Genomic DNA, 110,378 nt, shown 5'->3' on the forward strand with positions numbered 1-110,378 from the left:
GTCCTTGGGGACAGGGCGGGGAAAGAGTTCTCCTGACGCTGCGGATGGGGGGAAACTGAGGCACGCAGCAGGGCAGCGACTTGGGAACTGGAATCCTCGCCTACTCTGGCCTAAAACCAACCCCCCACCCCACCTCCGTTGCTGGGCTGCCAAGGAACGAGCCCCACCCGGCCTTGAAATCCTCCCCCGCCTCCTCCTCGGAGCCTCTCCCCCCCCCCAACCCCCCGGCCAAGCGGGTCCCCCTCGCGCTCCAGCTCCTGCCAGGAGCGCCGGAATCCAGCCCTGCTCTTGCCTGGAGCCCGCCGGGCTGGGTGCGGGCTGGAGCTGCGGCGCAGGGGAAGATGCAGCCTGCAATGTGCGCGCTCCTGATAACGCCGGGGCCGGAGCCAGCAGATACAGACAGCGCCGGGGGAGAGGGGGGAAGAGACCCGCTCTCCGCCCCCCGCTAGCCCTCCCCCCCCCGCAGGCTGACAAAGGCAGCAGGGAGGGGTGGGGGGGGGGGGAGCAGGAGCTCTCCTCCGTCCAGCGAGCCAGCCCCCCCCGGCAGGAGCCCCTGGCTGCAGCTGTTCCCAGCTCCCCTCCTGGCCCAGGGGAGGGGCGGGGTGCGGGGTGCCGGGGTTTGCATGCGCGCAGCTGGCGGGGAGCTGCATTGCACGGGGGAGATCTGTCGGGGGACCCCCCCCCCCGCCTGGGGTGCGTCTCTGCGCCCTGGCTCCCGGGCGCTGCTGGATGCGTGGCCAGGATGCCAGGCGGGTGTGAGGCAGGGACAGGTGTGAGGGGGAGAAGGAGGAGCGCCGCCCCTTAAAGGAAAGAGCCGCTCGGAGTTGCACGCTGCAGACCGCTCCAGCCTGGCTCCCGGGAGCCGCCGGCACGGTAGGTAAAGGCGCCGGGCGCTGCTGGGGGGCATTGCCTCGATCGGGGGGCTTTTCCCCCGGGAGCCCTGCAAACTTTGCGGCTCTCGGCCGGCGATCGCCGCCTCCCGGGTCCGTTTGGGGGGGAGCCCAGGGCAGGGGGCGCGTGGCCGTGGTGGTGGTGCCGGGGGGTGGGGGGCGATTTCACTCGGGGGGGGATTATCCCCTGCCCGGGCAGCAACGTGCCTTTGTGTAGTCAGCGAGCAGCCCCTGCCTTCCCCATCCGAGCCGGGGGGGGGGGGAGCCTGCAGCGAGCTTTTGTTACGGGCTCCAATGCAGAAGGGAACCTTGAAGGGTCACTGGCTCTGCCCCCCCGGGGGGGGCTGGCGTTTCCCAGCAGCTGGTGGGTACCGGGGGGGGCTGTTACAAAGGGGGAGGGGCAGGAGCGGTGAGGACCCCCCCCCAGCTGGAGCTGTTCTGCAGGGGGCTGGCTGGGGGCGAGGTGGAAGAGGTACCAGGCAGTGGCTGCCTGGGTTTGTTTTGTGCTGCTACAAGCCACCTTGGTAACCGGCTGGAGTTGGGGGGGGACCTGCCCTTCACTTGGGGTGCAGCCCCCAGGCTGCCGGGCAGAACCTGCCTGGGCTGGAACCGGGCACAGAGCGCTGGCCCAGAATCCAGCACACGGGTGGGCTGGGGAGGGCTGCCGGGGCCCCCGCCATCGAGACGGGGTGGGGCAGAAAGGGTGACAGTGCCCCCCAGCCCAGGGAGCCCTGCGAGGGGAGCTCCCGCTCTGTCCGGGTCTGAGGTTTGCCACCACTGGAAAGGTTGGCCCTGCCCTCGATGAGGGGCAAGGCGGGGGGAAGGCTCCGTTCCCCCGCCAGGCGGGTTACCGCTGCCTCCGGGTGCTGGGTGGCCTCCGGCCTCTGCAGCTGCAGGGAAGGTGTCTGCCTGGCTCTGGGTCCTGCTTTCTGACATTCCTGCTGAGGAATAGGATTATTGGCATGAAAGGAGCCAACGGCAGGGGAGTTGAATGCTTTTAAACCCGGCGGTCTGGGCCCTGCGATTTACAGGGGCGGGTGGGGGTTCGGCAGGGGGAGCCCCGCTAGATGTCAGTCCACCGGGCATTCATGGTTCGGTGCTGGGCATCCGCCGCCCTCGCCCGGTCCTGTGAACCCCCTGACGCTGGTATGCTAAAGACAGCCCCCCTGTGTTCCTGCTCCTCGCGGGGGGGCCCATCCTGCAGGGTGCTGGAGCAGGGCTCTGAGAAACAAAGGCGCTCAGCGCAGGATCGGGCCCCCGGAGGTCCTCCTGGCTGGTTTTCCGTTGGCCTGAGGTCTGTGCTAATGTTGAGCCCCTCCTGCTTTCTGCTGTCAGGGGCAGCTCTGGGGACAGTCACTGTCGGGGTGGGGGACAGGCAGGGACCTGAGTGCCGGCTGGCATGTGGCTAAGGACAGGGCTAAGCAGCAGGGGCAGTACCCCCGCCCCCCCTTCCCTAAACGCGCTCCCAGCCTCGACGTAACGGGGGAATCAATAGAGACGCAGCCGTGGGATCTGGAGCCACTCGTGACATCGGAGCGGCAGGGCCTGTCCGTGCTCCCGTCTAGGGCTCGCACGGAGCACGCCGGCTCTGCCTTGCGGACGAGGTTCTCCCGTCTCCCAGGGAGCAGGAGCAGTTGGCTTGGGGATGGGGAAGTGGGGCGTGCCGTCCAGCGTTGTAGCAGCGGGACGCGGAGCCTGGCCTGGAGCAAGGAGGTGATTGCTCATCTCTGTGCAGGTTCGTGAAGCACTTAAGGTCTCCAGAGTCCTGTACCGCCCTGAACATCCTGGCAGGCAGCATGGCCCAGTGGGTCAGTGTAGCGCTCCGGATGGGGAAGCAGGGGGACCTAGGTTCTGTTACCAGCTCTGTCATTGTTCTCTCTGCGCGACCGTGGCCCCGTCACGGCCCTTCTCTGCACCTCAGTCTGCTTGTCTGTAGAATGGGGCTGTTGGTATAGCAGTAGCGCCTAGGGGTCTCTGCTGAGATCAGGCCCTTCTTGTGCTTGGTTCTGTACGGATACAGTCCCTCAACCTGTGAGTGTACAGTCTAAATGGACAAGGGCAGGAAGGGAAACTGAGGCACAGGGCAACCTGCCCAAGGTCACAGAGCCGAGAGCCCAGGTCTCCTGAGCCGTCTCCCCATGGGCTGTCCTCTAGCTCACACTGCCTCACTTTACCCAGCTGCTAATGACACCAGAGCCCCTTGAGAGTGCTCTTCCAGAGGCGCTTTTTGTCTAGCCAAGTGTTATTAACGGATGATGAATAACAGCGCTAGGCAAGGACACCGTCCGGGTGGAAATTCCGTCAGAACAAAACTTTTCTGCTCTGCGTCACCAGTAAGAGTTCCGCAGAGACCTCGGGAGAGGACATCAGACAGACAGAGGCAGGCCGGGCTTTCTGTGCTGGGCTTTCCCCCTCTCCAAGGTGTTCGCTTCGTTTCACTTTCTGGGCCAGAACCTTTGGCTGCTGGACGTGGCGTTACAGGGGCGGCGCCGCTGGCTATGGCAAGCGCGCGCTGCAGCCTGCCCTGTGAATAATGATGAATAATCTCAACCCATTGTCCATTTCACCTCTGGTTCCTATCCTACCGCGTAAGGGGAATGCAGGACTCCAAGACCCACTTTTCATTGGAATGACCATAGGAATAAATATTGTTAATGCTAATAAAATAGGTGCCATCTAAATCTCCTTCACACACCCCTCGGCCCCGTCGCCTAGTATTTTGAACCTAAATTTAGGGCATGGGCGACATGACGCTAGGGGGCGGATTTTCAACCGCTTAGCCCCCAGCAGCTGCCATGACGATGGCGCTGTCCCTTTAAATTATAACCACGGCCCTTCACCTGCGGTCGGTGCAGTTGGGAGGAGATTGGGTCGTTTTTGTTTTTCCTTTGTGCTTTTAATTTGAAATCGGGTCGTGTTTGTGACTGAGGGGCCCAGTCCTGCTAGTCCCCACTGAGGTGGGTGAGGGTGCTCAGTTGGCTGCCGGATCGGGCCCTTCCCATGGAGCAGGTACTGTGCGGGGCGTGGGGGAGGCAGGCTGCCCCTTGGCTGCGTGATGCAGAGCCGTGTGGATGTGACCTGCGGTTCTCCGAGACACTGGCCCCCGAATTTCACACCGTTCTGATTGGTGGGATGCCATCCCCCTGGAATAGCCAAACTCAGGGCTCTGTCATCACCATGTGCCCGTGGTTGATGGATCAAGGAGTCAGAGCCAGGGGGCTCCCAAGTTGTCTTAGCTGCCGAGCCGGATTCTTTTGCAGCGTGCCGGTGGCGTCTGGGCGGTGGCGAGTCATGTGCCGGAGGGCTGTGCCGTGGGGTAGCAGCGCTGCGGGGAAGGCTGCCTCGTAAGAGAGAAGATGGGGGGTGGGAGATTATGGAATGGAGGAAATAGAGTATTTCAGGGGGCATCTTGAGGTAGGGGCGGTATTCATTGGGTTGCTGTGGAGAGGGGGAGAATTGGCGGTGTTTATAGAGGTTCGGGGCTGGGAAAATATGGGGGGATGGACTCCCCTTCCCTACCCCACCCCTGCAAAGGCAGCACTTTACTGAAGGCAGCTGGGAAACTTTGCCCTGGCTCGGAGCGCGGCGGGTACCAGCTCGCAGATGGGTTCAAGCTTGGATGCTGTGACCACAGGTACCGTGGAGCCCGCCTTGGATAGAGCCGCTTGGCTTTGTGCCGTTCTGGGAGCAGGATCTCACCCGGGATCGGGGTCAATGGCTTTTGGAGAGCCAGCCATGGCAGGGTTTATGGCCTGCTGCCGTTTGGGCCGACCCTTAACGGCAGTGTTTGCAAACGGGCTGCACGGGTTGGCTTGTCCCTGCAGCTTCCCCGGCCGTTTGGAAAGGTCACCGTATGTGTGTGTTTTTTATGGTGCTTTCAGGCACACTCTGGCCATAAAGAAGCTGGCTGCTTTGCGGGAACCCAGCCGCGAGTGCGCCATTCCAGCCCCGCTGGCTTATGGACACTGCTTCGCAGGGCTGCCAAAGCCCCCAGGCCCCCTGAATCCTCTGGGCGGCCCTGCTGCTTCAGAGCCAGACCAACCCGGGACTCCCACCTCTGAGCAGGCTGCTGACCGAGGTCGGTCTCGAACTCAGGTTCCTACGGTCGGGCAGGAGGATTGGACCCCCCGGCCGGCCATCGGCAGCGCCCGTGGGTCACTAGTGATCAGCACATGGCTCCTGCTTCCACCTTCACCCTGAGGCTGTCGCTCCTTTGGGAAGGTGAGGACGGGAGGGACCTGGTACCTGGGCAGCACCGGCCCCTCATTACTGACTGTGAAATCTGCTGCCACAAGCAAACATCCAGTAAGACTCTGTCGCCCTCTAGAGGCGGCTCGGACAATCCAGGCTCGCCCTGGGGGCCGTGGGAGTTGAGGTCACTGAAAACGAGCAAGATCTCGCTTGGAGGGGCCGTCCCCTGCAGCTGGCATGGGGAATAGTTTTACAAATGAAGGTCGCTGCCCACCTTGCTGGTACTGGGCCACTTTGTTCCTTCCGTGGCTCTGGCCTTTGTGTGAGCGGTGCGCAGAGTGGGGGGGGGGGAGGAGGGGCTCGTTAATATGCGGCGTTGCAAGAGTTGGCAGGCGTCTGGGCCAAACGCGATCTACTTGGAAAGGGAGCTTGGGGATCTGGCGCTGAGGCTTTCCTCCCAAAGGGGGGGAGGGGGCTGCCGAGAAACCCGAGAAACTTCCCAGCGTTCCCGGTCGGAGGCTGTTGAATTTGGTTGCACACGTCCACCCTCCCGGCCCGTGCCCCTCTGGTCTGTCTCCGTCCTCCCCCCACGTACCCCTCTGACTCTGTCGCTCTTGCATCCCCAAACCTGCCCCTCGGGCTAATCTAGCATGTGTCTGTCTCCTCTGTTGATCACCCGCTCGGGCCGGCATGGTTGAGCTGGAGCTGGGAGGCAGCATTCAGCGACCACAGCAATGATCCCATCTCCTTGGGAGGCAAAGGGGGGGCGTAGATCCCCTTTGTCCCCAGGGCACCTGCTCAGGATGTCCTCTAATCCGGCCGCACCAAGTGGGGAGACCTGCTGATGCTGCCCCGGCACTCACTGGCCTGGAGAGGCCCAAGCTTCACCCCTCTTCGCTTAGGGGCGTGGGTGGAGAACCAAGGGGAACCTGTTTTTAAAAGGCCAGCTGGATCGGCTGCTCATCGTGCGCCTCCCGAGTGCCCATGCTGCTGGGTCGCAGGGCCTGATCCCGCAAGCCAGGGCCTCACTGAAGCGACTGGGGCAATTTGGGGGAGGAAGGGCTGCTCCCACAAGCCAGGCCTCGCAGGGGGAGGCTCTCATTTGCTCCAGGTATTTTCAAGGCCTGGCTGTTAAACTCCAAGAAGCGGTTTATTGCCCTCGTGCTGCAGCTCCTCCGGCTTGGGATCCGGGCGTGGGTCGGGCTGCCTTGCCCTGAGCCCACAGGAGCCGCATCCCAGACGCTGGAGAGAGGACTGGTCTTTTCTCCTCCACCCACGCTGCCTGGAGCCCGGCTCCCATGTCAGCCGGGGAGCCGCTTGTAAATACGTCTTCCTTCCGCCCTGCCGTTCAGATAAACAATGGGAAATTAACGAATTCAAACCCCGAGCCATTCAGAAGCAGGGCTGAACGACTCCACGCTCGTGTGCTCCGCTGTAATGCAGGGACGGGGGTGCCTGGTGCTTTTCTCTTGGGGCAGGATCCGTGCGTAACCCCTAGCGATGGCAGACGAATGCTTTCCTGGCCAGGATGGTGGGGAAGGCTGCTCCCGCTGCAGTCCAGTTTAAGGTGCTGAGGGGCAAGTTTATTACTAGTTGTGAAAGTTAATCTGATGGGCAGGACCAAATTCCCCGATTGTGCAAGGGGCTGTACAGACACAGAAGAGACAATCCCCACCTTGGGGGGGGGGTCAGGCACAATTTAAGGCCCCTGTTCAGGACTGCCTCTACGCATTCCCGGGGGATTGAAATCCATGGGAGAGCATAGATTTTTTTCAGGCCAAAAGGTACCATAATGTTGATCTAGCCCGAGCCTCCTGCGTTCACGCAGGCCAGAGAACGATTCCTGCGTCAATCAAAGCCCATAACTTCGGGCTGAGCGAGAGCTTGTCTTTTGGAAACCCAGGCAGGGCTGGATCGAAAGGCTGCAAGCGAGAGAGAATCTGCCGCACCCCTAAAGTTACGCTCCTGCTTAAGTGCTGCCCTGACTCGGAGCCTGAAAGAAAACTCCCGTTGTGGTTAATGTCGCTATGTCCATTTACGCCAGCCGAGGTGCTGCCCCTCGGAGATTTGTGGGAGCTCTGGTTGCGGGGGGAGCCAGCTTTGCCTAGGCTGCCGAAGAGTGAATGAAGAATTGCTGCCTTAGTGCTAAATTCTCTGATGTTCCTTGGCTTAATGTTATCAGCTGGCCTTGTGGTTTGTGTAATTAATGATACTGGCGTATATAAAATCTGATGTAGCAATCGCTGGATACGGATGTGTATATCTAGGCAGTGGATAGGGACAGAACGAGGTCGCTTGCGCCTCCTCCATGCCACGGCAGGATTTCCCCCCCGCAGCGTATCTTCCAGTCATTTTGATGAGTCCAGTTTAAGAGGCAAATTTTGAAACCAACCTCTGCTGTTTGCACGTGCACTTTAGGCACGCTGGTATCTGCACAAACACAAGACTGTGCTCCCCAGTGGGTATCTGTGCAACCCGATGGAGCAGCTGTGCATCCAGGACCATCACGTGCACGTTACCGAGGTTAGAAACCAGGCCGAAAACGTATCTGAAGGCCCAGATCCTGTAAGAGTTAGGAGTCTAAATACCTCGCAAGTTATAGGCTTATGTTTTTAAAGGAGCATCGGTCGGGGGATGGGGGGGGCAGTGCAAACACCCACACAAACTTATGCTCATGAAATTACTGCTGACGGAGGAAGGCTGGGCTAACGGATGAGGCACTGGGCTGTACTCAGGAGATTGGGATCCGGTTCCCAGTTCAATCGCAGCCCCCCGGTGCGTGACGTCAGGCAAGTCACTGAAGGTGGAGTTCTGTACTCATTGAAGGCAATGGGAATTTTACCCCCGACTTCCTTTCTCCCACCCTCTGTGTTATCTGTTTAGATGGTAAGCTTTTCGGGGCAGGGACTGGCTCTCGCTCCGGGCACATGCAGCACCTAGCACTCCGGGGCCCTGAGCTCTGCACGGGCTGCTGATAATTACAACTCTCTGGAGTCTGCCAAGGCAAAAGTAACTCTCCTCCCGGGAGTCTCAGCTTAGTCACTGCGTCTCCTGCCTCTTCCATAGCATACGGCATGCATTCATCAACATAAACACTAGTAAAGAAACGCAGGAATCAAAAAGACTACAGATGCGCTGCATTGCTGAGCGAGGATATTTAACTCGTTCATTTCCTGCCTGGAGAGTATTTGATGGAGTTTTTGGAATTTAATTTCCCTAGTGGATTTTTGTTTGTTTGTTTGTTTTTTAAAGAAACAGAGGCAGGGAAGGAAGGAGTGTAGGACGTGACGGAGAGAGGGCTAGACGGAAGTAGTGGTTACTTACCCCAGAAGCAGTGCCACTGAAATCAGGTGCCACTGGGCATGAATGAGGGGGCAGAATCTGGCCATTGTGTTTAATAGACTTTCCCAGCCTTCCTCGCAGGGAGGAGCACCTTCCTTCCCCTATCACCTGATAGATCTTGGTGGGTCTTTTTGTGGAGTTGGGTGCTATTCGGGTGGGGGAGGAGCTTCTCATTCCTAGGTATTGGCAGACTGGATCAGGCCCCAGATCCATCCAGCCCATTATTTGGTCTCTGGCAGTGGCCAGCAGCTGATGCTTCAGAGGAAAGTGTACGAACCCCCCGAGGAGTGGAAGTGAGATAACCCGACATTCCCCCCTGCCCCCCCCCCACACACATTCGGTCCCATCTCAACCCCCAATAGCTAGAGATCAGCTTAAACCCTGACACCTGATATCGCTTCTGAAACACTCCTTGGCATGAATTAATGCTAATAGGCGGGTGATCTACAGCTCCAGGTGCTTTTGAGTATTGTTATCTTCATTCCTCAGATGGGGACCCAGAGGCCCAGCACGGGGAAGCTGCTTCCCAGGGATCAGATCAGTCAGTGGCACCTCCCGGCTCATCTTGCCCCACGGCGTGTGTGCGTTCTGCCACAGGGACTGATCCCACCCCTGCCTGGGAATCTTAATTATAGTATGTAGTGTCAAGGCGGCCCAGCTGAGGTCCGGGCCCCGATGTGCTAGGCTCTGTACGCACACAGCAAGAGCCAGTCCCTGCCCCCAAAGTGAGCGGGGGAAACTGAGGCACAGCAATGACTTGGCTGTGTCACCCTACAGAGCCAGGGATAGAATCCAGGTCTCTAGAGGGTTAGCTCTGTGCTCATTCCACTAGGCCATGCTGCTTCGGCTAATGACTTCTGTGGGCTTTGGAGCAAGCCCTAACTTTGCAGGTGCTGCGCGTGCCGGCACCAGAGCCAACTGATAATACAATTTTGATTCTCTTAGTAGAGGGAGGGGGAGAAAGAAGCTTGTCTGAAGTAGAGTGAACTCCCAGCGGGGCTGGATTGAGCTAACAGGATTTCACTCCCTGTTTAATTACAATTTTGTAAAATTAAAAAAGCAAAATAAACCCCCCCATGTCTCTTTCTGCATGTCTCTGCCGGCCTCTGGAGCCTGGCGGAGCCTTCTCCCGCTGAAGGGAAGTGGATGCTGACGAGAGCCCCCCATTTCTTGGAGAGCTGGTGGCAGGGGTGGGAGCTGGCAAGGGTTCCCGGTGGAGCGCGGCACCCAGGCTGCATGTCCCAGAAGCCCAAGGAGGCTGGGCAGGCTCCTTGCGGGGGCGGGGGGGGGGGAACTCGGTTGTGGTGGCAGATCAGCCGTCTCTTAAGGAGTAGACACAGGTTGGGGCCAAGGTCAGGGGTGTGAGCGGCAAAGAGATGCCCACCGTACTGTCACTCCTCCAGCTGCTCCATCTCCCCTGGAGCGTCTCAGCCGCTCTCAGCTTTCAGGCTGTTTTCTTGGGCCTGTGAGTGCGAAGTGTTTCCCAACTGCATCCTGCCTCCTTCTCCCACACAGGCTCCACAGCTCCGGGTCTGGCGTTTCTCTCCCCGGCGGCTGCGCTAGCGTCTCCGCGGTGCTGCCGCCAGACAGGTTTAGCCGCTTCTTTGGCAGGACAGCCCGAGTGCAGCTTCAGCTCTGCCTCATCTGTCCCGCCCGGCTCAGGCCTTGCTCTCAGAGGGCAGACGTGTGCCCGGGTGAGCTGGGTCAGGGGGGCATTCCAGCCTGGGAGCCTGCGTGGATGGGTCATGCTTGCTCTTGAGCCCTGGGCATAGATGGAGGCAGCCGGGCTGGCGTTTTGATGCACCACGGCTGATCCGGCACATCTGTGTTTGTAATGCACCGACGTGGATAATCTCAGGCCAGACGGCCCCACTTGATCACCTCGGCCAGGCCGCGCCATGGACGTTTCCTTGAGTTGCGTCCCGGGCAGGTGCCCAGGATAGGCAGAGCTGTGTGATCGGGGGGGCGGAGGGGGGCTCCTAGCTGCCGGCAGGGGGGATTGCTCGCCCTGGCAGGCCAGGCGCGTGGCAATCCGTGGGCTGCTGTTCCGTGGCCAGGCTCCCGAGGAACTCGGATCTTGTCGGGCTTTGACGTCTATTTCCCTCCTTTGTCCTTTCACTGGGTTTATAACTCCGCTGGAAAATCATTTTTGCCTTTGGGGCCGGGGTGGGGAAACTCGTTTTGGGTGATGGGACTGAGGGCGGGATTGTATCCAGGCCTCCTCCCCTGACTGCTGGGAACCGAGGAAGGGGATTTACTCAGCCCTGCCCAGACACGCTAGCCTGGCAGGGAACTAGAGGAGGTCTCCAAAGAATTCGGATGTGTCCTCCAAACGTTGCTCCCTCTCTGCCTCTGTTCAGCAGCATTTGCGTCTGGGGGTTGGAGAGCGGGGCCCCATCTCTAGGGGACTTCGACTAGGATTTTACAAGGGCGTAAAGGAGTAAAGGGCCCAAATCCCACTGATTTTCCAAAGGGAATTGGGCGCCTAACGCTCGCCTTAGCACGCTAAGCAGGGGCCAGCCTTGACCTGGCTCAGAGGGCTGCGTTTGAATGAGCTCAGTCTCTTTAGTCTGGAAACAGAGACTGAGTGGGACACGATCAGGCGTCATCAGAGCGTGTTACAAAGGCGGGCGGGTCTCATTACCCCCATGTGACAGGTGGGGAAACTGAGGCACGGAACGGCAAACCCGCGTGGCCCAAGATCACTCAGGAGCAGAGCTGGGGATAGAACCCGGGTCTCTTGACATCCGCTCTCCTGCCCTGACCAGAAGACGATGCTGAAATTGAGGACGGAGGGGTAGGGAGGGGAAATTGTTTTGGAAAATTCCATTAAAATCTCCGTGTCGGGTCTCCGCTGGCCATGAGCTGGTCCTCTCCCTCTGAGGACGGAGTGACATGTCCTTGGCTCATGGGCAGCAGGGGAATCCCACGCTGGGATTGGAGGGAGGGATCCAATGCACCTTTGCATTTGGGCAGGGAGCATCTGGCTGGCTCTTGTTCAGCAGGGCCGGTGAGGATGAGGTGGGTACCGTCAGAGGCCAGGGAGGCAGGACACGCCCTCCAGGGGAAGGGGATTGGCGGTGTAGCCCCAGCAGCCTGGCTCTGTCGGAGGAAGCAGCAAATCCCACTCCGGTTTCAAGCGGTGGGAACATAAGTCTTTTTTTATGATCAGCCCCATTCATCATCTCTCTGCCGGGGGACGTCGAGATAAAGTGCCGGTAAATTAGAAAGTGTTAAGAAGGCGATTTGGGAGGCTGCGAGCCTGGGGTGATTAGAAATCCTTCTTCTCGCAAAGCTGCCCTGGGAACAAGGACGCGCCAGGCCAGCCCGTGGCCAGCAAGCCACGAAAACACCCCCCACCCTCAGGAATAGCAACGAGGTCCCAGTGCCCAGCTCCCACGCCGCGACGCTGCCCGTGCCTTTGGTAGCGGCTACCAGGTCTGGAACCCTTTGTTCTTGTAGCCAGGAGGGCGTCCGCCCAGCACTGATTGTAGCATCAGGACTGGAAGGGACCTCGAAAGGTCGTCTCCTCCAGTCCCCTGCACTCAAGGCAGGACTAAGTATTATAGACCGTCCCCGACAGGTGTTTGCTGTCCCATGCTGGTTGCCTTAGGGCGGAGGATGGTGCCATGAGGCCCAATGGGATCCTCTCCAGTTCAGGGAGTAGGCGTGGCCTAAAAAGACTACATTTCCCATGATGCACCATACAGCCTGCACACACGCGCATGCGCATACACCCCCGGTCTTGAGCCGTTGACCCGGCAGAGGCGGCGTTCCCGGCCGGTAGTTCTCAGGGGTGGTCACTGTTGAGTAACCGGTGCGCTCGTTGGGACAGGAGGCTGGAGGTCCCAGTTCAGTTCCTGGGGGATGTGTGTCAGTGACACACCAAAGCCACCTTGGCAATAGCAGGGAGGCCGAGGAGCGGGCGGGCAAACTCGCCTCTCTGCCAGGGCGCTCGCTGCGGGCCACAACCGAGGCTCATTGATGGAGAAGACGGGTGGGTTGTGAATGGGTTTGTCTCTCTTCCTGGTAGATTGGAGTGGGAGGTTGGGAGCTGGAGTCAGTGATGGGGGAGCCCTGCAGGATCTCCCTACCAGGGCAGGATTCCTCCCTCCAGGGCGTTCTCCGGCGCTCCGATGGAGCGGGCACCTCTCTGGTACGGAGCCCAAGGCTGAGTCTAGGGCTGCTAACGCCAGGCCCCCAGCGTGCTCTGCGGCCAAGGCTGGAAAGAGCCGCCCCGACCCTTGAATTCGGTCCAAGTGGGGTCGTCAGATCTGGGTACCACACGCTTTGCTCCGCGGGCCAAATTCAGAGGGGAGTCTCGACAGGTGTAACTGTCTCCCTGAGACCCCCTTCCATGGGCACCACGCCCCCGAATGTGCTCAGCCCCGGGAGTCTGTTTGTTGCAAACACCTCTGCCCCAGGGGTCCCGCTCTTCTGATTGTTTTTTGTTCCGGGGCCAGATCCCCAGCTGGTGTAAATCAGCCCAACTGCACCCAGAGGCCGGCGGGGGTGAGAGTAGGGCCGAAGAGGCGGCAGGTTAATAAGTGTGGGTCAGACGGGGTGAGCTCCGAACTGGGCAGGCCGGCTGGCCCCCGTCCTGCCGCCTGGGAGCGCCTGCTGCAGCGCTGCCTAATATCCGCCCAGGGCCCAGCCTGCCAGGGGAGCAGCCCCCGCGTCCAGGGCAGAGGGAGCCGGTCCTCGGTCCCCTCGACTGCCCGGATCCCCCTCCAGAGCTCGCCCCCTAAACCAGCCCCGTCCGTCCACTCCCTCAGACCACCATCCACCCACTTGCATGTGCCTGAGCGTCAAAGCCAGCCAACCCCCCATCACTGTCTGCTGCCCCCCAGGCAAACCAGCCCCTACCTGCCCTCTCACCCCATCACTGTCCACTGCCCCCCAGGCAAACCAGCCCCCCATCTGCCCTCTCACCCCCATCACTGTCAGCTTCCCCCCAGGCAAACCAGCCCCCCACCTGCCCTCTCACCCCATCACTGTCCACTGCCCCCCAGGCAAACCAGCCCCCTCACCTGCCCTCTCACCCCCCATCACTGTCCACTGCCCCCCAGGCAAACCAGCCCCCCACCTGCCCTCTCACCCCATCACTGTCCACTGCCCCCCAGGCAAACCAGCCCCCCCACCTGCCCTCTCACCCCCCATCACTGTCCGCTCCCCCCTGTCAAACCAGCCCCGATCTGCCCTCTCACCCCATCACTGTCCACAGCCCCCCAGGCAAACCAGCCCCCCACCTGCCCTCTCACCCCATCACTGTCCACTACCCCCCAGGCAAACCAGCCCCCCCACCTGCCCTCTCACCCCCCATCACTGTCAGCTTCCCCCCAGTCAAACCAGCCCCCCATCTGCCCTCCCACCCCCCCCCACTGTTAGCTTCCCCCCAGTCAAACCAGCCCCCCATCTGCCCTCTCACCCCCCCATCACTGTCAGCTTCCCCCAGGCAAACCAGCCCCCCATCTGCCCTCTCACCCCCATCACTGTCTGCTCCCCCCAGTCAAACCAGCCCCCCATCTGCCCTCTCACCCCCATCACTGTCCGCTCCCCCCCCCACCGGTCAAACCAGCCCCCATCTGCCCTCTCACCCCCCATCACTGTCCGCTCCCCCTCAGTCAAACCAGCCCCCTCCATCTGTCCATCCATCTCCCCGTCCCCCAGCACCCCAGTCCCCGGCATTCCCATTCCCAAGCGTGGCAGACAGATCCTCAAAGGCCTGCCTAGCCCGGGTGTGTATTCTCATCTCCATGCGCTGGGAGCTGCATGTTAATCCCTGTGCATGGCGATGAGGAGCTGTCCCAGAATGCTCTGCTCCCCTGGCTGTCTCCCACCCCTCACTTCTAGTTTGCTGTAATGGGCTCATTTTTCTGCCCTGTTTGTCCACCCACCCGCCCCCAGAGAGAGAGACACGCCCTCAAACTGCACACATCCCCCCCACACACACACACAGACATGTGCACATCATATACACACACACACGGGCACACCTGCACCTGCGCACCCGCAGCCGTGCTCCTGCAGACACGCCTGGCACAACACCACAAACACATGGATACTACACACGGTGACACCACAGCATGCACCACTCACCGGACTCCTGCTAAATTCAGCACAGATCCCCCTAGGCCCCCAGAGACACACTCGCGTACACCGCACAGCCACGCTACGCACACCGCCACACACGCGTCGCACACCGCCGCCGAGCGAAATTGGGCCTGACCGGTCATCTGAATTTTGTAACAAACTCCCTCTCCCCTGCCCCCAAAGCCCTGCGTTCGCTTTCTAGCAATGCGCAGGAGTCGGTGTGGAGCGGGCGCCTTTTATTAGCAGGCAGGTCGTCGTTGGCAGATCACGAGAGGTTTGCACCTGCTTCCGAATTCAAGGCACTTTGCTCATCCAGTCGGAGGCAGAAAGGCGATGCCATGCGACCTGCCTGTCGGGTCAGCGAAGAGATCAGATCTGCAAAGTCCCTGCCCTGCAGCCCCGGAATGAGTGTGTGGTGAATTTTGACTGACAAATAAATTTGGGACCGCGGTGATCGGTTTGCAGGCAGAACCGGAGGTGCAACTCATTGAATAAAGCCTTGATTCTGAATGACCCACCGCTCCCACATGCCTCCGTGTGCAATCCGTGCAGCTGCTGACTACAGCACACACAGGGATGCTCCACACCCTTGTAAATCACAGATGTACATGCTATCCATCCTCAAAGCCCCATGGCTAAGCGCGCACACGGACACCGATACACAGACGCATGCAGGACACAGATACATATCCTTGCAAGTCACACAAATACACACACAACGATGCACAGCCGTGCGCATGCGAAATGTATATTTGTGTGCACAACCCCCCAGCAGACCACACCCCCACAAAGACTCCCAGGTATATGCATCCACACCTAAATAACAAAACAAGGCGTGTACACGCCCGCACCCCTCTGCGGATCGCACACACTCACACTGCAGACCCCCAAAGACCTCTGGGTCCGTGCGTGCACACAGAGAGTGAAGCACACGCACAGATCTCCGCTCTGTGCTTTCCCAAGCCCTTTGAAATCCTCCTCAAAGGTCCGCTCGCTTTGAACCGCTCCTCCCCCCGGAAGCCTGAATCAATAATATTTTTATTCTTTTTTGCCCTCGTTTCTTGGGCCTGGATCAACACACTTGGCCAGCCCTGCACCTCTGCTTCGCCACCCCGCCCTCCGCAAAGCCAGGCCGAGCTGGGGCGGCGAGGGGAGACCCCCGCCGCGGAGATAAGAGCATATTGTGGGGCAAGTGGCGAGAGAGGCGAGGCTTTGAAGCCTTAGAATATTTTTTTAACCTGGTAGCTTAGCATCAGTGATCTCTCTCTGCTGCTGAAGTGTTCGCAGGGAATGGTCCATGCAGCTGAAAAGGGAGCGGGGGTGGGTGGGAAATCAGGGTGCAAAGGGAGGCTGGGGTTTGTGCATCTGTGTGTATGGGGAAGTGATGCTATAACTGATTTGCAACCCCGTAGCCTGCTCCCGGCTGGGTTCCTTTGAGGTCTCGCCGGCCCTGCTGTCCCTAATCCCGTGTGCTGGGAAGAGTGGGGAGCTCACAGGTGTCCCTCCAGTGCCCCCCCACTTACGACTGGAGCTCGGATAAAAGCAGAAGAGGCACTTGGGGCAGAGGAAGAACATCCCAGCAGGTCCCTCTCTCGGCACACAATAGCACTTGGTTCCCGGGGCACTAAAGGGTTAATTCCCAGGGCAGCCATGGGCCCTTGGTAGACCCCCCACCACCACTGCCTTTCACCCTCCCTAACTCCCCTCCACCTCGTCCCAAACTCATGCCCAGCCCTCCCGGCCCAGGGGCTTGATGCTTCCCCGGATGGAGTCCCCGGTAGTGTAAGTGTGGTCTGCGTTCTTTGTTCCTGGATGTGTACGTTTACATTTAGCTGTATTAATGCCCTTACTGTTTGCTTGCGCTCAGTTTGCCAAGTGATCCAGATCACTCTGACCTGTCCTCTTCAGTAGTTACCACTCACCCAATTTTTGCATCATCCACAAACTTTATCAGTGACAATCTTATGGTTTCTTCCAGCTCATTGATACAAATGTTAAAAAGCGTCAGGCCAAGAACCAATCCCTGCAGGACCCCGCTGGAAACACGCCCACTCAGTGACATTTCCCCGTTTATAATTACATTTTGAGACCTATCATTTAGCCAGTTTTTAATCCATTTAATGCGTGCCCTGTTCATCTTCTATCGCTGTATCAAAATGTCATGAGGTACCAAATCAAACGCATGAGAGAAGTCTAAATGTGTTACCACAACACTATTACCTTTATTAACTAAACTTGTAATGTCATCCAAAAAAGATAACAAGTTAGTTTGATGGGATCTATTTTCCGGAAACCCATGTTGATTTACATTAGTCACACTACCCTCCTTTAATTTGTTATTAATCAAGTCCCGGATTAGCCACTCCGTTATCTTGCCTGGGATCAATGCCAGGCTGAAAGGCCTATAATTACCCCGGTTCTCCCTTTTACCCTTTTTTAAAAACTGGCCCAACATTAGCTTTCTTCCAGTCTTCTGGAACTTCCCAAGTGCTCCAAGACTTATTGAAAATCAACATTAATGGTCCAGTGACCTCCTCGGCCAGCTCTTTCATAACTCTTGGATGCGAGTTATTTGGACCTGCTGATTTAAAATATCTGAGTTTAATAGCTTCTGTTTAACATCCTCTGGAGATAGTGGAATGGAAAGAGTGTTATCCTCACCACATGATGAGACTGTATCATGTATTTTTCCCCCAAATACAGAACAGCAATATTTATCCAACTCCACTACCTTTTTTGCCTTGTTATTGATAATTCTACCATTTCCATCTCGATTTAGCCTTTCAGAGAGTGTGATTTCCCTGAGTCTTATAGTTTTACATGTATTGGACTGAGATCTCTCTTCCACACCGTGGCTTGATATTCAGATTTGAGATATTGGGATTGGTCAAACAAGGGATTGAGTGATGGGATTGGTTGGATGAGTCACACGGTATTAGTTTTGTTCTCTGATTGAAGGAGTAGGCAAGTGCTTTTGGGAAACCTCGAGCACGTGACTCAGGATCGATCTCCGGGGCTCTCCATATCGACGCCGCCACCGCCGTTCGCGGTGGTGGAGTTCCGGAATCGATATAAGCGCGTTCGGGGATCGATATATCGCGTCTAGATGAGACGCGATATATCGATCCCTGAAAAATCGATCACTACCCGCCGATATGGCGGGTAGTGTAGACGTAGCCTCAGTGGCACGAACAGTTGTGCAAAGCAGCACAGACAGGGGCTGCAGCAGATGCTGCAACGTGACCCTCGCCTGGCACTGGTGCACCTCTCTGCAAAGCACCTTGGCAAAGCTTTGCACGCCAGCTTAGTGAGTGTGACCATGTCTCCCCTAGTCATTGGCCCCAGCCACTGCAACAGCCCCCTATTTACTCCCCACTGGTTGAGCTGCGCCTTTATCTTCGGGGTCAAGGCTGGGGGCTTTTGGTGTGGAATGTCCCAGGTTCGGTCCCTGCATCTGTTGCCTGGCGTTCCTAATGGGAGGTTGTTGATGAAAGCCACGGTTGGGGTCTGCACAAGCAGGGCTGGGGAATGACTGCCATCAGTGACAGCTCAGGGCTCCTTCCAGGCTGGATTCCCAGCTCCTAGCAGAGAGCAACGAGCTATTTCTAGGCCTGCCAGGAAACAGCTCACCTTCCAGCACAGGAGCAAAGCCGGAGGTGGGAGGCAGCTTCGTGCAGTTGGACTCCTAGAACAATATTCCTTTGTTCCCAGGCAGCATTAGCAGCCAGCAACCTGGCCTGTTCCGGAGCTGTCCGTGCCATCTGAGCACCTCCGCCATCTCGCATCCGGCTGGAAATACCTACTCGCCTGAGGCGGCAGGTTCAAGGCCCGGCAGGGTCAGTGTCATCCACTGGGTCGATGCATTGGATTAGAGGCAGTTCCCTGCATAGGTGATTTTCAGAGAAGACTCCAAAAGCCAAGTGGGAGATTTTGCAGAGCGCAGTCCAGTTCCTCGCTCCGATTTTATTTGTTCCTTTGAAAATCTCCTTGTCCAGGCTTGTTCCCTGTACAGAGCTGAGGAGCCCCTGGCATGGTTAGGGGGATTGTCCCCAGTTCTTTTGTCCCTTCCTCTCACTTTTATACCCTAGAGGTGGCTGCATTGCAGTGACGGACGACATGATTTCTGGGTGTCCTCGAACATCCACAGCTGCTTTGAGATCTTCACCATCTGTCACGCAGCCGGGATTAGACCACTTGAACTCAAGAAGATTCTCCATATAGGGTGTATGACACACGGTGGAGCAGTTCAGATTGCACCCAGGAGAGGGCAGTGTGCTAGATCCTACTGGAGGGTGGTACAGTAGCCAGCGCATTACATTACTGTGGGCAGAATTCTGCAAGCACTTCAGGATCCTTAAGATAATATTTATGAACACCAGCTGCTCTCCTGGTCCGGCGGGCGCGGCACGGGACTTGCCAGGGGTAAGGAGCGAGACTCTGGGGTCCATTGCCTCCGAGACACAGGAGATCGTTTGCAGGTTCCCCCTTCCCACCTTTGCTCTTGAGATTCCTTCGTCTCAGTGTCGTTCACAGTTATTACAAAGCCGGGCGCCGCGTGCCTCGCTGGCTGATGTCCCCGTCTGGGGCTTTGATTTCCCTGCAGCCCCTGTCGTGAGCTCCCCCAGTCAGTAATGGAACGGGATCTGACAGCTCACGGGGCAGACGCCAAGTTCAAAGCCTTTGAAGTGGCGGCTGCGAAATACAGCTCTAGATCTGTGGTGTGCCCCGGAACGGAGACCTCGGAGCGTTGGCTCCCGGAGGAGGCTGGCCTGGCCTGGCGGGACTGCAGCGTGGGAAGGGCTGGCGGTGCATGACGTTGTGGAGAACTCCTCGTTAATAATACACCCCGGCTAATCGTAATAACAACCACCACCTCCCGACCTAGTTAATGAGCATGTCTTACAGTGGCACCTACCTTTGCAGCAGATTAAGAGCCGTGTTTTGCAATTTGATGCATGCACGGCTGACACCCTCTCGGGTGTGGGGCGGGAGCTGCCGGGCGGCCCACAGTGGACCGTGCTTTGGGCAAGGCTGCTGCTGTTGCCACGGGGTCTTTGTAGCTCAGAGAGGAGCTGGGCTGATGAAGTCTGTGGTCACCTGCCAACCTGGCATTGAGCTGTCGCTTTTCCTGCGACCACTTGCGTGCTGCTTCCTGGTCACCCGAACCCACCAGCGATGGGGCTGAGCGGGGGCAGCCTGGGGCCAAAGCGCTCGGAGCTGGGATTTGGTAGCCAAGCGCTCGGCTGAGTGTGCCCCGGTGCCAGGTACGTCCCAGTCTCTTGATGCCAGTTTGGGACAAAGCTGGGGAGGGGGAGGGGATGGGGGGGGCGAGGCTGGTAGGGCAGTTCCAGTCGCTTGGCTTGGTTGGCGAGTTGCTTGGTTATCTGCGTTGTTTCCAGTCAGTTTAGAAGGATGGCCTTGGGGCGGGGGCCGCTGCTGTGTGCCGAATGCTGCCTGCTTCACGCTAGGGACAGGCTTGCACACGCGTGTGCGCATGCACGCGCGCACACACACTGTGCTAAGCACCCTGAGTCCATGCCTGGGGCCTCACGCAGAAGACGAATCAGGCAGCCAGCCACTGCGGCGACACGGTTATTTTCGGCACGGTGACTCGCTGCAAACGAGCACGGGTATGTCCCCTTGAGCCAGCATTTCCGCCTCTGGCTTGCAGCGCAGGCGCGCCCTGGTCTCTCTGTGCCTCGTTTCCCCCACCTGTATAATGGGTAGAATAGCCCTGTCCAGCTCCCGTAGGGGAATCCAGTGAAGACTGAGGCGCCCAGATGTGCAGTGATGGGGCCATAGATGGACAGTGCCCTGCCGGTGCCAACACAAAGCTGTTTGCCTCCCTCCTTAACCCTGCGTGCCCTGATCCAGCCGCCTCGCTCGTCCCGCCAAGCAGGAGCTGCACCGGGGGTTTTGCTGCTGTTGAATGTTCTCGCAGCGGCTCGGTCGAGGTGCTGGATCGGGCGACTCGGCGCTCGGGGCCTGGCACAGGTGATGGGCGATTCTCTAGAGCTCCTCCAGCACAGCCGCCGGCAGTAGCTTTGTCCTCGCTTCCCCCTCGACCCCCGCCCCCACATTGGGGTCTCCATCCTTGCACCCAGCCCCCGGGGTCTTTTCCAGAGCTCCGGTGGATCCTTCATCTTACTGCACTACAAATAAGTTGTTGGAAGTGTCGAATTAAAGGGAACGTTTTCCTACCCAGAGCCCGGCAGCCAGGCGGGACCTGGTGCAGGGAAGATTAAAGAGGAAATAAAAACAACAGCAAAGTAAATGTTATTAGGGCTTCAGATAGTGAGAAGGATGATGAGCAGCATATTGTCTCTGGTTCTCTCTCCCGGCCTGCTCCCCCCCCCGCCCCCTTCTCATCCTTGGGTTGGTTCTTAGTTTCTGGTTGCTCGGTTGCTCGTGTAGAGTTTCCTGTTAGCTCTGTATTTGCGGACACTTGTTTGTTATTGTAGGGTTGCCACTGAGCGCTTGGGGCTGTGAGCACGGTTTTGTTATTGTAGGGTCGGTCATCAGCCCTGGGGCTGTCATTGTTCCTGAGTGCTGGGGCTGCGTCCGCTGGTTTGTTATCGGAGGGTTCCCTAGGAGCTGGGTTCTGGAGTGGAATTGTTTGGGAGCACAACGTCCCTCGTTGTTGTTCTGTTATTGTAGGGTTTCTCGGGGGATGACAGGAAAATAAATTGGAGGCGAGTTCTCATCCGGACCCACCTTCCCCCCACCCCCCATCTGTGGCTTTCCCGGTTGCTCGCTCCCACTTGTCTAATGGAAAATGTAGGATCCAGAAGGAACTGGGGTTGAAATTGAACAAAGGAGGGGCTGGGGCTGCAGGAATTCGAATGGAATTCCTTGCCATGCAGGATATTTATTAACACATAGGCCGGATATGCAGAGGAGCCAGATGAGTACTTAAGGGAGAGAAATACTGGGGGATGCAGCCCAGCCCTGGGTTCTGTCCCCGGCCTCAGAGGAGAAGCAGCATGTCCTAGTGATTAGAGCAGGGGGGCTGGGAATCAGGACTCCTGGGTTCTAGTTCCGTCCCTAGCAGAGGAGCATAGTCTAGTGGTCAGAGCAGGGAGGCTGGGGATCAGGACTCCTGGGTCTTCTTCCCAGCCTCAGCAGAGGAGCGTAGCCTAGTGGTTCAAGCGGAGCGGCTAGGGAGACCGGACTCCTGGGTTCTGCGCCCAAGTGGGAGTATGGCCTGGGGATTTGAAGCAGGGAAGATGCTGGGCGGCAGGACTCCTGGAGCAGCTCCCCACTGGGGAGGGGAGCCCGACCCCGTTACCCGGGCCCTTTCCCGGTGCACTCGCCTTCTCCGCAGCAGCCGCCTTGTTCTCCCCTCCGTGGGGACCTGTTAATTCATTGTTCAGTGGCCAGCTCCTCTTCGGAGCCCGGCACTCTGCTCCCTGTGCCAGCTCTGGCCTTCGCCAACCGCATGGGACGGAGGGGAATAAGACACGGTTAACCCTCAGAACCGACCCCCCCCAGGAACGGGTGAGGTGGGGAAGGGCCAGGTGCCAGGACTGTGGGCTGTGTTACAGACACTCCCCAGCTCAGCCTCCCACCCCAGGAAGTGAGTCAGAACCATCCTGCCCATTTCAGGGAAGGGGAGACTGAGGCACTGAGGGATGGAGTGATGTCACCAGGGAGTGGGCGGCCGAGCTGTGAGTGACACCGGGAGTTCTAGCTGGGCAGGTAGAGGTGCCAGTCCACCGAGGGTGTGAAATGCTCCCGCAGCCTCCTGGCAGTGTCCTGGCCTCCGGGCCTGGGGGCGATGACTCCACAAGGTGTATGGTGGCAAGGAATCTGGGCCGGTGCTTTTACAGAGGGGGAAATCTAAGGCAGGGAGAAGTGGAGCAACCTGCTCATGCCTGTTGCAACCGAGCTAGAAATAGAACCCAGGAGTCCTGGCTCCCAGTCCTTTGCTCTAACCACTAGCTCACATTCTCCTCCCGGAGCCATGGGAATTCTGCTCTAACCAGTAGGCCTAGAATATGCTCCCTGGGAGAAGTGGACAGCTGAGCCCATCATTACCGGTGTCTCCGTCATTCACGTGCAAGGCTGCGTTTCTCATCCACTCCCCACATGGGCCCACCCCTCACCTCCCCGAGCCCCCTTCCCCCGCTCAGCCCTGGTAATTCTACGCTCGGTTTAAATGACACTTTAATTTCCTTGAAATCATTCGCTGAGCGCAGCAAGGATTTTTTGTTCCCCTTAATTGCAACTCACCGGGGTTGGATTCCCCTCCCCCCCCGCACACACACTCCCCCCCCCGCGCAAACCTGCCCAATTTCCAAACAGTGAAAGACGGTAATTAAAATTAATTAGCCGCGGAGCCGGCTGCAGCCAGCGAGCTGCTAGGCGGGGAGATCGAGTGGCCTCCTAAATTATTTACGGGCCCTGCCACGGAGCCTATTGAGGACCTGTTGCTGCCTGGGCTCGAACTGCGGCCTTGGTCTCATGATTTATACACTGCCAAGCGTGGCAGCACCGGGGCTGGGGGGGGCGGGGTGCCCATGGGGCGGGGGAGTGGTATGTCCCGGGCTTGGGGCGGGAGGTTTGCAGCCCAGCCCTCTCCTGTCCCTGACCAGGAGATACACATGGCATCATCAGTGTGATGAGCGGCCAGTCCTCTGAGCGAGGGCCAGCCTAGCGCTAGCGTGCAGGAGCACCAGGCTAGGGGCGGGGGCAGCACCTGGGCTGATAGCAAGGAGTGGGTGCAGTGGGGAGCCCCCCTCGGCCCCCCCCTCCTCCTCAGGACCAGCTGTGGGCCAGGATCCCCTGCAGCATGGCCTGGTGGGTGGGTGGCAGTGTGGGCCGGGGGACTCCACTTCCCATAGTGCTTTGCTGTGTGGCAGGGCCGCCATGCATCCAACCCCCGGCCCCAGTAATGGACCCATAAAGACCCGCCTGGGAACGGGCCTCTCGTGCGGCCGCTTCGTGTTTAGCTTCGGTGCAAGTTCAAGATGCTTCCTCCATGCAAATTGATCCTTAGTATGCAGATTGATGTGTATTTAATATGCAAATTGGCATGCGGATCTGGCAGGCTGCCAAGGCCTCCCTCCGCACTGCAAGGACTGGGCAGCCCCTGGCACGGAGAGCGAACTGACGCCTATGCCAGCCTCCTGCTTAGTAACCAGGGACCCTGGCCCCTGGCCTGCGGTAGGTCCTGGCTCCTTTCTGCCCCTCTGAGGGTCTAAGGGGGCTGATCCGGCCCCAGGGGAATAACCCTGGGCTACAGGGGTCCCTGGGCAGCAGATTGGCGTATCAGGGGGCCCCTCTCTGCTCGTGCCCCCTGCACCCTAGTCGCAAAGCTACTGCAGCGTGCGGGGCTGTTACTGTCTAGTACTCTAGTATTACAGTAGTGGGGGTGAAATCGGAGGGTGGGGGTCTGTTGAAAAGGGGCAGGGAACCTTGCCCCCCTTTTCCAGAGAGCATCCGGGAGCCATTTCAAACCCATTGGTCCCCTAGGGAGGAATGCTAGTAACCCCTGACCTGAATCCCCAGACAGCGTCCTCAAGGGCGGTGGGTTGTAGTTGGGTGAGAGGCGCCAGTTGGGGAGGTGGGACTGGGACCCTGTCTTTCCCTGAGCTTGGAGGGGGTGGGGGTGTCCGCCTACCACTGTGATGCAGCCACCTCTGGGGTGGCGCCTGGCAGAGGAGGGCACAGGAACACTTTGCACCAGCCAAGGGCAGAACGTGAAGAAGGCAGCTATATCCAATTGCCACCATGGCAAAGGGAGCCTGGAAGGGAATCACCTGAGCTGGAGAGGACACCTGGCTTCCCTCCCTCCCGCCATCCCGGCTTCGTTCTTGGTGGAGGAAGGCAGGCAGCGGGATGTGATGAATGTTTTATACCAGGCCTGACAAGGGGTGTCCTATAAACAGCAGCGGTAAGCGGATCCTGTAATCGGATGCGTGGGTCCCTGGCTCCGGGAGCTGTCTGGCCTGGGAGCCGGGTCATTCAATCCGGCCGGGAAGTGCCAGAGGAGAACTGGCTACTGGCTGGGTTTGCAGGCCCTCCGCGCGAGCCGGCCCCCTTTTGGACACAGCCCCTGGTGTTAATGAGCTGGCCGGGCCATGGGCCGCCACGGGTGGGAGGCGGGAGCCCAGCCCCCTGCCTGAGTGGGGTGACCCTGCTCTCTGAGTCACGGAGCAGCTAATCCAGCCCCCCACCCCCGTCTCCCTGCTTTTGGGGGGACACTCCTGTGAGCCACTGAGCAGCGTCACTCCAGGCTGAATGTGTCCTGATCCCAGAGCCCGCCGTGACCCCCTCAGTTTAGAGAAGGGGCATGCCCAGCGAGCCCGGCATCGGGGCGCTCTGCGTCCGGCAAGGCCCCGGCCAGCCCGGCATCGGGGCGCTCTGCGTCCGGCAAGGCCCCGGCCTGCCCGGCATCGGGGCGCTCTGCGTCCGGCAAGGCCCCGGCCTGCCCGGCATCGGGGCGCTCTGCGTCCGGCAAGGCCCGGCCTGCCCGGCATCGGGGCGCTCTGCGTCCGGCAAGGCCCCGGCCTGCCCGCCATCGGGGCGCTCTGCGTCCGGCAAGGCCCCGGCCAGCCCGGCATCGGGGCGCTCTGCGTCCGGTAAGGCCCGGCCAGCCCGGCATCGGGGCGCTCTGCGTCCGGTAAGGCCCGGCCTGGCTGCCGTCCTGGTGTTCGCAGCTCTCCGCTGCGGGGAAGCAGAAAGGCTTGGTTGGAGGGTAGGTCGGCTGGCTCACCCTGCCAGCTGGTTGGGGTGACATTCCCACCCTCCCGGCATGAGAGCAGCTGCTTCCTGGCCCTGCCATCTGACCCGTCCCTTGACGGCGGGGCCGAGTCCGGGCGAAACGGAAACCTCTGAGCCCGACCCTCCCTCCCTTTGCTGCCGGAGCCTTGAACCGGGCGCCTAGTTCCCGTGCTGCCCGGTGCATGACAGCGGCAGCTGGGCTCCAGGCTCCCCTCGTGGGAGGATCGCCATGGTGGGGGGCCCCAGGGCCGTCTAAATGGGGAGGCTGGTTGCCCCCTCCCCACCAGAAAGCCCCCATGACATTGACTCCGTGAGGCTCCCTTCATAAAGAATCCCCCAGGTTCTTCCCAGGGGAGATTTACCCCCTTGAGGGAAACTGGGGGCTACTGGACTCAACCCCCCCCCTCCGCCCCCGGCACCATCCCTAAACAAACCCTGATCTCCTGGGGGGTGGCTATAGTAACATACCCTCCATTGCTCATGTCTAGCCCCCTTCATCCAAGGATCTCAAAGCACCGCATGGCCGTTATTTAATTAAGTCTCAGTCCGTCATTAGCCCTGTTATGCAAATTGGGAAACCAGAAGGCTAATTGGACTTGCCCAAGGTCATGGAATGAAACAGTGGCGCAGCCAGGACTAGAACCCAGGCATCCTGTCTCTCCCCCTCATCAGACCACCCGGCCACCTTCGCAACCCAGAAACGACTTCGCAGGCTACGCGCTCGCTGAGCTTTGCCTGGCAAATTTGTGGTAACGTGCCTGCATCTTTACACGGGCGATAAATAATCTCCGAGGCGTGCGCTGCGAAGGGCCTGTCCTTCTGGAAGACTCTGTGTGATTTCCTGATTGTATTGTGTAGAAATCATTCCACCGCTGTGGAAATGCAGCCACTGCTGGGGTGAAACGAAGCAGCTGTTTAACAGAGCACAGCAACGCCGCAGAAGTTACGTTATTGTCAGAAACCTAGCTGGCTGTGTGCATACCCACTCTCGTGCATGCTTTTTCTGTACAATGTCTCTTTCAGCTCCTGCAAGCGTGCACTCATTCAGGGAACATTTACTTTTGGTGCTTATAAGGGACTCATTTGCATACATAATTGCTGCCTCTCTGTAGTGATTTGTGCTGATTCCTTTACCAGGTAACTAATGCCAATACGCAAATGACCCTAAACCTCCAATCAAATCCGTATTAAAAGAGAAGTCATTTAGATATTTCGATAATATGCCAGAGCCCCGGTATATGTTTTTGAATAGTGTGTCTGCCGTCAGATGGCTCCTAACGAATCGGTTTCTCTTTCGCGGATTGCTTTGAAGTCTGTTCTTGGTGCGGCATTTCACGTTATTCCAAAGCAGGTTGGGTTTTAAGGAGCTTTTCAGGCTCGGGCGTACGCGCGTGCGTGCCTGCGTTTTCTCTCTTTTTTTCATGGTTTTTCTATTTTGAGGCGGATTGGATAAAAATGTCAGCTCCCTCGCACTGATAGAAAATTAGCCGAGGTTTAGTCATCTTCATGCCTGGCTGTAGCTCAGGAAGGAAATAGACACATCGGCTGGTTCACTGCCGAATAGCAGCAGTAAGTTACTGCTGGTCGCACCGCGCCTATGGCTAAAAAAGGTTACGGGTGATGAGCTGTTATAAGCAAAGCCAAGCTTTTAAAATCCACTCTCAGCTGCACATTGGCCTGCAGGTCATGTCGTCGTTTAAATCTCCGGCTCCGCACTGGAGCTGCTCCCATCTCCCTCCGGATCGTTTACCCTCCTGGGCTGTGGTCCCATTTCTCCTGAGCAGTCCCCTGGGGGCATCTTAGCTTCTAAAAGGAGCGAGAAGAGGTTGGCGGAGCACACGTCTATAATAATATCGAGGGCTTCCTCGCTGCTGCCTGCGTTGGAGACGGAGAACCGGGCAGCAGCAGTTCTGGCCGCGCAGGGTTTTATACGCGGCTGGCAGTGCCACGGGGATTTCAGCTGTTTGAAATGGGTGGCTGGCAGGCTGCTCTCTGCGAGGGCGCTTTGACTTGGGGTGGGCACAGAAGGGGAGATTTTACTGTTGCAGTGGTGATAAGGAAGGGCGGCGGGGCGGGGGGTAGCTTTAGAAGGGAGAGCATCCAAGGACCAGAATAGAACTCAGAAGTTCTGACTCTAACCACTAGACACCACTCCCCAACCAGAGCTGGGAAGAGAACCCAGGAGTCCTGACTCCCAGCCCTGCCCCCTGTAACCGCTAGGCATCATCCCCTATCCAGAGCTAGGAATAGAACCCAGGAGTCCTAATTCCCAGCTTCCCCCCCCCCCCCCCGCTGCTCTAACCACTAGGCCTTACTCTCCACCCAGAACTGGGAATAGACACCAGGAGTCCTGATTCAGAGCTCTCTGGTCTATCCACTAGCCCAGGGATCTGGGGTCACTCCCATAACGTTATATTTTTTTAGTCAGGGAGCTCACGCCAAGTGTATGTAGGGGTGGATGTAATTTTCTGCTTGCTCCCTGCTGTCACCTGCCCCCAGGGACCGTCCCTGTCTAGAGGCCCCATTGGAAGGGAGCGGCTTTCTCAATCCCCCATTGTTAGACCCTCCCAGGCCAGGGGCCTCTGTGGGACAGGGTCCACGGTAACCCTATTCCTCAATGGAAGGCAAAATTCCTCCGACGTCACCGCAGGAATAAAAATCAAACCCATTTCTGTGCAATGCTGACAGCTGCCATTAGCGCCGGGTCTGGTTACGCGGTGACATCAGCGCTACCTTGCCACCTGCCGTGGTGCGAGGGGCCCGGGCGCATCTCCTGGCTCCTTTTCCAGCAGGAGCCGAGTGACAGCTGATCAGCCGGGGCCTCCCCCAGGGGTCTCCCCCCCCAGGCAGCCCATGCCTGCTCTCTGGGCATGCAAACAGCTTGGCCTTTCATGGGACAGAGCCGCCTCCTCTGAGCCCTTGGGAGGGGAATAAGAATGGGGGGGGCTACTAGGAGGCAGGAGGGCACCTCACCTGGCTCCTTCGCCCCCTCCTGCTCTAACCACTAGACGACACTACCCTTCGCCCCGGGCCTGGCAATGGGACCCAGGAGTTCTGATCCCCATCCTCCTTGCTCTAACCATTCAACAGCATGCCCCTCCCACCGCTGCCCTGCAGCACTTCCAGTGAAATCCAGGACGTTGCCACCTCCTGCTCTACCCACAAGGCCACACTCCTCCTACTTCCGAAGAATAGAACCCAGGTGTCCTGACTCTTCCCCCCTCCCCCCGTCTCTTAGCCACTAGACTCCACTCCCCTCTTACATCCAAAGAATAGAACCCAGGAGTCCTGACTCCAGCTCCAACTCCCCTCCCAGGGCTGGCGTTGCAGCAGGGCAGAGTAATAACTTTCCCAATAAAGTCAGCCCACACGGCGCCCGTGAGCAGCCCGCTGAGCTCAGGTGGGGAGAGCAGCGCGCTGCCTTGTTGATTTAAGGAGTCGTGAATCAAGTCTCCTGGCTGGCGCTCCCTTAGCCCTGATATTAAATCTAAACACATTCCCTGGTCTAGACAGGCTCAGCGGCAAGTGGCAGGGCCGTTGGAAGCTGCCGAGTTTGGGCTGGTCGCCTGGCTCAGCCGGGAGACTTGGGAACCCCATGGCCTAGCTTCTGAGAAAGGCTGAGGACACCTGTCCAGAGCTAGGAGAAACCCTGCTGGGTCTGGGGTGGAGTGTGAGTGGCCCTGTGTCTAGAGGGGAGGGGAGGGTTCTGCGTGATCGTCAGGTTCTGGATTGGTCTGTGCCCTATCCCTTGTCCAGCGTCCAGCTAGCCATGGTCTGGGCTGGCCAGTGCCCCTGCCCCTTGCCCAGAGGTGACAGTGGCCCTAGCTGCCATGTGACATTTCAACACGCTCTTACAGATGCATAGATTATAGGGCTGGAAGGGACCTCGAGAGGTCACTGAGTCCAGTCCCCTGCCCTCATGGCAGGACCAAATACTGACCATCCCGGATAGACATTTATCTAACCTGGTCTTAAATATCTCCAGAGATGGAGAGTCCACAATCTCCCTAGGCAATTTATTCCAGTGTTTAACCACCCTGACAGGAACTTTTTCCTAATGTCCAACCTAAACCTCCCTTGCTGCAGTTTAAGCCCATTGCTTCTTCTGTCCTTAGAGGCTAAGATGAGCAAGTTTTCTCCCTCCTCCTTCTGACACCCTTTTAGATACTTGAAAACTGCGATCATGTCCCCTCTCAGTCTTCTCTTTTCCAAACTAAACAAAGCCAATTCTTTCAGCCTTCCTTCATAGGGCATGTTCTCTAGACCTTTCACCATTCTTGAGAAATGATGACTCAGGGCTGGTCTACACGAGAAGATTAGATCGGCCGAGCGACATCGCAAAATCCAACCCCTTGAGCGACATAGTTAGGCCAACTCGAGTCCCCGGATAGGCAGCCCTGGGTCGATAGACGAATTCTTCCATCCGCCTCTCGGGGAGGTGGATTAACTCCAGCGAGGGGAGACCCCCTCCCGTCGACGTGGGTGGTGTCTACACTGCGCCCAACCGGCTCAGCTGATAGTCCCCCATCAATAACCCCTAGCTCCTTTCCTGTGGATATCTCCAAGCGCTTTACAAAGGAGGTAAAGATCATTATCCCCTATACGACAAACGGAGAAATTGAAACATGGGGGGGAGGAAAAATGACTTGACTGAGGTCAAGCGCCGAGTTAGTGTCGGAGCCAGAAGCAGGCCCCGCTTCTGGAGCCCGCGTCCGTACCCTGTGTGCTGGGCCCGGCTGCGGCAGCACCCTCTGACGCATGCACAGAGCCAGCAGCGCTGATGACATGGCGCTGAACTGGAAGGGGGTGATTTCTTCGGGATCGATTTTCAATAGGTTTTGACAGAGATGGAACATCGCCCGGGCCAGGGAGAGGGACTCTGGCTGCTAATGGCTTAAGGGTGAAGGAGGGACTTGGGCAGCTCCCCGTGTGAAAGGCGACAGTTAAAAATAAATGAGTCTGGGATGGGTGGGGGGAGGGAATCCTCTGATAAATGGCACTAAATAGACCCAATTCTGGACGTTCAATTTACTCTCTTTTTATTTCATCCTCCCAGCACATGGGTGTTACAGCAGGTTTGGAAGCAGGGCCAGATCCTCAGATGATGCCAATTAGCACAGTGCTGGCACTGATTTCCACCACCCGAGGATCTGGCCCAGAAAGTTTCCAGTAGTGCCTGGGGCCCTAATCCTCGACCCAGATCCATTGTGCGAGGCCTTGTACAAACAAGGAATAATACTCCCTTCTCTGTGTGAGGATCTGGTCTCAAAGCACTTTACGGACAGGGATGGATGAAGGCTTCTGGGTCTACCCCGTGGCAAGGAACGGTTCCCATCCCCATTTCACAGATGGGGAAACTGAGGCACAGAATAGGGCAGTGACTTGCCCAAGGTTGCGTGTATGCACAGACAGTGCGGGTGAGGACAGTGCCGTGCTGGCCTGGTAGAACGAGCCTGGCCCAGGCCCCGGGTGTGTAGTTGGGAGAATTAGCCCTGCTGCACACTTTTGTTGTGCCACTGTTAAGCAGTTGCCGTACTCCACCCCAGAAGTGGCTGCATTCCACTGATGGCAGTGAGGTGATTCCGGCATTTCGGGGTTCCGGTGGGTGAAAAGTGCATTTCCAGGGCGAGGAGATGTTTGCCCTGGAATCGCTCCAGGGCTGGTAGTATCATGTCTCTGGCTCCTGTTGGGATCAGGAGCCGCACAGTAGAGCGGCAGAGGCCAGGGCTGGAGGCAGTTCCCGGGAACCCAGCCCCAAGCCGGGATCTCAGCACAGCCACCGTCCCGCCTCGCGAGGGGGTTTGCCAAGAGAGGCGGCCAGGCGCCGAGGGCTCCTGTCATTGAGCCATTTAGACCGGGTGTGCCGGGCTCCGGTTACAGCGAGGCAGAGGTGGCCTATGGGGCAGAGTGACGGGTCCCTCTGCTCCGGGGTCAGCCCCAGGGCCCAGTTGCTCATCCCCTCTCGCCCGTCCCCGTCCCTCCCCACTTCCTCCTCTCCCCATGCCTCCCTGCTAGGGCCCGTGAAGGGGCGTGCGTGGGGGGCGGGGCGCGCGGTAACGAGGCCGCCAGCGCTCTCTGCCCGTGGCCAGCTAACGGGGAGAAGCGGCACAGCTCCTGATCGGAATTCAATGGGAACTCAATAAGGAGCGGGCGAGCCAAGCAGGCCCCGTTAAACACCCCCCAGTTAATTAGTGTCACTGCTAAACACCGTGTCAGCTAATTGATACTTGGCGCCGGCCTAGCTAACCTCAGCAAAGAGCCCCTTCCGCTCCAGCTGGGGGCGGATCACGGCGCTGAGCAGGGCTCATGGGGGGGGGGGTCTCTACCCCCCCTCCCCGAGGTTGCCCCCCTGCTGGTGTGTGCGCCACAGCGACCTTGGCGGGGTGGAATTGGAGCTGCTGAAATGTGAGTGCTGATGTCCCCCCAGTGGTGCAGACCTTAGTGAGGTGTGTGTGTGCGGGGGTGTGTGTGTGTGTAACGTTTGACACAAGTGACCACTGATCTGGGGGGCTTTGGTTGTCGGGCGCCTGACCAGAGACACCTGAAAGGGGCCGGGGTGGCCCCGCCGACATCACCCCCGGCTTTGGGGGCCGACTCCTTGGCAACGTCTCTTGCTGGACAGCCAGAAAATGGCAGGAGTGGAAGGGAGCAGCCATAAGGGTTAACTGGGCCAGTGTATGGAGCACCTGCTTAGGTGGCACATCTCCCTCAAAAGTACCCCAAGCACATGGCGTACACACACACACAGCTAGACACACACACAGCTAGAGAGAGACACACCCACAGCTAGACACACTCACACAGCTACACACACACACACAGCTAGAGAGAGAGACACTCACAGCTAGACACACACAGCTAGAGAGAGACACAGCTAGAGAGAGACACACACACAGCTAGACACACACACAGCTAGAGAGACACACACTCACAGCTAGACACACTCACAGCTAGAGAGAGACACACACACTCACAGCTAGAGAGAGAGACACACACACACAGCTAGAGAGAGAGACACACAGCTAGAGAGAGACACACTCACAGCTAGACACACACACAGCTAGAGAGAGAGACACACAGCTAGAGAGAGAGACACACAGCTAGACACACACAGCTAGAGAGAGACACACACACACAGCTAGAGAGAGACACACACACAGCTAGACACACAGAGCTAGACAAAGAGACACACACACAACTAGACACACACACAGCTAGAGAGAGACACACACTCACAGCTAGAGAGAGACACGCACTCACAGCTAGAGAGAGAGACACACAGCTAGAGAGACACACAGCTAGACACACACACAGCTAGAGAGAGACACACACACAGCTAGAGAGAGAGACACAGCTAGACACACACACAGCTAGAGAGAGACACACACAGCTAGACACACACAGAGCTAGACAAAGAGACACACACACACAGCTAGAGAGAGAGACACACACACAGCTATAGACACAAGCACATACACACACAGCTAGAGACGCACAGCTAGAGAGAAACACACACACACACAGCTAGAGACACACACAGCTAGAGAGAAACACACACACACACAGCTAGAGAGAGACACACACACAGCTAGAGACACACACAGCTAGAGAGAAACACACACACACACAGCTAGAGACACACACAGCTAGAGAGAAACACACACACACACAGCTAGAGACACACACAGCTAGAGAGAGACACACACACACACAGCTAGAGACACACACAGCTAGAGAGAGACACCCACACACACAACTAGACACACACACAGCTAGAGAGAGACACACACACAGCTGTAGACACAAGCACACACACACACACACACACTGATTTTCAAAGCCACCCAGGGAATTAGCCTGGTAAGTTCCATTATTTCTAGCCAGCTTTGCAAATCGCCTTGGTAACGGCTCCTTCGCGGTGTCCAGCACCTGCTCCGTTGGTCCCGCACGGTGGGTTCCGACGGCCCCCCGGCTGGGCCAGACTCGGAGCGCACATGCAGGAGCCGGGGCTCAGAGCAGCTGTGGGGCCCGGTCTCGGGTTTCCCCGTTTGAAGGGGGAGACCAGGCGGTGCAATGCTGGGGACCCTGGCTCCACACAGGAGACAGAAGAGCTGGGCTGGAAACTCTCCTTCCTTTGGCTTTTCCCTTCCCTGGCCATTGCGTGCCAAGCTCTCCCAGCGGGGTGCAGGCCCGGCCCAGAAGCACCATCCCTCACCAGCTAGAAGGGAATTCACTGGCGTCTGTCTAGTTCAGAAGCAGGCAGAGGTCCCAGCTGAGATCCGGGCCCATGGTGTTAGCACTGCCCGGGCACAGAGCGTGAGACAGGCCCTGCGCCGGACAGCTACCTAAACAGCCAAAGGGTAGGAGAGGGAAACTGAGGCACGCAGCAAGGGAGTGTTTTGCTCAATGTGCCCCCCGGTCGGTGGCAGAGCTGAGGATAGAACCCAGGTCTCCACCTGGTGCTCTGTCCACTAGACCACACTGTCCTGCAGCACATATTGTCTTTGCACAGCACTCACTGGTGGGCGCTCAGCTCCGACGGGGAGGTGGGAGGAGACCTATATGGGCAGAGGCTGGGCCTGCCCTGGAGGAACAGGTGATGTGACAGGAGTTGAGATTCCAGGCTAGATCCTTCCCATGGGAGTCAGTGGGGCTGTATCTGACACCCCATGCTCTTTCCAATGCAGGCTTTCCCCCCCTCCAGGGAACACCAACCCTCTGTCGTTCCTTCCTAGAGAGGCTCGCGGTGGCTGCAGAGACAGCGTGGTCTAGCGGAGAGAGCATTGCTGCCAGCTCTGTCGCTGACTCACTGACTGACCTTGGATAAGTCATTTCCCCGGGCCGGGCCTCAGTTTACCTACCTCTACCATGGGGCTAAGGATACTTGCCTGCCTTGCGTGGGGGATCGTGACGCTCCTCACGCCAATCCCGTGGGGTTCTGTGCACCCCCCACTCCCGTTATCCTTGTGGGATCCAGGCCCTTCGCTAGTGGCTGCCTGCCGGGTGCTTTCAGGTCCTCGGATGGAGGGGACTAGGGGAGGTCGGAGCACGTCTGTTCCCTGCCTACCTCCCTCGCGCTTGGGGCGACCTGCAGAACGCTCCCCCGAGGAGCGGGCAGGGCTCCTTGCGTTGGCTTGCCATCCCTGCCACGAACGAACCCCATCCCTGGCCCATCTCCCCCCAGCTGTCTTCGGGACCCAGCCAAGCCGGGAATAGGTCCCTCTTTCCAGCTGGGTTCGGCCATTCACAGGCTGTTTTTTCTCAGCTCTTCGTTCTTTCTCTCTCTCTCTCTCTCTCTCTTCCCTTCCCCTCTGGCCCCTTTTCACATTCTCTCCTTTCTTCGCCTAGACAATCCGAGGCATTAACGTCCTCGCTCGAGGCTCACGTTACCCCTCTCCGTCCCATTCTCCTGCAGCAAAGCGGGGCCCTTATTCCCAGCCCAGCCATTGCAGGAGCCTCACAGGACACCCCCTGGGGGACCGTGGGGGCTTTCCCGGGCCCAGATGACGTTACCGCCCCTCCCGCCCGGCTCTGGGCTGTTGTTCTGCTTGAAATTTGCAGTGGCTCCTGGGGACGGACATGAGACCGGACGTCCTCGCTGACCTCCCCCCGGTTCCCTCCCCAGAGCACAGCTAGGGGGCGCTAGACGAGACGGCGGTTTCAGGCTCCCCGATGGGTTGCAGGTTCCCGTGGTTCTCCTGAGCGAAGTATGATGAGGTCTGGGCAGCTCCCATGGAGGCCTTTGCAGCCAGGTCTGATCTGATCTGATCCTGTAGGATTCCCTGGGAGAGTAAAGCTGAGCGCACCGTGGGGAAGATCTTTGCCTTGCAACCGGAGCTATTGTTATGGGTTTGCTCAGCAGGGCAGGGCACCCCACGCCGGCCTGTTATGGGCAGAGTTGCTCACTCTGCATCTTGATTGATGATACAGGGTTACGTGGGACAGGGGACCCCCACGTTGGTTTGTTATGGTAGGGTTGTTCCCAAAGGCTAGCCCCTGCAGGCTGCTCTGTGAATACGGTGGGGTTGTCTTTTGATTTGCAGCATTTTGCTGGTGGAGACAAGCCATGGTTTGGGGTTGTGCTTGCTGGAAGAGAGAAGCAAAAAAAAAAAAAGAAAAAACCTGCACAGACTTCACAGCCAGATCAAAAGAAATCGTGTTAGGGCTGATACTGAGTCTCCTAGACATCGCGGTTCCCTGGTTAATAAAGGGCTGGGGGGAAATCCCAGGGGTCTGCTGGGCTGGCGGCTCTGACGGGGTGGATAGGAGCGATCTAATTAAGCGGAGCCCGTGGAGCACTGTGCACGCGCCGGGTTGTTGGAGGGAGACATGATTTACCCGGACTGGAGGACGCTACCGACACAGACGCACACAAAAGGCTCATTTGCAAGGTCACCGGATCGCTGCGGTGCAGGAGGGTGGGAGGCATGTGAGTGGATAAAGATCCGCCTTGAACATGGAGGAGGAGGCGGTGGGGTGGGGGTTGGCCAGCCATTGGGAGCTGCAGCAGGAAGGAGGGAGGTGACGGGCGGTTGGGCTTTAAAACCCAGCTGGGTAATTTTTATGACCGTTAATAACATTTTGTGGCTGTGTGAGCCAAGGTACTGATAAGGGTAGTCAAACCGCATGCTTCAGGGCTCGGGCAGGCCGCTGTGGGGGAGTGGTCAGGAAGGAATCTGTGCTCCCGTCTGCCCCGACAGCATTGCCACAGGGCTATATGGGGAGGAGGAAAGAGCCTATCTCCCTCTGAAGCATCAGCGGGGGCTAGTGCTGAAGGTGGGACGCTGGACCCAGCGTGGAGGCTTCTGTGTTCCAAAAGGCAGCATTGCCTAGTGCTTTAAGCGATGAGACTAAGGAAGGAAATTAATAGGAAGAGGTGGCAGAGCTGTGGTGAGGGGGACCCCTGGTTTTCAGGTAGAGATCTGGTATATCTAGGGTGCATATGACCCCCCGCCGCCCCTGCATCCTTCCATCTGTGAAGACAGGCTGCCGGGGGCTTGATCTTATGACGGGGATCTTAGCTGTCCGGCTGAAAACGCTGGGAGAAGGACGTGGAGAGCTATCCTGGAGGAGACCGGGGAAGGGCTTGGGAGTTAAATGAAGGCTCTGAGAAGCCTGTTGTTGTTTTGTTTTCTATGGAACCATTTGTTCCCACTATTGCGACTTTCCCCCCTTGGAATCCCTGGTGGTTGATAAGAAACGGACGCTTGTTTTCACTCTAAATAGATCTGCGGGCTGGCTGTGACGCGGAGTGGTGATCCCGGGTCTGCTGGCGTGTCCTGTTCTTCGGGAGCGGTGGATGTGAGGGCTCTGTGAGTGTCCGGTGGAGCGGGGCGGGACGCTTGGAGGGCTTGGGGATTGGGGTGCAGCTGGACAGAGAGAGGCAGGCCTGGGAGGCCGTGTGGGTGTCGCCAGAGGCTGGTGGAGTGAGGGGATGATCCACAGCAGGCAATGACAAGACGTCCTCACGCTATGGGTGCATGGGAGCGAGGTGCCTCCCAACCCTGCATACCCCCAGGGAGCCTCCCAGGACGAAGGGGGGCAGCTGATTCAGCGCCCGCTACCAAGTGTGCACCCTCCCGCTTGGCCGGTGTGTTCAGCGCACGACCCTCGCTCCGTACACGTTGGGGAGTTCTGGCCTGTCCTCTCCATTCCCGAGTGTCTGGCTGGCGCCGTGTGAGCGTGTTGTGCATGCACGCTCGTGCAAATCCTGGTGTGCTCGGCGTGCACCCGGGCGCTCTGTGCGCTTGTGCATTTGGGCAGCGCTCTGTGAGGTGCCCCCTGTGCGCACGTGTCCGCTTAGCTGGTGCCTGCTGCGTGCGCCGGGGAGATGCGCTGGGCCCGCGGGTCCCCCTTCGCGGGTGTGTCCTGTGTTTTCCAGGCGTGGTGCAGGCCTGTTGTGCGCACATTCCTGTACACGCGCGGCTCGGCCCTTTCCGTGTGCGAACAACTCCGCCGGCACCTTGCCAGGCAGCCTTAAGCCAGGCGGGAAATGCAGAACAGCGGAAGAATGGGGCCAGAGACGGAAGGAAGGATGCGGGGAGAAGTGATGCTGGGAAGGAAGGAGCGGGGGGAGGCCAGAGAGGAGGAGATGTAAGTGCGCACTAATTCCGAGCAGGAACTCTCGTTTGGGTAACGAGGAGTCTCAGGCAGCTAGTAAAAGGCTGCAGGTAAATGAAAAGGCGGCTGCAATTTCTCCTGGGGGGCCCATTGAGAGGGGCCAGTAATTCAGCACAGGTGGCAAAAGCCGGGAATGGCCGCCCTGGGGGGAGACACCGAGCCTTTAATTATTGCAATGAAGCTGATAATGGCTTTTTAAAACAACGGCCCAGGTAAAGACCTGGTCTCAGGGCTGGGGGAGCAGGTGGCTGTCCAGCTCGGACGTGGCGGAGCAGCTCGCCACGGCAGCTGCGGGGAGCCAGCCCGCAGCTCCAATCCTTTCCCACCCGTAGCCGCTCCCGTGGCCTGGCTGGGAGCCAGGAGGGACTCGCCGAGCAGGGGGCAGCCAGAGAAGTCAGGAGAGGGACAGACAGGTTCCCTGCAGGGGGTAACAAGCCAGCGACATGGTCACGGGAGTGGGGCTTGGGTGGTGCATGGCCCTAACCCCACTCTGCATTGGCCATCTAACAGCGAAGGGTCGCTACGGCCTTGGGCTAGGAGTCAGGCGACCTGGGCTCAGTTCCCAGCTCCCTGAGTGACCTTGGTCACATCACTTAGCCTCTGTTCCCTGCTGCAGTGGGGCTAAGACTCCTTCCTTTCGGCCCAGCTGAGCTAGACATGAGCTTGGTGGTGATTCTTGCTGGGCGTCTGTGCAGCGCCCGAGTTTGGAATGTGGAAGAGACATTAAAGCTGTGCTCACCTGCTGTTGCCGTATCTCTATCAGCTCCGAAAGGTTTGGCGTCTTTTCCCAGACTGCTGGGCCCCACTCTGAACTGGTGGAGGGGGCAGCTCTGCGGGTGCCCTGCGAATCGTGCGCCAGGCAGCCGGAGAACACCAGTGAAAACGGGAGGGCGGGCAGTGGACGGACGGGCGAACAGGGGGCTTCTCGGCCCCTGCCCACCCCTGTCGTGACGGAGGAGTGGCCGGGCCCGATTTGAGCGGCCTTGCGACCTGGCACACGGGCTCACGAGGCCGCTCGCTCAGTGGGTGAAGTTCTCGGTCGTGGGCAGATCAGTTCCGCCTGCGGCTCACTTTGCCATCCCCGATGAGAGCAGGGCCTGCTGCCTGGGATGGGATTTTACTGTAGGGACGTGTCGGGGAGGGAACGTCACTGACGGGTATTTTTTCTCTTCTTTCGGTTTCTTTCTTTCCATCTCTCCTCCTCCGTATTAGAAGGCCGGGGCCCAAAGTGTGTGTTTGCCCCGGGCTCGATGATGGGTTAACCCGGCCCTGTCTGTATTCTCGACAGTGGACGCATGCAGTCTATTGTCGAGAATACACCCACACGTGGTATGTGCACAAAACATATGCACAGAGTGCACAAGCATGCACAGGATATTAAACAGACACAGTAGATGAGTGTGCATCCAAAACCCAAATATGCTACCAGAGCTCACAAGTGTTCATTGAGCACACCCACACGTTGCCCGAGTGTGCACTTGGTGCTTTTAAGCTGCACCCACAGAACACACCCATGTGCCCCCCCCAAATGTCTGAGTGTGCACAAACGCATCAGGACACCCACCTCTTCCACACTTAAAGAGCGTATGTATGTGTAAATGACCAGCAGCACCACAAATCACAGGCCCACACATGCAAAGACAAACCACAAGGCCGTGTGGGTCGACCGATCTCAGTTATACTGGTGTAAATCCGGAGTAACTCACAGTCCTTGACATGTAGCATTAACCAAAATGCATGCTGGGCTTTTCGGTGCGTGGAGCAGTGTCCACACGGGGCGTTTGTGCATGGCAAGCTAGCGCGCTGTAGATTCATACCCTGCCTTGCCACACAGTAACGATCCGTGTAGACGAGCCCTCAGTTAATGACTTCTAGGTTATTCCAGTTTTCAGCTACTGTGAGATCAGAATCCCTGAGTGTAGTTGGATCTGCTTCCCGCATGGCCTGTTCTCAGCAGCTGGTCAGCTAAGCTTGGGGGGATCGATGCTGCAGACCCAGGCAGTCTCTTTCATCCATCTCTTCCTGCCCCTGATAAGGACGGTTAGAGAGTTTCTCCTCCACTCCGCAGATCTAATCAGCCGGAGGAGGAACTGGCTGCCTCATGGCTGATGGGACTCCCTGACAGATCGCTGAATAGCAGCGAGGTATCTGTTCTGCCATCTCAGACCCTTCTAACAAGCTCATTAATTAAAGGCTGATTTCCCTGTCAACAGAACCCCCACCGCCCCCCACACGCACCCCCACCTTTCCTCCGCCTCTTAGATCCCCCGGCCCTCTGATTTAGAAATTAACCGAGCTGCCAGTCCTTGATTCGGCAGGCAGCCGAGTGTGGTGTTCCTGTCGGGCTTTCCAAAAGCGGAGGGGGTGGTGAGCGACGAGACCGATGCTTGGGTGACTTTCAAGGCGAGGCGTCTATTTCGAGGCGGCTCTGTCCCCCCAGCCCTTCATGCTCATGGCTACATTCTTCCCCTGGCGCCTTGCAGTTGCAAGCCCCCAGCTCCGCACTGGTTCTGTTTATTCACACACCTACCCGTGTTTACCCTCCCTGGCTCCACGCCTCCCGGCGTCGCTCAGCGGCGCATGTGCCAAGCCTGGCTCTCTTCTGGCTGGATCTCATGTGCTAAGCAGGGTGGCGATGGCGTCTGGCTTTGGGTCTGGGAGTCCGGGCTGATCTCAGTGCTAGGGAGGGCGCCGTGCTGCGGGCGGTGCTGTGGCTGGCTCAGTAGGGGGCGCTGTGCCCTGTGAGTCAGAGCTGACCCCAGTGCCCTAGTGCGGTGCTAGAGGGAGTCATTGGGCACTAAATCTCCAGTCCCTAGTGAGGACGTGCCTCGTATCATTCAGTCTCTCTCTCTCACACTCACACGCACGTGCACGTACACATCTGCACTCGCACGCACTGTCGCACCTTCCCACGTGGTTACAGCTCTGGTCTCTGAGCGCCTCTCTAGGGAGGAAGGGGGGGTTGGGGTTAAGGAGACCTGGGCTTGATCCCTAGCTCAGCCACCCATTTGCTGGGTCACCCTGGGCAAGTCACTTAACCCCCTCGTACCGCAGTTCCCATCTGTAACATGGGCTCAGCCATCCTTCCTTTGTCTGCTCAGACTCTGAGCTCTTCTCTCTCCCTGTGTGTGCACAGCAGCCGGCAGTGGGGCCCTGATCTTGGCTAGGGGCTGTTGGAGCAACCGTAACAACCCCCCCCCACCCACGGCAACGTCTGGGGCGAGGGGAGATGCCGTGGGAGTGCCAGTCCGGATCCCATGGCGGAGGAGATGAGAGGAGGCTCTAAGCAGGGTGGGCGTCTCGCACACGCAACCTGCATTGCTCACGTGCCCGTGGAAAGCTGGCAGCAGGGTGTCTTGAAATCCCTCTGCCCGGCGCTTTGTGTGACGTGGCTACGGGGGGGCCAGCTGAGAGCTGCACAGCTCCATTTCCACGGGTCACCCGACAGCCATCAGAGGGGAGCAGAGTTCTCCTGGGGCTGGGCTGGGACCAGTGACGTAGCAGCGCAAAGCTGCCTCACCATGACCCGGAGCCATCCTGCCCCCTGCACCTTGGAAGTGCCTTGCCTGGGCAGATCAGGCTCTGGCCTCCGGGGATGGCCAAGCCGTGGTGAGCTGAGAGCAATTGCCCCAGTCGAGAGAGATCCACCTGTGTACCCCCTGGGGAGGGCAGGTTTGGACAGGAAGCTGCCCCCTCTCTGTGCACGGCTCTCCAGGGGCCTCCCTCCATTGCAGGAACCTTCCATTGCAATGTCAATTTCACACCCACCCACCCACGCTCCCTCTGGTCTGGAATTTGAGCAGGTTGTACTGTGTGTGTGTGTGTGTGTGTGTGTGTGTGTGTGTGTGTGTGTGTGTGTGTGTGTAAAGGATAGCACTACCTGTCAGGTACTAAAGGGGGTGGATCAGACGGGAGAGGGAAGAGGGAACTGGAGAAGGAGTGACTCATTGCTAGTGGGTTGCATTATGTAAGAGGGCAGCGGAGGCTGTGTGGAAGGTGTGGGGTGTTTTGCGTGTGATGTGGTATGTGAGGCATGAAGGGTGTTTGTGTCCATTTGAATTGTGTGTGTGTGTGTGTTGCATGAGGCTAAATGAGGCATGGGTGTTGTGTTATGGGAGGAATTAAGTCATGTGTGGGTGTTTGTGTTGTTTTGGATGGAGTGGGTGTGTGGCGTGTGAGGCATGGGCGTTGTGTTATGTTTTTGTAGGTGTATCGAGGGGTGTGTTGTGGGAGGGTTGTGTATATTGGGTTGTGAGGGTTGTGTAGGTATTGGGCTGGAACGGGGGTTGTGTATATTGGGCCAGGGGTGGGGAGGTTGTGTGTACTCAGGTGGGTGGGGTGTACATGTTGAGCTGAGGTGGGTAGGGGGTGGGTGTTGCGTTGTGTGTGTTGGTGGAGGGGGTGGTTGTTCCCTAGAAGGCTGTTTGCCCCGGCGAGACCCCCTCTCTGGGTGCTGATGCACTCCTGGGTGTGCATGACCCCATCTCCCCAGTGCAGGTGCTCGGCCAGCTGACTGTGCCTGATCCGAGCCCCCTCCCCCATCGCACAGGGAGAACACAGGATCAGGGCCCCGGGGCCAACGCTCCCTTCATCTCCTCAGCTCCTTTCTTCTCCGGGTGCTTCGAAATCCATCCGCTTCCCTCCCTCCCGAACCGCAGCCGCTAATGAGCCGCGCAGCCTGTTTGTCAAGCCGATTTCAAAGGGCAGGGAGAGGAGTCTGGTAAAGACACGGGGAAGAGATGCCGCCAGCCATTAGTGCCGAGACCCAGTGCTTTCCTGGACCTCCCTGTCCCCTTCGGCTGCTCAAAGGGACTGGGCAGTTTTGCAGAGCGTCTTTCCCTGGACTGTCTGAGACACTGTATGTGTGCGGGGGGGGGAGGGGGTCCATGTGCAAATGTGAGCAGGAGTGCACATGCTGTGTGCACCTGGGAGCGGGTGTGCGTGTGCATGAGAATGCGTGAGTTTGTGCACGTGAATGTAAGCGGGGGGGGGCATGTAGGTGTGTGCACGCAATTGTGAAATGTGCATAATTGTAGGTGCACGTGGGTGTGTACGCATCTGTGACAGTGTGTGCATTTGTGCAAATGTGTGTGGGGGAGAAAGTGCTTGTGCATGAACATGCATGTCAGTGCAGGTATATGTGGGTGAGAGAATATGCATGTGGAGGGGTGCAAATGTGTCTGAGCGAGAGTTTATGTGCATGCATGTGAATGTGCACGTGTGTGTGTATGTGTGCCTACATGCATGAGTGTGAGCGTGTGTGCAGGGAAGTGTGTGAGCGTGTGTGCGAGCCCGCCTGCACTCACAGCAGCACAACTGGCAGCTCCCTGGTGAGACTCACACATCTGCAGCTCCCCACCCAGGACAGCTGACACCAGCACTGCTTCAATAGCTGCTTTAATGATTAAGAAGCATCTTTCCAACAGGCAGCAGCTCTGCTCCACCTCGCTCTGAGCCGGCAGGTGCCTTCCCCTGCGGAGACTGTCCCCGAGCTCCTGGCACTGGTGCTTTGACGGGGCGTTGCTCCCACTTGCTCAGCTCTGTCCTTGTGACTGCCGCTAGGGCCACCCGGCCTCCCAAAGCATCCCCCATCAGGGAGCCTCGGTGCTCACGCCCCACAGGCTGGGCAGAGCCAGACCCACAGGTGGGGCAGTGATCTGAGCAGAGGGCTGGGCGCCAGGCGGTCCTGAGTTCTAAACCCCGAAACTCCCCCTTCCGGGTGTGAGAGGGGAATTCAGCCTCTCCAGCTCCTTTGGATCTTGGCCTCCTGGCTAACAGGCCCCATCAGCCGCTTGCCCTGTGACAGAGGCTGCTGGGTACTGTACCGAAACAGAGACCATAGTGGATCACAAGCTAAATATGAGGCAACAGTGTAACACTGGTGCAAAAAAAAGCAACCATCGTTCTGGGCTGTATTAGCAGGAGTGTTGTAAGCAAGACAGGAGAAGTAATTCTTCTGCTCTACTCCGCGCTGATTAGGCCTCAACTGTGTCCAGTTCTGGGTGTCACATTTCAGGAAAGATGTGGACAAATTGGAGGAAGTCCAGAGAAGAGCAACAACAATGATGAAAGGTCTAGAAAACATGAGCTATTGGGGAGGATTTGAAAAAATTGGGTTTGTTTAGTCTGGAAAAGAGAAGACTGAGAGGGGACATAAGAATTGTTTTCAAGTACATAAAAGGTTTTTACAAAGCGGAGGGAGAAAAATGGTTCTTCTTAACGTCTGAGGATAGGACAAGAAGCAATGGGCTTAAATTGCAGCAAGGGAGGTTTAGGTTGGACATTAGGAAAAACTTCCTAGCTGTCAGGATGGTGAAGCACTGGAATAAATTGCCTAGGGAGGTTGTGGAATCTCCGTCATTGGAGATTTTTAAGAGCAGGTTGGACAAACACCTGTCGGGGATGGTATAGATCAGTGGTCCCCAACGCGGTGCCCCCCGTGTCCTGGCCCCCGGGAGAGCACCCGCCGAAATGCCGCGGCAGGGACGCCTCTCGATGACGCCGCTTGTCGCCAACAAGTGACGTCATCGAGAGGCGTCACCCCCGAATTTCGGCGGGGACGCCTCTCGATGTCGTCGCTTGTGGACGGCAAGGGGCGTCATTGAGAGGTGTTGCCGCCGCGGCATTTCGGTGTGTGCTCCGCCACTGCTGTGGTCCTTCGGCTAGCGCCCGCCAGCCAAAAAGGTTGGGGACCACTGGTCTAGATAATCCGTAGTCCTGCCCTGAGTGCAGGGGACCAAACTAGATGACCTCTCGAGGTCCCTTCCAGTCCCATGATTGTATTAAAAGCGGATGGGACCTGCTAGATACCAGACTGAGAACAGCTCCACACTCCAGGCAGCCACCAGATACCACTGGCATTCATGCCCAAGGTGGGTTTGAACTGGTGACCCAGAGACAAAAGGCTCCATAGCCCCCAGAAGCAGTGGGAAAAGGCTGAACTTTTCCCAGCTCCAGATGTTTGCTATTTGAGCATCACGTGGAAACACTCATGAGCTGGCAAGGACTCAACGGTTTGGCACCGAGTTATTTCTGGGGCAGCTTTTGTATTTCTACAGATGCCATCAGAGCATCTCGCACTGTTAAGAAGCTACATGTTTTCACTCGTTTATTGATCATCATCAGAATAATAAGCCCTGGGAAACATCTGTCTGAAATCTCTTTATATTCCCCAATTCTCATTTTGTTTCTTCTTCCACTTTGCTGGATTGTTATGGTAGGGTTGCTCCTAAATTCTGGGCCCTGCATCCTGGTTTCTTGTCCTAGAATAGCTCAAGGAAAGCTGCACTCTGCGTCCTGTTGCTTAGAAGATCTGTGTTCTGAGTCCTAGTTTACCATTGTCAGGTTGCACAGAGCAGATGGGCTCTGCTTTGTTATTGCAGAATTGCTTATGATGTCCAGGCACCTGTCAGTTATTTTTTTTTTAATGGAATTTTTTTTTTTAAAAAGAGCAGCTGAAGCTGTTTCTTTGAGGGGGAAAAAAATCACATCCTGAATTGCACGGAATTTGCAAAGAGACAGAAGATGAAAACAAGGCAGGTCAGACCTGGTGCCAGGCAATCGCTTTTTAAGTTGTTACTTAAACTTTGAGATGCGGTCGTGATAACAAAGGGGGAAATAATTGGCATGCAAATGAGGCGCCATATTTTTTTATTTCTCTGCGAGCGGCGTTGTGAATTCCACCCGGGATTCATTCACATGGTTTTTATGTTTAAAGTCAACCCTGGACGCTTTGGAGAATAATTCAGTTTCTTTTACAGCCCGGGGTACATCAAAATGGTCTTTAAAAATATACTGCACCGTGTCACCCTCCATCTGAAGGCTCGTAATTCCCCCTTTATAAAAAATTAAAGAGGATCGGCAATTTGAAACGAAAGCCTAGTAGCCTGAGGGAAATGAATCTCATCCTCTAGCGTGGTTATGGCCCCTGCAACTAGTATCTGAGCACCTCACAATGTATTCATCATGTGACGTAGGGCAGTGTTATCATCCCCATGTTACACAAGGGAAACTGAGGCACGGTGGGGGACTATCAACTTTAGGCCAGGCCCCAGTGCCTTTGCTACTTCCACCCTGCAGGGTAGTTGAGTAGGGGGAACGGGTCACTGTCCAACATATACTGACCCATACGGGCATGCCAGCTCTGAATTAATGCAGCCGTAAGGGCTTCAAGAGTGGAGGATGGGCAGGGGTGGCATTTAAAACCCCACAGCAAGTCAGCATACCATGAGTGACTTGCCCAAAGTCACAGAGACAGTCTGTGGCAGAGCAGGGGCTTGAACCTGGGTTTCCCTAGTTCTGGGAGCTCCCCTACCCCCTGGACCACCTTCCCTTCCCGTGAGTATTACAGGGAAAAACATCCTGATGCTGAGCTGAAGGAAGCTATAGGCTCATCTCCCCAAGGGAAGGGCTCGGAACCCCATTGCACAGGAAAGGGAAAAAGAAGGGCTCAGGCTTTCCGAAAGCGACTAGTGATTTTGGGTGCCCAGCTTCAGAGCCCATAAAGGGGCCTGATTTTCAGAGGGGCAGATGCTCAGCACGTTCTAAAAACCTCCTTTTGAAGCGTCCGACGTTGGATGAGCAGCATTGGAAAAGCTGGGCCTAGAGTGATCAAAGAACATAGCTTTTTAACCCGGCGCACAGTTGGCCTGCGGAACTCATTGCCACAAGATCCCATTCCAGCCAGGAGCTTAGCAGAATTCCAACAAGGGGACTGAACCTTTATATAGGTGGTGAGACCATCCAGAGCTACGAGAGTAAAGCATAAAAAACGAAGACGTAAGAGCATTTGAAAGGATATGAACCTTTCTGCTCCAGGACACATGCCAACCTCTAACTAATGGGATAAGGAGATTTTCCCCTAGATTATCCCATAACTGCCTCCTACAGGGTTCTCACACCTTCCCTGAAACAGCTGCTCTGGGTCATATTGGACACAGGATACAGGAACAGAAAGTCTCTGGGGCTGACCCACTCTGGCAGTGTGGCTGCGTGTGTCTCGGTGACATCATCCCATACAGCGACTGTCCCAAATGATACCAGACTAATCGACGGGGGGCAGGGGATGAGGAAATCGAAATGGTCTATTAATCACAATGCTCTCACCAATAATATTCATAATCAGCCCATCTGTCCCTCCCCTCTCGGGTCATTCCTAGTGCCTGGGGGCGGCGGGGGTGGGAGCCCCCGCCTGCTGCTTGTTAGGAGCCGGCAGGCCCTTTTCGGGAGGTGAGTGGCCAGGTCTGGCTTTGCCCAGCTGGGAAGGCGCCCGTCTCGCGAGGGGGATGAACTATCGACTCGGCGTTCAGTTGGCTGATTGCCCGGAGTCCTGTATTAGAGACCCCTTTGTGAGAAAAGGCGGCTTTTAATTTCTAATTACGCCGGTCCCTTCTCGCTGCCCGTCATGGGCGCCTGTATCATTAACGGCCCCGTGTGGCAGGGGAGGAGGGCTCGGGGCGCCGCGCTGTACAGTCGGGGAGACACTGGAGGGGGAGGGGAAGGCAGGGGGGTGGGAGTGAAGGGAAGGGCGGCTGTTAAGGGTGCTTGGGTGACAGGGCGCAGCGCAAGGCGGCCTGCGTGCAGATCTCCACGGGAGGGAGGATGCTGGCGCTGGGCAGTAACAAAGGTGCCAGAATTAGCTCTTCGTGCTGGGCAGGGCCGGCTCTGGCTTTTTTGCCGCCCCAAGCAAAAAAAACACACAAAAAAAGGAAACCTGCGAGGCGGCCGGAGCAGCAGAGCAAAAAAACCCCATGCAGGGCAGCCGGAGCGCGGGTGCAGGGGGACTCCCGGCGCTGCAGATGTGCCCTGGGCAGCGGGGGGGAGAGAGACGGGGGGCGGCCAGGGCTTCCACCACGCTGCCTGCCGGGAGGGCTCCGCGCCGCTCCGGTCGGCGAGGAGGGAAGGACGCGGGCTGCCCTGCCAGGCTTGCTACAGACCTGGCACCCGCTGGGGCAGACGGAGGGCGCAGCCCGCTCCCAGCAGGGCGCTCCCCTCCTCCGCACCGCCGCCCCCTACCGGGCGGCCGGAGCAGCGAACCAAGAAGAAAAAAGACAAAAAACCTGCGGGGCGGCCGAAGCGGATTCGAGGGAAGGCCGGCCCGTAGAATCTGCCGCCCCCAGCACGAGCTTGCTCGGCTGGTGCCTGGAGCCGGCCCTGGTGAAGTGCACAGTGTGGATGCAGCCTGTGTCTAAGCAAGTGCCTTCTGCTGTGTTAGAGGAGTCCCAAAGATAGGCCTGGGGGTTTGGGGGGAGATGGACATCTGTCCATCCCTAAAATCTCTCTGCCCAATGCCCCATTACAATTTGAGTTGCAAGAACTTTTTAGGTGGGTCCGTCTCTCCCCCCCATGCACACACACACACACTCCTGCATCCTCCTTCTCTCCCCCAGGGAAGGGCTGCAGGGGGTGTGTGTGGGGGGTCACAGCATGGCATTTCAGGGGCTGTTGTGCAATTTCACCCTTGATGGCTTCTTCTGCATAGGACACAGGGGGGGAGAAGGCGTTTTGATTTAACCGGAGTCTCAGCTCGCTGGTTACATGAAATTGACTAATCAATTAAATTGTTGCTTACTTGTTAATTACAGCAACTGGACAGCAGCCAAGTGCCCTGGGTTCAGTTCCTTCCGCTTCCCCCGTACCCTGAGTTCAGGGCACCCCCAGATTTGCCTGGTGAAATTGCTCTTGTTTCCAGAGAGCTGCAGCCAGTTGGCTGAATGGCTCCGGCGGGACCCCGAGGGAGCCTTTCTCCCCCAGGAGGTTCGGCTCTTGCAGAGGGGAATGAAGTGGGGGGTGGGGAGCTAAGCCGTCTGTTTCAGACTCCAGAGTATTTCAATTGATTTTCCAACACTCTGTACATCCCGATCTGATTGCATTTCAGACAAGAAACAAGCGCAAAGCAGCTGAGCGCTGAGCTATCTTTGGGTTCTAATGAGAAAATATCACTCACTGGCTTCCTTGCTCCCGCTGATCCGCAAGGTAGCAGGACGGCTGGATGAGGAAGGAAGGATGGTCCAGGGGTCTGCACATTAGCTTAGGATTTGGAGACCCGGCTTCACATCCCTGCTCTGCCACAGACTTCCTCTGTGGCTTTGGGCAGAGCCTCTCTGTGCTTCTGGTCCCCGTCGATAACAAAGGGCCAGGGGTGTTGTAAGGATAAAAGCATTAAAGATTGTGGGCCGCTCAGATGCTACTGGATCGGGCCCGGATATGTCCCTTCGATAAAGAAAATCGGACGGGGCTGTGGGGAACTTCCAGGAGATTCCCAGTGGAGAAACTCGGCCACCGTTTGTCCAAATGTATCAGGAACGTTTGAGGTTTTCCATTGCACCAGCCAGGGACGAGTTAATTCATAGACTCTTAGAACTGTAGGGTCTGGAAGGACCCTTAAGAGGTCATCTAGTCCAGCCCCCTGCGCTGAGGCAGGACCAAGTCAACCTCGGCCAGCCCTGACAGGGGTTTGTCTAACCTGCTCTTAAAAACCTCCCGTGCCGGGGCTTCCACAACCTTGGGAACCTGCTCCAGAGCTTCACTCCCCTGAGAGTTAGAAACTTTTCCCTAATATCCACCCTAACGCTCCTGGCTGCAGATTAAGCCCATTGCTTCTTGTCCTGCCTTCGGTGGTCATGGAGAACAATTGATCACCGGCCTCTTTAGAACAGCCCTTAACAGATTTGAAGACTTCTCAGGTCCCTCCTCAGTCTTCTGTTCTCAAACTAAACACACCCGGTGTTTTTAACCTTTCCTCTTCAGCAAGCCCAGTTGGGGGACACGGTTGCGCGGTACCTGTGTGAGTGGTTGTCTTCCCACTGGCTGAAAAGGCCCTGGAAAAGATGACAGGTGATAAGCGCAATGTTGCAACCAGCAGTGTAGCCTGCACCAGTATTTAATCACCTTGAGGGAGAAAAGAGAGCAGCGGCTTTTGGAAGCTGCCTTGATCTTTGCCACCTCGGGACTTTTCATCTAGGTTTCATAAAAGATTTTGTTCGGGAAATCCAAGCTGCTGCTGCTTCGCTACACGCGGCTTGGCTCCTCCGTGTCCCTTCCTGCCTCCTTTTCGTAGGGCCGGGTTCTCCATAGCGCTCTCGGTTGTGACACTCAGCTGGGACAGATTTGGGGCTGGGCTCTTTAGGAACTCAGGGGGGCTATGTTGGGTGCTCATCCCCCCACCCATCAGATGCTTGGTTCAGGGGCCACATGACCATGACCCAAGCCCTCTCCGTGGCAAGCAGTCAGAGGTCCCCCCATAAAGGCTAATGGCTTTTGTCTGTCTAAATTGAGTAGCATGAGTTTCGCCTGCAGTCGGCATTAAGCTGCGGCTCAGAACCAGCTGGCAATTCATCTGGAACGCCGAGATTGTGCTGGAATGAACTGGGGAGAGGGGAGTGGAAGCCAGCAAGGCTGAGTGCCTCCATGGGCCATGCTGGCCCTCTAATCAACCCAGCCTCAGGGGAGGGGCAGTTCCAGGGATACCCCCCCCCCGCCAACGCAGTGATGGGAAGTGGGGGCTTCATTCTTGCTTCTGTACCTGCTGTCACTCTCTCTTTCTTTCTCTTTCTCTTCATCCCTCCCTGTATTTTTCTCTCCTTTTTTAAACTCTCCATAAATATGTTTCTTAACCCTCTACATTAGCTCTTAATTTCTGAGTCGCATTAATTACTAAATGACGCCGTAAGCGTGAGCAAAGGAACTGGTCGCTGCGGTGAACGCAGGGAGCAATTCCAGCGGGTCGGGCGATCAGTGTCAGAAGCAGGTGGTCAGGCAGGGGCGGTGTTTCCGCGGGGCCAGAGGGGGTTGTGTAACGTGTGGGTCCCCGGCTGTGCTGCAAGCGTGTTGGGATGCAGGGTTTCGGCTTGGGGCCCTCCAAGTTACATCACACCCAGATGTTCGTGTGTGTGTGTGTGTGTGTGTAAAGGGTGCAGAGAGCGGTGTGTGTAGAGGAGGCGGTATATGTGACTGGCACACGTGTGTGTTGGTGTGTAGCGAGTGGGGGTGTCTAGAAGGAGTGGATAGTGTGTGAGGAGTGTCCCGGAGAGGAGCGCGTGTGTCTGTGTGAGTAGCCAGTGGGCCGGGTGTATGTTTGTGTGCGGTGGGCCGGGTGTGTGGACATGGAGGGGCTGGGGTGCGTGTGTGTCAGTGAGGGCTGGTGTAGGGGCGGAGGGGGTGTATAGATTTCACTTTCCCACCACCCCACCCCACCCCACTTACGTGCCGTGGGGCAAACCCACGCTCTGCTTCACCACCTGGATGCTGCGCTGATGGGACCCAGACCCTTCCATTCCCTCTCCCTCCATCACCCACTTCATCTCTCCAGCCTCCCATCCCCTGCACCCCTGGGGAAGCAGCAACTCGAACTGCCACCTCTCCCTCAGGGCGCCGCCCGCTCAGCGGGACCCAGGAGCCCTGGTGACTGTGAAGCCGGTGGCACAGGCTGCTCTTTGCGAGCTCAGGTGTGGCACCTGGCCGGTTTCGCTCCCTGTAGTTGTCAGAGCACCGGGGCAGCATGAGGACCCCGTTCTCTGTTGGGGATGCGGCCCCAGACTAAGGTGTCCCTGTGGAGGAGTGCATCTGCCTGGTGGTAGGTGTGTGTGTGTGTGTGTGTGTGTGTGTGTTGTGTGTGTGTGTGTGTGTGTGTGTGTACATGCGCGCCCTTACATACCTATCTGGCCAGTGGTCTGCGGTGTGTGTACGGGAGTGGAGCGTGCAGGGGTTGTGTTTATGCAGTGCCTGTCTCGTGGGTTGGTGGTGGGCTGTGTGGGGACAGTGTCGGTGTGTATCTTTGTGGCGGGGTGTGGGTGTTGTTCTGTCTGTGCAATGCCTGTCGCTTTCTGCTGGGGGGTGACGAGGGGGCATCGCTATCTTCCGTTTGACTGCTGCGAGTTGTTATGTATTCTCCCACGGTGCCCAGCGCTGTACAGACACACAACGGAAAGACAGCTCCTGCCCCAATCTCAGCCAAGAGACAACAGGGACAGACAGACAGAGGGGCAAACGCAAGGACATGATACGATACGGGTCAGCAAGCCGGACGGGTGTCCCAGCCGCCGAGCCGCTGTCTAGTTTTGTGTCGGCCTCGGGGCAAAGGAAGCTTTGGTGGCGGGATTGAGAGGCTGTTGTGGATGGTTACGGGGAGCGGCAGGGGCGAAAGCACAAAGGGGCTTGTCTGGAGATGGAACGAGTGGGCCAGTCAGAGGCAGGAGTCAACATCTCGACACTGAATAAGGGCTGACGGGTCGGTGGGGCCGGGTGGTGATGAGCCTTGGAGTTGGAGACAAGCAGCCTAGGTGGGAGGCCCCAGAGGGGGGACTGGATCCCAGATGGCACGCCGGTTACAGGCCTGAGTGACCGGCAGGACGGCAGCGTGGGCCACAGTGACTGAGAAAGGAGATGGGGGTCGGGCTTGGGGGTCTACACAGCGGGGTGTGTTTGGTGCGTTTGGGGTGTCTTGTGTGGTGTGTGCTGCTGGCGGTGCAAGGTGTTGTGTCTCCGCAGTGGGTTGTGTCTGTGGGGTAGTGTTCATGTTGTGCTGGGCTCTATGCAGTGGGTTGTGTTGGGGTCTGGGCAGTGGGTTGTGTCCGGGGGGGTTGTGCTGTGGTCTGGGCAGTGGGTTGTGTCGGGGGTGTTGTGCTGGGGTCCGGGCAGTGGGTTGTGTCTGGGGGGTTGTGCTGGGGTCTGGGTAGTGAGTTGTGTCCAGGGGGGTTGAGCTGGGGTCTGGGCAGTGGGTTGTGTTGGGGTGTTGTGCTGGGGTCCGGGCAGTGGGTTGTGTCCAGTGGGGTTGTGCTGGGGTCTGGGCAGTGGGTTGTGTTGGGGTGTTGTGCTGGGGTCCGGGCAGTGGGTTGTGTCTGGGCGGGGGGGTTGTGCTGTGGTCTGGGCAGTGGGTTGTGTCTGAGGTGTTGTGCTGGGGTCTGTATGTTGGGTTGTGTCCAGTGGGGTTGTGCTGGGGTCTGGGCAGTGGGTTGTGTCAGGGGGGTTGTGCTGGGCTCTATGCAGTGGGTTGTGTTGGGGTGTTTTGCTGGGGTCTGAGCAGTGGGTTGTCAGGTGTGTTGTGCTGGGGTCCGGGCAGTGGGTTGTGTCGGGGGGGTTGTGCTGGAGTCTGGGCAGCGGGTTGTGTCCGGGGGGGTTGTGCTGGGGTCCGGGCAGTGGGTTGTGTTGGGGGGGTTGTGCTGGGGTCCGAGCAGTGAGTTGTGTCTCGGGGAGGGTTGTGCTGTGGTCTGGGCAGTGGGTTGTGTCCAGTGGGGTTGTGCTGGGGTCTGAGCAGTGGGTTGTGTCGGGGGGGCGGTTGTGCTGAGGTCTAGGCAGTGGGTTGTCAGGTGGGTTGTGCTGGGGTCTGGGCAGTGGGTTGTGTCAAGGGGGTTGTGCTGGGCTCTATGCAGTGGGTTGTGTTGGGGTGTTTTGCTGGGGTCTGAGCAGTGGGTTGTCAGGTGTGTTGTGCTGGGGTCTGTGCAGAGGGTTGTGTCTGGGGAGGGGTTGTGCTGTGGTCTGGGCAGTGGGTTGTGTCTGAGGTGTTGTGCTGGGGTCTGTACGTTGGGTTGTGTCCAGTGGGGTTGTGCTGGGGTCTGAGCAGTGGGTTGTGTCGGGGTGTTTTGCTGGGGTCTGAGCAGTGGGTTGTGTCGGGGTGTTTTGCTGGGGTCTGGGCAGTGGGTTGTGTCGGGGGGGCGGTTGTGCTGAGGTCTAGGCAGTGGGTTGTCAGGTGGGTTGTGCTGGCATCCCCCTGAACCCCCAAACCCAGCGAGACACCCCCCCCGCGACACTGGGGAGCACAGGGAGGGGGGAGGCTGGGGCAGCTCTTTCGAGCCACCTGCCCGGGTTTCACATTCCCTGGTGCTGGCTGACCCGTCGCTCCAGTCTCCTCGTGCTCGGTTCTGATCCAGTCCTTGGGGCCGGGGGACACACTCATGCCCATGGGGGTGCCTGGTGCCCAGGGGAGGAGGCACTGATGTGCCATGGGGCTGAGAGCCCAGACCTGGAGCTGCTAAGCAGCCTGTGCTGCACGATCAGGGATGTGGGGGGCAGTAGGGATGTGGGGGGCAGTAGGGAAGGCCCCCCAGGGCAGTCCGGTCCCTGCTGTCTCTGCAAAATCAAATTCTCCTGCTTTCTGTGGCCTTCCTTGGAGCCCATCAGACCTGAGTGAGAGGGCTGGGGAGACCGGAGCAGAGGGCTGGGGGCAGAGCAGTGGGTTGGATGACAGAGGCGTGGGGGAGAGAGGGAAGGGGGAAGTGGAGGAGAGGGAAGGAGAGCGAGAGATGAGGGATGGACGGAGGGAGCTGAGGAGGACATGGAAAAAACAGCTTTTCCCAGCATATTTGGGATTCTTTCGTCTGGGAATGACCCACTTTCCTTCACCCTTCAAAGAAACAATCCCCTCCCCCCCAGGGCCCCCTCCAGAGGCAAAAGACAGCAGCCCTTGGCTCCCCGCCCAGTAGCCTCTGCCCCGAGCCCCCTCTGCCCAAGCGATGTGCCAGGCAGCCTGTGCCCTGGGCTGGGATCAAGGGCCCCTGGGAAGAGCAGTGAGTTTCCCAGCCGGGCCTCCCTGTGCCCCACCCTCAGTGAGGAGGGTTGGCAGCCGGCCTCAGGCAGCGCTGGGCTCCCCCAGGGATGGGACGCTGCTCAGCTGCTGCCAAGAGGGGTGCCCGGCGGCGGGGCCGGTGCTTTGGGAGCACAGGAGTCCGGGTTCTTTCCCTGCTGCCTCTGGGAACAACCATGGGCAGTTGCAGCGCTGGGACAACAGTGCCCAGTCACCACCAGCTTGGCACAGCAGCATTGCACAGAGGGGGAAACTGAGGCACAGAGGGGGTGGGACTTGCCTGGGGTCGCACTGTGAGTCAGTGGCAGAACCCCGGAGTCCTGGCTCCCAAGAGCCCCTTGCTCTAACCATGGGATCACTCCTCTGCCAGGGTTGGGGCTAAAACCCCAGGTCCCCAGCCCCACACAGCCTTCCCCTATCCTGGCCACACAGGCAGGAGCCGAGAGCTCGGTGCGGAAGGGGCCCTCCAACGGGAATGGAGCCGAGTGGGGGTGGGGAGCGTCTGTCTGACTCCCCCTAGCCCCCTCCTCCCTGGCCCCCCGGGCAGGGGGAAACCCGAGCCCTGCCCCCTCCCCACCCCCCATTGCGGGCCGTGATGGTGCCAAACAGCTGCTTTCATTAGCGCCTTTGAAACTGGACCGGCCGGACATTCCCTCCCCGTCCCCTTCTCACCTTTTGGGGGCAGGGTGGGTGGGGGGGTGGGGGTGGGGGGGTTGGTTTTCTCTGCCTGCCCCCTGCTGGCTGCTGACCACCACTGCGTCCCCTCCCCCTGCCTCTCACGCTCCTGTCTCTCTTTGTGCCCCCGCAGGTGTGAAGGGCGCCCGTCCCCCCCGGAGACCATGACTCCGCCCTGTGCGCTGCTCCTCCTGCTGCTGCTGCTGGAGGGGGCGGCCGACGCCGCCTTCCCTGAAGAGCCCGGGCCCATTAGCGTGGCCCCCGGAGACTGTGAGTGAGGGACTGTGGAAGCGAGGGGGGCCAGGCAAGGAAGAGCTGGGGGGGGACGGGGGGCACAGTCTGGCCCAGAGGGGTCCTCAGCCAACTTTACAGGGCGGGGTCCTGGGGGGAGGAAAGGGGGGCGCTCGCTCGCCGATCCCCCCCAACCCCGGTTTCACGTTGGGTCCCATCTTGGGGCAGATGCAGGGGAGCACAGGGGCAGGACGCTGACAGAACAGGGGGCTGCATCGGGGTGCAGGTGGCAGCGGCTTTGGGACGCAGGGGGCGGCTGCAGGGAGGTCAGGCAGGTGGCCCTGGCGCGAGGAGGCTGGGTTGGTACTGGAGGGGTGGGGCATTGGCAGAGCTGGGGCGGTGGGAGGCTATTCCAAGCCCAAGATGGGGGTATCTACAGGTCGGGATTGAGGGGCATCGCCAGGGCCGGGGGCAGAACCTCGCTCCTGACCAATCAAACCGATTTGATGGGCGAGAACCCCCGGCTCAGCTGGGGCTGCAAAACTCAGCTCGCCTGTGGCCTGGGCGGGACCGGAGCAGCGGGTGGGAGGGCAGAGTGGGGGTGCTGTTGAAGACGGGGTGCTGCTGTCCCCTGGCAGATGTGAAGCACTACTCGGTGTTCGTGGGCAGCGGGCTGAGCCGCTTCTCCAGCCTGGACGGCAGCGGGGCGGAGCGACTCAACATCCAGCGCATGTTGAAGGTCAACAGGACTCTGTACATCGGCGACAGGTAACGCCCCCTGCTCAGGGCTGGGCACCCCTCTCTAATGGGGCCCCACGCCCCAGAGATCTCTGGGCACCCCCTCCCCAAGATACAAGACACGGGATGCAGAGAAGAGAAGAGTCCCGGGGAGCCAGGGCAAGAAATGGGGGAAGGAGGAGAGGGATCTGGGGTGTGGGGGGTGAAAGGGGATTGGGGGGGTCAGGGGAGCAGGAGGGGATTCGGGGGCTGGGGGGAGAAGTGGGGGCAGGAGATCTCTGTGCTCCCAGCTGTCCTTTCCGCTGCCTCCTCCTCCTTTCCTGCATGGTGGAGGGGCAGGGGAAGACCCAGAGGACCAGGAGGCCGGGCCGGGGGGAGGGGACAGGACAGGCGTGTGGGGGGTGCACTCCGCAGCCTGAGTCCCAAACAGGCAGAACCTGGGGAGGTGTGCCCAGGTGCGCCATAGCAACCTGCAGCCTACAGGGAGGGAGGGGGAGAGAGGATGCTGGTGAGAGTGGAAGATGGGCTGAGATCCCCCAGAGACGGGGTCCAGCCCCCCATGTGATAATGGAGATGGGGGTGTAGTGCTGCACTGATGCCAATGCGCCCCCCTGTGAGTCATTAATGGGCCTCTGCTGTCTGGCCCTCCAACAAGGGGCCCCGATTGTTGGTTCTGACCTGCTGTCCTCTGTCTTCTCCCCTCACAGAGAGGACCCCAAAACCTGCATCTCACACACCCCACCACGTGACTCCCCTCCCCTCACATGGAGCCCTCCCTATGAGTCGCACAGATCTGTGACCCTGCCCTTCACACGGGGACCCCCATATGTGTCTCACAGCTCTGTGACCCCTCCCCTCACAGGGGGACCCCAATACGTGGCTCGCAGCTCTGTGACCCCTCCCTTGTAAAGGCCGAAAGCCAGTCCTGAGCGTATAACTTGATATGACTTTGAACTAGGCTTTCCATCTCAGTGGCTGGTTAATGAAACACACAACTATCATTTGTAAACACAGCGGCGGATCTGCAATTCTGGGCTTTGTGTGTTGGCTAGATGAACACGATTTGTTGGGGAAGAGTCAACATGGTTTCTGTAAAGGGAAATCATGCCTCACCGTGACTAAAGGGGGATATGATAGAGGCCTATAAAATCATGACTGGTGCGGAGAAAGTAGATAAGGAAGTGTTATTTACGCCTTCTCATAACACAAGAACTAGGGGTCACCAAATGAAATTAACAGGCAGCTGGTTTAAAATAAACACAAGGAAGTATTTCATCACCCAACGCACAGTCAACCTGTGGAACTCTTTGCCAGAGGATGTTGTGAAGGCCAAGACTATAACAGGGTTCAAAAAAGAACTAGATACATTCATGGAGGATAGGTCCATCAATGGCGATTAGCCAGGACGGGCAGGGATGGTGTCCCGAGCCTCTGTTTGCCAGGAGCTGGGAATGGGTGACAGGGGATGGATCACTTGATGATTCCCTGTTCTGTTCATTCCCTCTGGGGCACCTGGGTTGGCCACTGTTGGAAGAGAGATCATCTCCACGGACTGCCATTGACCCACCGCCTTGGTGTCAAGGCTGGCCTTCGCTAGCCAGGCTCAACCTTCACCCTGCAGAGCCGTGGCGGCCAGTGTCATTTCTAGCCCAGCCCAGTTTGAGCCATGATCAGGAGGCTGCCTCGTACAACTGCCGCTGCAGCCGTCAGCTTGGTCGGCAGTGGGGTCTGGGACTGACTGGGCCCTGGAGGCTGATGTCTCTAGGGCAGGGTTGTGGCACATTGGCCAGGCAGTTAGTTGAGAGGACTCTTGCCCTGCTGCTGGATACCAGCATGCAATGCTCCACCTAGACCTGAGCAGGCGGTGTGACCCCCAGAGTCTACAGGTCCCAGCATGCAATGCTCCACCTAGACCTGAGCAGGCGGTGTGACCCCCAGAGTGTACAGGTCCCAGCATGCAATGCTCCACCTAGACCTGAGCAGGCGGTGTGACCCCCAGAATCTGCAGGTCCCAGCATGCAATGCTCCACCTAGACCTGAGCAGGCGGTGTGACCCCCAGAATCTGCAGGTCCCAGCATGCAATGCTCCACCTAGACCTGAGCAGGTGCTGTGACCCCCAGAATCTGCAGGTCCCAGCATGCAATACTCTGCCTCTCCTTGTGGAGCAGATGTGGGCTGTAGAAGACTACAGGTCCCAGCATGCAGTGCTCCATCTAGAGCTGAGTGGCTTTCCGCTCAGCTTGAGCAATGCATGCTGGGAACTGTAGTTTCTGTAGGCTGCATCCGTGTTAAAAAAGAAGGAGGGGTACATCACGCTCCACCAAAGCAGGCAGCCCTGGGGCCCTGCCCAGCGTATTCCCAGCATAGCCCTGGGCTGGGCAACGTCTGGGCCCCCCCTGCTGGCCGGTGCCGAGAAGGGAATGTTTTCCTGGCACTGCTGTCTGGGGGCTTCGTGCCGGGCCCGCCAGCCCACGAGCATTAGAACACAAATGAATATAAATGCGTATTTAACTTGGTCATTCATTAGCCCAAATGTATCGGTTTTTGCCATCCCAGTTTAATTGAGATGAATAAAAACAGATCTGGCCACTCGGAGCATAAATTACCCACTCCCAGATCGGCTCCATGAATCATAATTTTGCCTCAGCACTTACACGCCGGCAGCAGCACTTAGGCAGCGAACTTTTCACATCCAAGGCTGCCACTTAACTGCACCGATTATGGTGGAAACCAGCCCCATAAATCAGCATAAAAAGCCAGATTGAGAAACAAATTGCCAGCGAGAGCCGCGTGATTTCCCCCAGAGCCGGGTCAGGCAGGGCTGGAGCAACGGAGCTGCCATGCACTTGGGATACTGTGGATGCAGGGCCCAAGAATCATTCACTTCGTCCCATCATAGAATCATAGAATCTCAGGGTTGGAAGGGACCTCAGGAGGTATCTAGTCCAACCCCCTGCTCAAAGCAGGACCAAACCCAACTAAATCATCCCAGCCAGGGCTTTGTCAAACCGAGCCTTAAAAACCTCTAAGGAAGGAGATTCCACCACCTCCCTAGGGAACCCATTCCAGTGCTTCACCACCCTACTAGTGAAATAGTGTTTCCTAATATCCAACCTAAACCTCCCCCACTGCAACTTGAGACCATTGCTCCTTGTTCAGTCATCTGGTACCACTGAGAACAGTCTAGATCCATCCTCTTGGGAACCCCCTTTCAGGTAGCCGAAAGCAGCTATCAAATCCCCCCTCGCTCTTCTCTTCTGCAAACTAAATAATCCAGTTCCCTCAGCCTCTCCTCATAAGTCACTCCACACCCTCCACTTCCTCACCCTTGTGTCCCACCCTGACACCAAGTGGCAGGACCTACTTCCCCCCACGTAGGGTGGGGAGCCCCAGTGGGCCAGCCCGTGCTCCACCCTGGTCCCACAGCCCGCAGGGGATGTTAGTTGGTGGCTCCTTCGCAGAGCTGTGAGCACGGGTGCATACCACCTCCCCCGACACCTGCCCCTTCCACAGCAAGAGGGAGACCCTGGCGGGCATTTACATCGAGTGCACCAGGTTGCAGTTCCTCTTCTGGCTCCTCCAGAACCTCCTCCTCCTCCAGTCCTGCTGCACTTTTCCCTGCAACTCCGGATTTATGCACACCCCGTCCGTGGCCCCACGAAGTCGCAAGACCTCCTCGTCAGCCTCCTCCTGACGCTGCTCAAGGTGGCCATCCACCCTACCAGGAGGAGGAAGTTGGACTGGGGGGAGCGGGGACTCTGCAACAGCGGAGCCTATTTCTGATCCTCCCTCAAGGCACGTCTCCGGGCGGAGTTCCTCTGGGCCGTGTCCCCTGGCTGCCTTGGAGGAGCAGTGGGCGCTGTCCGGGATTCTCTGACCGGTGTCCCGCTCTGGATCCCTGCGTCTGTCCCTGTCACTTTCACTCCCGTCCCTGATGTTTCATGTCATGTCCCCTGGAATGATTTGATTACTGGTTCGGGTGGCTCCTCCCCTTAGGCTGTGGGGGCGGGGCTATTAGATGTGGGCGGGCTTCTGCCCATCCCCAGTGATTCAATAGGTGCTATAATAGCCCCCCACCCCACCCCACCATTCAGTGGCCGTGCCCTGATTTGTCACCCAGAGCCCCTCTCCTAGGAGGCCCCAGCAGGTGTGTGCGACTCGCCCCTGTTCTCTCCGTAGGCTCCTTGTCTGGCACTAGGGGAGGGGGGCAGTTTGGCAGCAGCCGGACGAGCTGGGGATGATGCAGCTTCCTCAGAGAAGGAATTTTCGGCCAGCAGCTTCACATCCCTGCTGGGGCTGAGAAGAGTGACCCGGGGGCATCTCTCCTCCCCGCGGCTCGCAGGCCTCTGCCTCTAATGAGGACGCGGCTCTGCTCGTTTGCCAGAGCCCCGGGAGACAGCAATTAGGGGGAAGTTTCCCGGAGGTTCATTAATGCACCATCACTTGTAATTGATGCAGGAGCCAGTCAGGTGGGGGAAGGGGGGGCACCGTGAACCAGCTGTGGGGGGGGGATGTGGAGGAGTGGAAGGGGCACGGGGACCCGCTGGGTGCTGGAAGGGGCAGGTATGCAGGGCTGGGAAGGGGCCAGAGGGCAGGAAAGGGGGCAGGGACCAGTGGCAGGGTGGGGGCATTTGGGAAGTGTGTAGCAGCCAGTGGTGGAAATGGGGAGGGAGCTGGGGGGAAAGGTCCCAGGAAGGCATCTCTTTGAAATAGCCTTCGGATGCGATCCTTAGCTCCAGGGGAGATGCTTGGGACACAGGGCTCCCCCTCTGCCTGCCCCACTGGGACCCCTCCTCCCTTCCCTGGTGAAGACCCCCGCTCCCCATGGGGATCCCCCCTCCTGTCCCCGGAGAGGAGCTTCAGCCACCCCCCAGCAGCGCAGAACAGGCTGTGGGGGGGTGGGGGGATTGTCACGGCGACGGATGGGCATAGCGTCTCCCACGCCGATGGCAGACGCGTGTCAGTCAGAACGCGCTGGCGGGTGGCGGGGGAGGCAGGGGAGCCTCAGGCGGCCGGTGCTCTGGCAGCGCAGAAGTTAGCACCCAAGTCCGCCCTGCTCTGCTAACCTTCCTCTCACCCGCTGCTGGGTGTGCCCAGCCTCGTGCCCCCAGCCTTGGGTCCCCCCTGCCTCTCCGTGCCCTCTGCAAGGACAGCGCTGGCCGTGGGGACGCGGCATTGCTCGGGCATACAGTGCCCTGTGCTAGTGCCCAGCTCTGCTGCCGACCACCTGGAGCCTGCGTGGGGCACATGGCCGGCCCGCCCTGGGAGCTGTGGGCATCCCTGCCTGCTGCCCTGGGATGAGTCTGGGACACAGGGCCTGCTGGGGCTGGCAGCACGGGCCCTGCGCTCCCCCAGATCCCGTCACGGACACCATGTGCCCCACAGTCGAAGCGGCCAGTGGAGCGCTTGGGAAAAGCTTCCCATGTCAGATGGGGAAAATGTCCTCAACTCACCAGGGAACAGCCTGCTCCACCCACCAGGCCCGGCTCTTACACTCATGTGGGGGTACGGGGGGGGGGGTACCAGGAGGTGGGGGAGGAAGGGGTGGTGTTTGGGGAGCATTTTTGTTTGGGGACTTGGAGCTGTTTAGGAATGTGTGTGTGTGTGTGTGTGTGTGTGTGTGTGTGTGTGTGTGTGTGTGTGTGTGTGTGTGTGTGTGTGCGTGGTAGGACAATCCTAGAGATTGTCATGTGTTGTGGGGAGGTATTTGTGTTTGAGAGGTGGGTTATGAGTGGGTGATTGCTGGTGACTTGTTTGTGTGTTATGAGTGGGTAGGTTCGTGGGGGGGTCGGGAATGAATTGGGGTGCATACGGGGGAGGTTTTGGGGGGTGACTCAGGGATGTGTGTTATGAGTGGGTAGGTTCGTGGGGGGGTGGGAATGAATTGGGGTGCATACGGGGGAGGTTTTGGGGGGGTGACTCAGGGATGTGTGTTAGGAGTGGGTAGGTTGGTAGGGAGAGGTTGGAGATGTTTTGGGGGATGTGTGATGGGGGCTGGCAGTGTGGGTTGGGGAGTATTTTGTGTGGGTTGTGTAGGGCTGTATATAACATTCACCCCCATGGCCTAGCCCTCTCTCAGGCACCTGCCCCCCTTCTCTCCCACCAGGGATAACCTGTACCGGGTGAGCCTGGAGCCTGCCACAGCCAGCGAGATGCGCTACCAGCGGGTAAGTGCTGGGCCTTGGGTTTGGCAGCACTGAAGGTCTCTCCCAGGCCCCGGGGGCTGGCCCCCCATGCCTCTGCCAGGGACCGGCCTCACTTATTCATGGGCTCAGAGCGAAGCTGCTGCCTTGGAGCGGGAGCCTGAGCGCAGGATCTCTCCAGGCAGCTCCAGGAGCAGGCCACACAGTCCCGGGGGCTCCTAGCAATTAGAAGCTCTGGGCAGGTGTCCGAGGTACAGACGTCAGCCCAGCCCCTGAGGTCACCACTGGCACGCAGGGGGCAGCATGTGCATAGAGATGCTCAGGCAGCTCCCAGCAATGTGCCCAATGCAGGGAGCTGAGACCCAGCCAACTCATCTCGCTGATGGCTACGGCGGGGTGAGGCTAACTCGGTGCAGGGGGAGCAGCTGCAGCTACGGCTGGAGGAAATCTGGACCTTTCGCTCACCGAGTTTGACTTGAGTTCCTTGTTGCCTTTATACCCAGAAATTGACGTGGGGGTCGAACCCACACGACATCAGCATCTGCCGGATGAAGGGGAAGCACGAGGTAAGGATGCGGCCTGCCCCGCTGCCTGGCCTGCAGGGGCCGGGGAGGGGAGGAGGCTGGAGGGGAAGTGGGGTATCCCCTGCACATTGCCCCAGCTCTCTGCCCCCCACTCCTCTCAGGCTAGGACTCCAAGTTGCTCACCATCACTCAAAATAGTGGCGCCACGCTGTGCACGCTGGTGCCAGGATTCACGCTCCCAGCGTGGGCGTGCGCCGGGATCCACACCCCAGCTCACTGCTGCCAATACACCCACTCCCACAACGATCCACTGAGCACACTGGCCTTGTTTGGTGCTCCAGCTCTCTGGCCAGCTCCCCCCTTTGCCTTCCCGCTCGCTGTGGGGTGGTCGGCGTGGGCCCCACCGTGAGCTGCGTTTGTCATACTCTCTTCCTTTTAACTCCCTGCAAACATTTGTGTCAAATGTGATTTATTAGATGCTAGTATAATTGGCTTTGTAATTAATTATTTCTGGTCTGGTGATCAGAACAGACACATCTCATAATCGGTGAGAAATCCAATTTCCAGATTCCATTAATGCCTCTTCAGGCTGAAAAAGGCAGACCACCAGGCTCCCCAGGGAGTGGCGGCCCGGTGCCCCGCTGGAGCCGAACCCGGGCCAGCGGGAGCTCTGGCTCACAATTACAGCCAGGAAGTGGAATAAATCAGCGTTAGCTGAACGGGGCGCTGTCTCGTTAAACATCTGAGGGCCAGACTCTGAGCCCGCGTACACCAGTCTGAACTGGGAGTGGATCTGTTCACACCCAAAGAATTACTCCAGATCGACACCGGTGTAAGGGAGGGGAGATTCTGACCCACAATCTTCCTAAAACATCGGAGGTCAACCTTTTCAGACTTGGGGGTCTGCGAGTGGGATTTTCAAGAGAACCTAATGGAATTGGGCACCCGGTTCCCACTGAATTCCCGTGGCATTTGAGTTCCCGGTTCCGTTAGCCCGTAGCCACGAATCCACACCTTGACACCTCAGTACAAGTGGCCTCAATTTCGGTGGTACGGAATATCTGCAGCATCCGTGCAGTGGAAGTTTTGGCTGTTCAGCAGCACACACACCCCATTCCCATTCTTCTTTCCCACTCCTCTCCCTACAGTGTGTCCTCTTTCAACCCCCCGTTCCCAGTCTCTGTATCACCCTTCACTCAAGCTTCCCTCCCTAACTCAATCCAATGGGCGCCCGTGAGAATCCAGCGCTGTTATTTACATGGTTATCTCAGGGTTCCAGTCCCGTTTGAAAATCCAGTGTCTAGTGCCTAACCGTAGGTACCCAGGTGTGGACATTGTGCCCGTCTTGGGGGAGGGGGTTTTAAAAGGCAGAAATGGGACCTAAGCACCCAACTCCCCTAGACTTTCAGTGGGGGATGGGCACCTACCCTTCCCTTTCTGCCTTTGATAAACTCCCTCCTCGTCTTAGCCATGTGACAAATAACGCCCCAGCTCCGAACACACACAGAGGGTTTGAACAACCAAGCTGGCTCCTGGGAAGAAGGAAAACAGGCTCGTCAGTTTCAGGGCTCTCCCTAGTCAGTTTCATTTTCAGCTTCTCCAGCCCTGGTTACAAGGCAGCTGGGATTGGGGCTCTGAGGCTGCTGGGAAATTTTTACTTCTTAATTCTTTTAACAGTTGCCGGTGGAGGGTTTTTTGGTTAATTATCCATTTCTGTTGATCTGAGGTTTTTTTAAAATTTTTGAGCCTGACGTGGGGCACTAGTGAGGGTTTAAAGGACTGTTGCCCTCCCCATCCCCCACCCCATCCCCAAACCAGGACCAGCTTTTTTTCCTTGCAAATGCGGGAACCCTCATCAACAGTAACCTGGAACCCCTGGCAGGTTCCCGAGCCTCTCCCGGGCACACACCTGCCCCCCCAGCCTCTCCCGCACCTCTGAGCTTCGCAGAAGCATTTTCAGCGGTTTCCATCCACCCCTGCCCTTGCTCACGTCTTGTCTCTCTGCCCAGGCAGCTTCACAGGTTTTCGGCCTCTCTTTGTTTCCCAATCAAAGCACATGAATGTGTGTTTCCATGGTTTCCTAGCAGGCCTGGAAAAATGGCGCTTTAAGGTGCTTGGTTGGATTCTTTTTTTTTTTTTTTCCCCCACTGCACATTTCTGAAGGCCTCGTTCCTGGAGCTTTGGTTCACGAGGGCCAACTGGGGGCAGGGGGGTGCAGGTGGCCATCTGCCCCTAAACTTGCCGCCCGTCTGTTTGTGTCCACCCTGCCATCTGGAGTGGCACCTGGAGCCGGCGGGAGGAGCCCGTCTGCATCCAGCCACTGATGCCTCTGTGCAAGGTTAAAAGGGCCACTGTCAGGTTACGAATCCGGCATGGAAAATCATTCCCTCACCTGGGCAGCCAACGGCATCACAGATGATTACGGCTGGATGGATTTTTAACACCTCTTTGTTGCCTCTGTGCATCCATATCGTCCCCTTTTGGCATCTTCCTCCGATTGGACAATGAAGCTGAGCGAAGCCTTTAACTAGTGGGATGTCTGGGTTCCCAGGCACTAGCCCAGTCACGCTGCAGTGTTCTCAGTGCAAACCCTCCAGAGCGTTTTAAATAGAAACAGAAAACTGTTCTAACCTAGATTTAAAAACAAAAGCAACAGGGAGACATTTCTAGCTAGATGACTAGATGGATAGAGGGGTTTGCTTAGAGATAGGTGGAGTTTATAGAGGGTGTGCGTGGAGGTGGATAGATGGGGATGCAAGTGAAGGGAGGGATAGATAGATAAAGAGATTGATAGAGGAGCATGGGTAGCTAGCTAGGTAGGAATGCATGGGGGTGAATGTAGGGGGATGCATGCGGTGGATAGATGGGTGGATGGCTAAATAGCTACAGATAAATGGGGATGGATGGATAGATAGATTAGATGGGTAGCTGGGTAGATAGGATGGGTAGATACAGGGGGTGGATAGATGGATGGATGGGTAGGGATGAATGGGGATGGATGGATAGATTAGATGGGAGGCTGGGTAGATAGAATGGATAGATACATGGGGTGGGATAGATGGGTGGGTCGGTAGGGATGAATGGGGATGGGTGGATAGATTAGATGGGTAGGTGGGTGGATGGATGGATAGGGATGAATGGGGATGGATGGATGGATAGATTAGATGGGAGGCTGGGTAGATAGAATGGATAGATACATGGGGTGGGATAGATGGGTGGGTCGGTAGGGATGAATGGGGATGGGTGAATAGATTAGATGGGTAGGTGGGTGGATGGATAGGGATGAATGGGGATGGATGGATGGATTAGATGGGTGACTGGGTAGATAGGATGGATGGATACGGGGGTGCATGGTGACTGAGTGAGATGTATTTCTCTACCTTTACCATACGTGGGGCGAGGCTCCCTGACCATGTCCTTTGAAGGTTGCGCTTTCCCTGATGTACTGAGATGGCCGCCTGGTGCGGTCCTCACCCCATGGCATGGTGCTGGGCCCAGCATGCATCAAGGTGGCCGGACCAGCCCACAGTTTGGCCAGCTGGGTGCATGAAGCCAAATTCCGCTCCCCGTTACCAGTCCCCCGCCCCACGCCCAGGAGTTCTACGAGCAGGAACGGGCCCGTCCTCTCAGGCTGGCCCAAAGCAACGTTTCCCAACGCCCTCCCCTGCAGCGTAATCACAGCGCGCTGGGCGGGGCCGCTGGCTCTGACCCCCCTCCCCTCTCCTCTCCAGGCAGAGTGCCGGAACTTCGTCAAGGTGCTGCTGGTGAGGAACGAGAGCACGCTCTTCGTGTGTGGCACCAACGCCTTCAACCCCGTCTGCGCCAACTACAGCGTGAGTCACCCCCGCCCCGCCCCGCCGGGGACGGAGAACGCGGCCTTCGGGGTCTACCCACGGGATGGGGCGCACGCGTGTGTGTCGGGGGCAGGGGGCGGGGAGCACCTCTCTGTGCGCAGCATCTGCCCGTGTTCGGCACTCACGCACGTAGGTGGGGTGCGTCCCATGTGTGTCGCGAGCGTGTGTATGTGGCACGTGCTCATGTGTTTAGCGTGGAGTGGAGCGTGTGTGTCCCATGTACGTGTTCCGGTGGGTGGCGTGTGTCCTGCACGTGTGGTGTGTATGTCGTGCGGGTCCGTGTGTAGCATGCAGGCATCGTATGGGCATGTAACATATATACATATATAGTATGTTGCCATGTGCAGGGTCCCACATATGTAGCATGGGCCCCTGTGTAGCATTTGTGGGTCTCTGTGTCATTTAATCACTGACTGTGCAAGTGTCTTTCCCGGACCCCCGTGCCCTGCCTGGGGACTCTCCCCTCTGGGCACGCGGTGCCCTGTTCCTCCTGGGGCTGCTTTCCTTACGCTCCTCACCGTGGGCAGCGGGGTCGGGCAAAGTGCAGGGCATGAGCACCCAGTGCGTCCCCCTCGCCCTGGGGAGCAAGGGGCAGTGCCAGCAGCCCAGCCCCAGGGGAACTGCCCGTGGTGCTAGCTTGTGGGATGGAGCAGAGCTGGGGGGAGGGTGTCAATAGGGCAGCACAGTGCACTGGGGACATTCCCCCATCAGGCCTGGATCTCTGCATCTCCCCACGGGGGCTGTCCCTGCTCCCTATGCTGAACCCCGGTCACCTCCGAGCCAGACCCCAGAGGACAGAGCGCAGAGCTGATCAGCACCAGCTCTGCCAAGGTCACGGCCCGGCGCGAAGGAGGCCGGGCTGCAGGAAGGTCCCGGCCCGGCGCGAAGGAGGCCGGGCTACGGTGAAGGTACCGGCCCAGTGTGAAGGAGGCCGGGCTATGGCGAAGGTCCCGGCCCGGCGCGAAGGAGGCCGGGCTGCAGGAAGGTCCCGGCCCGGTGCAAAGGAGGCCGGGCTGCGGTGAAGGTCCCGGCCTGGTGCGAAGGAGGCCGGGCTATGGCGAAGGTCCCGGCCCGGCGCGAAGGAGGCCGGGCTGCAGGAAGGTCCCGGCCCGGCAGGAAGGAGGCTGGACTGCAGGAAGGTCCCAGCCCGGTGCAAAGGAGGCTGGGCTGCGGTGAAGGTCGCGGCCCGGTGCGAAGGAGGCCGGGCTGCAGGAAGGGCCCGGCCCGGCGTGAAGGAAGCCAGGCTGAGGCGAAAGTCCCGGCCCGGTGTGAAGGAGGCCGGGCTGCAGGAAGGTCCCGGCCCGGTGTGAAGGAGGCCGGGCTGCAGGAAGGTCCCGGCCCGGCGCGAAGGAGGCCGGGCTGCAGCGAAGGTCCCGGCCCGGCGGGAAGGAGGCCGGGCTGCGGCGAAGGCCCCGGCCCGGCGCGAAGGAGGCCAGGCTGCGGCGAAGGCCCCGGCCCGGCGCGAAGGAGGCCGGGCTGCAGGAAGGTCCCGGCCCGGCGCGAAGGAGGCTGGGCTGTGGTGAAGGTCCCGGCCCGGCGCGAAGGAGGCCAGGCTGCAGCGAAGGCCCCGGCCCGGCGCGAAGGAGGCTGGGCTGTGGCGAAGGCCCCGGCCCGGCGCGAAGGAGGCCAGGCTGCAGCGAAGGTCCCGGCCCGGCGCGAAGGAGGCTGGGCTGTGGCGAAGGTCCCGGCCCGGCGCGAAGGAGGCCGGGCTGCAGCGAAGGCCCCGGCCCGGCACATAGGAGGCCAGGCTGCAGCGAAGGCCCCGGCCCGGCGCGAAGGAGGCCAGGCTGCAGCGAAGGTCCCGGCCCGGCGCGAAGGAGGCTGGGCTGTGGCGAAGGTCCCGGCCCGGCGCGAAGGAGGCCAGGCTGCAGCGAAGGCCCCGGCCCGGCGCGAAGGAGGCCGGGCTGCAGCGAAGGCCCCGGCCCGGCGCGAAGGAGGCCAGGCTGAGGCGAAGGCCCCGGCCCGGCGCGAAGGAGGCCGGGCTGCAGCGAAGGCCCCGGCCCGGCGCGAAGGAGGCCGGGCTGCAGCGAAGGCCCCGGCCCGGCGCGAAGGAGGCCGGGCTGCAGCGAAGGTCCCGGCCCGGCGCGAAGGAGGCTGGGCTACAAAGAGCCCGGGAGGCAGCGGTGAAGCAGGGAGCAAGGCAAAGAGTCACAGTGTATCCAGTATTGATGGGAACAGAGGACACTGACCCGCGCTGCTGTCGTCCCCTGGCACAGCAGAGCAGGACAAGAGGGGTCAGGGGGCAGCATGTTCCAGGGAGAAGCCAACGAGGCGTCCGTGGTGGGAATCCTAAGCGGGTGGCACCTCAACTAGAGAGTGGCCCCAGCTCAGGCGTGGATCTGACGGCACCGGGCTGATGGGGCAGGAGCCTGGGGAACCTCCTGAAGCCAAGAGGGGATGGGGGTGCAGGCTGTATGAGAGGCAGCCTGGCCCAGCCCGGGGCTCAGCAGAGACAGGTTCTATTGCCGTCTCTGGGGTGTGACCGTGGGCAAGTCATTTCCCCTCGCCGTGCCTCAGTTTCCCCTTCCTTGCCCATTTAGACTGTAAGGTCTTTGAGGCCGGGTCTGTGTGTGTGCCCAGCACCCAGCGTGGTGGCGGCACTCGGCACCCCGACGGGCCAGTCACTTAATGAGGTGCCTGGTTGTGGATTCAGGGGCCTGGCTTTAGTCGCCTGCGGAGTTTGCTGTTCGTGGGCGAGTGCCGGGGGGTTGGGAGCTGTCAGGCCCCGGTGCGAACTTACCACCTCTCTCCCTCTCCTTAGATGGACACCTTGGAGCCCATTGGAGACAGCATCAGCGGCATGGCCCGGTGCCCCTACGACCCCAAACATGCCAATGTCGCCCTCTTCACGGGTCAGTACCACCCGGCCTGCTCCCTGCTCTTGGGCGGGTGGGGGGCGGAGGGGGGCGTCTCTGCTTGGACTAAGTGCTGAGCTCCTCGCAGTGAGCCCGCCTGGCCTGCGGGACGACGTGCCAAATTCGGGGCTTCATTGTCTTTTTGATTTTCGTCCTTCTTTCTTTCTTTCTTTTGTTCATTTTTTCTTTCGCTTTACTTACCTTCCTTTTGTCATTTTGTCCGTCTGCTCCAATAAATACCCATTTATCTGTCTGTCTTGCAGTGTGTTGTAGCCGTGTTGGTCCCAGGATATGAGCGAGACAAGGTGGGTGAGGTCATATCTGTTATTGGAGCAACGTCTGTTCGTGAAAGAGACGAGCTTTTGAGCTACACGGAGCTCGTCTTCAGCTCGCTGTCGCTCGGCAGCTTCTCTTGCACCAACAGACGTTGGTCCAATAAAAGATATCACGTCGCCCACCTTTTCTCTCTCATTATCTATCTATCTATCTGTCTATCCCCATACACACCCCAATATCTATCTATCTATCTATCTATCTATCTATCTATCTGTCTACCTATCCCCATGCACACCCCAATATCTATCTATCTATCTATCTATCCCCCTACACACCCCAATATCTATCTATCTATCTATCTATCTATCTATCTATCCCCCTACACACCCCAATATCTATCTCTCTATCTATCTATCTATCTATCCCCATGCACACCCCAATATCTATCTATCTATCCCCATGCACACCCCAATATCTATCTATCTATCTATCTATCTATCTATCTATCTATCCCCCTACACACCCCAATATCTATCTATCTATCTATCTATCATCTCCATACTCACCCAAATATCTATCTATCCATCCCCATGCACACCCCAATATCTATCTATCTATCTATCTATCCCCCTACACACCCCAATATCTATCTATCTATCTATCATCTCCATACTCACACAAATATCTATCTATCCATCCCCATGCACACCCCAATATCTATCTATCTATCTATCTATCTATCTATCCCCATACACCCCCTAATATCTATCTATCCACACCCCAATATCTATCTATCTATCCATCCCCATGCACACCCCAATATCTATCTATCTATCAGCTCCATATACACCCCAATATCTATCTATCTATCCCCATGCACATCCCAATATCTATCTATCTATCTATCTATCTATCTATCTATCCCCATACACAACCCAATATCTATCTATCTATCTATCTATCTATCTATCTATCCCCATACACACCCCAATATCTATCTATCACCCCAATATCTACCTGTCTATCTATTTCCTCTCTCTCCTTGGCAGGCGGGATGCTGTTCACGGCCACGGTGACGGATTTCCTGGCAATCGACACGGTGATCTACCGGAGCCTGGGGGACAGCCCCACTCTGCGCACCGTCAAGCATGACTCCAAGTGGTTCAAAGGTGGTTTCCCGTCCCCGCGGAGGCCCAGAGGCCATTCCCAGTGGAGTGGGGGGAGGGGGAGAACGTTCTCTCCTGGGGACCAAGCTGGATCTGATGTGGGGGCTGAGTTACCTGGAGGCTCCCGTGGCAGCTCCCCCTACGCCGCTCCCGGGCTGCTCCCGCCAGGCCCTGTCTCAGGGCGAGGGTGCCCCGCAGGGAACATGCCCTGCTGACTCTCATCGGGTTCCCCCCTCCCCGCTTCCCGTGCTAGGCCCTGACCCCCTTGCGTTTGCCCTTCTCCCGCCAGAGCCCTACTTTGTCCACGCTGTGGAGTGGAAGAGTCACGTCTATTTCTTCTTCCGGGAGATCGCCATGGAGTTTAACTACCTGGAGAAGGTGAGGCGCCTTCCCGGGCTGCATGGCCCAGACGCAGCCAGCGCTCTCCAGGGGCAGGGCTGCCCAGCCGGCTTCTGCTCTGCTCCTTCGCTTCCCTGGGTGAAGCCTTGGGGACAGGCTGGGGTGGAGAATGGTGATCACAGGCCTCGGGGAGCACATGGACGACCGATGGTTCTGTGGGCAGCGGATGCTTCTGACCAGTGGATATGAATTTACAGGGCAAAGCACTGGGAGGATTGCCTTCATTTCAAAGCAGCTAGGCTCAGAGTCCTATTTTGCAAGGTGCTGAACAGACACAGGAGGAGACAGTCCCTGCCCCAGCTGAGATCAGAGCCCCGCTGTGCAAGGTGCTGCACAGACACACAGGGAGAGACAGACCCTGCCCCAGCTGAGATCAGGGCCCCGCTGTGCAAGGTGCTGCACAGACACACAGGGAGAGACAGACCCTGCCCCAGCTGAGATCAGGGCCCCGCTGTGCAAGGCGCTGCACAGACACACAGGGAGAGACAGACCCTGCCCCAGCTGAGATCAGGGCCCCACTGTGCAAGGTGCTGCACAGACACACAGGGAGAGACAGACCCTGCCCCAGCTGAGATCAGGGCCCCGCTGTGCAAGGCGCTGCACAGACACACAGGGAGAGACAGACCCTGCCCCAGCTGAGATCAGGGCCCCGCTGTGCAAGGTGCTGCACAGACACACAGGGAGAGACAGTCCCTGCCCCAGCTGAGATCAGGGCCCTGCTGTGCAAGGTGCTGCACAGACACACAGGGAGAGACAGTCCCTGCCCCAGCTGAGATCAGGGCCCCGCTGTGCAAGGCGCTGCACAGACACACAGGGAGAGACAGTCCCTGCCCCAGCTGAGATCAGGGCCCCGCTGTGCAAGGTGCTGCGCAGACACACAGGGAGAGACAGTCCCTGCCCCAGCTGAGATCAGGGCCCCGCTGTGCAAGGCGCTGCACAGACACACAGGGAGAGACAGTCCCTGCCCCAAAGCACATACTGTGTAACAGGCGAGCCAGACAAAGGCAGGGGAGGGAGAGGCACAGAGAGGGGAAGTGACTTGCCCACGGTCACCCAGCTGGTCAGTGGCGCAGCAGGGAACAGATCCCAAGTCTCCTAAGCCCCAGTCCCGTGCCCTGCTCCGCCCTGCGGTCTCTCCAACGGGGCCCCAGCGCGTGTCTGCGGAGGCAGGTTCTGGGCAGATGTGGAGGAGGCCAGCCTGGAGGGGCAGCTCCCCCGTGTGCCCGCAGCTCTGCAGATCCTGGGTGCTGGCATCCATGAGCCACCAGAGAAGGGAAACGGCCGTCCCCATGCCAGGCCTTACAGACTGGCCTGGGACCTGGGGATGGGTCGGACAGAAGATCCTGTGGGTGCATCTTCAGGCCAGGCTGTAACGGGGGCGGGGCACAGAGACCCCTGCATGGGAGTTAGCCAAACTCCGCCCCCCAAAGCTCAGTCGCTCTCTGCCCCCCTCCACGATCCTGGGCCACTGACTAGCCGGGGGGCGGGCGGCAGAGCGGCTCCGGCGTGGGCGGGCGGGGACGGAAGGCAGCTCATTGGCTGGGCTGGGAGGGCGGCGGGGGCGGGTGCCTCCTCCCCGTGACGCCCCCGTCCCGGCTGCAGGTGGTGGTGTCCCGGGTGGCGCGGGTGTGTAAGAACGACAAGGGCGGCTCGCAGCGCGTGCTGGAGAAGCAGTGGACGTCCTTCCTCAAGGCCCGGCTGAACTGCTCCGTGCCAGGGGACTCGCACTTCTACTTCAACGTCATCCAGTCGGTGACGGACATCCTGTACCTGGACGGGCGGCCCGTGGTGCTGGCGGTCTTCTCCACGCCCTCCAACAGGTCGGTCCTCCTCACCCACGGGGAAGGGAGGGGCCCTGGGGACCGTGTCCAGCTGGGGGTCTCTCCCCGCTGCTCATCTCACCCCCAGCGGACGCTAGCGCCGCCTTCCCAAAGGAGCAGGCCTCTGCCCCGGCCAGCTTGGGGACCCGATCCTGCAGTCTGCCCAGGCAAAGCTCCCACAGGCTAGTGGAGCTCAGCGCTGGGCCGGTGGCTCCCATGAGACATCTGCAGAGAACCCCGACGTCCTGACCAAATCGGGCAGGGATCAGTCCGTCCTCCCTTCTGGAATTCCACTCGCAGTCTCTGCACGTGCACAACGTGCACACCCTCGCACGTGTACTTGTGCACACACCTTGCATGAGCCCTGAGGGCCAGATCCAACGCCGTTGACCTCAGTGGGAATCTTTGCATTCGTTCCATTCGGCTTGGGATCAGGGCTGCAACAAACACCCCCCACCACCACCGCCCCCACTGCGGCAGATTTTCCATGCAGCCTCAGTGAGAGGCCGCTGCGCCTCAGGGAAAACGCCTGCACACCCGGCTTCGGGCCTGATCCAGAGCTCAAAGACTCCCGTTGCCTTGCACTGACACCGGATCAGGCCCATAGTGAGCTGCTCCTGGCGCTAGCCCAGGCAGGCTTGGGCTCAGACTGTCCCCCCCGTCCTCCAGCCGTGCAATGGGCTTCGGGTGGTTTAGGGGGTCACCGTGCGTATTTCACACCGGGCCGGGTGGGAGGTTGAAGCTCCTCTCAGGTCCGATCTTGTGCCCTTGAGTTCCTGACCCAGTTCAAAACTTTCCAAAGTGCCGGGGGGGGGGTGCTCGACTCCTGGCTCTGGCCCAGGCCCCGCCCCCATGCCACCCCTTCCCCCGAGGCCCCGCCCACCTCTTCCCGCCCCCGCTCCACCCCGACCTCGCCTCTTCCCACCCAATTCCACCCCCTGCCCCCAGTGCACTGCACCCTCCTCCCCCAGAGCCTCCAGCACGCGTGAAACAGCTGATTGCGGAGGGAGGGGGAGGCGTTGATCGGCAGGGCCCGCCGGCTGGCAGGAGGCACTGGGGGGGAAGCTGATGGGGAGCTGCCAATGGGTGCTCAGCACCCACCATTTTTTCCCCATGGGTGCTCCAGCCCCGGAGCACCCACAGAGTCAGCGCCTCTGGCTACCACCTCTGGATGGAAATCCTATCCACTCCCTTGCCAAGCCCACTGGGAGCCGCACCACGGGAACCCACGGGAACATCGGCTTCACCCACAGGGGATAAATTCCGTTCCTGGGATTATGTGCAAACTCACAGGGGCGGCAGGGAGAAAAATTCAGACGTCCCCCCCCCCTTCTCCGAGGAGGCCAGGGCATCTCCTGTCCCAGGCCCGGGAACAGCCCTGGCGGCTGCGGGCGATCGGTATTCACTGCCCGTTGGTCCAGGGCTAGGGGGCGAGGGCTGATTGTGCAGTGGGGGGTCCCAGCCCTTCGCGTCTGGCGGTAGCTTTGGTAACGAATCTGCCATGGCGAGAGCCGCCCAGGGTGGGCAGTGGGCAGGCAGCTCGGCCCCCTCCAGGATTTGGGCACCTCTGGCTTGTCCCTTTCAGTCGCTGCATCACACCTGCCCTCCCGGGGCCGGTGACGTCACTGCAGGGCGCCTGGATCCAGGTTCCTGGGTCACCAGCAGCCACGTCTGCCTGGGAAAGCAGCTGCATACACGCAGCCCCCGCCTGTCAGCCCCCTGGGCTCAGATGGGAGCACAGCTGTGTGCGTTAGCGCCCTGAGCCATGCCGGCTGCAGAGACCTCCCCAGCTCCTGCCGCCACATTGGTATAGGTGCCAGTCACGGGCGGGGACAGGCCGGGGTCCCCCGAGGTGTGAGGATGCTGCTTTGTGTGACTGGGAGCAGCTAAGTAGCTGTGCAGAGAACCCGGCCCAGGCTCCAGACTGGATCCCAGACAGGACCCGGCCCAGACTGGATCCCAAACAGAACCTGACCCAGACTGGATCCCAGACAGAACCCGGCCCAGACTCCAGACTGGATCCCAGACAGGACCCGGCCCAGACTGGATCCCAAACAGAACCCGGCCCAGGCTCCAGACTGGATCCCAAACAGAACCTGTCCCAGGCTCCAGACTGGATCCCAGACAGAACTCGGCCCAGACTGGATCCCAGACAGAACCCGGCCCAGGCTCCAGACTGGATCCCAGACAGGACCCGGCCCAGGCTCCAGACTGGATCCCAGACAGAACCCAGCCCGGACTGGATCCCAAACAGAACCCGGCTCAGGCTCCAGACTGGATCCAAGACAGAACCCAGCCCAGGCTCCAGAGTGGATCCCAGACAGGACCCGGCCCAGGCTCAGAGTGGATCCCAGACAGGACCCGGCCCAGGCTCCAGACTGGATCCCAAACAGAACCTGGCCCAGACTGGATCTCAAACAGAACCCGGCCCAGGCTCCAGACTGGATCCCAGACAGGACCCGGCCCAGGCTCCAGACTGGATCCCAGACAGGACCCGGCCCAGGCTCCAGACTGGATCCCAGACAGAACCCAGCCCGGACTGGATCCCAGACAGAATCCGGCCCGGACTGGATCCCAGACAGAACCCGGCCCAGGCTCCAGACTGGATCCCAGACAGGACCCGGCCCAGGCTCCAGACTGGATCCCAAACAGAACCTGGCCCAGACTGGATCCCAGACAGAACCCGGCCCAGGCTCCAGACTGGATCCCAGACAGGACCCGGCCCAGGCTCAGAGTGGATCCCAGGCAGGACCCGGCCCAGGCTCCAGACTGGATCCCAAACAGAACCCGGTCCAGACTGGATCCCATACAGAACCTGGCCCAGGCTCCAGACTGGATCCCAGACAGAACCCAGCCCAGTTTCCAAACAGGATTCCAAACAAATCTACATCAAGACAAATCCCAACCAGAGCTCAACCTAAACTGGCTCCCAAACAGAACCTGGCTCAGATCCCTAAGCAAATCTCAAGCAAAACCAGACTCAGAAACCAAACCAAATCTGAACGGAATCAAGCCCAGACACCAAACTAGATCCCAAACAGATCCCACCCCAAATGGATCCCAAACAGAGCTGGGCCTAGACACCAAACCAGATCCCACGCGGTACCAGATCCCAAACAGAACCCAACAAAGGATCAGCACAGAATCAAAGCAGAATTCAGCCCTGGACCCAGAGAAGAACTGTCGGGACACCAAAAAAAATCACCCAAGTCCTTAGTGAGCTGCTCAGCCCAGGCCCATAACGTCTGTGACCTGAGCGGGGGGGTCCCGGCCAGGCGGGAGGAGGGTGGGAGTGGGTGCTGGGAGGCTGGGCCAGCAACATGGCTCTCATGGCCCCTGTGTCTCTGCAGCATCCCCGGCTCAGCCGTCTGCGCCTTCGACATGGCACAGGTGGCGTCTGTCTTTGAGGGGCGCTTCCGGGAGCAGAAATCCCCCGAGTCCATCTGGACTCCCGTGCCGGAGGAGATGGTGCCGAAGCCGCGGTGAGTGTACGGCACGCGCCCTGGGCAACGGCCCGTGGGTATCGCCAGGACCCCGCAGCTTTGCGGGGGCTGGATCAGGAGCGCCGCCAGAGCAGAGAGCATGGCCAGTTATCAATCCTCCCCCAGCCTGGGCCTGGGTCCTGGGGGTCCTTCCATTCCCCCACCCTGGGCCCTGTGTCCTGGGGGGTCCCTCCTGGGTCCTGGGGGTCCTTCCATTCCCCCACCCTGGCCCTGTGTCCTGGGGGGTCCCTCCCCTGCCCCCACCCTGGGTCCTGGGGGTCCTTCCATTCCCCCACCCTGGCCCTGTGTCCTGGGGGGTCCCTCCTGGGTCCTGGGGGTCCTTCCATTCCCCCACCCTGGCCCTGTGTCCTGGGGGGTCCCTCCCCTGCCCTGGGTCCTGGGGGTCCTTCCATTCCCCCACCCTGGGTCCTGGGGGTCCTTCCACTCCCGCACCCTGGCCCTGTGTCCTGGGGGGTCCCTCCCCTGCCCTGGGTCCTGGGGGTCCTTCCATTCCCCCACCCTGGGTCCTGGGGGTCCTTCCACTCCCGCACCCTGGCCCTGTGTCCTGGGGGGTCCCTCCCCGGTCCTGGGTCCTGGGGGTCCTTCCATTCCGTCACCCTGGGTCCTGGGGGTCCTTCCACTCCCCCATCCTGGCCCTGTGTCCTGGGGGGTCCTTCCCCATCCTTTGTCCTGCAGTGTCCTTCCCCCACCCTGGTCCCCATGTCCTGGGGTGTCCATCTTGGGTCCTGAGATGTCACCCCTCCCCACCCAAGTCCTGGCTTGCCACCCCATCCCCCACCGGAGGCCCTGTGTCTTAGAGTATCACCCCCTCCCCCATGCCCCCCCACCGCCCCCACCTCCAGCTCTGACTCCACAAGAGTCACATGTGGCCCATGCGGTCAGACCCAGGGTTCGGGACCTGCCCCTGCACAGGGGTTAGGGGGGCGACAGCGGGAACGATCCGTTCGTGATCCGTTGGTCATGCCCCTGTTCAGGGGGGGTCGCCCCCTACCCCGGCTTCCTGCTCCCCAGGGCACTGCTGGCAGCTGCACCCTCCGAGAGGGACATACAGGGGTGGGAGGGGCCGAGGTTGGCGGGCGGGAGGTGAGGAGACACGTGCCACTCAGCCCTTGCCTCCCGCTCTGCCCCCAGGCCTGGGTGCTGCGCAGCCCCCGGCATGCGCTATAACTCCTCCAGCTCCTTCCCGGACGAGATCCTCAACTTCGTGAAGACGCATCCCCTGATGGACGAGTCGGTGCCCTCCCTGGGCCACGCCCCGTGGATCATCCGCAGCATGACTCGGTGAGAAACCCGCCCGCTCAGCCCGGAGCAGAAAGCCAACAGGCGCGGCTGGGCTGGTGATTAGGGAGGGCGGATTGAGTGTTAGGCAGGACTGGATTCCCCCTTCGTTCCCCTGTCTCAGCTGCCTGCAGCGGCTGGGTCGGTCCTGGGGCCGGTTGTGTTCAATAGCTTCATTAATGATCTGGATGATGGGATGGATTGTACCCTCAGCAAGTTCGCAGATGACACTAAGCTGGGGGGAGAGGTAGATACGCTGGTGGGGTAGGAATAGGGTCCAGAGTGACCTAGACAAATTGAAGGATTGGGCCAAAAGAAACCTGATGAGGTTCAACAAGGACAAGTGCAGAGTCCTGCCCTTAGGACGGAAGAATCCCAGGCACTGCTACAGGCTGGGGACTGACTGGCTAAGCGGCAGTTCTGCAGAAAAGGACCTGGGGATTACAGTGGACGAGAAGCTGGATATGAGTCGACAGTGTGCCCTTGTTGCCAAGAAGGCCAACGGCATATTGGGCGGCATTAGTAGGACCATTGCCAGCAGATCGAGGGAAGTGATTATTCTCCTGTATTCGGCACTGGTGAGGCCACATCTGGAGTATTGCGTCCAGTTTTGGACCCTCCACTACAGAAGGGATGTGGAGAAATTGGAGTGTGTCCAGCGCAGGGCAACAAAAAATGATTAGGGGGCTGGGGCACATGACTTCCAAAAAGGATGGAGCTCGGCTGTTCTCAGTGGTGGCAGATGACAGAACAAGGAGCAATGGTCTCAAGTTGCAGTGGGGGAGGTTTAGGTTGGATATTAGGAAAAACTTTTCCACTAGGAGGGAGGTGAAGCACTGGAACGGGTTCCCTAGGGAGGTGGTGGAATCTCCTTCCTTAGAGGTTTTTAAGGCCCGGCTTGACAAAGCCCTGGCTGAGATGGTTTAGTTGGGGATTGGTCCTGCTTTGAGCAGGGGTTGGACTAGATACCTCCTGAGGTCCCTTCCAACCTTGAGATTCTGTGGTTCTATGATTTCCCTTAGAGGGAGATAAATGATACGAAGGGTGTGTGCACATGTGTATGTGAACATGTGCACTTGTGAGTGTGTGTGTGCATGTGTGTGAATGCATGCAACTGAGTGTGTATGTGCACGTGTGTACATGTACACTTCTGTATGTACACGTGCCTTGTGAGTGGGTGCATGCCTGTGTATGTGTGCACTTGTGAGTGTGGATGTGTGTGCGTACGTGTGAACTTGTGAGTGCGTGCCTACACTTGTGTGTGTGCATGTGCACTTGCGAGTGTATGTCTACAGTTGTGCGTGTACATGTGCACTTGAGTGTGTGTACACACGTACATATATACTTTAATAGGCAGCAGGTTTAAAACAAATAAAAGGAAGTTCTTCTTCACGCAGCGCACAGTCAACCTGTGGAACTCCTTACCTGAGGAGGTTGTGAAGGCTAGGACTATAACAATGTTTAAAAGGGGACTGGATAAATTCATGGTGGCTAAGTCCATAAATGGCTATTAGCCAGGATGGGTAAGAATGGTGTCCCTAGCCTCTGTTCGTCAGAGGATGGAGATGGATGGCAGGAGAGAGATCACTTGATCATTGCCTGTTAGATTCACTCCCTCTGGGGCACCTGGCATTGGCCACTGTCGGTAGACAGATACTGGGCTAGATGGACCTTTGGTCTGACCCGGTACGGCCTTTCTTATGTTCTTATGTGTGTGTACATGCACACTTTGTGTGTGTGTGTATGTGTGTACATGTCCACGTGTGTGCAGCCGTACGTGGACATGTGTACTTGTATGCCCATGGGCGTACACATGCACTTGTGTGTGTATGCACGCTTTTGCAAATGTAGGTACCAGTGTGTAAATGTGCATTTGTGATTGGGTGGGTGTTACATGTGCACTTGCATGTGTGTGTGTGTGTGTGCACGCGCCTGTGCCTGTGCGAGGATTGAGTGCACCAAGAGGGTTGATAAATCTTCTAAACTTTGCTGCCGAGATTGTCTCATTCTAATTAAATCTGCCTTAATTGCTGTTTTATGTGGAATTAATCAAGCATCACTCCCTGGCTCTCAAGCCAAAAGCTCCCAACCAGAGGCTCTGGGGGCTCGTGTTGATGGGCAGATGCATCACTCGCTGGGATTCGAGGTGTTGAAAGGGGAAGAGCGGCGGGGTGTGGTGGGGAGCTTGCACCGCACGTCTGGGGGTGCGTATGCAGGCGGCGGGGGGGACGGCGACAATTGCACGTGCCGGGAGGTATGCGGTCGCCACCCGGGCCCCGATGGCGCGCCGGCGGGAGGGAGCAGGAGGGGGTGGGGAGCAGAGTTCTTCCCAATCCTCGCCCCATGGTACCAGTGCTGTGAAAATGCAAAACAGCTGGAGCTCGTTGGTGCTGATAATTACAGCTATAATGAGACAACAGAAAACTTATTCTAATTGACCCTTTTGGGGTGGAGGGGGAGGGACAAGGAGCCTCTTGTTTAGCTGCAGCTTTCTGCAGAGGTTGTGATACCCACCGAAATCTCTTCCTCTCCTCTGCCGGGCCTTAGCGCGGCCTCCGGGGTCTGTCTGTCTGTGGGTTTGGGGGTCTGTCTGTCTGGGCCTGGAGCTGCGTGGATGTATGTCGCATAGCAAGGAAGCCATTGGAGTGGTGCAGGGGTGTCTGTGCCCACACGTGATGTGCAAGGGTGTAAATGTGTGGAAGCAGGGATGTCCCTGTGTGTGGAGAGGGATTGTGTCCGGAATGCATGTAGGATCGGTGCATTTCTGCTCTGGGTGTATGGTGCATGGGCTTCTGGCATGTGCATGGATACCTGGGGTGTGCGTGTGTGTAGGTGTGGGTGGGCGTGTAGATGTGTGTTCTCATGAGGATCTGGGTGGGTTCTGGTTGGGGATGTGGGTTGGGTTCTGGTTAGGATCTGGATCAAGTTCAGTTTGGGATCTGGGTTGGGTTCTCATGAGGATCTGGGTGGGTTCTGGTTGGGGATATGGGTTGGGTTCTGGTTAGGATCTGGATCAAGTTCAGTTTGGGATCTGGGTTGGGTTCTCATGAGGATCTGGGTGGATTCTGGTTGTGATGTGGGTTGGGTTTGGGTGGGGACGTAGATTTCCCATACGCACTAGCAGGAGGGCAGTAAGTGGTAACTCAGCAGGTCTTTTCTAGCTACAGAGAGTCCGATCCACGCTAGGTGTGTTAACCCCGGGACACTATCCCATCTCCCCACCTTGCTCCCCCACACCTGATGGCATCACCTCTTCTCTGGGGCTTCTCCTGGACCTCAGCCGTCATGAACAATAACGAGCGACCCCACTTCCACCCCCTGCTCTGCAGGTATCAGCTCCGTAAAATTGTGGTGGACAGTGCGGCAGGGCCCTGGGGCAACTGCACCGTGGTCTTCCTGGGCTCCAACACCGGCACCGTCCTCAAGTTCCTGATCAACCCCAACATCAGTGCCAGCCCCTCGGCCGTCAGCGCCGGGAGCCAGAGCCTGCTCCTGGAGGAGTTCGAGACCTACCACCCCGGCAGGTAGGCACGGACACGGCCTAGGCACGGCTAGCGCTCTCGGAACAGGGGCGCCCAGGGGCTGGGAATGAAGTTAGGATGGAGGGGTTTGGGGAACATGCAGTGGGCTTTGGGGACCCAGAGGTGCCAATCAGAGAGCGGGAAATCCCCTGGGGATGGGCATGGGGTGAGCACCTGGGCAGATGGATCCGAGTCCCGGTGATGCTAAGGTGAGTCACTACGGCTTTCTCACAGCAGCAGGCAGCCTTGTCTGTGCCCACCTGGGGAAACTCTCCCCAACTACCTGGTGTTACACTCCTCAGCTCCTACTCGTGTGCACTGGCGCGCCCGGTCCCTTGCGTCTGGGCACCCGCAGCGCACCCCAGGGTACTGGCTTCATCTCAGTTCTGCCCTCTCCCCAGCGCAAGGCGTGTAGACGTGTCTGTAGCAATCCCAAAGTGAAGTGTATTGCACAGAGCTTGAGACAGAGGCTCAAATAGCAGCAAGTACAAGGATTTGGAAACGTAAGAAAAACCGAAAACCCAGTCTACAGTCTATACCTAGTAACAAGCAGCTTTCCTGTCTAGCAAGGTGTTTCTCACCCAAACAGTCAGTCCGTGCAGCGCTTGTCCAGCCCAGAAATGGATAAAATCTTGTGCCCATGGGCGGCGAGTTATATACACTCGTGGTGCCTGGGCTCCAGCAATATTCAGGGGCCCGGCTCCACCAATGTTTGGGGCCGGGTCTCTCCCGGGTGTCCCCCGGCCCCACTTGCTGCCCCCGCTCACCTCCCCCGGGCCCCGGAGCCTGCAGCTCACACTGACTCTGCTCTGCCGGCTCCCGGCATCAACTGCGGTCCGCTGCCGCAGGGTCCTCGTGCCCCCCATCCACTAATGGCAGGGCAGGCTGCCCTTACCCTGCCCTTCTGCTCTAGCCCTGAGCCTCTCCAACGCCCCAAACCCCTCAGCCCCAGCCAGAGCCCTCATCCCCCCGCACCCTAATCCTCTGCCCCAGCCCTGAGCCCGTGCCTGCATCATGAACCCCTCATCCTCAGCCCCACAGCCCTCACCCCACACCCCAACCCTCTGCCCTAGCCCTGAGCCCCCTCCCACACCCCAAACCCCTCATCCTCAGCCCCACAGCCCTCACCCCACACCTCAACCCTCTGCCCTAGCCCTGAGCCCCCTCCCACACCCCAAACCCCTCATCCTCAGCCCCACAGCCCTCACCCACACCCCAACCCTCTGCCCTAGCCCTGAGCCCCGCCCACACCCCAAACCCCTCATCCTCAGCCCCACAGCCCTCACCCCACACCTCAACCCTCTGCCCTAGCCCTGAGCCCCCTCCCACACCCCAAACCCCTCATCCTCAGCCCCACAGCCCTCACCCCTGCACCCCCTCCTGCCCCCAAACTCCCTCCCGGAGCCTGCACCCCTCATCCCCTCCTACGTCCCCACCCCCAGCCCAGAGCCTACACCCAAACTCCCTCCCGGAGCCTGCACCCCCTCCCACCCCCATACTCCCTCCCAGAGCCTGCACCCCTCATCCCCTCCTGCACCCCCTGCCCCAGCCCGGAGCCTGCACCCAGCACCCAAACTCCCTCCCAGAGCCTACACCTCAGACCCCCTCCCCCACCCAAACTCCCTCCCAGAGCCTGCACCCCAATCCCCAGCCCAGGGCCTGCAGCCCAGACCTCCTGCCCCCACCCAAACTCCCTCCCAGAGCCTTAGGCAGGTGTGGGGCAGAGTTGGGGGGGGCGGGTTCTGGGCACCACCACAATTTCTACAAACCTGCCACCCAGGCTTGTGCCCTCTCTTCTCCTGCAGTTACAGACTCTTGTCTCTTGCCCCGGGGGGTCCCCGAGTCCAAGACTTTTCTTGGGGTACTTGAGTCTCTGTAAATCCTCAGGCTGAGACAGTAAACTCAGGGCGGCTGATTCAGTCAGACAAGCTTCACTTCAGAGCTAATCTCCTCCCTGTTACATCTCTCTCCGACGATGTCCTCTCCCAACCTCTCGCCCTGACCATGGCGAGCGGCGAGTTCTTAGTTTTCGGCAGAGACCGCGCACGCCTGTGGTGAACGAGTGAGCCGATGGTGTGACACGAGCAGGTCTCTGTCACGGTCTCCCACGTCATTCTCAGGCCCTGGTGCAGAAGTTGGATTCCGAGGGGGTCCGATTCCTAGTGGCTCCCACACGCACTCGGAGTTCACCTAGGGTGACCAGACAGCAAGTGTGAAAAATCGGGACAGGCGGTGGCGGGTAATCGGAGCCTATATAAGACAAAGCCCCAAATATTGGGACTGTCCCTATGCAATCGGGACATCTGGTCACCCTACGTTCACGTTTCGTGCCCCTTCCCCTCCATGTCCACCCAACGCAGGGTGCGATCAGTCCCCGGGTCTCAAACGTCCCTGACAGCGACGCAGAGTGAATCCCTCCCCCCCCCATCGAGGGACACCCCCCCCCAATCTCCTGCAGCACAAAAGGACCTCGGTTTCCTTGCCTGACTTGGCACTTTCTCAGAGGTGGGGGCAGGAGCTTGGGGCTTTGGTTCTGTTCTCTGCCCGTTGGGAAGGATGCCAAAGGTCCCTCCGCCCCGTGCCCTCCTGGGGACCTGTCCCAGTCGCACGCTGGCCACTCCCCACAGTGGCAGCCCAGGGCCAGGGCGGGCGGGCTCTCCTCCGGGACGTGGGGCGGACTGAGATTTCCCCCGGGTCTGTCTGCAGGTGCGGCCGAGACAACGAGGACGAAAGGAGGCTCTTGGGCATGGAGCTGGACAAAGCCACGGGCTCCTTACTGCTGGCCTTCCCGCCGTGCGTGGTGAGGGTGCCCACTGCCCGATGCCAGCAGCACTCGGGCTGCATGAAGTGAGTTTCTCGCCCTCGGCTCTTGCCACCACAGCTCAGTGGCTTGGGGTGGTGAGTGGGCGGGGTTTGGGGTGGTGAGTGGGCGGGGTTTGGGGCGGTGAGTGGGCGGGGTTTGGGGCGGTGAGTGGGCGGGGTTTGGGCCGGTGAGTGGGCGGGGTTTGGGGTGGTGAGTGGGCGGGGTTTGGGGTTGTGGGCGGGGTTTCTGTCAAGTCCACCTGCCCCACAACAGACAAACTTCTCCCTGGTTTTGCATTGAAAGCCCTGAGAAGGTGGCGACATCACTTGTTTGGGGGTTCAGTCTGGCTATACCTTTCTCTTTGGGGTCGGGGCATGAACATAACAGCAGGGGCAGGAGAGGTTCAGACCCACCCTCCCGCAACGTGGGATCACCCTGGCTCTGCCCCAGAGCCTTTTCCCCAGCTCTGGGCCCCGCTGTCCCAGGACTGTGGTTCGGGGGGAGAGAGAGGGGTGAGTTCCCCTTGTCGGAGCCAAGCTGCCCCGCAAGTAATGCCACCTATCACAGGTGGTGAGGCCCGAGGGCCGGTGCCCACGTCCTCGCCCACCACATTCCCCTGCCTCATTATCAGAGCCCGAGACGCAATTACTCAGAACGTCTCGGCTTCATACCTGCCTCCTTAGGGAAGCTCCTGGCAAGTTAAAGCTCTGGCTGCTGGGAAGGGACTGAGCCCAGGGCAGTGTGGGATTTTTCCAGGACAACCACCACTGAAGAATCAACCAGATGTATGGGGGGAGAGGATTACTCCCGCCCTCCAGCTGCAGCCTTTGTCCATCAGCTCCCGGGCTCTGCTGCATGGGGTGGGCAACAGGGGGCCTCCGGGGTATTCTGGGCCCCTTCCCTGCCATCAGCTCCAGCTCAGTCGATGGCCAGCTGCCCACCTGAGCAGACGTGGCCTCCGTCCCCTGAAGCTGAGAGTCGATCAAGAGCTGAATGAAGCAGGGGACCCCATGTTAAAAATAGCGTGTGGTCCTTAGAGACGGGACCCTAACGCAGATGCACTAGGGCTCTGGATTGAGGTAACACGGGCGTTAATGCTGCCACCTCCTCCCTTGGGAGGGCTGGGCTGTGTAACGGAGCTTTTGGGAGGTAATTCTTTGTATGCGGCTGCATCTGGAGCCCTCCCCAGAGATCAGGGCCCCGCTGTGCCAGGCGCTGCACGTAGAGCGAGAGACAGTCCCTGCTCGTACGGGCTCACGGACAACACCAAAGGTGGGAAGGGAAACAGAGGAAGTGACTTGCCCCAGGTCCCCCAATAGCAGAGCTGGGACGAGAACCCAGGTGTCCTGAGATCCTGGCCAGCCCACGCTGCCTGTATACATGCCAGCCCGGATTCCTTCGTTATTAATAGTCAGTGCCCTGGATGCAGCCTTCTCACGAGTCACACCCAGGTTTACAAAGAGCCTGTGAACCAGGATCTTTGCCGTGTGACCTCGCTGGCTCCAAGGGGCCTACGCCAGGCATAGATTTGGCCCAGTAGGTGTGAAATTCCCCCGCTCAGTGAACTGTCCCACCCCGACTGCGGACCAGGCGCCCGCGATCCACCGTGCCGGGACGCGGACTTCTCTAACCAGCCCCTCTTTCCTGCCGGGTTTCAGGAACTGCCTCGGGAGCCGGGACCCCTACTGCGGCTGGACCCCCGAGGGCTCCTGCATCTTCCTGGAAACCAGCACCAGGTAATGCTGGCCAGCGAGGACCCCTCCAGGGCTGGGGATGGGGAGCCGCCTTGGTGGGAGTTGGCTGCTGCAGGTGATGCTGGGTGAACAGCCCTAGAGCCCGGGGAACTGTGCGGAGCTGGGGCAGCCCAGGCTGTGGGATGAGCCTCCACCTCTCTGCCCTGATACTCTGCCTCCACCCTGATCTGGAGGGGCCACCTCCCTGCGTCTTTGGCCTCTCTGCTGAGCCAGCCAGCCTGGGGCACCACTGATTGCGCAGGTGGGGTTTATGCTGCGACCCTACTAACAGCTGGGCTGAGAACCAGCAAACTCATCTCACACCCAAGCCCCGTCAGACGGTAACGGCGTGTGGTCCCCACCAGGCGGGGCAGGAATTCGGTGCCCAAGTGAGAGGTTTTGCCCGGAATTCTGCTGCCGAAAGGATCCTGGGATCTTCTTTCTCATGCAGCATCTCAGCCCTCTCCCTTCCGGAGACCCCGTGTCCCTGCCCCTTGCTAGGCGTCTGGGGATAAAGGAGAGATGCTCAGAGGCCAGCAGCCCCTCGGGGTGTACTGGGGAGTAGCTCCCTCCCGGGGTGCTCCATGGACATAGGGCTGGCCCAAGCCCCAGATTACGGAGAGGGGAGGGATTTGCCAATGGGGCCTATTTGTTATGCTTATAAGCACACAGGATCTTTTTAAGGGGAAAAGGCAATACGCCGTGTTCATTGAAGATACAACTAGCATATGTATTCAATCACACACACACACACACACACACACACACACACACACACACCCCGCCAGTTGATGTTATATTTACCAGTCCAGGTCAACCCAGTGGCCAGCTAGGTTGATCACCGGTAAGGAGGAGCCGGGTTCCGTCGCTCTTGACAGGCTGCTCCGGGGAAGTCTTGGCAGGACAAACCCAAAGTTTCATGGCAAGGCGCCCTGTTTGGATTGTGATTTTCCTTCATTGGGACCAACGAGTTTTGCACAAGCGCTTGTTTTCTTAAATTGTCCTTCTCCTTCTTTAGCACAGCTACTGATAGGTGCCTGTCTCATCTTTAGAGTCGTCAATCTGCCCTCCTCTGACATTTCACTAGGGGCGTGTTGCAGCCTCTTGGCGCCCTTGCGTCTGTCTCCGGTTCCTCCCCAGACCCACACTTCTCTTTTAACACACACACTTTTTATTCACACACAAAACAGAATTAATTTGCGCAGAACATTTGGAACAGGGACATCAAGTTGCAACGCAGAAGAAAACAATCCTGGCATTCTTGGACTTATTTTTTAAATGCTAAACCGACAACAAATGGGTGACCCTCAAAGGTCTGTCACTGCCTTGAAATCAGCACAGGCACAAATTCTGGGGCCCATTAGGTCATTCCGTTCTGCGATTCAAAAAGGGGGGCTGGCAGGATATGATCAAATCATACACCCCTACATTTAATACATGCTACATTCTTATTCTTTAGCCTTTATTCTAAATTATGTAAAATACAAACATAAAATCCTACTGCTACATATTGAGACCCGGAGCACTGATGGGGGACCATCCACCGAGCATCACCCATCCCCTGGGAGCACTGAGCCCTTTGTTCTGCTGCTGCGTGCCCGGCCCGAGCTGAGCACCCCCCCACCCTGGGGCATGTCATTTCCATTTGGCATCACTGGGGCAGGTGAGGGGGGTGGAGGATGGAATTCCCTCCTCCGCAGGAATCGGGCCAGGGCCCTGGGGCTGTCTCCTATCCCGGGATCTGTAATGACCAGACTCGGTTCCACGTGTCAGCTGCCATGGGGCCCCCCAGCAGCCCAGCCCAGAGCCCCTGTGGCACAGCGCCCCCTAGCACTACACTGGGGTCTGCCCTGACTGCAGGGGTGAAGTCAGCCCCCCTCCTATTCCCAACCCCCTCCTCGCCAACACTGTGCCCTGCATTGGCTCAGATGGGAGAGTGCCCGCCCCTTAGCACTCTGGGTTTGCTGGGTTTGGTTCCCGGCGCAGGAAGCCCAGAGCCAGCAATGAGCTGACCGCTGGCCTCTCTCAGCCTGGCATCCCCCCCCCACCCCCCCCCCGGGCAGCAGCCCGTTTCCTCCCTCTGACTGATCTCTTCCTTCCTTGTGGCCATCCTGCAGGGCTGTGTTCGAACAGGACATCGCCGGAGGCAGCACCTCGCACCTCGGGGAGTGTGAGGGTAAGGAGCTCCCATGCTCGCTGGCGGGGGGAGGGGGACGACTCACAGGGGAGGACAAGCAGCTGGTCTGGGCAGGGCACTGCTGTGGGGAAGCTCACACTGCCAGATCCCAGCTTGCACTGTGGTCCCGGTCTGAGCCATGCTCTGCCCGTCGGACTCTCTGCTTCCCGGGCGCACGGTGCCAACATGCCAGGCAGCCTGGCTCTGGCAGTGCCCGCTCCCCGCTCACCCGCTCCTCCTTCCCCCCAGGGCTGATAACCGAGAGCTTCGTGGAGGAGCCAGACGGGCTGGTCTCCGTGAATCTGCTGGTGATCTCCTCCGTGGCTGCCTTCGTCATCGGGGCGGTGATCTCCGGCTTCAGTGTGTGCTGGTTCATCGGGCACCGGGACCGCAAGGAGCTGGCGCGCCGCAAGGACAAAGAGAACATCCTGGCGCACAGCGAGTCGGTGGTGAGCGTCAGCCGGCTGGGCGAGCGCCGCGCCCGCGGGGGCCAGCCCGAGAACCTCCTGGCCCCGCTGATGCAGAACGGCTGGCCCAAGGGGCTCCTCAAGGTGAGCCAGCACGACCTGGACTCGGGGGTCCTGCCCACCCCCGAGCAGACCCCCCTACAGCAGAAGCGCTGCCCCAGCAACCTCAAGAACTGCAGCTGGGAGCAGAGCCACAACCTCATCAACGCCTCCATCCGCGAGCCGCCCTGCGCGGGCTCCTCCGTCATCCTGCTGCACTCCAGCCACGCCCAGGTGCCCCACCACCTCCGGGCCGGGCGCGTCATCCCCATCTGCCACTCCATGCTCATGGACCAAGAGCTGGAGGACGAGGCGAGCGACTCCTCCGTGGACATGCACTACCTGCCGGCGAGCGGGGCGCGGGAGCGGGGCGAGGGGCCGAGGGGCCACCAGCAGCCGCCCCCTTCCCACCGGCCCAGCTTGGGCAGGAGCTCCTGCGGCGAGTTCCCCGTCACGCCGCACGACAGCCCGGACCGGCGCCGGGTGGTGTCGGCGCCGAGCGGGGAGGCCGGGGACGGCAGCCACTGGAACCCTGACAAGCTGAATTTCAACAGCAACAACGCCGCCAGACAGGCGGCCGCCCACCTCAAGAGGAACCACACGTTCAACAGCGCGGAGAACCCGGGGGTGTACAGCCGGCCCGCCGGGCCCCCGCAGGCCCCCACGCTGGGCAGCCAGCACACCCTCACGGACCTCAGCCACCTCCTCAAGTACGGCATCGAGCGGACTCCCTCGGTCAAATAGGGGCCGGCCGGGGAGGGGGTGTGGTTTGCTTTTAGAGCCTCCTCTTCGGGGCGGGGTTTCAGCAGAGGGGGCGGAGCCTAGGGAGCCTCGCTCCCGTCCAGGGAGACACGCCCGAGACCCCAGGTGTCTCCAGCAAATGACTGTAGGGGGCGCCGGAGAGGAGCCGGTTGTGGGGAGGAGGGGGGGGGGTCTCTGCGTTTGCTCTGGCAGCTGGTGCTTCCTCACTGGACTCTTCTCCGTGAACCTGCCCCACTCGCTCCTTCTTTTCGGTGGCACCTAGGCAGGATTGGGGCCCCTCCAAGCAGGATTTCGGCATCGCCGTAGCTATAACGAAGCAGCGCGAGGGGGTGGAAGGCAGCTGGCTGGACAAGGCCCCGGTGACCCTGGGCCCCCTGCCCCGCCCGGCTCGTCACCTCCTCGTTTTTGTACTGTAAATGGTGGGGGGGGGGTGAGGTCTTCTTGCTCCTTGACACCCCCGGCGCCGAGCGGCCTCCCCCGGATCTCAGAGTTCTCAGCTCCCCTCTGTTCCCCCCGCCTGACACGGCCAGTGCCCAAAGTCCCCCTCTGCCTCTCGCTGGGAGGGCGCAGGGCCTGGGTACCCCTGGCAAGGGCTGGGCCCGTTCCGCCACTTGCGGTGGGCAGCACCCCTTCTGCCCCATGCTGGCAGGGATGAGACGGGTGCAGCGCCCCCTCTGCCCTGCTCTGTCGGGGGGCAAGACCCCCTCTGTCTGTCCCAGGACAGGGCTTCTCTTGCGTGGTCAGGAAGGGCTGCGAATCCGGCCGGTTGGCTTCCCACTGGGATCTGGCGTGGTGCCAGTGGCCGCTCCACTGGTGGACCAGCAAAGAGAGGGGGGGACCCGCAGGAGTGTTTTCTTCCCGCCTGGCTGGGGCCGATCTGTCCCGGCTCCCCGATGGCTCGTCCGGCTGCCTCTCTGCAGACAGACCAGCACTTTACCCGTCACCCCTGCCGGGCAGATGCCAGCGGATGGCATTGGGCTGACACTGCAGCAAGGGTACCGCTACGCTCCCCAAAACCGCCCATCCTCCTTCCCTTTGGCATTTCCTGATACTGCCCTCCCCCCGCAGCTCCTCCGCAACCCTAACGAGGCGCCTCTGAACTGGCTGGTGAAACGGTTCCCGGCTGCCTCCCCACAGCCGCGCGGTGCCGCCGGTGGCTCCATCGCCCCCGTGCCTTGATGCAGTCGGTCACACGCCGCCCGATTCCAGCAGGAGCTGACTGCGGGGAGAGGGGGCAGAGGATTGGCACAACCGTAGCCTTGGGGAGTGGGGATTCCCCCGGGTAGACAGGAAGCGGGGGTGTCTGTCTCTGCAACAATAGGAAGCACAATCTTTTTGTCCTTGTTTTAAGCCTGTTTGGGGGCTGGTTTTCTACCACCCGCGAGGCGGGAAGGGGCCCCGGGTGTGCGGCTTGCTCTGGGGCGGCTCGGATTCCTTGGGGGCTTCCAGGATCGGATCTTGGCCTGTTTGTATTTTTATTTTATTGCGGGAGGGGGGGCGGCCTTTCTTTTTCTTTCCTTTCCTCTGTCACGAATTGCACAATCCCTCCAGCGTGGAGGCGTCTCTCGGGCCAGGGATCAGGAGCGTTTCCGGCTGTGGCAGGGCAGCGGGTGGGGCGTTGCCAGCAGATCTCCGCCCAGGGTCCCCCACCTCCACCCACCCGCAGCCAGGCGGGGAAGGGGCTCTCCGGGAAGTCTGGCTCCTGCCCCCCTCTCACTAAAGCACAGATTGGCGCCTAGCTGCTGGCTCCGATCCCGGGCACGGGGAGCGCGCGATAACGCGGGCACGCGTCGGCGTGTCTGTGTGCGCGCCTGGCGCTGCCCCCTGCGGGCACCCAGCCAGCCTTTCCGGGCCTGAGCTGCGATTTGCCGGGGTGCCTCCAGCTCTCATCTTCCCCGAGGTATTGGGGCTGGTTCTCGTCTACACTCGCTCCTGGTGGTGGCTAAGCCGGTGGAGCAGCTCCCTGGGCGGTGGGGACCAGTGAAGATTGCAGGGGATGGGGCTGGTTCAGATGGTCAACCCAATGCTCAGCTGCTTCTCCCAGCCTCGCTGGGGGTGCAGAGTCACCAGGGGGTGGGGGATTCACTTGCTCCCCAGGTACCCTGCACCCCACTCAGACCACAGAGCTGACAGGGACGGCTTCCCCCGCGGCATTTCGGCACGTCCCGCCACAAGCACAAAAGCCACTGAAACGAGGTGCCCAGCCCCCTTGGGGCCACAGGCTCTGGCTGGGGGTGGGAGCCGGGTTCCTGTCCTCTCCGGGCCTGTTAGCTGGAGCACTGGGTCCAGGGGCAGATCCTGCTGCTGGGTCCCCTCTGCCCACTGGGGCAGGCAGGGCCTGAGACCCAGAGCCCAGTGAAGAGGCTCTGCCTGGAGGCTGGACCCTCTGGCAGCGTGGGGCCAGGGCCAGGAAAGACACCTGAGGGAGGGGGTGACCGCCTGGGTGCTGGAGGGGGAGTGGAGGCAGGCAGCAGGATGTGCCCGCTGGGCTGCGAGAGGTAATCTGGAAGCAGCTGGCCCCCTTCCTCGAGCACAGAGCCGGCCTGCAGCCTGCCCCCAGCACGGCTCTCGCCTGGCACCGGCTTGGGGCTGGAGCTCCAGGCGAATGGGGGCTGCTGGGGGCTGGGCGAATCCGGCCACTTCCGTTAGGGGCCTGAATGGGAGCTGAGCTCTTGTGACAATCAGGCCAACAAGGCCTGCACCCCCGGGGGGGGCGGCGTATCCCACGCCCAGGCCACAGCCCCGTGGGTGCGGTGTATTCCACGCCCAGGCCGTGGCCCCGTGGGTGCGGTGTATTCCACGCCCAGGCTGCGGCCCCGTGGGGGGCGGCGTATCCCACGCCCAGGCCGTGGCCCCGTGGGGGCGGCGTATCCCACGCCCAGGCCGTGGCCCCGTGGGGGCGGCGTATCCCACGCCCAGGCCACGGCCCCGTGGGTGCGGTGTATTCCACGCCCAGGCTGCACCCCCGGGGGGGGCGGCATATCCCACGCCCAGGCCGTGGCCCCGTGGGTGCGGTGTATTCCACGCCCAGGCTGCGGCCCCGTGGGTGCGGTGTATTCCACGCCCAGGCCGTGGCCCCGTGGGGGCGGTGTATTCCACGCCCAGGCTGCGGCCCCGTGGGTGCGGTGTATTCCACGCCCAGGCTGCGGCCCCGTGGGTGCGGTGTATTCCACGCCCAGGCCGTGGCCCCGTGGGTGCGGTGTATTCCACGCCCAGGCTGCGGCCCCGTGGGTGCGGTGTATTCCACGCCCAGGCCGCGGCCCCGTGGGGGGCGGCGTATCCCACGCCCAGGCCGTGGCCCCGTGGGTGCGGCGTATCCCACGCCCAGGCCGTGGCCCCGTGGGGGCGGTGTATTCCACGCCCAGGCCGCGGCCCCGTGGGGGGCGGCGTATCCCACGCCCAGGCCGTGGCCCCGTGGGGGCGGCGTATCCCACGCCCAGGCCGTGGCCCCGTGGGGGCGGCGTATCCCACGCCCAGGCCGTGGCCCTGTCGGTGCGGCGTATCCCACGCCCAGGCCGTGGCCCTGTCGGTGCGGCGTATCCCACGCCCAGGCCGTGGCCCCGTGGGGGCGGCGTATCCCACGCCCAGGCCGTGGCCCCGTGGGGGCGGCGTATCCCACGCCCAGGCCGTGGCCCCGTGGGGGCGGTGTATTCCACGCCCAGGCCGCGGCCCCGTGGGGGCGGCGTATACCATGCACAGGCCACGGCCCCGTGGGGGCGGCGTATCCCAGGCCACGGCCCCGTGGGTGCGGTGTATTCCACGCCCAGGCTGCGGCCCCGTGGGTGTGGCGTATCCCACGCACAGGCCACGGCCCCGTGGGGGCGGCGTATCCCACGCCCAGGCCGTGGCCCCGTGGGGGCGGCGTATCCCACGCCCAGGCTGCCGGCCCGGTTAGCCTGCACCTGGACGGATCCTGCCCACACGCTGCCCAGGCCAGCTTAAAATGGCAGCCAAAGCTCTGGGAAGACGGTGACTGCTCAGCAGGGCTCCTGCCCGTCCCGCTGCGGAGCCTGGGTCCCGCTGGCCAGGCCCCCCTGCTTTCCCAAGGGAGGCTGGGGGGGCCGGGTCCCCGCCCTGGGGAGTTTGACGAGGGAGCAGAGCCAGGCCTGGGGGAAGAGGGGCGGGGACCGTGGTGCCGCGGAGGGGGACAGGACAGCTGTGATGGGCTCCGCGGAAAGGGGCGGGCGTCTCTAACTGCCCCCGGGGGGAGCCGGGCCTGCAGGCCGCCCGCTCCCCACCACTGTAAATAAGGTGTGCGAGGCATGCGGCCCTCAAGGAGCCGACCCACTGCCAAGCGAGTGGGCCAGGACGATGCCAGTTCTCTTGTGACCTGTGCCCCCCTGTGACCTTCCTCCTTTTAACCTGTGCAGGCCATGCATGCTGCAGCCGTAAACTCTTCTCTGTATAACTCGGGAGTTCCCCCTGCCAATAAAGTTCTGTTTACAAGACTGGACACCCCCGGCCCCCCTCCAGCGTCGCTGTCTTTTCTCGCTTTCGTTTGCCCCGGGGCTTCCCCAAGGGTGGGAGGACGGGAATCCACAAAGAACCAGGCTGTGGCGTATCCAGCTCTGGGACGAATCCAGTGGGAAATGCCCCTGGCACCCAGGGCTGCCGCCTGTGCCAGCTTGACTGCCATGGCCAGTGGGCTGAGATCTGCTGTGACTTAAAGGCAGTTTGCAGTGCAGTAGCTGAGAGCAGCAACTGAAGGACCGAACGCAGGGCCGGGGGGAGATCCCCACCCTGTGGTGCCCCATCCAGATGGAAGATCCCACCCACAGAGCAAGGGCCAACTTCCCCTACCACCGTCACTAGGGGCCAGCGTGTCTCCTTCAGGCTTCAGCTTCTCCATGGGCAGCCAGTCATGCTGGTGGCCCATCTCCCGACCAGCTGGACTCAGGGCAGCTGGCTCAGTCCATGTGAGCCCCAGAGCGACCTCAGTATTGGATGGCTGGTTGCTTGCTGTTCACCCAGAGGGGGTGCAAGCCACACCCAGCCCTGCGCACTTAACCCTGGCTCCAGATAGGCTCACCGGCAAACGGCCCAGGGGAAGGAGATGGATTTCAGGCCTGCCTCTGCCACATACCAGCTGCGGGTCCTTGGTCAAGTCACTTCTGCCCAGAACGCCAAAGGAAGTTAGGCAGCGAAAGTCCTTTGGGAATCTGGGCCATCCTGGCCCTGAGCCTGTGAAAGAAGGATAGAGACTCTCGCAAGGGCTTGGCGCTGGCTGGCTGGCAAGTGTCTGGGTCGGAGCTGAGTGATAGGAATGACCATAATCATCTCCCCTAAGGGCAGAATGGCCTGGATCGCACCAGCGGAGCCAGCTTGAAAGCTACGGCTCAGATCCCACAACCCTCGCTCGCGGCAACGTTCCCAGCCCCATGGAGCTCCCCGGGGTCTGGGTGTGTGTCCGCTCACCAGCTGCCTGAGGGGTGCTCAGTCTCCAGACACAAAGACTCCTGCTTTACTGAGCTCCGTGGGAGCCGGGTGCCTAACTCCCTCAGGCTGCCTGGACGAGCTCAGCCCAGCTCATGGTGCCGTGTGACTAGAGACCCCGTGTGCTCCCGCCTGGTGCCGTGGGTAAGAGCGTCAGGAGACGACCGCAGCAGGTAAAGGCTAAGGAGCCGAGGCTGGAAGCACCAAAATCTGCTAGCTAATGTCAGTGCGGTTAGGCCCAAAGGGACCGTTATGAGCATCCCACCTGATCCCCTGCACAGCAGGGCCGCCCGGGGGGGGGGGCAGGGGGCAATTTGCCCCGGGTCCCACAGGGGCCCCCACGAGAATATCGTATTCTAGAGTATTGCAACTTTTTTTTAATGGACGGGGGGCCCCGAAATTGCTTTGCCCCAGGCCTCCTGAATCCTCTGGGCGGCCCTGCTGCACGGCACAGGCCAGACCCCTTCCCTGGGGAGCCCTGCGCTCAGCCCGGAGCGAGCACGTGTGGCTGGTTGGTCAGGATGCCGGTTTGGTGACAACCGGGCGGTTTTGGCAATGCCAGCAGCTCAGGTAAGCCGGCCTTTTCAAAGCGCCTGCTAATGCAAAGGCACCGGCTCCGCTACAGGCAGAGGAGAGGGCTAGTGCCGAGTTGGGGCTGTTATTTTTCAGGCCAGCACTGCACACAAATGACAGGACAGCCCGTTTTTACAGGGCCTGGCTGCGGCTGGATTATTTCGCCCTTCCAGTCGAAACCTTTAATATGAAAAAGAGCTGGCCCATGTTATAAGCACAGTGATGCGCTCTGGCTGGGCGGTCACCTACGCAGTGCCTCCAGGAGGTAGTGAGGTCTAGTGGAGAGAGCACCGGGCTGGGAGCCGTGTCACCTGTGCCTGACCCTGCCATTGACCTGCTGCGCACGGCCCTTCCTCACGTGGTGCGTTTGCTTCTCACCCCTGGACTCTCTTGGCTGTTTAGACTCTGGAGCAGGGACCAGCTCTCACTATGGTCTGTACAGCACCTAGCACAACGGGGGCTTGAGTTTGTCTGGGGCCGCTAGGCGGTACTGCCATACAACGCATAGCAAACACTAGCCGCCAGTACGTGGCTAGTGGCCAGCACACCCGAGGTGTGCACATAATGGCTGGTGAATACACACCCTAGCTGGCCCGTCTTGCTGCCTATGGGCCTCGGCCTGCGTTTGCTAAGGCATGACATAAAACAAATGCATTGTCAGGCGCTTTCTCAGCCTCTGTGCCCACAGGCCTTGCGTTCCTTGCCTCTGAAATGCAGCCACCTCTGTGGTGGAGCACAACAGCTCCCAGCAACGCCACAGCCCAGGAGGCGCCGTGGTGTGTGTAGGCCTGGCAGACTTTGCGTTTGATTTTTTTTCTAATTGCGACAGATAATATTGATGTTTCTTTTGAAGCGGGTTTTTTTATCCATGTAAATGGTCACAGCTGTGTAAAATTATGAATTTTAAGCATTTTGTTTTCCATCGCGTGAAATGTTCACAGTTGTGGGCAATCACGGGCGAAGGAGTCGGACAATCATTGTTTAAGGCCTGTAGATCGTCAGCCCCACAAAGTTAAAGCGACCTAAATAGCCGCCCCTGTGGCCAGCGTTACGACACGGTTCATACACATAAAGGTGGCCCCCCCCATAAGGTGTCAGACTCCATTTTCCCAGCTCTCCCTTTCAATTATCATCGTCAGTGCTTGTGTGTCCTGTGAAATCCATGTTTACTGCCATTGACCGATAAAACCCTCAGCCTGCCAAGCCTAGGCAGGGGAGCTCAAACTGCACCAGCAGGCACGATGTAATTACCGACGCTGGAACTGGGCCAGGACACTGGGGTTAACGTGCCTGTTTTTACAAAAGGTGACGGAGGAGCTTTCATGACCACAGATGTTCAGGACCTTGGGTTTTTTTAGGCCTCATCCCTGAGAGAACATTTCCAGCTGCAGAGAGCCTCCTGGCCTCGTTAACTCAGCGCCAACGCAGCGAGTACAGCACGACTTACCAGACTCCCACCACTGTCTCCTGTAGCGTGCTCGGCGGTCTGCCTGCTAAATGCTGGCCAGGCCTGACCCTGCTTAGTATGGGAAAGACCGAGGAGCACAGAGCCGGAGGGGTTATGACTCATTTGAAGGTAAGCACCGCAGTCCCTGAATGAAGCCTAAGCTTAGACAAAGAGGCTGTGTGATTGTGCAGAGGTGTGTCTGGGGGGGTGCATGTGGGGGTACGAATGTCCGTGTGTGTCCACGTGTGTGTTTACACGAGTGCATGCCTGTGTGTGCACACGTGTGACTTGCATGTTGGGTTGTGTGCATATGTGTGTGAATGCATATGTGGCTACGTACAGCTCCCCGTGGTTCAATCCAACGCTGGCTGTGTCTGTATGAGCAGCAGCCAACGGGTCTGGAGGGAGCATTCTCCGTAAGGGTGACCCCGGGGCAGGAGGTCTAGGGACCGGTCCCACCCAATAAGGCTCAGCGTGGCGGATGGAACGGGGTTAATTTCACCCTCACAGCACAAGACTGAACCTGACCGGTGCCGACATAACCCACAAGCCACATCCGCTTCCGCCGTCTGACCCCATCGGCCCCCCCAAGACATGGAAAACGCCCAGCGCAGGGGAAGCGATTTGCCTGCGTGAGAGGCTTTAGCAGAGCGTTTGCGTCAATCTGGCAGCCAGGGTGAGCCTGAAAACAGAACTGGTGGGGAAACATATTCCCCCATTCAGCCTGCACGCCGGGGCAGGCCAGCCACATGCAAATGGAGCCCTGGGCGCGTAGGGACGTGACCACAGCCCCAGCCTTTCCGGCATCGCCAGCACCTGCACAGGGGCAGATGTCAGCTCGGCCCTGGCTGGCTGATGCCTCGATCGGCCACGCGAGGCAGCCTTACAAAGGGCCTCGCACGCCAGAGGCCTCCTGGCACGTGTGGGGAAAAGACAAAACGGGGGCTTTTTCAGCAAAGCCACCAAGCCCACCTTGGTATTGTAGAGCCAGTGGGTCTGATCTGGCTCCCACTGCTCCAGCTGGGAGCCCGGAGTAACTCGGGGCAGGCTAAGGAGGGACTCTAGGGTGAAAGGGGTGTAAACAAGATCAGAATCAGGCCCAGCTAAAGGGAACATGGTCCAGCTCACGCTCCCCCAGACCCCATAAGAGTCTATATTAGCCTCCTCCTTCAAACTCACCTGCCTATCTTGGGTACTTTTATGGAGCCCGTCATTGTAGCATCTGGGCAGCTCACAGTCTGTATCGACCCTCACAAAGGTAAGTGACTCACCCAAGGTCACACAGGGAGCCTGTGGCAGAGGGAATTGAACTTTGGTCTCTGAGAGCAAAGGCTAGTGGCACCGTCTCTCTCTGCCAGCCTGTTTAACAGGAGCAAAATCTAGGCACAATTAAAAGGCCCCTGAGCTAAGTCAATCGGCCGCGTTGCCTAGTGGGTACAGCCCTGGCCTAGTACTCAAAAGACTTGGGTTCTAGTCCTGGTTCTGTCGCTGGCCTGCAGGTGACCGTGAGCAAGCCATTTCCCTGCTTAGTGCCTCAGTTTCCCCATCTGTAAAATGGGGATAATGCCCCTGAAGTGCTTTGAGATCTGCAAGTGGAAAAGTAGGTGCTAATTCCTAGTATTATTTCCATTGACTCCAATGGGCTCTGGATTAGGCCCTAAATGCAGCCAGGACAAAGCCCCACATGCAGCACGATACATACAGGAGCTGGAAACTCTTTCTCGGCCATGGCTGCAGAGCAGAACTAGGGCATTTCTCGCTACCGATCAATATCATCAAAGCGACACTGAGCTGCTAGACTCATCTTATAAGCGCTACATGCTCCTTCCACCACAAAGCAGAAGATCAAAGGCGGAAATTCCTGAAAAACACACTTCACTCGCATGCAACGTTGCTCCCTGTCTTAAATAACACTGAAGCTAGGACCTGAACAGTCCCAGGGAGAAACGGAGAATGTTCAAATGCGCCGCCCGAGCCCTAAAAACGGCCACCAGAACCCAGCCTCCGGGAAAAGCAGATTAAACCCACGGAGAGGCTGGATTGCTATAGATCCCTGCACCGATAGTTTGCTCTAGCAGATTGGCTGGCTGACGTGAACTAGCCAGCCCAGAGGCAGCGAAGCAAGCTGGGAAGTCAGCCTGGGAGGTGTAAGATCCACCATAACCCAGTAAGGAATGATTTGTCGAACTAAGGGCTCTCCCGTGCCAAAGTAGGAAATACAGAGGCAGCAGGGTTCTGGGAGATGTGCAAGAGGAGGCAGAACTGGTTTCCTGATATGGGGCTGCCGGCCAACGGATTAGAAGTGAACAATCCGCCCACACAGACATAGCCTGGAAAGCGCTGCAAGAGCAAAGGCCTCGCCTGCAAACAGAGGGGATGGAGATTTGGCAGCCCCCTGTCATGCCAGTAAAGTTTATTGAATGTAATTGATGTGAAATTGACTATGTTACTGCAAACCGGCATGCACTCACCTTGCTATGTTTGTGTGTGTGTGTGTGTGTGTGCATGCATTCACATCCATTCACAGTATGAAACCGAACCACAATACATTTCTAAGTGATAGACAGGAACACAATTTATTTTACACACATCATAGCTAATCCGTGGAACTCCATGCCACAAGAGCACACTGAGACCAAGAGCTTATTAGGAAACAATCAAGGATTAGACATTTATATGGGCAATGAGAGCATCTGCAGACATAGCAGGGAAGATTTAAAAGGTGCATTAAGGGATATAAACCCTCATGCTTCAGGGCAAAACCCAAACCCCTCACTGATGGGGTCAGGAAGGAACTTCCCTGATGGGTAGGTTACTCTGTAATTATGCCTTATGGGGATTCTGAGGCATGTAACACCAGCTGCTCCTGGAGCCAGAACACAGATCTCAACGCACTGATGGGCTGGTTGGCCCTGACAGCTCCTGCGTTCCTAGTGATCACGTTACATTTTCAGGGCTACCTTCCCAAGGAAAAGGGCTGGGACCTTAGACTAAACTTTCCAAGCTTGGGATTTAAAACTCGGCCTTTGGCTCCGTAATTAGGCACTTTCACAAGCACACTTAGATGCCTAAAACTGGATGAAAGGGCCCAACTCCAGGCTCATTTGGAAACCACTGGCCTCTGTGAACTCCACGGAAAGCTGAGCATCCTTAGCATGGCTAAGTCCCTTGAGCGATGTGAGGGCCATGCTAACGTGTGGGGGGCCTTGCGCCGGGTGGGGGCTGCCTTTGTTCCGACGGCGGTGGGCTGTGTTTGTTTTAGTGGGGGCTTGCCGGTGACGGTAGGGCAGCGCAGCACAGGGAGAGCGTGTGGGGGCGAGTGTGTCTGGGCTAGTGTCTGCACCGATGGCAGGGCTCCCCGGTGACATCGCACATAGGGGCACGCACAGGGGAGGTCATACACGTGGTGGGATGGGCGACAGCAGGAGACCAGATAGGGGGGGCCAGAAAAACCCTTCCCACAACAGCGAAGGCGACAGGATGACTTGTAACCATTTCCCATGGCCAGACAACGCCCGGCGGGGAGACGAAAAGAGAAGATTAGGGCGTTGGGGGCGAGGGTGGATTAACGGCATCTGAATCGAGGCGCGGTGGCCAGCAGTGACAGCGTACTCTAGAGACAAATGTAATCGGCTCTTCATTTTTGTACTTGCCAGGCCGGCAATGAGCGCTACAGAAAAGCGATAGCTAGCCAGACAGCTAGGCCAGAGATCTGAGAGCGAGCCGAACGGAGCCAGCGAGAGACACAGCACGTGAACCAGCTAGCAAGAGCGGGCGACGCTAGGTGGAGGGCGAGCGCGAGCATTAGCAGCCCGGCCGAACCAGAAACTGAGCTCCGAGAGCGGCTCGAGTTTTTTTAGGCAACAAATTAGCAGGTTGCAGGCGGAACGAGGCGCAAGGAGAAAGCCACAGCCCCCTTCGCGCACACGCACATGCTCCTTTAACGGGGCGGGGGCAGAGCGGACGATAAATGACCCAGTGGGGCAGCTCTGAGCTGGCACTAACAGATGGTGAGAAATAACACAAACTAATATATGCAGCGCGGCAGGCTGGGGTTTAATAAAAACCTTCTCGGAATCTGCCTGCTCCCTGCCTCTCGCTCGCTTCATGAATTCCTTCAGTGTCCAATTTGCAGCCGCCGCCTGCCACGACTCATTAGAAAACAGCGACGCTAGCCTGGGTTTTACTGCCTGCAGCAGCCAACGCGGAAGCAGCCGGCTTCACCTGCAGAACCCGGGCGGGCGTGGGAAGAGGCTCGGCCCGCCCCTGGCTCGGCTGGGCCGATGCTCCGCTGGGCACGGGGGTAGCGGTTGCCACACCATTGGCGCTGGCCCTGCCTGCTGATCGTTTCCGGGGAGAGGGAGGCGTCTGGACGCTGGCAAACAGGCGGGGGCCCCCTCCTGGGGCTCGAGCAAGCCGGGGCGAGGCTGGATGTTAGTGAAATGTACGTGCAGGCTAGAAACATGCAGCACGGGCTCCGAAGCGGAGGGGTGCGAAGGACGGACCCTCAGGGAGTCAGGCACCTTGCCTCAGTACTGGGCAGGAGCCGCGGGAATCCACCCTAAAGACGCCTGGAGCCCCAGGCTCCAGCCAGGCCTGCGGCAGCAGCCGCCCAAGGATAAATTTGGGGTGAGTCTGAGCCAGCTTCCCAGCAGGCCTGGGCCAGGTAGACTGTGGTCCTGTTCCCAGGACATGCAAGTTCTTCCTCAGGGTCTGCTACCCCCGAGGGAGCCGCTGGCCATGACGGTGCATCTCAGAGATCACCTGCCTCCCAGGCCTGCCACCCTGCCCCCTCCAACGAGGCCTATCAGTGACCCCTATGGCCCTGGAGCCAGCCCCCCCAGCCCCCGACACACACACACACACACACACACACAGCCCCCAGGTCTCTGAGCCGAGCCAGGCGCCTCCAGGCTGCCCAGTGGCGCTGTCGCCACCTACAGGCCGCAAGCGACGCAGCCTTGGGCCCCTCTGCACCTCGGAGCGAAGCCGTGGACAGGGCCTGGGTCGCGCGCCTGCGCTGGGCGCCGTCCGTGGCCGTTGCTCAGGATCGGGCCCCGCGCGGCCCCAGAATCGCTGCCCTGGGCCAGCCCCTGACCCAGCAGGCACATGGCAGCGCAGACCAGCTCCCTCGGCTAACACTCCCCTCCCCAGAACCGCCCGCTGACCTCCCCCAGCAGCCGCATACGTCTCGTGCGCAGCCGGGCAGCCGCCCGTCTCGGCAGAGGCTTTCCGAGGCCCCCCGGGGCCCACGCTGGCAGGGAGGGAGCCCCGCCTGGCCCTGGCAGCCGCACAGCACCTGCGATGCTGCGGGCACGAGGCGCCCGCGTAATGACCCGTTCGAAAGCGGCCGTAAGAGCCCCTCTTACCCAGCTGCTTGTGGTGAGGGCATTCGCTGAGGCTTCCGGGCAGACCTCGACATCCGCGTTGCTCCAGCTCACCCCGGCCAGCCTCGCTGCCAGCCGCGTGCAACGGCCTCCATTAAAGCAGCCGGTGCCACGTGGCTCCTGTCTGGAGCATGCCCGGCCCGGCCCGGCCCGCTGCTCCGGCTTGTCTGCGCCTGGGGGGCGCTGCTCCGGGAAAGGGGCCGAGCCCTGCTCCGGCCCTGCTGAGAGGCCGGCAGCCCGGCTACCCTAGCTGAGCCCTGGGCAAAGGGGCCAGGCTGCTGGGGGGGGTGAACGCACAGGGCCGCAGCGCAGGGTTTCGCACGCGGGGGATAGCGCAGGGATTGAGCAGACGGTTGGTCTGGTGGCCAAGGCGCGTGAGTGGAGAGGTCAGTTCAGTTCCCACCTCTGCCTCAGACGCCCTGGGGTAAATCGCTGACGCTCTCTGGGGCTCAGCCCCCCGTGCCAGGGGATAATACAGCTTCCTACGCCCCACCCCGGTGGCTGCTCAGAGGGGAAGCCCTTGGGGCAGGGGCCATCTCGCTATGGGGCTGTGCTGCTCCTGGCGCTGAGCTCGGCCGGAGGCTCTAGCTGCTCTAACAATAAGCAAGACTGGGGGTTGCACCCCTCAGGCGTCTCCCAGCAATGGAGAGAGATGGGGCTAACCCACAGGCGCCAACTTTTCAATGTGCTGTGGTGGGGGACTCGACCCCCAGCTCTGCCCCAGGCCCTACCCCCTCTACCCCTTCCCCCAAGGCCCCGTCCCGTTCTACCCCCTCCCCTGAGCTCGCCATGTCCTCACTCCTCCCCAGAGCCTCCTGCACGGCGCGAAACAGCTGATTGCGGCGGGCGGGAGGCACTGCGGGGACAGGACCCACCGGTTTTTTCGCCCGTGGGTGCTCCAGCCCCACCTCCGGTCTAACCCCCGCTGGAAAAGCTCAGGCTGGAGGCAGAACTTGGTGACTGCTGCTCAGCGGGGCCAGCGTGCGGCAGTCCCCTGCCGTCACTGGAGCAACGTGCGCTACCCGGGGACCCAAGCCGCTTGCTCTGTAATGGCCCGAGGCCAGTAAAGGGAAGTTCCCTTTTCCCGCTCTGGGCCTGCTCTCCCTGCATGTAGCCAACCACTTCCCGGCCCTCCGGGAGCCCAGCCATCTCCGCGTGCACCTCCCAGATGACCTGGGCCCCCGCCTTGCAGCATCCCACTCCCGGGCTGCAAGCCCAGTGCCAGGGCAGGGGTGAGCCCACCCCCTCGGGGCACAGAGACCGGCACCATTCAGAGCTGACACAGCCGTGAACCCAGCCTGGGACTGAGCCTCCCCCATGGCCCTGCAGCAGCGCAAAGCCCCCGCCCCCGGCCCTGCTGTGCCAATATCCCACCATCCATGTCACTGCAACAGTGATAACGCTCCCTGCGGCGCTGCAGTGGGGCTCATCACCCCACCTACTTGGGATTCTTTAGGCACAGGGGATATAAATAACCCAGACTAAAAACCTAAAGTGCAACAGCAGCTCCGGGGGTGTGTGAGCAGAGCAGGGCTGCGCACACACAATCGCGTGCACACAGACCCACTGGCTAACACACACGTGCACGCACAGCCACTCACTAGCATGCACAAAGGCTCACACAGACACGCTAACGTACAATTGCACGCAGCCACACTCGCGAACACACTCACACATGCTAACAGGCAGAACTGCTCACTCAGCTACTCGCTCACATGCACAAGCGCGTGCGGACACACCGACATGCACACTCGTGTGCACAGCACACTCACACTCATCAGTATGCTGCTAGGCACACACCTGTATGCCCAGACTTATACGAACATTCACACAGCTACATCCCCACACAGGTGTGCACACATGCTTACACTAGCCTACCACATCATGCACACTGACATGCTCACACTCACACACATATGTGCACACATGCTTACACTAGCATACTGACATGCTCACACTCACATACACATGCACACATGCTTACACTAGCATACCCACATTGTGCACACCAACATGCTCACACTCACATACACATGCACACATGCTTACACGAGCATACCTATGTTGTGCACACCAACATGCTCACACTAACACATCTATGTGCCTGTGTGTGGCCAGCCACACGCAGAGCTACACAAACACACCCTCATTGCCAGACACGCACACTCACCGTGTGAAAACAAAGCCAACCAGTGGGGGCTGCATGTCATTTGAATCTGCTTCCTCCTTGGTTTTGCACTAATGGAATTCATGCCGGGCTCGAGCTTTTGAATTTGTGAGCATGCACCGGGATTGCAGTTCTCCAACCGGCCCGTGACTCCCGTGCGCGCAGGCAGGGGATGGGTGCAAGGAGCTGAGGCAGAGGAGGATTGGAAGGGGATGCCCTGGCTGGCAAATGGAGATTGCTCCCCCGGAAGCCAGCCACGGGATGGACACGATGACTCTGAACTAGGGAATCCAACGCGTGGGATGGTCAAGCAGCCGCAGCTGCAGATCATCCAGAGTCCAGGGGCCTGGCTGGGCTCCAGGAGCCTCTCCCAGGGTCTGCGGGGTGGCCAAGCGCACTGAGCTATTTGCTGCTTTGCAGCTGCCGAAGCTGGGAATTGCCAGGGTGGCTAAAAGGCCACCGCTGCTCCGCGCCCTCTCAGCCAAGCGCTGGAGCAGCGTCCATGGTGCAGCCTGAACCCCACCGGGCATCCGGCCCAGGCGGGCTTACGGCAGGGCTGCTGAGCCCCTCCGCGTGTTTCTTTGGCCTCCTTGGAGCAGGCTGGCAGCGCCTGCCCACACCACCTGCCTGGGCACCCATTTGCCGGGGCCGGTCCCAGGCGGGAGAGTCTCCAGGAGCTTGGCTCGTGGACATGTCAGGCCTCCAGAATTCAGTGCGAGAGAGATCAGGCCACCGCTCAAACAGCTGCGGCTCGGGGGCTTCGGCTGGGCCCGCTACGCTCCGAGGGCTCTCCTGCAGCCAGCCTGGGAGCAGGATGGGGAAGGTGGGAGGCGGGGGAGGAGCTGAGAGAGGGGGTGAAGCACAGGAAGGTGGGGGACGGGGATCATGTTGGGGGGGCTGGCCGAGGAGATGGTGGAGACTGGAAGATACGGGAGGTTGGAGGATGGGAAGGGGAGCTGGAGAGAGTAGGTGGGGGTGGGACGGGAGGTGTCAGGGGTTGGGGTGAGTGGTGGGTTGGGAGGGGAGGTGGGTTAGGGAATAGGAGGGGGGTTGGGAGGGGACGTGTCAGTGCTTGGGGGTAGGTGGGCGGTTGGGAGGGGAGGTGGTGTGGTTGGTGGTAGGTGGGGGGTTGGGAGGGGAGGTGTCAGGGGTTGGGGTAGGAGGGAGTTGGGAGGGGAGGTCTCGGTGCTTGGGGGTGGGAGGGGGTGGGAGGGGAGGTCTCAGGGGTTAGGGAATAGGGAGAGGAGGTCTCAGTGGTTGGGGGGTAGGTGGGCGTGGGAGGGGAGGTCTCGGTGGTTGGGGGGTGGGGGAGTAGGAGGGGAGGTCTCGGTGGTTGGGGGGTGGTAGGGGAGATGTCAGGGGTTGGGGAAGGAGGGAGTTGGGAGGGGAGGTCTCGGTGGTTGGGGGGTAGGTGGGGGTGGGAGGGGAGGTGTCAGTGGTTGGGGGTTGGGGGAGTAGGAGGGGAGGTCTCGGTGGTTGGGGGGTGGTAGGGGAGATGTCAGGGGTTGGGGAAGGAGGGAGTTGGGAGGGGAGGTCTCGGTGCTTGGGGGTAGGTGGGGGTGGGAAGGGAGAGGTCGGTGGTTGGGGGGTGGGGCAGTAGGAGGGGAGGTCTCGGTGGTTGGGGGAGTGGGAGGAGAGATGTCAGGGGTTGGGGAAGGAGGGAGTTGGGAGGGGAGGTCTCAGTGGTTGGGGGTAGGTGGGGGTGGGAAGGGAGGGGTCAGTGGTAGGGGGGTGGGGGAGTAGGAGGGGAGGTCTCGGTGGTTGGGGGGTGGTCGGGGCGATGTCAGGGGTTGGGGGTGGAGGGAGTTGGGAGGGGAGGTCTCGGTGCTTGGGGGTGGGAGGGGTGGGAGGGGAGGTCTCAGGGGTTAGGGAATAGGGAGAGGAGGTCTCAGTGGTTGGGGGTAGGTGGGCGTGGGAGGGGAGGTCTCGGTGGTTGGGGGGTGGTAAGGGAGATGTCAGGGGTTGGGGTAGGAGGGAGTTGGGAGGGAAGGTCTCGGTGGTTGGGGGGTAGGTGGGCGTGGGAGGGAAGGTCTCGATGGTTGGGGGGTGGGAGGGGAGGTAACAGGGGTTGGGGAAGGAGGGAGTTGGGAGGGGAGTTATCGGTTGTTGGGGGGTAGGGGGGGGTGGGAAGGGAGGGTCAGTGGTTGGGGGGTGGGGCAGTAGGAGGGGAGGTCTCGGTGGTTGGGGGAGTGGGAGGGGAGATGTCAGGGGTTGGGGAAGGAGGGAGTTGGGAGGGGAGGTCACAGTGGTTGGGGTTAGGTGGCGGTGGGAAGGGAGGGGTCAGTGGTTGGGGGGTGGGGGAGTGGGAGGGGAGGTCTCGGTGGTTGGGGGGTAGGTGGGGGTGGGAGGGGAGGTGTCAGTGGTTGGGGGGTGGGGGAGTAGGAGGGGAGGTCTCGGTGTTTGGGGGAGTGGGAGGGGAGGTGTCAGGGGTTGGGGAAGGAGGGAGTTGGGAGGGGAGGTCTCGGTGGTTGGGGGTAGGTGGGGGTGGGAAGGGAGGGGTCGGTGGTTGGGGGGTGGGGCAGTAGGAGGGGAGGTCTCGGTGGTTGGGGGAGTGGGAGGGGAGATGTCAGGGGTTGGGGAAGGAGGGAGTTGGGAGGGGAGGTCTCAGTGGTTGGGGGTAGGTGGGGGTGGGAAGGGAGGGGTCAGTGGTTGGGGGGTGGGGGAGTAGGAGGGGAGGTCTCGGTGGTTGGGGGGTGGTAGGGGAGATGTCAGGGGTTGGGGAAGGAGGGAGTTGGGAGGGGAGGTCTCGGTGCTTGGGGGTGGGAGGGGTGGGAGGGGAGGTCTCAGGGGTTAGGGAATAGGGAGAGGAGGTCTCAGTGGTTGGGGGTAGGTGGGCGTGGGAGGGGAGGTCTCGGTGGTTGGGGGGTGGTAGGGGACATGTCAGGGGTTGGGGTAGGAGGGAGTTGGGAGGGAAGGTCTCGGTGGTTGGGGGGTAGGTGGGCGTGGGAGGGAAGGTCTCGGTGGTTGGGGGGTGGGAGGGGAGGTGTCAGGGGTTGGGGAAGGAGGGAGTTGGGAGGGGAGGTCTCGGTGGTTGGGGGGTAGGTGGGGGTGGGAAGGGAGGGGTCGGTGGTTGGGGGGTGGGGCAGTAGGAGGGGAGGTCTCGGTGGTTGGGGGAGTGGGAGGGGAGATGTCAGGGGTTGGGGAAGGAGGGAGTTGGGAGGGGAGGTCTCAGTGGTTGGGGGGTAGGTGGGGGTGGGAAGGGAGGGGTCAGTGGTTGGGGGGTGGGGGAGTAGGAGGGGAGGTCTCGGTGGTTGGGGGAGTGGGAGGGGAGGTGTCAGGGGTTGGGGGTAGGTGGGCGTGGGAGGGGAGGTCTCGGTGGTTGGGGGGTTGGGAGGGGAGGTGTCAGGGGTTGGGGAAGGAGGGAGTTGGGAGGGGAGGTCTCGGTGGTTGGGGGGTAGGTGGGGGTGGGAAGGGAGGGGTCAGTGGTTGGGGGGGTGGGGGAGTGGGTGGGGAGGTCTCGGTGGTTGGGGGAGTGGGAGGGGAGGTGTCAGGGGTTGGGGAAGGAGGAGTTGGGAGGGGAGGTCTCGGTGGTTGGGGGGTAGGTGGGGGTGGGAAGGGAGGGGTCAGTGGTTGGGGGGTGGGGGAGTGGGAGGGGAGGTCTCGGTGGTTGGGGGAGTGGGAGGGGAGGTGTCAGGGGTTGGGGAAGGAGGGAGTTGGGAGGGGAGGTCTCGGTGGTTGGGGGGTAGGAGGGGGTGGGAAGGGAGGGGTCAGTGGTTGGGGGGTGGGGGAGTGGGAGGGGAGGTCTCGGTGGTTGGGGGGGTGGGAGGGGAGATGTCAGGGGTTGGGGAAGGAGGGAGTTGGGAGGGGAGGTCTCGGTGGTTGGGGGGTGGGGGAGTAGGAGGGGAGGTCTCGGTGGTTGGGGGGTTGGGAGGGGAGGTGTCAGGGGTTGGGGAAGGAGGGAGTTGGGAGGGGAGGTCTCGGTGGTTGGGGGGTAGCTGGGCGTGGAAGGGGAGGTCTCGGTGGTTGGGGGGTTGGGAGGGGAGGTGTCAGGGGTTGGGGAAGGAGGGAGTTGGGAGGGGAGGTCTCGGTGGTTGGGGGGTAGGTGGGGGTGGGAAGGGAGGGGTCAGTGGTTGGGGGGTGGGGGAGTGGGAGGGGAGGTCTCGGTGGTTGGGGGAGTGGGAGGGGAGGTGTCAGGGGTTGGGGGTAGGTGGGCGTGGGAGGGGAGGTCTCGGTGGTTGGGGGGTTGGGAGGGGAGGTGTCAGGGGTTGGGGAAGGAGGGAGTTGGGAGGGGAGGTCTCAGTGGTTGGGGGGTAGGTGGGGGTGGGAAGGGAGGGGTCAGGGGTCGGGAGGGGAGGGGAGAGGAGGGGAGGCAGGGGCTCCGGAACTGAGCCCTGGGGAGGGGCGGGCGGTGGCTGCCTGGGGAACACAGAACGGAAGGTCCTACACAGATGCCAGGGATCTTGTGCTGTTGCTAATCAAGTCCCCTGCAGCCCAGCCAGCCCCCCCACCCCCCAGGGCAGAGCGGGGGGATCCCGGGCCCAGGCCTGACGCTATTAAATAGCTTCGCTCCCCACGGCGCGAGATCGCCTGCGCGTAGCGAGGGGGGAGTATGGATGGCGCACTTAGATGGGGAGGTGATTTTAGCCCTGCTGTAAATCCACAGCCCGATTGCTCCCCAGGAGGTAATAAAAGAGAAAACAATATCGGTAACACCATGAAAAACTTCACGGCGGAGCCGCGCGGCACAGAGCTTGGGGGGAGGGGGACGGCCCTGGGGGAGCCGCTCGCCTTGCTGGGCTGCGCCGGGCTCCGCCTTGCCTATCAACGCTGCCTTTGGCCAGGGCTCACTGGTGCCCCCTTTGCCAGCCTCCCGCGTGTCCCCTTAGTGCTGCTCACACGCCAGTGACGCTGGAAACGGGCGCAACTCGGCACAGCGCCCTGATTTCGGAGGCCCGAGGATCTCCAGGGACACGGGCGGTGGGGTCCACTGGGTCAGAGCCCCGGACTGGGCATCAGAACTCCTGAGTTCTCCTCCCCGCTGTGCCACTGACCCGCTGGGCGAGCGTGGGTGCGTCTCATTCAGGCCTGGTTTCCAGAGGCATGTGGCAGCCACAACCCTCACTGACGCCAGTGGGAGCGAGACGCACTGAAAATCAGGCCCATGCCACCCGTGCCTCAGTTTCCCCCTCTGTGGCATGGAGATTTTGATACACATTCGAGCGGGGCAGAGCTGGCTCATTCCGCTCCCTGGCCTGGCCCAAGCTTTGCCTGCGAGCGCCTGGCTCGCTGAGCGTAAGAGCTGCAGAGGGGCACCAGCGGGCAGGGAGAGGTTGGCACGCAAAGAGAGCTGGGGCCCTGCTGGCAAGCAGGAGGCGGCGAGGGGAAGAGCTGCTGGCAATGGCCCTGCCCTAGACGGCCTCCTCCTTTAAAGAGACCATTGCTGTGGTATCCGGCCACCTGCACCCGTTACTGGGTCTCAGCCGAGTGCCCACTCGAGAGGTGCCCACGGCACGAAGGGCTGGCGCTCGCCGGCACAGCTGGCAAAGGCAGGATGGCGGCGGAGGCTGGATGCCCCTCTCACTCCGAGCCAGGCTTCCCAGCCATCTCCTAGGCTAGAGGTGGGCGCTGGGAGGAGCAGCAGCCGCCGTGCACCCCACAGGAGCATAGGACGGGACGGGCTCTCTGGCGCCAGCCCGTTCCCCAGCGATCGCAGGCCACCCCCCCATACAATCCCCTTCCGAGACTCCTCAAACGCCCTCTGGCTCCAGGGGTTTGGGCCTAGAGCAGAGTCCGGAGACCAGCAGCCCTCTCCCGCCTGCGAGCCATGGGCCCCTCCCAGCACAACGCACGCCGCAGCCAGACCTCGCCGTCCAAGGCCAGAAGGGCAGTGGCTGGCGGGACACTGCCCGCACGGCTCTGTGGCTGGGGAGGGGGGTCACCCGCAATACCCTCCCGCCAGCCACACAGGATGGGCGGGACGCCTTCTCGGCGCCTGTCCTGAACGCCGAGGAGCTGGATCCATCCGTCCACGTCGGCACAGGGCTCTGGGAGAGCTGCGAGTTATTGAGATTAACGAGGAACAGGATGGATTGTTTTTCAACTTGCATTTCCCTGCACCCTGGTGGGGGTGGCGGGGGGGGGGGTCCCTTTAGCCTGCGAGCCATATGGGAAGGGGTCTGGAATGCAGCCTCCCAGCGGGGCCCGCAGAACGGCAGAAGCCGGGGGAGGAATTTATTGCAGCTGGGAGAGACCCGGGATTTACCGGAGCCGCAAGGCTGCCGCCGGCTGGTCACGGCAAAGGTGGCACCTGCCAGGAAGATGCTGGGCAGGATGTTTGTCTCTTTCTGTCACCTGTGGCCCGGTTGGAAGTGGCCCAGGTTTGGGGCGTGGGAGTGACTGGCCCGGGAATCCCATTGCGGGCGGGACTAGCTGAGAAACGATCCCTTGGAGCGAGGGGAAGGCAGGAAACCACACAGCAAAAAGTGAGTGAAACAGGGGCCCAGATGACTCAGCCTCAGAGCAGAGAATAACTCAGCGGCCAAGAATGCAGCTGACGCCGTCGCAGGTTCCTTGTGACCGGACACTGA

The 110,378-nt window shown here is 59.6% G+C and overlaps 1 protein-coding gene across 2 annotated transcripts; it reads left to right on the forward strand.

Moving 5' to 3' along the window:
• The first annotated feature begins 399 nt into the window (after positions 1 to 399).
• Positions 400 to 91,663, forward strand: SEMA6B (semaphorin 6B). Of its 2 annotated transcripts, none has more exons than XM_044998865.1 (17): positions 400 to 873; positions 54,689 to 54,825; positions 55,425 to 55,554; positions 61,632 to 61,692; positions 62,172 to 62,234; positions 65,924 to 66,025; positions 68,808 to 68,898; positions 70,227 to 70,346; positions 70,633 to 70,721; positions 72,345 to 72,562; positions 75,913 to 76,044; positions 77,197 to 77,346; positions 80,673 to 80,867; positions 83,571 to 83,711; positions 85,326 to 85,403; positions 87,518 to 87,576; positions 87,826 to 91,663. In XM_044998865.1, the coding sequence occupies exons 2-17, from the start codon at positions 54,720 to 54,722 to the stop codon at positions 88,824 to 88,826; spliced, it is 2,736 nt and encodes a 911-aa protein (XP_044854800.1). In that variant the 5' UTR covers positions 400 to 873; positions 54,689 to 54,719; the 3' UTR covers positions 88,827 to 91,663. The 2 variants fall into 2 exon arrangements, with proteins under 2 accessions (XP_044854800.1, XP_044854802.1); XM_044998867.1 differs by lacking the exon at positions 400 to 873 and adding an exon at positions 19,458 to 19,780.
• The last annotated feature ends 18,715 nt before the right edge of the window (positions 91,664 to 110,378 follow it).

The sequence above is a fragment of the Mauremys mutica genome, chromosome 24 (assembly GCF_020497125.1).
Source record: "Mauremys mutica isolate MM-2020 ecotype Southern chromosome 24, ASM2049712v1, whole genome shotgun sequence".
Lineage (NCBI taxonomy): Eukaryota > Metazoa > Chordata > Testudines > Geoemydidae > Mauremys > Mauremys mutica.

What these genes read in the sequence shown, in the direction of transcription:
- SEMA6B (XM_044998865.1), top strand. Translation starts at nt 54,720, where the DNA reads ATGACTCCGCCCTGTGCGCTGCTCCTCCTGCTGCTGCTGCTGGAGGGG. An exon ending in ACTCTGTACATCGGCGACAG is followed by an intron (nt 55,555 to 61,631) that starts GTAACGCCCCCT and finishes CTCTCCCACCAG; the next exon opens with GGATAACCTGTACCGGGTGA. An exon ending in GCACCTCGGGGAGTGTGAGG is followed by an intron (nt 87,577 to 87,825) that starts GTAAGGAGCTCC and finishes CCTTCCCCCCAG; the next exon opens with GGCTGATAACCGAGAGCTTC.